Below are 144,179 nucleotides of genomic sequence, written 5' to 3'. Positions count from 1 at the left end.
AAAAAACTTTAATATTGTGAAAAATTATTACAATTTAAAATAACTATTTAGTTTGAATATATTTAAAATAATTTATTCCTGTGATCAAAGCTAAATTTTCAACATCATTACTCTAGTCTTCAGTGTCACATGATCCTTCAGAAATCACTCTAATATGAGGATCTGATGATCAACAAACATTTCTGATGCACCGATTTATCAGGAAATATAAGCAAAATTTTCATTCTATATTGTATCCTGTCAATCAAAAGGTGTGGAAAAACATGTCAGATACTGTGTGTGAAGAAAATGCATCTTGTGTTGAATTTACAGCGCCACCATGCGTTCAAAAGTTATAATGAGATATAAAAAATGCCAATAACTTTTGATTAAATTAGCCTGTTGTAACGAAACTGGTCTTAATGGATTCCTTGGCTCATGCCGAGAAAATAGATACCAAATTTGCCATACCAACCGCCATTTTGAAAACCTGCTATTTTCGTGTCGTTAGTCGAAACCGTTTTCCAATTCCGCATCGATAAATTTGATGGCATAATGCCAGACTAGATCTGAAGCTGTATCTCAGGAAAGATTCAACATACTAACGCCAAACTTTATGTGTGTAATTGTCACCCAACGACGAACACGCCACATCAATTTGGTGTCAGCGCCACCTATTGGTCAAAAGTAATATGTTATTATGAATGATGAATTAATGAGATGAATCTTTCTATGATGCAGTGAATCCAGAAATGGATGTAATAGTTCAGATTGTTAACTGAGGCACTGGTCAGCATTACTTTTGCGTAACGTTATTAATGAAAAACTTTTGTGCAGCAAGTACTTATCTAAACCACAATCAGAATCAAAGGCACTAGACATAAAATAAATTATACAAACAAAAACTATCAACTGAAACAACAAAACACTAAATAAATGCATAAATTAATAAATAAATAAATAAACGCATACATAAATCAATGCATAATAATAAAAACTAATAGATAAATGAACGGTGCAGGTCCTGACGCGTGTGTTTGCTCACGATAAGAGCGTGGACTGGGGCGTGAGAGCTGAACTGATTTATCTGAGAGCACAGACAGATTCCTGATCACCCTGAAGCCTCTCGCGCTTCACACACACACACACACACACACACACACACACAGTGTCCCTGTTAAAAACACAGCACTGCAGCATGAGCCAATGCTACAGGCCATCAGCACATTTAAATATAACAGGAATTAGCATTTCATGCATATTCATATCCCTCTCACACACACCCTCTCCTGATTGGCTGAGCCCAACGGATCCTCGCTCAGATGAAACGAAAACAATCCGAACAATAAGAGAAGGTGGTGAGACATCAGCCAGACGCCCGCGCTATTTTAATCTCTCTGACAGCGTGACGCCAATGCACTCGCCCCGGCCCGCTCGCTTCAGCTGAAACACGGACACACTGTACGAGTGTGTGTGTGTGTGTGTGTGTGTGCATCACAACAGGTGACGCCTGGAAAGAGCTCTTTCTCTCTTTCGTCTCAGAGTTCTGACCCATTTTATGCTCTCTCCATACACACTTACTGAGGAGAAATCTGTGTCACACTGAGCCTGAGCGCATTTATTGGACATTCGTGATCCTGGACCACTAAACCAGTCATAAGTCGAACTGGTAGATTTGTGGAAATCGCCAACAATACATGGTAATTTTTCATTTATGCTAATTAGGATATTAAGTAAAGATCATGTTTCATGAAGATATTTTGTAAATTTCCTACCATAAATATATAAAAAGTAAATATTTTTTTGGGGGGTGGATGCAGCAAAATCGCAAACAAAAATTGACTTTAAAGGCAATTTTCTCAATATTTAGATTTTTTTGTTGTTGTATTCGGCCAAATACACCCATACACAAACCATACACAAAAAAATTTGACCCTATGTCAATTTATATTTTATTTAGGGCTGTGCAAAAAATTAATCGCGATTAATCGCATCCAAAATAAAAGTCTGTGTTTACATAATATATTTGTGTGTGCCGTATATAATTATTTTGTATATATAAATACACACACATGCATGTATATATTTAAGAAAATGTGTTATTCATTTATAAAATATTTATATTTACATAATATAGATTATGTATTTATATATATACAGAATTTAAGCGCAAATAATTCTTAAATATATACATGCATGTGTGTGTATTTATATATACAAAATAATTATATACAGCACACACAAATATATTATGTAAACAGACTTTTATTTTTGGATGCGATTAATCGCAATTAATTTTTGCACAGCCCTAATTTTATTTTATTATTATTATTATTATGATTTTTATTTTTTTTTCAATTTTGATTAAGTGATTTAAAGTGTATTTTTTTCTCTCTGTCTGGTGGGGGGTATGTGTTTTATTTTATTTTATGTACAACAATCTTTATGTAAACATTTTGTGAGACTTGGATACGTTTTGTGTTGTATTAAAAACTGCTACAAAAAATAAAAATAAAAATTGACCCTATGACTGTTTTCAGGTCAAGGGTCACATATTATTTAGCATCATTAAATGTTTTCCGTTTTAATTTCTCGTCACATAAATGACAGCTACAGATCGTTAAATAGATGCAAAGGAACACAAAACCAAACACGGATCATTATGCAAATATATGCATGAAAGACGGCCAATCACAATTTTGCAAACACATTATGATGATGTCAACATTAGTCAGGCAATTGAATGCTGAACATTCTAGGTGTAGACGCACATTTTTATTGAGTCTCAGAGAGACATTATCAAACCCCAACAGACAGATCTGAGATCAGCAACACGACGACACGACAAACGTTTCTCACACGTCCAGCAGAAAGGCTCCTGGAAACTGTGGTTTGGGGTTTCTCCCGGTGTCTCCGTACAGAAGCGTTTACACATTAATCCTCCGCAAACACATGCTTGTGTGGTGTGGCTACAAACGCCTCAGGTAAGATACACAAGTGAACAGCCTAAACACACATTTCACCGTTTGCTCAGACCCGTGGGATCTTTTAACTCGTTCCCTGCCAGCGTTCGTCTCTCTTCAGTGTGTAGTGTTTGAGTTATTCTCTATATTACGGTTTCTGAACTCCCTGAAACACAAGTCACCTTTATTTATATAACGCTTATTACAATACTGATCGTTTCAAAGCATCTTTACAGAGTTGTTTGAGGATCAGTGTCGATCTCTGCTGACGCTTCAGGTCTTGAGTTTCTTCCGGGAACGAACGCGTCACTATATTCCTCATTATAATAATTAATGCGCAAAATAAAGGGGCGGGGCCTGGTTGAGTTAGTTAGTAGTGTGTTAAACTAGCTGTTTGACATTTCCCAAACACACTCGAAGCGCTCGACCAATCACAACACACTACTCCAGCTGACCAATCAGAGCCCAGTGTGCTTTCAGGAGGAGGGGCTTCATAGAGACAGGAAGTGAACAGAGTGTTACTGACAGACTGGGAAGAGAGGAGCCCAAACTATGGAGAATATGAGGAGAATAATCAACATTCAAGCAGGAAAACCTGTTCTAGGAGAGCCGGAAACAACATCAGGACTGTAAAAGGGCGTAATAAGTAGTCTTTAAAAGTGTGCTTGTCAACAAGGCAGGTTAAGAATAGACAACTAATTTCTTAATTATGTTTTTATAATTTAGTGAGTTTTCAGGGCCGTGGTTCATCTGGAGCCACTTAAATCTGACAGCTCGCATCGGGTGAACGAGATGTTCATGTTCGTTAAATACATTCAGAAGCATGTCGAGACTCGAGCGGAGAGAAAGAGGACAAAGCACGATTATATTCGCTGACTGTAAGTTGATGTTAGTCACCAGCCACAGCCTTCAGTGAAACACACACACACACACACACAGAAACCGTTTCTGTAACTAAGAATACACGCCGACCTCTTTCACCCGGTGCGCTCCGAGGAGAGCACAGGTGCATTGTGGGAAATGAGAAACTGCTTTAAGGCTGAACCTGATCAACTATGATAAGTGAAAGAGCAATATTAAAAAACAAATAGATCAAATCGATTAAATATATTTATTATATAAATTAAAATAAATGAATTAAAAATAAAATAAATAATTTAAATGTACTATTGTATATGCTGAAAAGTTAAAAATAAATAAATAAAATCAATAAAAAAAATTAAAGACAAATAAATAAATAAAAATAAAAAATAAATAAATGGACTTAGGGATCTGCTGAAAAGTTTAGAGAATTTTTTTCTTAAATGTAAATAAATAAATAAATATAAATTAAAATAATTAAATTAAAAGATATTAAGGGATCTGAGAATAATAGTGTGAAACATAATAAATAAATAAATAAATAAACAGTAAATAAACAAAGTAAAAACATAAAATTAATTAAATACAATTACAAATTTAAATGACCATTTCATTTTAAAGGTACAAAAGAATCTGATACATAATAAAATTAAGATAAATAACATATTAAATAAAAATGTAGATTAACATTTAAATTCAAAGGATAAAACGTTAAGAGAAAAATTGTGTAAAATGTCAAATGAAACGTTTTACACAAATGATCTCGCGGACGTGAGTGTGAACGCTCAGTTTCTCTGTCGGATCAAGAACGACCTAAAATATCGTTAGTTAAAACGACCACATTCATGATGATGCAAAATGACATGTGAGTGTGTTTGAGGCTATATTGAGCGCGCGTGTGTGTGTGTGTGTGTGTGTGTGTGTTGGCAGTAGATCACAGTCAGTGTGAATTATACAGCGGATAATTCCCTTTATTCTGGCTGGGTTTCTTTCATGTCAATGGCCAGGTGCATGAGTGCGCGCACACACACACACACACACACACACACACACACACACACACACACACTGATCTGGACTCGCAGCAGACAGTTTACACTTATCCGCTATATGCTTGTGCTGATACATTACAATGCACTCCAGCACAGCAAGAACAGCTCGTGTTCATATACTGGTATACATTAGTCTTTACATTAAGGCCATCTGCAGATCTGATTTAATGTCATGCAAAATACAAACTGCACATATGTCTTTATGTTATAGCCAGTGTTTTGCTTTACGGTGAGTGCTCATGAGAGCAAAAAAAAAAAAAAAATCACAAAAACCACTATACCTTTACATGCACAGAGCATAAGTCAGGCTACAATAATAATAATAATCAATAATAATACACTAAATAATGTCCTATAATGCAAAACTTAATGGAAAAGTTTAAGTGCATTCTTTATGGGTCAGGGGAAAAGCTGAGAGAAAAACTGGAAAAAAAATAAATAAAATAAAAGCATCAAATAAATCACATAAGATTAAAATAAATTAATAACTTGCACTAAAATAAAGAGATAAAAATAAGTAAATTTTATTTTAATAAATAAATAAATATGATTAAAATAAAAATTAAATAAGTCAAATTTGGCAAAAAAAAATACATAAATAATTTTATCAAAATAAAAAATATTAAATAGGTCAAATTTTACTTAAATAAATAAACAAATAATACATTTGGTTTAAAATGAAAATTATTAAAATAAGTCCAATTTGATTGAAATAAATAAAAATGATAAAAAAAAAAGATTAAATACATTTTATTTAAAAAAATACATCAAATTTGATCTGAATGTGGCGACTGGAAACTGCTCATGCACTGAAGAATTGTTCGTGTAATGTAAAAATATCTGAATCGGATTGAAACATAACAGATCCGAAATCATTTCCATAAACAAATCTCCAGTGAATGAAAGCGACACACACTGCAACAGGAGTGTGACACGCCGTGAGCATCGGTCCGACAGCAAAACACTGCAGGTGAGAGCAGCAGATGGAGTGAACCGAGTGTGTTCGGGTCAGAGAGTGTGTGTGTGTGTTAGCTGAGGACCATCTGTCTCACGGCCGCGGGGATACGGAGCAGCACTGCTCATAACCGGAGGAGATATTAATAGATAAACGCACATATGTCACATCACGGACACAGAAACCTGTTACTATCGGGACCATTTTAACACGCTGGTACTGTTATACAGCATAATGCACAGATATAAAAATCAGCGTATGTTATTATCAGTAAAGATAAATCTCCTCTGAAATCAGAGTCAGAAATAATAAATGTTTCTTGAGCATCAGATCCTCATATTAGAGTGATTTCTGAAGGATCATGAGAGTAATGATGATAAATTCAGCTTTGATCACAGGAATAAATTACACTTTACTGTATAAATCACATAGAAAACAGCCATTTCAAATAGTAATATTATTTCACTTTTTTACTGTATTTTTAATCAAATAATCCACCCTTGATGAGCAGAAGAGACTTAAAACAAGCACATTTAAAAATCTTTATTATTTCATCTTTATTATAAGGATTAGTTCACTTCAGAATTCAAATTTCCTGATCATTTTCTATTTATTTAGCTGTTTATGTCTTTTGTTCTTCAGTCGAAAAGAAATTAAGTTTTTTTGAGGAAAACACTGCATTTTCTCCATATAATGGACTTCAATGGGGTCCAAACGGGTCGAAGGTCCAGATGTGAGTTTCAGTGCAGCTTCAGAGTCTCGACACGATCCAGCCGAGGAATAAGAGTCTGGCATTTAATAAACAAAATAAACATTTATACACTTTTTAACCACAAATTCTCGTCTTGTACGAGCTGTGATGCGCCACACAGTACGTAATCAGGTTGAAAGGTCAAGTGGGATGTAGGCGGAAGAACCGACCTAGTGTTTACAAAGCCAACGTACGAAGACTAAGTCAAACTCCATTTACAAAAAAATAAAATAAAACGTAAAACAACGAGTTTTTCGCCCTATCCTACATTTCTGAACCGGAACACGCGTGACCTTTCAACGCGATTACGTGCAAGACGAGCATTAGCGGTTAATCCTTTTTTTTTTAACCTTTTACATTTATTGTATAAAATGTCGGCTGGTTTATCTAGATCAGACTCTTATTCCTCGGCTGGATCGTGTCGAGACTCTGAAGCTGCACCGAAACTCACATCTGGACCTTCGACCCGTTTGGACCCCATTGAAGTCCATTATATGGAGAAACATCCTGGAGTGTGTTCCTCAAAAACCTGAAAGACATGAACATCTTAGATGACGTGGGGGAGAGTAAATGATCAAGAAATTTTAATTCTGAATTGAACTAATCCTTTAATTTCTTTAAAATCCTTTAAAGCTTTACTAATTGAATTGAAAGCATTGTAAAAAAAAATGATATTTGCAAGGTATAGAGAGGATGAAGATTATTAGTTAGGTGATAGTTTATTTATATATTTTTCTTTTTTTTTCTCTCTTTTTATTATTATTAGTTTTTATTTATTTTCTCTTATGTAATTTTTTTTGAAGATGTATATACACATAGGTTAATTAGTTATAATTAGTTGAAGATGGGGTAGGATTGAATAAGCTTATGCTTCTTCCTACTCCTTTTCGGACATGTATAAGTTAAAAATGTGTTGTTTTTTTGTTGTTTTATGTATTGTTTGTTTGTTTATTTTCTACATGTTCGAAATAAAAACTTTTCTTTCTTTCTTTCTTTCTTTAATTCGTGTGTAGCGCATATTGGTGAGAACTGTGGGTAGGTTTTGTACTTATTCCCTCCATTAAATTATTTATTTATTTATTTTTATGTAGCATTCGTTTATTATTTTATTGTGAATTTTTGTTTCCTTTGTTTTTAGTTATTCATTTTATTTGTTATTGGGGTTATGAGGTCATGTTTCGGATAGTCTGATGAACAAAGTTCTGTGGGTTGTGGGGCAAGACTTTTATGTAATGTTATTATGTTTGGAAATAAAGATATTGTGCAGCTAAAATGACTTGTTGTGTGCATGAAAAACGTGATTTGAAGTCTCTCCAGAGAACAAAAGTGAGCTCGTACCTTGTGTCTGCACTTCAGGACGACGCCGTAAGCTCCTGCCAGAGAAAGAGAGAGAGAAACAAACAGGTTTTACTCAAACTTTCACCCACTTCTACCTGTCTTTATAAACAGGATTCTCAGCAGATGCCAAAACCCCTGTCCAAACAAACCCTGAGCACTCTGTGTCTGATGAATAAAGCGACTGAAGAGAGACGAGGCATTGATTTACACACCTGACAAAGAGAGAGAGACGTTAAGAGAACAGTAAGAACATCTTGCTTTCTCTTCAGACCTTCGGGACGGGCAACAAATCACTGCCAACGCGTTCGTTCAATCAGCCCGACTCATTATAAATCTCATATGAGCGCGTTTAGCCCAAACATGCCGCAAACTGGCACGCATGTTTGTGTTTTTTTGATGGTTCTGGCTCTATCTGTGGCACAAATCTCCAGTCCCACAGGATCTGAGCTCATCCCAACAACACGTTTAGCACAACCTGCTCAACGTCAACCCTTACGAAAAAGAAGTTTATTCAAGTGTGCCATTAGTATACTTCTTTTAAACTAAAAATAAGACATTTACTTTTAGTTTATTTTTCCTGTACTTCTCAGAAATATATTACACTTAAGTGTACTTGACTTATACTGAGAGAAAAGCAAGTATGTTCTTGTACTCAATCTTTTGATCCAGAAATACTTAAAAGTATAATTAAGTATTCAAAGTATACTTGCATAAGTAAAAAAGTAAACTGCTAGTATACCCATAAATTCACTTGCAGTACACATGAGATACATAATTATGAACTAGTTGTGCACTTACTGTTACAAGTACACTTAAACATATGAAGAGTTCAGATGCAAAAGCCTCTAAATGCCATTTGAAATGTTCTTCTTTAATGATGATTTTTATCAAACTTGTATATTTAAGTTCAGTAATATCACTTAAATAACAATTAATAGGTAATTATCATTGCCATTTAAGTGAAATCACTGAACTTAAATATACAAGTTTGATAAAAATCATCATTAAAGAAGAAAATTTCAAATGGGATTTAGAGGCTTTTGCATCTGAACTCTTCATATACTTTTATGTACTAAAAGTGGGCCAATTTAGTCCCAAGCGGTATTAAAATAGTACACTTACATAGTGACATTTGTATACTTACTACATAATGTATACTTAAAAATATACTTGAACATTACTTAAGTATACTACATAAAATGAACTTGAAATATACTTGTTTTTCGTAAGGGAACAGCTACTCTTATAGAGTATATTAGGGCTACTCGGTTATTAAGCTCAATATTAGGGGTGGGAATTGGCAAAAATGTGACGATTTGATAGTATTGCGATATTTGGGCCACGATTCCTAACATATTTTTCTGTTTCGATTTTGCGATATATTGCGATTCATGTCCCCCATATTATTCAAAGGCTTTACCAAAAAAATGAGGAATATAAGACATGCTCAAGTCACTACAAATATCTATTATCATTATATATATGTCTCATGCCTCATTACGCAGTTCTATGAATTTGCAAATGAGCCCCGCCTCCACTCACTCGATGATCACATGCAAAAACAAGATAGAACCAACAAAATATTAATAACTGATTATGTATGCTTTTTATGTGAGCTTTGTTTTTCTATGCATTTTTTTTTTTTGCATAATAGCATATATATTAGGGCTGTGCAAAAATTAATTGCGATTAATCGCATCCAAAATAAAAGTCTGTGTTTACATAATATATATTTGTGTGTGCTGTATATAATTATTTTATATATATTAATACACACACATGCATGTATATATTTAAGAAAATGTGTTATTCATATATAAATTATTTATATTTATATAATATAGATTATGTGTTTATATATATATATACACACAGAATTTAAGCGCAAATAATTCTTAAATATATACATGCATGCATAGGTATTTATATTTACAAAATAATTATATACAGCACACACAAATATATTATGTAAACACAGACTTTTATTTTGGATGCGATTAATCGTAATTAATTTTTGCACAGCCCTAAAATATACATACACATATATATATATATATATATATATATATATATATATATAAACTGGACTAACTGTAGAGAAGAACTCAAAAGCATAGTGTGTGTGTGTGTGTGTGTGTGTGTGTGTGTGTGTGTGTGTCCAAAAAAGATGATTCATATGATTAATGCTGATGGAGCCACCGTTTCATATTCCGACATAATAAGATGTTAAGATTTGATCACTTCACTGTCATGAATAATGAAAAGGAAAAGACATTTATTATGGATCGGAATGATTTTTACATCAGCGTTGAAGAAAAACCAGACATTAAATCGCTTCAATATCTCAATCACATAGCCATGAGATTGAAAGGAGAGCAAACGGAGACTTGTGATGAAGATCCTGCTTTTCAAATGTTTCTCTTGAGAAAAACACTCAAGTAATCTCATTCATCTCAGTGTTATTTATATACATACACTAAAAAACATTTTTACTTGGAAATTGCTAGCAAATATCACAAATAACAAAACACATTAAATTAAACATTAAATTTTGAAGTAGAAAAACTAATTGTCAAATGTACTACGATAATCTTTGTTTCAGTTACAACATTTTTTACAGTATTTACAGTCAATATGATAATTACATAAGCAAACAAATTAATAAAAAAATAAGTAAACAAATAAATAAATATTTTAGGCAATATAAAATATCTGACTATATCAATTAAACAATACATAAAATATCTGCATAGATAGATAGATGGATAGATGGATAGATGGATAGACAGATAGACAGACAGACAGACAGACAGACAGACAGACAGACAGACAGACAGACAGACAGACAGACAGATAGATAGATAGATAGATAGATAGATAGATAGATAGATAGATAGATAGATAGATAGATAGATAGATAGATAGATAGATAGATAGATAGATAGATAGATAGATAGTGTGTTCTATTGGTTGCTAGGTGGTTGCTATGTGGTTGCTAGTGTGTTATGTGGTTGCTAGTGTGTTCTAGGGGGTTGCTATGTGGTTGCTAGTGTGTTCTAGGTGGTTGCTATGTGGTTGCTAGTGTGTTCTAGGGGGTTGCTAGGTGGTTGCTAGTGTGTTCTAGGGGGTTGCTAGGTGGTTGCTATGTGGTTGCTAGTGTGTTCTAGGGGGTTGCTATGTGGTTGCTAGTGTGTTCTAGGGGGTTGCTAGGTGGTTGCTAGTGTGTTCTAGGGGGTTGCTAGGTGGTTGCTATGTGGTTGCTAGTGTGTTCTAGGGGGTTGTTTACCAGTTTCACCAAATGCTCTCCAAAACAAAACAACAAATCCTAAAACCAACATTTTTTACAGTATTGTATACATTCATATTTTTAATTAGATTTTATTTATTATATTTTCAGTTTATATTTTAAAGACGACCTATTACGCCCTTTTACAGTCCTGATGTTGTTTCCGGCTCTCCTAGAACAGGTTTTGATTATTCTCCTCATATTCTCCATTGTTGCGGCTCCTCTCTGCCCAGTCTGTCAGTAACGCTCTGTTTACTTCCTGTCTCTATGAAGCCCCTCCTCCTGAAAAGCACACTGTGCTCTGATTGGTCGGCTGGAGCAGTGTATTGTGATTGGTCGAGCGCTTCGAGTGTGTTTGGGGAAATGTCCCGCCCTCACCATAACCGCCAGTTTAACACACCACTAACTAACTCAACCAGGCCCCGCCCCTTTATTCAGCGCATTTTTTTATTATAATGAGGAATATCGTGACGTGTTCGTTCCCAAAAGAGACTCAAGACTACAATGGAGGCGTTTCAGGAGTTCAGAAACAGTTACGTGTTTTTCATTTTTAAGTTTTCTATTAATGATTTGTAATAGTTTTAGTTAAGCATAACAACACTGGTGTCTCCAGATCTGCATGCCTGAAGTCAAAAGTCTTCAAGATATGAACTCAAACATTTCAAATCATGGACATCTGGATGCGAGTTATTGTTATTTCTCTTAAGCAAACATCTGAGAAGCACAGAAATGTTCCACTGGTCTCATGTGCAGCAGAGTGATGGTTTGTTTTCTCGTTATTTATCCTCCGCTTCACAATGCGATGACATCAGCGCAGCACTGATGTAAAATGAAGACGGACCAAAAGAACAGCGTGCTCTCTCTCTCACACACACACACACACACACACACTGCGAATGGCCTGCAGTGAAACAGCCTGTGATGCTCATATTCGACTCGTGATGCTGGTAAACTACACTGCCGAGCCCCGCCCACTCCTCCGCCTCAGCCAATCAGGAGGAGCGTCGCACTCGCCTCCACCAATCAGCTGAGGAGGAATGAGCAGATTCAGCAATGACTCATGATGATCAAGTGAGACAGGCTAATCTTCACGACATATCTGCTTTTGACAGAGCTGAGATAGAGGAAAAACAAGAAAACGAGGCCATAAAAGTGAAACTATGTGACCCGTTTATCCAGACGCAACAGTTTCCACTCCATCAGCAGTTCTTTTACACTTTTCCTGAATAAGGAGAAAATATAACAAGGACTCGGTATATTATTTACACACAAATGTTGTTTTTGACAATTGTCAGTTTCACTAAACAAGAAGCTCTTTTAGCATATTATATTTAATCTGGTTGCAGAGGAAATCTAATTAGAAACCTAATTTCTAATTTTTACTTAGTTTAAGTTGCAGTACACAATTTTAACTTAAAAAAAAATATTTACTGAACTCTAGCTAAAATTAAAATAGAAAATATACAAATAAAATCTAATTGAATGAGACTAAAAGTGCACAGTTAGGACTGACACAAGAGTGTACATGGGAATAAATGATGACAAAATGGTCATTTTTAGATGAGCTGTCCCTTTAAAACACAAAATTAGTTCAGTTCCAGTGTGTGTCTCTAATCAAAACCCATTAACTTCCACCATGAAAAGCCAAAGTTTCCTCTAACAACATTTCCATTGACGTGTGCATATTACAGACACTCGACCAAATCAACTGGCTTTCAATTAGCATGATCATCGAGAGGATACACACAGACGACGGGATGAGAACGAGTGAATCTGAGAGAGAAGAGAACAGATGAGGGGAGATTAGACGACTGATGGCCAACAGAGAGAGAGAGAACTGATCTACTGACAGCTGAACACACAGCAGGACACTCTCACACACACACACACACACATGCCCTACCCCTAAACCCCCCCATCACAGGAAACTTTATGCAGTTTCACATTAATAAAAGGGATGTTTAGTAGGGATGGGCAACGATTAATCGCATCCAAAATAAAAGTTTGTGTTTACATAATATATGTGTGTGTAGTGTGTATAATTAATTTGTATATTTAAATACCCACACATGCATGTATATATTTAAGAAATATGTGCATGTATATATTTTATATATATATATATTCGCAATTAATATATAAATATAAATATTTGATATATTAATAACACATTTTTCATAAATATATACATGCATGTGTGGGTATTTATATATGCAAATTAATTATACACACATATATTATGTAAACATAAACTTTTATTTTGGATGCGATTAATCACGATTAATCGTTGCCCATCCCTACTGTTTAGCAAGTCATTTGAAATACGAGAACTCAGGAAATGTCCTCATAAATCACGTTCACGTTGTAATATCAGTGTATGTCATTATACAAATTTCTGTCCTCATGAATCACACACACACACACTCACACACACTCACAGCAGTGTTAGTGGGGCATCAGAGTGTGAGAGATGAAGGAGTAAAAATAACCTGATCCCCCGAGACTTTTACCACACCCTCATTCAAGATGGAGAGACTTTAAGATCACTTTATTTAGAAATAAAATTAAGATATAAAATGTTTAGTAAAAAGCTTTTAAAAAAGAGCTAGAAGGAACGCAATGGATTTAAAACAGAGTCTCAAGACGCGAAATACCCAACACTCGTTTCTAAAAAATCTAACTTCACTCATGCATACAGTACATATGAAAGAGAAAAGAGAGAGAGAGAGAGAGAGACCTCAACACACAGAATCAGCGGAGACTAACTCTCCAACACATTCATAACTCATGACCAAGAGCTTTAAAAATGCAACATTCAAGTTAAATATAAAGACCGTGGCCGAATACTATTGACATCATTTAAGAGTCTCTTCTGCTCACCGAGAGTACATTAATATAATCCAAAATACTGTAAACAGCAGTTTTCTGTGAATATATAGTAATGTGTCATTTAAATCTGTATTTTTAGCATTATTACTCCAGTCTTCGGTGTCACGTGATCTTTCAAAAATCACCCTAACTTGCAAACAAAACAGAATTTATTTGAAATAGATTATTTTATAAAATCATAAATGTCTTTTCTGTCACTTTTGATCAATTTAAGGCATCCTTGATGAATAAAAGTGTTAACTCTTCTAGAATATATAAAGCAGTACAATAAAATAAAATGCTTATTAAATGCATTAAAGGGGTACTTCCATCTTTTATGTATACATACACACAGTATATTCTGCTTTGTATACACATTTTCAATTTTTCCAACATATTCCTGTTCCAGACAGACACCACTGTTTACACAATTTCCACAATTGAGAGTTTTCTTCCTTGCCAGGATATTATTTGCCAAAATAACAACAACACATAAATTGCACAGTTTTGTCCGAATGAAATGATGACCCACGTCAGGTTTCATTCAACAACACTCAGAGTTAGTGTGCTGTGTTTCAGTGTGTGTGTGTGTGTGACGGTACTGACCTTCCCCCACAATCCCAAGAACCTCAAACCTGTGCATCACATCACTGGAGGCCGGCGGCTCATCCACTCAAACGGCCCGCGCGGGCGCCGTGGTTACGGGCTGGCATGGGGCGGCCTGCTGTGGAATCATGGGACGGACCGGATCACCGAGAGACTCTGAGCATGATGATGTCTGTCAGCACACACACCTGAGGAAACACACACGACAGATGCTGTCAATACCATCCATTCATAAATACTGCCCAAAATATCAAATATCTGACACCTTTTAGAAAATAATTCATTAATTTAATATTTTTGGAAATATTAAATATCTGACCATACTGATTACTTACCTAAACCTATAAAATATTGCTAGAAAAATTGAATATCTGTCAATATGCTAATTGCCATAAATATCAAATATTTAACAATACCAATTAAATAACTAAATAAAATAAGTCCCGAAATATCTGTCAATACCGATAATGAAATGAGTAAATAAATTTAAAAAAAATAAAATACCGGAAATATCAAATATCTGACAATACCAATTACATAAATATATAAAATAATGCTACAAATATTAAATATCTGACCATATTGATGATTACTTAGCTAAATCTATAAAATATTGCTAGAAATATTGAATATCTGTCAATATGCTAATTACATGGGTAAAATTTTGCCATAAATATCAAATATTTAACAACACCAATTAAATAAATATATAAAATAATGCTACAAATATTAAATATCTGTTACTATCGATAATTACAAAAGTACATAAATAAACAAATAGGCAAACAAATAAATAGATATTGCCATAAATATCAAATATTTGACAATAACTACCGATTAAATAAATTTATTAAAATATTGCTGGAAATGTATGTAAAGAAACGGTCAATATCGATAATTACATAAATAAATAAATATTATAGGAAATATAAAATATCTGTCAATATGATGATAATTACATAAGCAAAAAAGAATAAAAAATAAGCAAACAAATAAATAAATGTTATAGAAAATATAAAATATCTGACTATATCAATTAAACAAATACATAAAATCAATGCATAGATAGATAGATGGATAGAGACAGACTTACTAGTGTGTTCTAGGGGGTTGCTATGTGGTTGCTAGTGTGTTCTAGGGGGTTGCTATGTGGTTGCTAGAGTGTTCTATGGGGTTGCTATGTGGTTGCTAGTGTGTTCTAGGGGGTTGCTATGTGGTTGCTAGTGTGTTCTAGGGGGTTGCTATGTGGTTGCTAGTGTGTTCTAGGGGGTTGCTAGGTGGTTGCTAGTGTGTTCTAGGGGGTTGCTAGGTAGTTGCTATGTGGTTGCTAGTGTGTTCTAGGGGGTTGCTAGGTGGTTGCTATGTGGTTGCTAGTGTGTTCTAGGGGGTTGCTAGGTGGTTGCTATGTGGTTGCTAGTGTGTTCTAGGGGGTTGTTTACCAGTTTCACCAAATGCTCTCCAAAACAAAACAACAAATCCTAAAACCAACATCAGCACAATCTTATTTCATCTCACAAAGGAGCAAATGTTTCCTCAGTGCTGGTTTGTTCTGTTTCATGTGTGGCGCAGAGTTAAGTATTTGTGCGCGTGTGGGTCACAGATAATTAGGATGCAGCTATAAATAGCGCGTGGCAGAAGCATATTCAGAGCCATTAAAGAGCGACACGCTGAACTAAAGGAGAACGAGCCTCGACGTGTCCAGAACACACAGAGAAACACACGGCTCACATGAGAGATGAAGAGTTGAGTTTGGTGAGTCAGATGTAGATCAAAAACACCTGCGATTATAGCGACATCATTTAAGAAGTTCATCATGTTAGTGTTCTCTATAGATAAAGCCCATATCGCCTGATAAATATCAACTATACACCAGAAGAGATTGTAAAACAAATACATAAATAATATATGAAATATCATATATTTTTTTGTATAACCGCTATAGCATTTAATATATGCCCAATAACCAAAATGCAGAATTGATATTTGTGCATTAATGGCTGTTATGGTAAATAAAGTTTATTAATAAAAAGCAAAGCGAATTACTTTACCAGTGAACACCATTGTTGACTCATCTACCCTCAAAACACCCACAAAATGCCGCCATTTATCGGTGAATCCGATTTTACAAAACTGATATTCGGTTATGGAAAAATGCTTAAAGGGTTAGTTCACCCTGTCATTAATTACACTGTAACAAATACGCATTATCTAATCAAAAAAACTGTGGCAACAGATTACAAGCAATATTATTAATTAAATTTAACAAATTAGAATTGAGTATTAATTAATCAAATTAATTCCTTAAAAGTTAACAATTTAAAATGAGTAAAACTTACAACAACAAACATAAACTTACATTTAAGTCACCATTATGGTGATCTGTGTTTGTTTTAGGATTGTCTTAAAATTACGGTTTTCTCCTTCAGTAATTTTGCTTGTTAACATCAGGTGTCTTCAATATTGGAATAAAATATAAATAGTTCTTAATTAATCTTTGACGTCTGTTATTCAGATATTTTTGTTAAATATTTGGCGCCTCGTGGAGTTCGTTTTTACACGCGAGGCTGCGCTGCACTTCAGATACGGATTTAAAACAGACGGTATATTATACAGTACATTACCGTACGTGTTTTCATGTCATTATACAGTAGGAGAGCGCCCTCTAGAGGCCAAATAAACCCATCACTGACGCCTCGTGGAGTTTGTTTTGACACGCGAGGCTGCGCTGCACTTCAGATACGGATTTAAAACAGACGGTGTGTTATACAGTTCATTACCGTACGTGTTTTCATATCATTATACAGTATAAGAGCGCCCTCTAGAGGCCAAATAAACCCATCACTGACGTCTTGTGGAGTTTGTTTTTACACGCGAGGCTGCGCTGCACTTCAGATACGGATTTAAAACAGACGGTGTGTTATACAGTACATTACCGTACGTGTTTTCATATCATTATACAGTATAAGAGCGCCCTCTAGAGGCCAAATAAACCCATAACTGACACCTCGTGGAGTTTGTTTTGACACGCGAGGCTGCGCTGCACTTCAGATACGAATTTAAAACAGACGGTATATTATACAGTACATTACCGTACGTGTTTTCATATCATTATACAGTACGAGAGCGCCCTCTAGAGGCCAAATAAACCCATCACTGACGCCTCGTGGAGTTTGTTTTGACACGCGAGGCTGCGCTGCACTTCAGATACGGATTTAAAACAGACGGTGTGTTATACAGTTCATTACCGTACGTGTTTTCATATCATTATACAGTATAAGAGCGCCCTCTAGAGGCCAAATAAACCCATCACTGACGTCTTGTGGAGTTTGTTTTTACACGCGAGGCTGCGCTGCACTTCAGATACGGATTTAAAACAGACGGTGTGTTATACAGTACATTACCGTACGTGTTTTCATATCATTATACAGTATAAGAGCGCCCTCTAGAGGCCAAATAAACCCATAACTGACACCTCGTGGAGTTTGTTTTGACACGCGAGGCTGCGCTGCACTTCAGATACGAATTTAAAACAGACGGTATATTATACAGTACATTACCGTACGTGTTTTCATATCATTATACAGTACGAGAGCGCCCTCTAGAGGCCAAATAAACCCATCACTGACGCCTCGTGGAGTTTGTTTTGACACGCGAGGCTGCGCTGCACTTCAGATACGGATTTAAAACAGACGGTGTGTTATACAGTTCATTACCGTACGTGTTTTCATATCATTATACAGTATAAGAGCGCCCTCTAGAGGCCAAATAAACCCATCACTGACGTCTTGTGGAGTTTGTTTTTACACGCGAGGCTGCGCTGCACTTCAGATACGGATTTAAAACAGACGGTGTGTTATACAGTACATTACCGTACGTGTTTTCATATCATTATACAGTATAAGAGCGCCCTCTAGAGGCCAAATAAACCCATAACTGACACCTCGTGGAGTTTGTTTTGACACGCGAGGCTGCGCTGCACTTCAGATACGGATTTAAAACAGACGGTATATTATACAGTACATTACCGTACGTGTTTTCATATCATTATACAGTACGAGAGCGCCCTCTAGAGGCCAAATAAACCCATTACTGATGCCTCGTGGAGTTTGTTTTTACACGCGAGGCTGCGCTGCACTTCAGATACGGATTTAAAACAGACGGTATATTATACAGTAAATTACCGTACGCGTTTTTATATCAATATACAGTATAAGAGCGCCTCTAGAGGCCAAATAAACCCATCACTGACGCCTCGTGGTGTTTGTTTTTACTCAAGAGGCTGCGCTGCACTTCAGATACGGATTTAAAACAGACGGTATATTATACAGTAAATTACCGTACGTGTTTTCATATCATTATACAGTATAAGAGCGCCCTCTAGAGGCCAAATAAACCCATCACTGACGCCTCGTGGTGTTTGTTTTTACACACGAGGCTGCGCTGCACTTCAGATACGGATTTAAAACAGACGGTATATTATACAGTAAATTACCGTACGTGTTTTCATATCATTATACAGTATAAGAGCGCCCTCTAGAGGCCAAATAAACCCATCACTGATGCCTCGTGGAGTTTGTTTTTACACACGAGGCTACACTGTACTTCAGATACGGGCTTAAAACAGACGGTATATTTTACAGTTCATTACCGTACGTGTTTTCATGTCATTTTACAGTAATTAATTTGTTGACTAGATGCTGCATTAGTGGAGAACAGCAGCAAACATGAACAGATCTCTCTATGCTATTCTGGTGCTGCTGAGACATGGCGGCCAAAAACCATAAGACCTAAACTAATGTGAGATTGCTGGCGTCTTTATGTAGGAGAAACACCAAGAGACAAATTCTCCTATATCAATGTTTTAATATAAATCATTAAGGACTTGAGACTAAAAAACATTCTGATGACCTGTTTGAACCCAATTATTATTTATTACAATTATTTGGTGACAAAAAAAAAGGTCTTTCATTAATAATTGGAGAAAATTTGACTCAAGACTCAATGTGATTTTTCTGGAGCATCTCATGTAAAATTAAAGTCTCCATTTGGTCTTTCTGGGTCTCAGTGCGTGCATTACACACAAACAGATGGACGTCTTTATGTTTCGTCTGTGTGTGAGCGTGTGTTTCCGCTGGCACAGAGTTGTGGATGTGGATGTCATCACTTCAGACCAAAACACCAACAAATCAGGGATGAACGTGAGGTCTGGGACTCGGAGGGGGGAGACAGACACGTCACAGAAGTGCGATTACAACAAACACACCAACATATTCACACACACACACACACCTCAACACGAGATTAGTGATTGGTCGCTCATGCACGATTTGTTCGTTTTGCTTTAGTCAAGTGACAAATTAACTAATACTATGAGACACTCAATGCTCTTTTGAGGCGAAATACTCATTTTTATATCTCATAATTTATATTTAGCTTCATTATAATGATTTTCAATTGTGGAATGTGCCTGAAATCAAATATCTTCCAATGGTTAAAGAAAAAAAATAATACATGAATACATTTTGCCCAAATTAACTAAATAAATAAATGCTTGAAATACCTGCCAATATATAAATAAATAACTGGCAATACGGATTAAATAAAAACTTAAATAAACATAGCTGGAAAAAAACAAATATCAGCCAATACCAATAAATACACAACTAAATAAATGAATAATTGAGGAAATAAATCACATATATCACGTATATACAGTCATTCAAAAACATTTAGCGTCTATTAAGCGACCAATAATGAACTGTATTAAAATTATTTTCTAATTCAGAATGTGATCAAAGATGAAATACATAAACATGTTCAGAGAATTCGGCATATGAAAATGTAACATTTAACAAAACTACTTTTTAAACGAAACTCAAAAATCACTCCGACTATTTACAAAACCCATTTAAATTGTGAAACCTGTTAATTAATCAGAAGAAGAATGTTATTTTTTAACAATGGAAAAGTGGGCGTTACTGAATCAAGTCATGTGATCAAGAGGGGAGGAGCTAAAAAATACAATGGATTAGTTGAACATTTGGATTAAACATTATGAATATCACCCATTTAAAATGGTTTATTCAAAGAGTTCTCAAGGACTAAAAATCAATTTACAGTTTAAATAAGTAAAAGTTACATTAAGAAATGTGTTTGGCCATAATGACTCTTCCTGAGAGAGTCAATGCCACAGCTCAGAGATCGACAGGTCATTCAGTCACTTCCTCAAGCACAGACAAATGATCAAATAAAAATGCCAAAGCAGCCTGTTTTCCACCGCATATGAGCTCTGGACTCGGACTAATTCAATCAAGCCTCTCTGAAAAGAGCTAAAAATACAGCCGTCAGCCTTTAAACGTCAGAAATAGCAGAGCGGCGAATGCTCCGGCTGGAGGAACAGTTTCACAAACACATCAGGCGCAGGTTTGGGGAACAACCATACCTCACAATATTGTCAAAGAATTAAAAAAAAAAAACATTTTGCCTTGAAATATTATATATCTGCCAATACCTATTCATAAATAAATGCTAATAAAATCGGGCAATACAGATTAAATTATTATTTACGGATTAAAAAATATAATAAATTTAGCTTTACAAATATCTGCAAGAACCAAATAAATAAATAAATCTGTCTAAAAATGAACATCTGTCAATACTGATATATAAAGATCGACCGATTGATTGGTTTTGCCGATTAATCGGCACCGATAACGGATTGCTGGATCAACCGGCTCTGGCTAAAGTCCACTGCGATGGTTTTTCCGTGTTGCATCAAATATCTGCCGATACCAATATATACATGAATAAATAAATATAATGGAAAAATGCCCAAAATATCAAAAATATCTATTAATAAATAAATAAATGCTACAAATATCTGGCAATGCAGATTAAATTAGTTGTTTTTTACAGATTCAAAAATAAAATAAATTTAGCTGGATTTACAAATATCTGCCAAATCAATTAAATACATGAATAAATAAAAAAATTGCCTAAAATATTACATTACAAATTAGAATATCGTGCAAATGTTCATTTTAGTAATTCAACTTAAAAAGTGAAACTAATATATTATATAGACTTGTTATAATTTTGATGTCTTACAGCTTATGAAACCCCCAAATTCAAAATTAGAAATATGTGAAAAGGTTTTCATATCTGTAATACATAATCATCACAATTATAACAAATAAAGGCTTGAAATATCTCACTTTGCATGCAACAAGTCTATATAATATATTAAGTTTCACCTTTTACGTTGAATTACTGAAATTTTGCACGATATTGGAATTTTTCGAGTTTAACCAATATATCGATTCACAAATAAATAAATGCTACAAATATCTGGCAATGGCGATTAAAGAAAAACGGGTCGATTTTGAGTGTTCGGCCCGTCTCCGCTCAAAGAAAGAGAGTCCTAGAAACAAACAAAGAATCTTGTCAGCCGGTTTAACACAGCTCTACCTGGACACACTCCTGATCCTGTTTCTGGGTTCAGTCCCCAGGCGCACAAAATGAGAACATGTAAGGAGGACGAGGGGAAAAAAGACTGCTGATACTATAAACACATTCTGACGACCTTCTCAAATCATCTGCATATCTGAACAGAAACATAGACTGTATAAAACGTCCATTACTTTATTCGGGATGTTTTTATGTTTGAGAAGGGTTTCTTTTACCAGCTAAACGTTGCATTTTAAAGCTTTAAAAACGATGACCGTCTCAAACAGGTTTCCTGGACACTCCCCTAATCTGCCATTGGTCAGCCGAACGGATAGCCCCGCCCCGAGTCAATGACTGCAGATTTATAAGCACTTTTATTTATAGTTACATATTAAGCTGGATATAAGATTTTTATTTAAACATCCAAATAAAATCACTTAATCTTTAACTTAATGCAAATAAAAACCCTGCCGGTTTTGTCTGTAACAGAGTTATTCTCTAAGAGCTGAAGAGAAACAATGATTTCTGTCCTTTTCCATGTAAACAAGGTCAGCGTGACCTCAAAAACTGAACACTCATGATGATGATGATGATGGACAAAGCTTCGAGATCTTCATCAGACTTCAATCAGTCATTCCGATTACGAACCAGATAAATTTATTAAATCACTGGCATGAGAAGAAACCGTCTAGATGTGGTAAAAATTTCATTGCATAACATTTTGTAAGACCTGGGAATCGAACCCAAGACCGTGGTGTTGCAAGCATCACACTTTACTGTATATTACTAGAAATATCATTGCACAAAATGATCATTCATTACACCATTTAGAGTAGCAACACAATAGCAATTTGTAGCAGACAAATTTGTGACTATGTGAATAGCTTTTTAATTTTTGTGATATAAAGTTCACTGTCAAAACTGTCTTGTAAACATCCAACCATCAAATGCCTATTATCTGGAGATTTATCTTGTTCAACCCTCATCTAACGTCTTGAATTTCCTCAGCTGTACTTTTTATGTCAAATTATCCAAAGCAGATGTAGGCTATAAATACTATATATGAAAAAAGTCTTATCAAGATGGGGTTTTCTAATACAAAAAAAGTGTTAATAAAATATGTGTTAATAAACAACAGTAACACAATACATGATTTGGTGAAAATGTCCGAGTAAAAAATATGTGAAATGAAAATGATTCATGCATGTTCACTGATGGACATTGTTACACTTTTAAAATAAAAAATGTATAACTAAAAAAAAAATAATTTTAATTGCCGTAATGCCAGAGAAGAACCTATTTTGGTTCATCAAAGAACCTTTTAGTGAGATATAAAGAAGTTTTTTGTGAACATTTTAACAGAACCGTTTTCCAATATAAAGAAGCTTTTGTGGAATGGAGAGATTTTATGGATGATGGTGATGTTCACCCACTTTTCACAAAAATGAAAATAGCCATTATTAACTCAACTTAAGTTTCAAAACCGTCCCTCCATTGACAGCTACGCAACTACCACTTTAATGCCTCAAAAAAGTTGATAAAGAGATCGTAAAACTAACGGTTACTCGATTTTCTGAAGAAACTCAATCGCTTTATATGATAAACAGATTTAAAACATTTTCAGGTGAATATCCCTTTAAAGATTGTCCATGGATCCATAGATGCCATTAACGAAGCATTATTTTTAAGAGTGTACTGTAGTAAACAATTTCACTTAACTTGAAGTTACACTCGTACTAACACTTAAGTACCAGTAATTGAAGAGAAAACCCTGTTTTGAAGTAAAATTAGATTTGATTCAGGCTTTTATTCACATTATCCACATTTTGGGTGAACTATCACTTTAAATATTGTTCATTGATCCATATATGCCAATATTATTTTTAAGAGCGTACTGAAGAAATCAAATTCACTTAACTTGTGAGAGTGTTTTAGGAGTATTTAAGAAGCAATATTTTAGAAAACACCCAGTTTTGAAGTAAAATGCCATGCAACAGCAGTATTCAAGAGTGTAATATGACAGTACCGATGTGTTGATGTGCTCATATGTTCATATATGACTAATGTACCGGTCATGTATGCACTGGCAGACTCAGTCACGCATCTCGTGTTCCAGCTCGCGCTTTGCGTGTGTTTCTGCGTCGCATTGAGCGGGTTCGCGTTGCGTGGGAGTCACACGCACATAGAAACACGGATCTGAACCACGCACTTCTCCCACATCAGCCCTGACAGACTGTAATTATGACACAGAATACATACCAACACATCAGACTCAGAGCCGCAGTACAAGTGCTGCAGTCAAACCACCACGCATGATCCCACTCAAATCATACTAATAAATCGAAGGAAATCAGAAAAACGAGTCGTGTTTACTTACGCGCTCCGGAGCCCAGGACGCGCTAGAAAACACTCACATCCTCACAAGAGCTGATGTATGTGAAGCTCAACACACCCGCGACAACAGCAACAGTTTCACACTGGCGTCAGTGGAGACGATTCCGATGATTGACGCTGCTCACGGACACGCCCCTTTGGGGGATATTCACCAATCAGGAGACCAGTAGCTCGTGTGGGCGTGGGAAACACTGGCATCATAGAACAGAACCACTGTAATATAATATAATGTGATATAATTTAATTTAATGTAAGTAATGTAAAGCAATATAACGTAACATAATATAATATAATAATGTGACATGATTTCATGTAATGCAATATAATATAATAATTTAGAAGTTTAATTTAGGGGTTTTCACATTTCAGTGAATTTCGATTTGTAAATTAATATATGTAAATACAGTAGGATCCTAGGCTACATATAAACCTGTTTCTCAATTACGGTACAAACAGTAAAATTGTGAAATATTATCACAATTTAAAACAACCTTGTTCTATGTGATTATATTTAAGTATAATTTATTCCTGTGATCAAATCTCAACATTCAGCATCATTACTCCAGTCTTTAGTGTCACATGATCCTTATATATATGAAGAGTTCAGATGCAAAAGCCTCTAAATGCCATTTGAAATTTTCTTCTTTAATGATGATTTTTATCAAACTTGTATATTTAAGTTCAGTAATTTCACTTAAATAACAATTAATAGGTAATTATCATTGCAATTTAAGTGAAATTACTGAACTTAAATATACAAGTTTGATAAAAATCATCATTAAAGAAGAAAATTTCAAATGGCATTTAGAGGCTTTTGCATCTGAACTCTTCATATATATATATATATATATATATACACTATACATTGAAAACACTGGTTTATATGATTGAATGGCATAATTTTCACCTGTTCATGTATTTGCGTCTTCAGATCAGATCACTCACACCACCTAGTGGAAATATGAAGGACATGATTATTTTCAAAGATGACAAGCGATGAATGAAGGAAAGATTGATAAAATAATTTGACACATTTTATTTAAAAAAAAAAAAAAAAAAAAAAGCATTTTCTGTCATTGACAGATGTGTACACCGATACTGGAATGAAAATAGCCTATAGTCTATAGTAATTATTTTTAGTAAATGTTGGATTTTAAGAGTTTTAATCTACTTTGATTTCTGGCCTTTGACTATGATGCTATTTTAAATCCAGTCTGTTTTAGCTTCTGGTTTTGGAAAATAAACAAAGACTGGAAGCGTTCAGAATGGATTAGCCTAGATGAGTTGAAGTGGTATTCCGGTGTTTTACACAGACTGTTACATTTACACAGCATTTGCAAGTGTATACTTTGATATAGGGTCTGAAGTGGGTCAGAAGTGCGCCATTTACGTCTTTACATAGAGTTTTGAGCAGACTTACTTAATAAATGTAGAGTCATTTCAGAGAGCAAGCTAGCTTTGAAAGCATGAGCGTCTCCAAAGCACGACTCTTACTTATTACATACACAATTTGTTTTATGCACCATTCTATATGCATAGTTGTAGGAGGAAATATGTAGAATTCTACATTTCACAAAAAAAAAAAGATCAATAGGCTATATAAACGTAGCAATACAAGTATAGCCTAATGCGATTAATTCTAAATAAATACATTTAAGTCAATAATTGTATCCCTTAAAACTCTCATTTGATCAGCAAAATTACATATTTAACTGTTTTTGTTTGAAAAATATTCTTCATTAAAACAAAGAACATTTGATTAAACACGCCAGAAAGGCTAACTGTAGGCTAATGATTGGCTAAGTAGCCTAAAGAAATAATGATATTATTAAATAATTATAATAAGCGTAATTTAAACGAGGTTTAACATTAGATTAATAGCAAAAACTCAAAGAAAGGCTTTCATGATGTCCAGCAGAATAATCGTGTGCGTATGAGAAAGCGAGCGCGCATCGCTGGTCTGCTTCTGCGCATGCGCAGTTCGGACCTCAAACATGGCGACAGAGAGCTGTGAAAAGTGCTGAATTCGGACTACAATTCGACAAATTTGCGAAGGTTGGTCGACATTTTTACTCTTATTTTATTTTCTTCCATACGTTATGCGCTTGGTCGTTATGTTAAATGAGAAATATGAGCCTTTTTAAAGTCTATATGTGATGATTTAGGCGTTTGTTTTGCCTGATGTTCAACTCTTTCTGTGCTGGTGGCGATTATTCATGTTGTTATATCACAAGTATTTGTGGATCCGAACGGGACTGATAAAATACCATATGTTTGTTTTGTGTTTCGTCGCTATTGATCATTATGATGTTGATGATGTGTATGATCAGTGGTGTGTCGTCATCGCTGATGACGTTTCCTTTATTTCAGATGTCAATCTCAGGCGCATGTAAACACTCTCAGATAGCGATCATTCAATCTCAGATAGGCCTACATTATTTATCCCATTTTCGTGTCAGTAATGGATATATCTCCATACTTTTACAGTTCAAACAACAGATAACATTTGCAAAGTTTACGCTGACATGATGTACTAAAAAGATCCACAGAATTACCATGCTTTTACTATGGTATTATTATTTGAAGTATATAAATACGTTAAATAATACCATATCATATAACTCATCATATAAATATCTTGAAAAACGAACATGGTATAATCATGTAATACTCGGTTATAAATCAGGTTATCTTAGTATTATTTGAAAATATACATTAATTCTGTTCATTGTTTTAAATTTATGTGGTTCTGATACTAAATGTTTTCATTCTTAATAACTGTTATCTATATGATAGATGTTCATGTGAAAAAGTATTTGACAATGAGTGTATTTATTAATGATTAATTACTATACATAGCAGGGATGCTCCAATAGGAGAATTTTAGCCGATTCGATAACCGATATTTCTTTATATTTGAAAGCTAATAACCAACATATTGGCCAATGATAGTCATCAGAATTTTCTCAGCCGAAGGAAATAATCTATTATTCATCAGCTTTAATATATCAGCCTAATTTTCTTATCGGGTCGATAAGGATATATCGGCTGATATTTATTATTATTTGTTACTAGATACAATAAAATATACTTAGTAGCTATAGCACTATATGCAATAATAAAATGTTATATGTTATCCTTTTATTTATTAACTTGTTTGTAATTATAATAAATATAATTTTATTACTTTTGACATATATTTTTGCAAATGATAAAATTATTTATCCTGGTGAAAGTTCTTCTCTATTATTAGTTCTTCAAAATGTAGCATAATTATGTTTTTGTGCCAAAAATTTACCAAAAGAGATCACATAATCATTTATTATGGTTTCACTGTTGTATAACTGTGTTTTGGTAAATATATCAACTAAAACAAAACAATAAGTTAATAATACATGAAAATTGGATTTCTTTCAAACAGTGTAAGAAACTTTCAGAATCTGCATCTTGTTATTTTGTCATGACCTTGACGGCAAATGCGGAGTTACCGTGTTTATATTACAGTAAAAATAACCTGTAGCTGTGAGTTTTTTTGTGGTTAATAGATTGGTTCGTAGATTAAAAGTTTAATTTAGTAACATCACTGTAAAATGTTTATGTTATTTATGAGATAATGGTCTTCTGCAGATGTTTGTTTGTGATGTAAATTTCTCTTATTTTGTCTGTGGTAGCTCTAATGAATATTCTGTCCAGGTGGAGGTTGTTTGTTTGTGTTGAATATAACACTCATTTAGTCTCATTTTCAAAGATGGAGAGAGCTTCTGATGGAGAACAGAGAGAGAGAGAGAGCTACTGTTTCTTACTGAGGCAGGAACACATGTTGTATGATGCAAACTGCATGAAATCAAACATTGAAATGAAAGGAGTGCTGAGAGCGTGTTTGTTTTTTCTGAATTATGATAAGCTAGAGAAATTCAGACAAACCCCACCCACCACACCCAATTACACCTGTTTTAGCCAATAAGCCCCGCCCACAACATAAATAACACCTGCTTGATGCAGATGTTATTTAAGCCAAAAAGCCCCGCCCACCACACAACGGACACCAGCATCAAGGGATAAGCCCCACCCACAACACAATAAGCCCCGCCCACAAGACAACTGACACCTGCATTAGACAAATAAGCCATTTAGTATTGAGTGTGTGTGTGTGTGTGTGTGTGCTAAGATGAAAACAAAGTAAAAAACATTCCGAGATTTTACACACAGTGGTTTTTTTGTACTTCATTTACTTCATGTAGTTTTTAAAGTAGCTTGTAAATGTCTTTTTCCCCAATGAAAACAACATTGGAGATTGGCTATTTTGAGATCATTGATAAACTATTATAGTTTTTGTATTTTGAATTATTTTGTTTTATTTTGCTTTTTTAAAGTTTTAGTAATTTTGTTCTGTTTTTGTCATTATTAGTCTTTTTTTCATGTCTATATATTTTTAAGTTTATTTGAGTTGTAGATAATTTAGTACTTCAAGTTAAACTAAATGAAAATGAGAAATGTGGCCTGAAATAAAAAAAAGTTTAAGTTTTTCTATTTTATTTCAGTGTTTTATTTGAAGTAATGAAAATGTAATTTATAGTGTTATTATATTTTTGTTAATACTGTTTTCATGTGAATTTAAGTAAAATGTTTAGTCATCTTGTTGTTTTTGTCTCTTTTATTTGTCTTTATTAAAGGTTATTTTAAACTTTAAAGGTTATTTTAGTATTATTAATATACTATTATTATTATTATATTTTTTATGAATATTTTTTATTTAATTGCATTTTTTTATATTTAGTTTTAATGTGAATTTAAGTAACATTTTTAGTCATCTTGTGTTTGTCACTTATTCGTTTTTTAATATCTGTCTATATAGTTTTTGTTTAGTTTTAGTTATTTTACTTTTTATATATATTATTTATTTGAAGTAATGAAAAGGTAATTTTAATATGATACTATTATACATTTTTATATTTCATACAGCAATTTTTATATGTAGTTTTCATGTGAATAAGTAAAATTTATAGTCAATTTTTTCACTTTAATTTTATTTATTTTAGTACTTCAACTAAACGAAAATTAGAAATGCTGCCTTGCAGCTACCTGTAATAAAATAAGTTTAATTTTTTTTTTTTATAAATGTTTGATTTTATTTCAGTTAGTTTTTTTTTTTTTTTTTGTTGATTTGAGTTTTTTTTTTTTAATGGTTTTAGTTTTAGTTTAGGACTGACTGCGACTGAACACAGTGATTATTCTGTGGGCCGAGACTCAGGAGTGAAACGCCTCACGGCATCAGTGAAGAGTCTCAGTGAACGAGAGCGGTTATGACGGCAGAAAGAGCAAATGAACGACAGAACGAGAAGCTCACATGAGACCAAAGCGGAATGAACTCTTAATTGCTTGACATAAATAAGGAACTCATTTGTTCTGTCTATAATTGTCTGCCGGCATGTGGATTCAATTTCTAATCTAATAAGACACTCGATTGTCATCATGTTCATGTCAGGAACGAGCCGCTGGTCTTTGCTCAATTCGGGAGATTCATTTCTTTGCTTTAGACAGGAAGAGTGTGTTTGTGTGCAGTGGGAAGTTTCGCTCTTGAACAAGACGGCATTCAGCAGAGTGTGTGTGTGTGTGTGTTTCATGTCTTATTCCAGAGTAGCGTGACACTCACACACATGAAACTGAGAATCTGCAAGATCTTAATCTTTTACCTGTTAAAAAGAGGAACATAAAAAATGGCCAAGTTTCGCTAATTATGCATTTTTACTGAAGCTACTAAAGCTACAGTTGTGGCCAAAAGTGACGTCTGAAGTGAATTTTTGTTTTTAATGAACCTAAAAGTTCGATTAAACCATCAAAATGTCAAAGTGTCAGTCTTCAGTGTTAAAGGATCCTTCAGGAATCAGTCTAATATGGAAACAGAGCAGCGTTTATTTGAAATATATATTATTTTGTAATCTTTATTGTCACTTTTGATCAGTTTAATGCGACCTTGCTCAATAAAAGTATTGATTTTTTTACATATTTTTTAATCTTACCAAATGTTTGAATGGCTGTTTATAATGGTTTCTACCTAAATGTGAAGGCATATTTCAACATTGATAATAATCATAAATGTTTCTTGAGCATCAGATCCTCATATTAGAGTGATTTGTGAAGGATAGTGTGACACTGAAGACTGGAGTAATGATGCTGAAAATCACAGGAATAAATTACACTTTACTATATAATCACATGGAAAACAGCTTATTTACATTAGAATAATATTTCACAATTTTACTGTGTTTTTGATTGAATAAATGCAGCCTTGGTGACCAAATATTTATCAAATGTGTGTTAATTTGGCAGTATTAATGATTTTTTTTAAAATGCTTCATCATGACCCATTTATAAATTGCAATATAAATTAAAAAAATCCTAATATTGGAGAAATTCAATCTTTAAACTCTGTGCATTATTTGTGAATTCAACTAGGCTACTGTTTGAAATGCATCTCATGATTTTGAACTATTCTTAACTTCACGCCACAAGTAGCACAAAAATGTCCATTTGACGAACCTGCGTGTGTTTGTGTGTGTCTCTCAGGTCGAGCGCTCGGATCTCTTCGGGAACCTCACCAGAGTTAATGGTCAACATGGGCCGGACGCTACTGAAAGGTAAAACACACACATATTTATTTGCTTGGTTAGTGTCGCTGTGGTTATTTCGCTGTTGTCGGCTGTGAGGACCTTTGAAATAACTGCAATCATGTGGCGAAGGGATATGGAGCTGTAATGCGGTCAAGACCTGGAACTACTTTAGCCGTGCGTATCCCTAAGAATAATTGCAATGCACACCTTAAAATGTTCGTCAGCCAATCAGATCCAAGCATTCAACAGCCATGTATAAGTAAGGGTTAATGCCTGACGAGGTGTCCATTAATACCTAAATAAATGGACAAATCTAAGGGCATAACCCACTTATAACATGGTCACTTTCCAAACACATTTTTAAAACATTAATTTATATTTTAATTAGTTTTACAATTGAAAATCTAAAGTTTTTACAAACAATAACTTGGTTTCCCTGGTTACTTACCTTATCGCTTACTTAACAAATGAGACAATACTTAATTTTCAAGAAGATTATAATCAGAAATGTTCTACATGAGATTGGTGTCGTTCCTCTGCAGATCATAAAGACAGTAAGAAGGATAAAGCGGGCAGGAGCATGTCTCTCACAGGTCCTGGACCAGTCAAAGGTAACCGCACACACACAATTTACCCATTCGTTCCAGCTTGTGTCCACTTTTATGCCCTGAAACGCTTGTCTTTTGGGGTTGACGGCTTATAAAAACGTAGTTCTGGGTTGTTTAGCTTGTTTGCTGCACACACTGTCACACACACAGCTTTTAGACTTTGTTTAGTTTTTTGTTGAAAGTGATAAATGATGAGGAGGAAGCTTCACGCAATGCAAAGTCAATGGAGACGGTGTGTGGGTGTGGCCTAAATGCACTCTCTATAGAGAGTATAAGTCCCACCCCTCCGCTTCCAGCTCATGGGACCTTATTTCGGATAAAAAAATATGTATGGTGGTCAATGGCGAGAGACAACTTATCTTTTTATTCCGTCTGAACTGTGCCCTGAATTACACATATGATGTTTGTCAATTTAAAAGATAATTCTGAAAGTCAAGAAAGTCGCAGTTTGTCTTAAAACAGAAGAGTAACATTTAGTTTTATGTGAAAATCGCTCAATGAACTACATCTCCCGGGAAGCGAAACAACGAACGAGATCCGCTGCTCATGTGCGCAGAGTCTGGTACAAAACACACAAATATAACGTAAGACTATAAAAACAACGGCAGACGTTAGCTTCAGTAAAGTTAGCTTCAGTAAAATAAAGTTAGCTTCAGTAAAGTAAAGTTAGCTTCAGTAAAGTTAACATCAGTAAAGTTAGCTTCAGTAAAGTGAGCATCAGTAAAGTTAGCTTCAGTAAAGTTAGCTTCAGTAAAGTTGGCTTCAGTAAAGTTAGCATCAGTAAAGTTAACATCAGTAAAGTTAGCTTCAGTAAAGTGAGCATCAGTAAAGTTAGCTTCAGTAAAGTTAGCTTCAGTAAAGTTGGCTTCAGTAAAGTTAGCTTCAGTAAAGTTAGCTTCAGTAAAGTGAGCATCAGTAAAGTTAGCTTCAGTAAAGTTAGCTTCAGTAAAGTTAGCTTCAGTAAAGTTAGCTTCAGCAAAGTTAACATCAGTAAAGTTAGCTTCAGAAAGGAAAGTTAGCATCAGTAAAATTAGCTTCAGTAAAGTTAGCATCAGTAAAGTTAGATTCAGTAAAGTTAACATCAGTAAAGTTAGCTTCAGTAAAGTTAACATCAGTAAAGTTAGCATCAGTCAAGTTAGCATCAGTAAAGTTAACATCAGTAAAGTTAGCTTCAGTAAAGTTAACATCAGTAAAGTTAACATCAGTAAAGTTAGCTTCAGTAAAGTTAGCTTCAGTAAAGTTAACATCAGTAAAGTTAGCATCAGTAAAGTTAGCTTCAGTAAAGTTAACATCAGTAAAGTTAGCATCAGTAGAGTTAACATCAGTAGAGTTAGCATCAGTAAAGTTAGCTTCAGTAAAGTTAGCATCAGTAAAGTTAGCTTCAGTAAAGTTAACATCAGTAAAGTTAGCATCAGTAAAGTTAGCATCAGTAAAGTTAGCTTCAGTAAAGTTAACATCAGTAAAGTTAGCATCAGTAAAGTTAGCATCAGTAAAGTTAGCTTCAGTAAAGTTAACACCAGTAAAGTTAGCTTCAGTAAAGTTAGCATCAGTAAAGTTAGCTTCAGTAAAGTTAGCTTCAATAAAGTTAGCATCAGTAAAGTTAGCTTCAGTAAAGTTAACATCAGTAAAGTTAACATCAGTAAAGTTAGCTTCAGTAAAGTTAACATCATCAAAGTTGGCTTCAGTAAAGTTAGCTTCAGTAAAGTTAACATCAGTAAAGTTAGATTCAGTAAAGTTAACATCAGTAAAGTTAGCATCAGTAAAGTTAGCATCAGTAAAGTTAGCTTCAGTAAAGTTAACATCAGTAAAGTTAGCATCAGTAAAGTTAGCTTCAGTAAAGTTAACATCAGTAAAGTTAGCATCAGTAAAGTTAGCTTCAGTAAAGTTAACATCAGTAAAGTTGGCTTCAGTAAAGTTAACATCAGTAAAGTTAGATTCAGTAAAGTTAACATCAGTAAAGTTAGCATCAGTAAAGTTAGCTTCAGTAAAGTTAACATCAGTAAAGTTAGCATCAGTAAAGTTAGCATCAGTAAAGTTAGCATCAGTAAAGTTAGCTTCAGTAAAGTTAACATCAGTAAAGTTAGCTTCAGTAAAGTTAGCATCAGTAAAGTTAGCTTCAGTAAAGTTAGCATCAGTAAAGTTAGCTTCAGTAAAGTTAACATCAGTAAAGTTAGCATCAGTAAAGTTAGCTTCAGTAAAGTTAACATCAGTAAAGTTAGCATCAGTAAAGTTAGCTTCAGTAAAGTTAACATCAGTAAAGTTAGCATCAGTAAAGTTAGCTTCAGTAAAGTTAACATCAGTAAAGTTAGCATCAGTAAAGTTAGCATCAGTAAAGTTAGCTTCAGTAAAGTTAACATCAGTAAAGTTAGCTTCAGTAAAGTTAGCATCAGTAAAGTTAGCTTCAGTAAAGTTAGCATCAGTAAAGTTAGCTTCAGTAAAGTTAACATCAGTAAAGTTAGCATCAGTAAAGTTAGCTTCAGTAAAGTTAACATCAGTAAAGTTAGCATCAGTAAAGTTAGCTTCAGTAAAGTTAACATCAGTAAAGTTAGCATCAGTAAAGTTAGCTTCAGTAAAGTTAACATCAGTATAGTTAAACCAGATCAAAAAATTAGTTGTCTCTCACCATTGACTACCATGTAATAATTTTCTGGAATAAGGTCTCATGGTGGTCGACTGGAAGGGGAGGGGCTTAGGCTCTCTATTAGGTGATGATGATGGTGTGTGTTTCTCTGCTGCAGTGACCGAGTCCTTCTCGTGGGAGGAGTATTTAAAGGAGACGTCATCAGTTCCCGCCCCCTCCAGCTGCTTCAGACAGGTCAGAGTGACATCACTGGCCCTTTTAAAGACACGTTTCTGTTCGTTCTGTACATAGAAATCACATTAATTTTCGTCTGATATTAATGTTGAGTGTGTTGATTATCCAGACACTGTTTTTTTAGATGTTTCCAACATGATGCTCAACTAAAAAACACATATGCACACCTTTTTTAAAAGAATTTTTAAATATATTGTGTTTCAAAAATGCGATTTTTTTTTTTTTTTTTTTTTTTTTGGGGGGGGGGTCAATGACTTCATAAATGTCAGGTTAATTAAAATCCAAACCTCTCTTTCGGATGTTAACGTTGAGATTGTGTTCCCAGTCTCCGTTTCCTCCCTCAAACGACTTCAAGGCGGGGATGAAGCTGGAGGCCCGGGACCCTCGTAACTCCACCTCCACCTGCATCGCCACGGTGATGGGCCTGATGGGCGTGAGGCTCCGCCTACGTCTGGACGGCAGCGACAACACCAACGACTTCTGGCGATTGGTCGACTCCGCCGACATCCAGCCAATCGGAACCTGCGAGAAGAACGGAGACATGCTGCAACCGCCACTGGGTACGGCTGATGTCACTTCCCGGATCACAGTAGAGTTAATATTTAACATGAGATCAACAAATGGGCAAATATAACTGCTGATTTGACCACGTGTTTTTGGAGGGACAGTCCGTCTCATGTCATTACCAAAGCTTAATAACTTTACAGTGTTGTTTGAGTATCATTACTATACTATCTTAGTATTTATTCATATTTTAAACTTGTTTGTGCTATATTTTACGTTTGAGTTAAAGTTTTAGTTATTCGTTTTTTTTTTATTATGTCTATGTAGTTTTTATAACTTTATTTTATTTCTTTAGTAATTTTATTACTTTAGTAACAAAATACTAAATAAATTTAGTATAATTTATTTATTTAGTAAAATTTATATAAAATATAAAATAAAAATTTTATATTGAAAACAAATATAAAAAGGCAAATATAAAAAATATATAAATTTTTTTAAAAATTTGTTTAAAATTTTCGCTTAATTTCTGTTAACGCTTTTATTTCAATTAATTTCGAATATTTTTTAGAAAATTGTGTAGTAGTAATTTAATCACTGTGTAGATACAAGCTCACACATCATCACTGATCTACTGACATAATTCACACATCACGAATGCCAATTTGACGTGCATATAAGTTTAATAAAAAACACAACCGTTGTTGTTCTCACACTGCAATGTTATAAGATATAAAGGGACGCTCTTTAATTACAGCTTAATTAATTTAAATAATTACACTGTTGACCTTCCCGTACACCTCACCTGTCCCTAACGAGATATAAAGTACAACTTTAGTTATGAATAAAAATGAGAAATTTTGCCTTCACAGCTAACTCAAATAAAAAGTTTTTTTAAATTTATAGTATATTTAATTGTATTACTTCAACCACAAATTAGCTAACTGAAGCAAAAGTGTTTTTAATATTCTATTTTAATTCTGTTAATGCTTATTGTATTTGAATTAACGTTAAGGTTTTTTCATATTTTTAGTTTTAGGCGTGGTTATTTTAATTACATGAATGCGATAATAATTCCGTTTCTCTTATTTCCTCAGGCTTCAGGATGAACGCCTCGTCATGGCCCATGTTTCTCCTGAGGACCCTTAACGGAGCCGAAATGGCCCCTGCCACAGCGTTTAAAAAGGTGCCGGACCTCTTTCACAGGGATGTTGGTGTTACATCATGCAATCACATTAAAAGGTTTTGATGACACCGGTCTTCTGTAATTCCATCAGGAGCCCCTGCGGCCGCCCCAGAACGGCTTCAAGCCCGGGATGAAACTGGAGGCGGTGGACAAGAAGAACCCGTACCTGATCTGTCCCGCCACCATCGGCGAGGTGAAGGGCGAGGAGATCTTCGTGATGTTCGACGGCTGGAGGGGGGCGTTCGATTACTGGTGCCGATACGACTCCAGGGACATCTTCCCCGTGGGCTGGTGCTCCGCCACTAAACACGGGCTACAGCCGCCCGGCAACAGCAGTGAGTGACCGATGATGACCTCATTAATCAGACTAATGACTCGTTTTTGAGGTTACATATCACACATGAACTTTACAACATAGGTAAAAACACATTGCACAAAAGTATTAGGCCTATAGTCCAAACAAAGTCTGAACGTAACTCTTGTTGAAGATGGAGCTGTGTGGTTGTAGTGTGCAGTGTGGACAAGTGATCACATGAAATCGCAAACTGAATTGATTGAATTTCAATTGTGTGTTATAAAGTCAGAATTGAGTGATAAAGTCAAAATTGTGTTTTATAAAGTTAGAATAGCGAGATCTAAAGTCAGAGTAGCGAGATCTAAAGTCAGAGTAGCGAGATGTAAAGTCAGAGTAGCGAGATGTAAAGTCAGAGTAGCGAGATGTAAAGTCAGAGTAGCGAGATGTAAAGTCAGAGTAGCGAGATCTAAAGTCAGAATAAAGTCAGAGTAGCGAGATATAAAGTCAGAGTGGCGTGACCTAAGTCAGAGTAGCGTGATGTAAAGTCAGAGTAGCGAGATATAAAGTCAGAGTAGCGTGATGTAAAGTCAGAGTAGCGAGATATAAAGTCAGAGTAGCGTGATCTAAAGTCAGAGTAGCGTGATCTAAAGTCAGAGTAGCGAGATGTAAAGTCAGAGTAGCGAGATATAAAGTCAGAGTAGCGTGATCTAAAGTCAGAGTAGCGTGATGTAAAGTCAGAGTAGCGAGATATAAAGTCAGAGTAGCGTGATATAAAGTCAGAGTAGCGTGATGTAAAGTCAGAGTAGTGTGATGTAAAGTCAGAGTAGCGTGATCTAAAGTCAGAGTAGCATGATGTAAAGTCAGAGTAGCGTGATCTAAAGTCAGAGTAGCGTGATCTAAAGTCAGAGTAGCGTGATGTAAAGTCAGAGTAGCGTGATGTAAAGTCAGAGTAGCGTGATATAAAGTCAGAGTAGCGTGATGTAAAGTCAGAGTAGCGTGATGTAAAGTCAGAGTAGCGTGATATAAAGTCAGAGTAGCGTGATGTAAAGTCAGAGTAGCGTGATCTAAAGTCAGAGTAGCGTGATGTAAAGTCAGAGTAGCGTGATCTAAAGTCAGAGTAGCGTGATGTAAAGTCAGAGTAGCGTGATCTAAAGTCAGAGTAGCGTGATGTAAAGTCAGAGTAGTGTGATGTAAAGTCAGAGTAGCGAGATGTAAAGTCAGAGTAGCGAGATGTAAAGTCAGAGTAGTGTGATGTAAAGTCAGAGTAGCGAGATGTAAAGTCAGAGTAGCGTGATGTAAAGTCAGAGTAGTGTGATGTAAAGTCAGAGTAGCGAGATATAAAGTCAGAGTAGCGAGATGTAAAGTCAGAGTAGCGTGATGTAAAGTCAGAGTAGCGAGATACAATTAGTGTTACATTAATTTACAGAAATCAGCTGCGTGGATAAAAATGATTGGATTTTCAGGTGAGAGTCTCAGGTAACGTACATCCTGAGGTAAAGTGTTCAGACTGCAGACTCAGCAACGATTGCATTTAATTGTAAAGTACAATCATAACATAGTACAGACATTATCTATAATGTCTTAAACATAATATTGCTGGACATAAACTGAGAAAGCGCGCATTCGGTCGGTGTGAGATACCTCGAGTCGTCCTAGACGCGATGTTGCGCTTCTCGTCCGGTGTGCGACCTCCTTTATTCTGCGTATGAATTATTTAAATTAGGAATATTGTGACGTGTTCGTTAAAGACTACAATCGAGGCGTTTCAGGACTTTAGGAACACTGCACACTATAAAATAAAGACAAAAAGATCTCATGATGACCTGTAAACGGTGTGTGTGAACACCAGGGGGCGCAACAGTCCTCTCATACTGCTCATGAGATCACATGACCCCTGCTGTGTAACAGTTGAAGATCTTCTGACATCAGAGCACTTTTCTTTCAGTCTGAATCACAGCTGTGGTGGTATTGTGTGTGTATTTGTTTCTGTGAATTCCTCTCATGTCTGGTTTTATTTTAAAGTGTCTTTCTGCAATTTCAGCCTTTAAAACATCATAATTCAGTTCTACTCTAACAACTATTCCCATCTGTCCTAAACTCAAACCTCCTCTGGCATTTGGGATTGAAACAAAAATATGATTTCATTAATTTAAATTTAATTTAAAAAAAACAAAGAACAAACATATATTATTTCAGCTAACAAGAACCATTTTTAATATACATATTTAGTTAACAATAACAACATTGGTCAGCCTAACTGTCAATCATTCTCGTTGTCATGACAACCCACACAGTTCACTCTATGCTACCTGCTCTCACACTGACTTCTAATGATTTAATTAGGACTAACTAGGAGGGATTAATTATGATAATTGCGGTTGCTTTATAGTAAAGTATTTAGGATAGTTTTGCGAGACTGACTGCATTTGACAAACTTGTATGTATAGTATATATATAGTACATGATTTGAGCTTGCCAACTGTAACGTCACTTTTGCTACTGAAGTTTAATATTCTCATACTCACGAGAATGGATCGCAAAAGTAATGACTGATAAAGCCCATACTGAAGTCATGAATTAGCTGGGATTTAAGCCAGATCTCGTGTTTTGAACGGAGTCAGTATGAGTTATAGTTGATGATATACGTGTTTCCATTAATGTTCATGTTCGGCCGCAGCTGGAATTAATTCTGAGTTTGCGCTTTGCAGAAAATTTTCCCAAATTATACAAAACTCAGTGCCGGATCTCCTGTTGCAGTGTTTATAATTCTGCGCTGCATGTTGTGATGCAAATTACAGACATTTGTTTAAAGGATTTATTTTGGATCTGGATAATGTGGAATGACCTGCTCTGTTTATTTTGTTGTAGCCCATCCAAGTAATTATGTGTAAATGAGATAATTAGCGAGCGATCCGTGCGGGTCAGGAGGGAAACTGAGAGTTTCTGTGAAAATAAACAAATCACACACTTAGAAACACACTGAGAAAAGATGGAGATTTAGCAGAGAAACGGGACAGGCGGAGAGGAAAGTGGTAAGAGTGTTTAAAGAAAAGAGTTATTCCCATTGCAAATCAAGTTTGCTGGCGAAATTTAATTAATTGGCAGTGTTTAATAAAATTGTTTAAATTTAGACTTTTTATTTTTCCGACTGTGGTATCGATTTAGTATCGATACCGAGGTTTAGGTTCTGGTATCGTACCGAAGCCAAAATTGTGGTATCGAACCATCCCTATATATACACTGATTGGCTTCATCACTGTCTCCTCTCCACCAGTAAGCTGGTGGCACAAAATGGCTGCCGTCGCATCATCCAGGTGGAGCTGCACATTGGTGATTCCCCCTTCTATGTAAAGCGCTTTGAGTGCCGAGAAAAGCGCTATATAAATGTAATTAATTTTTTTAATAAATTTTTTTTGCAAACAGCAAAAATTCTGTCCAATAAACCTGATTTGCAATGGGGGTTGAATAATTTTGATGTAGGGCTGTCAGTTAAACGCGTTATTAATGGCGTTAACGCAAACCAATTTTAATGGCGTCGATTTTTTTTTAATCGCGCGATTAACGGTCTTTTTGGCCTAGAAAACTTTGTAGTTTTCTTTCACATGCTTTTGCAACAGGACGCCCATTCATTATGAAACCCATTCGCACAAGGACGTTTTGTTGCTTCGTCGACCAAAGCGCAAGCGGATCTAGCTAGACCGTAAACAAAACAACAGGCACGCCCCACACACTTGTTTGGGCTTGCGAGCCGGCCAAATTGAATTGAATTGAATGCCTTTATTGTCATTGTACTTTACAATACAACGAAATTAGGAGCGCTCTCCACTGGGTGTAGGGTTGGGTATCGAGAATCGAGTATCGATTGGAATCGGGACTAACTTTTTGTTTTTCCCGGAATCGTTCAAAAGTTAAAATTTCGATTCCTAGTTTCCATATTCACAGAACAACACCAACGAAGAAGCGTCTACCGGAAGTGTTGGCATAATAGTGTTGGCAAGTCAAACATGAGTAGCTTACGTCGGCGGTCCAAAGTGTGGCTTCACTTTTCTAAAAATAACGAAATCTCGGCAAAATGCAAAATTTGTGACAAAAGGAGTATTTGTGACAGAAGGAGTATTTCCTTCAGAAAGAATTATTTCCTTCCGAAAGACCGTTGGTTAGCAAGGTTAGCTAAACTTTTTTGACCCTGCCTCTTAGAAGAATCGGAATCGAGAATCGTTAGGAACCGGAATCGAAACAAGGAATCGGAATCAGAATCGTTCAAATTCAAACGATACCCAACCCTAACTGGGTGTGTACAATAAATACAATAAATAATCCTTACAGTACATTAAAAAAGAAATAAGAATATTATATATAAATAAAGTAGAAATAGTTGGTTAACGTTACGTTTTGAGTGGATGATGAGCGCGAGACGCCGAAATGGATGCCAATAAGATTCTGAATGGAAAGTTTACTTTTAAAAAGTTGCCAAATGGTTCCATTGACAAGATCAAAGTGAACTGTGTGTTTTGTCGTTGTGAACTGAGCTATCATCATCACAGCACGTCCAGTCTGAAATATCGCTTAATTATGGCCAAGCACACACACACACACACTCAGCTGATGCGAATTCTCCGCCCCCTCGTCAATATCAGGACCTCGTCAGTATTTTTTACCCTTTTATTGATGGACAGTGTTACATTGTGTGAGAGATTATTTGCTCCAAGTGTGAATTTGAACTGCAGTATATGCCCATGTTGTTTTCAATAAAAAAAACATTTGCACAAAGCAAGCCGATCCACTCTTCCATGTTGATAAGAGCATTAAAATAAAGGAAAAAAAAATAATGGGACAAAAAGAAATCAAGAGACATTTAGAATAGATAAAAATGTGCCATTAATCGCGAGTACCAAGACATTAATGCGATTAATCGCGATTAAATATTTTAATCGTTTCAACAGTATTGCATGGATGTCTCAGTATTTTAGCTGTGCTGTAGTGTAGGGCAGTGTGTCATGTTGAAACTCAAGCTCGTCTGTGTGTGATCTCTGCCATATGCTTCAGTACGAGTGTGTCAGATCTCTGGCGAACTCTTTAAGGGCCTTTTCCTCCCGCACACCCTCTAATTTAGTTATACTGGAGTTATTTAGGGTAAACACAGCCATGCTTAAGGCCTTTACTGTACGTGTGTTAGAGGACTGTATGTGTCCAGATGTAAGTGTGTGTGTGTTTGGTCATGAGATCATCACTTCTGAATGTTAACAGCACTTTCCACGAATAAGCTACTAAATAGGGCTCCTGTTTTTTGTGCTATTTGAACGAACGGTCGTACTTGAAGGGATAGTTCAACCAAAAATGAAAATTCTGTCATTAATTACCCTCATACGGTCAATTTATTTGATAAAATGTGTTGCATTAGCCCCGTTTCGTAATACTCAATGAAACATCAATTTTAAATGTTAAAACACCCAATAACACCCTCGTTGTATAACTGCATTACATTATAAGTAGAATATTTTAAATAATCTGCTTTAAACTTTATGGAAATTCATTGTGGAAATCCCTAGTTTTTGTAAATAATAATAACTTTGGTCTAATGTCATTTTTACACTTTTATTTTAAAATTAAAATTATTACTTTTTATTTATTTTTTTTGCAGTCACCGCTCCAAAACCGGGTCCTACACCTTCCTCGTCCTCAAACCCCAAACCGCCCCGGCGCACCATGCCGTCTCCGTACCGGCTGCCGACTCCTCTTCCTCAGCTCCCCGTGAGGAAGGGCATCAGGGGTCGGCGGCCCAAAAGCGAGACCATCGCGCTTCTGAAAGCTCTGGCCGCCTCCACCTCGGCCCAGGACACAGAAGACCCAGGAGCTGCCACGCCCCAAACCACACCCATCTCCCAGCATCCCCTGCGCCCGTACAAGAAGAGGGGACCAAAACCAGGCAGCAAGGTAGCATTAAATGAGTTCTGTGTGTACGTATTTACGAAAGGACTGTCACGTGAGTTAATGTTGTGGTAGTGGTGCAGCGGATCACGAAAGTCACGGTTCGGATCATTTTTACATTTGGCAGATGCTTTTGTCCATTGTATTACAAGGTACAAAATTTACATTCTTTTCAGTTGTTGCTTTCCCTGGGAATCGAACCCATGACCTTGACGTTGCAAGCACCAACGCTCTACTGTTTGAGCTATAGGAAAAGCTCATCATTTACGGTTTTTAAGCCACGGATCGGTTGATTTTTCGGATCAGGAAAAAAAACAAACTTAAACCTCACTTGAATACCACAATACCACACCAAAAACTACTAGCGTAACTGATAAAGTTAAAAAAAAATTATTAAAAATAAGTGAACAGTCAGTAATCAAGTACACAAATTACAGGCAGCGATGAATACCAAATAACATTTCACTTTTTTTTTAAATAGTTTTTTTTAATCGTTTTTTCGTCTCTTCTTCCGCGTTTAAAATTGTTTAAATTGGTAATACAAAACACGTCCAAATTATTAACTTACACTCTATGATCATTAAATTCAGCAGTTAATCTACTCACATGCGTGTCGAACCGTGGGGTGGCTGGTCCGTACTGGTCAACTGCGATCCATTGGTGTCATTCTGTGAAATACTGAAGTTTGTCATGCGTTTCTGTTTCTCAGAGGAAGTCCAGACTCCTTCAGAGCTCCATGTCCATATCAGCCAGCTCAGACTCCAGGGTTCCCATGACTCGCATGCCCAGCGATGGACTCTCCTCTCTGGGATCCCCGTCATCTGTGGTGTCTACTGGTATAAATACAACTTCTAATATCCCTTATGCTGCCACACAGAGGAGCATCTGACGTCTGATCTGTATATTAGATTACATATCCACATTAATCAAACTATATAACTACAATAATTATAATACATAGCCACGATGATCGGATTATGCTAAAGACTATATAACTAAAGTATATGCTGCCACACAGAGGAGCATCTGACGTCTGTTCTGTATATTAGATTACATATCCACATTAATCAAACTATATAACTACAATAATTTTACTACATAGCCACGATGATCGGATTATACTAAAGACTATATAGCTAAAGTATATGCTGCCACACAGAGAAACATCTGACGTCTGTTCTGTATAATTAGATTACATACATATCCACATTAATCAAACTATATAACTACAATAATTTTACTACATAGCCTCGATGATCGGATTATGCTAAAGACTATGTAACTAAAGTATATGCAGCCACACAGAGAAACATCTGACGTCTGATGTCTATATTTAGATTACATATCCACATTAATCAAACTATATAACTACAATAATTATAATACATAGCCTCGATGATCGGATTATGCTAAAGACTATATAACTAAAGTATATGCTGCCACACAGAAGAACATCTGATGTCTGATCTGTATAATTAGATTACATACATATCCACATTAATCAAACTATAACTACAATAATTATACTACATAGCCTCGATGATCGGATTATACTAAAGACTATATAACTAAAGTATATGCTGCCACACAGAGAAACATCTGACGTCTGATCTGTATATTTAGATTACATACATATCCACATTAATCAAACTATATAACTACAATAATTTTACTACATAGCCACAATGATCGGATTATACTAAAGACTATATAACTAAAGTATATGCTGCCACACAGAGAAACATCTGACGTCTGTTCTGTATATTTAGATTACATATCCACATTAATCAAACTATATAACTACAATAATTATACTACATAGCCACGATGATCGGATTATACTAAAGACTATATAACTAAAGTATATGCTGCCACACAGAGAAACATCTGACGTCTGATCTGTATATTTAGATTACATATCCACATTAATCAAACTATTTAACTACAACAATTATACTACATAGCCACGATGATTGGATTATACTAAATAGACTTACTAAAGTAATCAGACTACAAACCCAATGTGAGCAGAACATATTGCCATAATAATCAGATTATATAACCATAATAAGTAGGCTATATACAGTAACCAGTTTAATTAATAATCAATAATCAAAACTATATATCCACTGTGATCGGACTATATAGTCAGACTACATAACCATATTGTAAATAGATTATGTACTGGAACTGCAGTAATTAGAGTAACCACAATTGTCAGACCATACAACCATAATCAGACTATAATAACCACTATGATGATCAGACTAGATAACCTCAATAATCAGGCTATATATCCACTGTGATCAGACTAAATAATTACAGTTATCAGACTACATAGCCACAATGATCAGTTTATATTACCTAGGCTAACTGACTATATATCCACTATAATCAGATTATATAACCTAATAAGTAGACTATATACAGTAACTGCAGTAATCAGACTGTAACTATTAACAGACCGTATGATCATTTATACATTAAATTCAACATCATCATATATAGTAGCTAGTTTAGTAGCTAGCGATGTTTTGTGACATGATATATTGTTACTAACCAGAGTAACCATATGGTGTCAGCATGGTGAGGTGAGGTTAATAAAGCTTTAACCCAGTAGATCTGAATGTTTCAGTACAGTAGTGTTTACACGCGCATGTCCTGTCCGTGTCCATCAGTGTGCGTGTACGTGAAGAAGCACGGGAACTGCGGGCCGCATCTGGACCGTAAGCAGGTTCAGAGACTGCCGGATCACTTCGGGCCCGAGGCAGTGAATCTGGTTCTGCAGAAGACGGTTCAGGCCTGTCTGGATTGCGCGTACCAACCCAAAGTGCTTCTGGGATGCCTTCAGAGCCAAGGGGGCGGAGGAGAGGTGGTCAGAGGTAACCACGTGACACGTGACACTAGCCGCGTTTACATTACAGATTTGCGCAAAACTATTGCGTTATTTTCTTAGGGTACGTTTAACACCACAACGATATGCTTAAAATAGTTTTCCTTTGAGTTTTCCGAGTACGGACGTCACCGTTCGTCAAAACGATCCCACGGATCCGCGAAAACAACTAAAAACCATGTATTCTGCTGCCAGGCCAGTAGATGGCGATGAAACACTATAGACTGAACACGTAATACGCATGTGCATGACATCATCGTCTTGCACTTTGAAACCCATTTTCAAAACGTAACACTGCACGTTGCCAAGTTTCATTTTCAATTGACCCTTCGCGGGGAGTTTGATTGACAAGCGATCTGACCAATCAACATTTTTGTCTGACAAACCAGTCAGGAGAGTTAGTAGATTAACGTGGGAGGATTTGAACTTGAGAAACGGTGGACTGACGTCTTTCCGCGGCTAAAACAACATTCCTTCTGATGTTCATTCATGTTTATTTGATGCTATAAATGAACTCGGAGGAAGAGATGATCGGTTCACGAGCAGCTTTAAAGAGCCCCTATCATAGCATTTAAAAAAAGAGCTTTAAAGAGCCCATATCATAGCATTTATCATCGCATCGTGTAAATAGCCCCTAAATGTCGATAATTAGCCCTGAAATGTCGATAAATAGCCCCGAAATGACCGCATTTTCATTAATCGATATTATGCGACTAAAACTTTATTTTTTCCCTCTCTCCAAGATGTCCATGTCTTTCTTTCTTCAGTCGAAAAGAAATTAGGGTTTTTGATGAAAACGTTCCAGGATTTTCTCCATATAATGGACTTCAATGGGGTCCAAACGGTTCAAGGTCCAAAAGAGAGTTTCAGTGCAGCTTCAAAGGGCTTTAAATGACACCAGGGGCTTTTATTTTGCGGTATATGGGAGTTTTTGCGAAATTAACGTGTTTCCATTGAGCATATTTTCAATTTCCGCAATTTGAAGGGTAATGGAAAAACGCAGCTACAGATATAGAGAATATCTCTGACTGGATGGACTTGTTCATGCTCCCAGTCATGACGTACTGTTTGTGTGTGTGTGTCTAGTCCGGACAGATGGTGGGACGCGGTTGGTGAAGCTGCCGCCAGCGTCCAGCGCCGGGTGTGTGTTACGCTTCCTGGAACTGGTGTGTCGACATCTGCAGTGTGATAATCTGTTCAGCAGTCAACCGTTCAGTCCACACCGCAACTATGAGCGCGCCAAATCAGGTACACACACCACCTCTGTCTCCTTGTCACGCTGTATATGCAACTTTTACACTCCATAAAGCCATGTTTGCTGAAACATGCTGAGTTCACACACTTCTCTCTCTACGGCGTTATTTTAGTTAGAAAGTGTTTTTGTTTTGCTCTGTGTGATACTGTATGTTGCCAAGTTTCATTTTCAATTGACCCTTCGCGGGGAGTTTGATTGACAAGCGATCTGACCAATCAACATTTTTGTCCGACAAACCAGTCAGGAGAGTTAGTAGATTAACGTGGGAGGATTTGAACTTGAGAAACGGTGGACTGACGTCTTTCCGCGGCTGAAACTACGTTCATTCATGTTTATTTGATGCTATAAATGAACTCGGAGCAGAGAATGTCTAATTGAAGAGAATTGGCACTGTCTGGTTACTTCCGGGTTGTGGACTGGCTGCAGTAACGCGTCTCTGTCCATGAGGGGGCGCTCGAGTGCAGAATGAATGGGAGTCAATGGGGTTTCACCCCAGAAATCCACTTTTCTCAGGATGTAATTTTTTGTCAAGTAATTTGAAAGTTGCATTCAAAAGGGAGAGCTAAGAAAATACACTGCATTTTTAACTTCACTTATCTGTTCTAAAAATCTGTTCAAAAATGTGATGATGTCACACAATAGCAGAATGCTAGCGTGTTTCCGGTCAACAATGGCCTAACCTGTAAGAAATCAAAAGGACATAAGTACTCGTTTATTCGACTTTTGGCCTATAATCTACAGTATATTGAACTTGCGGAATCAACAATAACATCTATTTTGATTTAACGACAAGCAGGTGAAAGAGACACTTTTAGCCGTTTAGCCCCATAGACTCCCATTCATTCTGCTCTCGCCCGTGATCACCCCCAGTGGAATTCTAATGGAACTGCAGCCAAGATGACACACAACGGGGCTAATAGGAAGTGCCAAGGCTCTCCGTAATAAACGGGCTCTGCTCGGAGGAAGAGACGATCGGTTCACGAGCGGCTTTTACTGAGCGATCTGTCTGTAGGGCCTTATGATTTCCGCGATCACGTAATCGCAGACGGAATTGCGCAATCTAGTGTTAACGTGGAATTTCGTGGAATTTTACACATTTGGTTTGAAATTCTGTTTTTGTGTGGGAGGAGAACGCATGTCCGGTGAAAATGCTGACCGGGGGAAGCAAATCTGTGTGCAGTTGGTCATGTTGTGTGTGTGTGTGTGTGAACGTACAGTGAAGGAGGAGCTTCTGTCGGACGGGCCGTCTCTGATCAGGGCGGTGAAGAGGATCTCCAGAGAGTCTCCACCGTACTGCGCTCCTCTCTCCCCGAAACTTCTTCACACAGACACACACCCCTCGGAAGGTACACCACTTAACACACACACACTAACAAAAACAAAATTGCAAGAATACATACAGAAATTTTTACAAAAAACACATTGACAAAAAAACAACAACAAAAAAAACAGACAAAAAAGGTAAAGACCTTATAATGTGTAATATATGTGCTTTGGGCGTGTGGAGTGTGTTTAAGGAGAACTCCGGCGCAAAATGAACCTTTGGTCTAATAACACATTGGTAGCTAGTCGACCGTTCTCTGAGATTTGTTTTCATGATCATCGAATGTAAAGAGTTTTATCTCTATAAAAAAACTGTTTCGATTATAACGCTAGTATATGGGGGCATATAATAAGTAAACAGAAATCGCTAGTTTACACCACTAACAAGGCTCAAAATATCCCCACACTATCACAGTAACATAATGAGGGTCCACACATGCAAAACGAAGCATTGAGAACTTTGTAAGTGTACAGACCGTTTAATAAGAAGATATTTTATAAAGACAGTTCACATCGTGTATACAAACAGGAGCCATCTTGGGAAAACAGTCCCGACTAATCAAACCACGAACGCTGTGCTAACTAAGTGAGCTGAACTGGATGAACGGTGTTCGTGGTTCGACTTATCGTTTGGTTTGCGCCGGAGTTGATTGATTGCTATTTTAATTCGGTGAAAGCTCTGTATTCAATAGTTTATTGAAAACTGAATTTCTATTGATTTATGAGGAGTATGCGTGTGTGTGTGTGTGTGTGTGTGTGTGCAGCCGAGACTCATCCTCCAGAGGAGAACGGGTTAATGAAGGAGCAGCGCTTCATGGACTCCGCCTCCAACTCCATGACGCCCCGCCCACAAACCCTGAGAAGCACCTCCGAATACCAACCGGCACCCAGCAGCCCGTATTACCATGGCAACAGGCCCCCTCTACGGCGACAGGCCTCCAACCCGCCCCCCCCCACACACACACACAGGCGCGTGGAGGGTGAGCGTTTCTGTGTGTGAATCTTCTGATCCGGGGTTTGCTAGAGGATGGTTATGAGTAGATGAAACGCAAATAATTAATTTTAAAATAAGTACTTTTGTGGTATGTCATGCGACGCCGTTAGCGAATGAACTAGCGCTGCTCTCGCGGAGCACACACTGCTGATCACGCGCGTGTTCCCTGTCTCCAGCAGCGAGCTCGACCACGGGCCCCGAGGCGGCGGAGCGAGACCTTCCCAGAACCCCCGGCAGGAGCCCGTCCTCCTGGTCCATAGAGGAAGTGATGCAGTTTGTGTGTGACGCGGACCCCACGGCCCTCGCCCCGCACGCCGAGCTCTTCAGAAAACACGTCAGTGAATCACACACACACACACACACTTTACATCTGACTCTAAATCAGTCACACAGGAGGAGGAGGAGGAGGAGAGCGGGAACATGAATCATCTGTGTTTAGACTTCACCGGCAAGACACACACACACACACACACACACACAGAATCATCTCTCTTCTTGCTCAGACAGAAACTGAGAGACACATACAGACAGAGACAGAAAATACACACACACACACACACATACATTTACAGAGACACGCATACAGACATAAAGACAGGCACAGAGACACACACACACACCCCATCTGGACAGACTCACCGCTGTGAGAGACGTAACAGCGCTACTAAATCAGCTGATCTGAGAACGCTGGAGTTATGCGTGCCGTATGCTTTCTCCAATATTCTCTTCCACACAGTGTGTGTGTGTGTGTGTGTGTGTGTGTGTGTTATAAACAGAGTTGGGGAAAGTTACTCTTAAAGTAATGCGTTGCAATATTGTGTTACTTGTGACTTTTTATGCGTTACATTACTTTTGCGTTTTTGCTTGTCTGTTTGTTTTTTAATAACCACGAATAATGTCTATTTCTGGCAAATGTTACGGCCCTCACACACCTCAAGCCTCAGGCTGAGGGAGATGCAGGCTCACTCCTGTACAGGAGAGGGCGCCGCTCACACACACACCTCTCCGCTGCTGCCGTTAAAGAGCAATGCACAGGAGACGAAGTTCAACACGCTTATTTATAAATCTAATCTGAAGTCATTTCTGCGTATTCGTATGGTTTAATTAGATCGAAGAATGATAATAGTTATATAAAGTTGTTGAGAATCGGATCGTGAGGTGCCAAAAAATTCAATGTAAGTCAATGGGGTCCAATGTTGTTTAGATTCAAAATATCTTCCATCTTGCTCTGCAGAATTAATCAAATCATACAGATCTGTAATGTCATTTTTTTTAAAGGATCAGGTTGTGTCACATAAATCGTGAGCTCTGATTGGCCGCCACTGGTTGTGACATCATCATGTTTCTCTCTGCAGGAGATCGACGGTAAAGCGCTGATGTTACTGCGCAGCGACATGGTGATGAAGTACATGGGTCTGAAACTGGGACCAGCGCTCAAACTCTGCCATCACATCGAGAGACTCAAGCAGGGGAAGCAGTGAAACACACTCACACACACACACACACACACACACACACACGCTGCTACAGAGGGGGCTGATGGGAAATCACTGTGTGCCGCTCGCTCGTCTCTCCATAAACACACACACACACCATCTCTCCTGGACGTTCATGTTCAGCCTGAGGAACACTAGTGCCGCTCTCTGGGAACGAACCTCGAACCTCCTCGTCAGGAACCAACAGGAAGTCAGTTCTTACTTCCTGTGATCTCGTCTCCCCAAAGATGCCGAGGCTTTACGGGACGATTATCTCATCGATAACGGCCGTTTTTTAAGTCTGATTAATCGCTCTACCTCCCTGTGACGTCCTACAAGTTCACAGGTGCCACTGAACACTTTGCAAGTCTTGTTTGTGTGTTTAGTTGGCGTCAAACAAACACGAGATACACACGTCATGTTTCCGCGATCTCACGGTAAAAGGTATGTCATCAAATCCGTGTGATTTTTATTTCTTCCGTCGAACGCAAAAAAAAAGACGTTTTGCAGAATGTTCATGCTGCTCGTTTTCATACAGTCGGTGAGTAAATGATGGCAGAAAGATTGAGGAAACCCTAACAATGTGTCTGTGATCAATGAAAAGGGTTTCCTTCGCAACATATTTGGTCATAAATGAAAGTTAAGAGTGTAAATTCACATAGTTTTCACTCCACACATCTAAACACAATTGTGGAATAACGTTCTCAAAGTAGTAAATCACACCAGTACAATATTCAGGCCTAAATTTAAGATCTATGTGATTAAATTGTATGTATAATTTCCATCCATTTCGACAGTTTTTAAACTTAAAATTTGCATAAGTGTGAAAAATGTATCCAGTTAAAAAGTCTAAAATGTTTCAAATATGTCCGGTTGTGGAATAAGCAATATTCAATTGAGACAACTTGGAGATGTTGATGATGAATATGGTTATTGTGTATTTAAAAATTGTTAATACAGAAATCTGAGCTGTTTTATTAATGTATGACTGACTAAATATACAGATTTATCAGTTTATGTTAAAGCTATGGAGGCTTCTGTCCGCCACTGAATAAAAAATATTAAAAAAATAATTGCGACTTTTTATCTCACAATTGTGAGATATAAAGTCGCAATTGTGAAAAATAGTCACAATTGTGATAAAGTCGCAATTATGAAAAATAAAGTCACAATTGCGAGATATAAAGTCACAATTATGACAAATAAACTCGCAATTGTGAGAAAGTCGCAATTATGAAAAATAAAGTCGCTATTGTGAGATATAGTCGCAATTATGAAAAATAGTCACAATTGCGAGATAGTCACAATTAAGAAAAATAAAGTCGCAATTGTGAGATAAAGTCGCAATTATGAAAAATAAAGTCGCAATTGTGAGATAGCCGCAATTATGAAAAATAAAGTCGCTATTGTGAAATATAAAGTCGCAATTTTGAAAAATAGTCACAATTGTGAGATATAAAGTCGCAATTATGAAAAATAGTCACAATTGTGAGATAAAGTCGCAATTATGAAAAATAAAGTCGCAATTGTGAGATAAAGTCGCAATTATGAAAAATAAAGTCGCAATTGTGAGATAGCTGCAATTATGAAAAATAAAGTCGCTATTGTGAGATATAAAGTCGCAATTTTGAAAAATAGTCACAATTGTGAGATATAAAGTCGCAGTTTTGAAAAATAGTCACAATTGTGAGATATAAAGTCGCAATTTTGAAAAATAGTCACAATTGTGAGATATAAAGTCGCAGTTTTGAAAAATAGTCACAATTGTGAGATATAAAGTCGCAATTATGAAAAATAAAGTCGCAGTTGTGAGATAAAGTCGCAATTATGAAAAATAAAGTCGCAATTGTGAGATATAAAGTCGCAATTATGAAAAAAAGTCGCTATTGTGAGATATAAAGTCGCAATTATGAAAAATAGTCGCAATTGTGAGAGATGTCGCAATTGCAAGAAAAAAAGACAGAATTGAGACTTCATCTCACAATTCTGACTTTATAAATAATATATCTTGAGATTCTGACATCTTTTCTCAGAACTGTGAGATATAAAGTCGAAATTGTGAAAAAAGACTAACTTTTTTCATCAGAATAGTTTATATCTCACAATTCTGACTTTATAACGCAATTATAAAGACTTTATTTATTTCCTTTTTTTATTTCTCATTCTGTGGCAGAAACAAGCTTCCACATAAAGCTGCGCGAGCCAAATGAATGGAAATTGTATATGCGTTTCGAATGCATAAATCTTTAATGTATAGCCCACTACATCAGTGAACTGCATAGATTATAAATGATCGTTCTAGTTCTCCGTCTGCTGTATTTCTCTTCTATCGCTACTTGTTTTCCAGTCCTCCATGTCTCTTTAAAGAAGTGAAGGACGGGAGAATCGTTCAGTGTCACGAGTGTCGACGTGCTCCAGAGCGTTTTGTTTGACTTGGCGTCAGTTTTGTTACAGAAACTGGATGTTTCTCCGAGGCCTTCACGTCGAGCTCTTATCTTGGGGTTGATGTGTGTGTTACGAAGTGTTCGATGTTGAAACCGGACATCTACGCCTGCTGGAGGACAGTACTCAACAGACGCCACATCACTGCTGTAGGTGTCATTGAACTATTTGAAATATCACTAAAATAGTGGGAGTTTGATGTAATGTGAATGCTGGTGTGTTCCAGTCTTTATGTTGATATTTTATCACTTGCATTGATAGATCAGACGGCGTATTATGGGTTTAACCATAAAACTCAGCAACAGGAATGTACATTTTGTAGAGAAGAAATATTTTAAGCTAAACACGTTGTATATGGAGGTGGGAAATGTGACGATACGTCACGGATTGGTTGTTGAATATATCTTGAACTGCCTTCCAGCGCTTTTTACCGGGAGGAAATGTCCATTTTAAAAACTGCCTTGCTTTACTTTGAGACTTCTCAGGTTTTTCCCCATCTTTTGTATCGTAGCATTTCTAGTTAGTTGTGAATGTGATTGTTTAGACTATTCCGTTTCTTTGTTGGACTTTTCATTTTTTTGTAAAAAAAAAAAAAACATCAAATGTATTCGTAACGTCGTGCCATATAGATTAAGCAAATGATTGAATATCAATACTTGTCATAAAATGTTCGAAAACTGAAAAAAACAAAAACAAGCAAGCTTTGCTCTTGATACCAGAGACGTTTTTAATCATGAAATTTTTAAAGCTAATGCATTCGTCACATACACATTTTCAACATTTTAAATGATACAAATAATAAATAAATAATTTAAAACATCACCAGACTCTCTTCTTTTTTTTCATTCAGTTATTTACAAAAGTTGTTCATGGTAAAAAACAAACACAAACAAACACACATTCAATACTTAAAATTTCAGTACTTATAAAAGATTTGGAGGGTCATCTGACACAAATTAATTCACATCATAGAAACAGTCATGATTTATTCATAAACTTCTCGTACTCATGCTGATGGTGATTGTTTTTTTATTTAGTGTAGATCTGGGAAGAGTGAAAATATATCACATGCCGGCCGGGAAATGATTTAAGGCTTTACAGTTAACACACACACACACACACACACACACTTCAGTATAGACAGAGAAAAAACAAGGTCAATTGCACAGCAGCTCGTCAAATGTATAGTATTAATTTAGGGCTGTGCAAAAATTAATTGCGATTAATCGCATCCAAAATAAAAGTCTGTGTTTACATAATATATTTGTGTGTGCTGTATATAATTATTTTGTATATATAAATACCTATGCATGCATGTATATATTTAAGAATTATTTGCGTTTAAATTCTGTATATATATATATATATATATAAATACATAATCTATATTATATAAATATACATATTTTATTTATGAATAACACGTTTTCCTAAATATATACATGCATGTGTGTGTATTTATATATACAAAATAATTATATACAGCACACACAAATATATTATGTAAACACAGACTTTTATTTTGGATGCGATTAATCGCAATTAATTTTTGCACAGCCCTATATTAATTGTATAAAGCAATACTTGAGTGAACTGTGTGAAAATAGAGGAAATCCGCCACTGACGTTCAACATGAAACCGTTTCCTGAACTCTCCAATAAACAAACACGAGTCAGCACATTTCATACTGACATGTCAAAATCAACCCTGGCTCATTATTGTCGTTTATCTTTCCTTTTTTCTATGGACTATTCTGAGGGAGTGTCTCGATCTCATTTCGATGGCCTGAAGGAAAGTCTCATCTGAGCCAATCCATTATATTGCCACTTAAATCTTCATCTGTGACCAAATTAGACTCATCTTGGTTTGGCCGTAGCCCAAGATCAAGATTATTTCGCTGTGGAGATGCTCTTACATCTGACAGATGTTCGTCTGCGTTTAAAAGTTTGCAGTTAATTATTTGAAATGCACACCGTATGTTTGCAACACGTTCGCTTTAGAATAATATATGATTTATTAAGTTCACTCATGTTGGATATTTTGGGTGAATTGTCGAGAGGTCATATTGCACCCCAAAATTATCTGAAATAATCTAAAAATATATATATTTTTTTTTTTGCATTGTGGTATTATTATCTGAAATAATGCATTCAATTTTGCTTAAAGAAATTTTTTTTTTTTTTTGCATTGTGGTATTATTTTCATAAACACCAGGCATTTTCCCATCCAAATTCTCATTATTGTAATGCACAAAATGTCGATATTTAACTTGTAAAGCATTCGTCACAAATAATAATGTCACAATGCAAAAATCTCCAATAAAAAGGTTTATTTCTCTCGATTCTCTCGTTATGACATGCTCATGGGGATAATCTGTCTGATTCAGTATTCAGTTTGTGATCTGGTGTCTGTCAACTGTTTTAATAAGTTGATTTCTAAACTGGCTGGGACGATCAGAAGGTTAATGAGAGGGTGGAAACCTGCGGTGCGACACACACCCTCACGCTATCAATCAAACTCAACACATCACAACCACATGAAAGCTACAATAATACAGATTTTAGTGCCATGAAGCAGCTACCACAATCCATTATTTTTTTTTTATTTGATAAAAGATAAAAAGTTAATGTAGTATGTATGGCACTTGATCTTATCCCTTAGAAAAGAGTGAGAATGAAGCCGGCCCTGATTGTAAATATTACCAACACACACTTTTGAAGAGGGCTTTTGACTGGGACTGAAGGTCGAGGCATCGCCCCATATTCAAATGTTAATTTTTCTATTATTGCGGTAAACTGTATTCCAGTAATGTCACTTGGCTTTAAATTGCTGCATTATCTACAATTAAGAGCAGTTTAAAACAATGGCTGAATAGCCATAATGTTAACCTATTGCTTGTGCAACCTTGCTGACATCACCCAGAAAGACAATAAAAGTCATGAAAGATTACAAAACACGTGGAATAACATACACGGATGAGTCTAGTAACACGGATAAAGACTGAGAAAATGAAGGGATTTCGTTTTAAACTCTTGCGGTTCATTTTAGGCAGTTCACCATCCAAAACACTGTAGGTATGGTCATAAAGAGCGTTAAAATCCGTACACTGTTAAAACTTAAACTCTCCTTGTGTGTGTGTGTTCACACAGCTGGCGAACAATAATCTAAAAAAATGACTTGGAGTTGAACCCACGGCCATAAAAAAAGCATTAATAAGCCATTTCACTCAGATTTGTTGTGTTTAGGGACGAACCCCTGATGATTATTTAGTTTTAATTTGATTGGGGGCGGGTGGGGGGAGCTTTTCTGGCCCCCCAAAGGGAGGATGATGAAAACTACGCTTTGTTGCTACTGACAACCATTTCCTCCAATCATCAGATTTAATGAAACCGAGGTCTGCGCTTTGCCAAGTCATTATGAGGCTGCCATGCTAACTGCTTAGCCCTCCTGTTCTTCAAAGAGGATCCTCCGCTCCAATGCCCCACTGATTAATACAGTGATTAGGGAAGCAAAAGGTCACGGTTCCCCTTCTACAGTTCATTAGGACCAAAAATGGGAAACGTCTTGCACTCCAAGTGTAAACAGCGACGGGAGAACAAGAGTTCGGCATATTAGCAAGAGGAGAATTTGTCAGCGATGTGTTTCTCGCTGACAGCTGGCCAGGTTTCAAAACAGACCTCATGCATATTAATGGCAATGCAGATTAAGTGTGATGAATCATTCATGAGGACGTGTGACCAAAATCAAAATGCATAGGAAGGGAAACGATTCTGCTGATGGCATTAATGCTGCAAATGCTAAAGGATATCAGTAGTAGTGCAGTTTGGCCTGTTCAGATTGCTTCTGCTTTAACTTGGAGCGTTATCCTGTAGACTTGAGCTGAATGCTTTATAATGAATGGCCTAAATGCCAAACGTCAGGCCAGAGGCAGCCTGCATCAGTCTAAATCATACGGACAGCTTGGAAAACAAGCTTTAGGCCTTGTTTCTGCCAGGAATGCATTTAGCATCATCATACCCTGGTTAAATTTCTCAGACCAATTATTTTCACAGTAGCCGTTTCTTTGCCCATGTCCTTGGTTTTCCCGTCTCACTCTGAACGCAAGAGCGTGTGTTATTTTCTGGGTAGAAACGCTGCCAGTCGCTGCTTCTTTATGGGGAGTATATGAATCTCCTGGGAGCTTACTTTCTTCAGTTTGATACCTCTGTTTTTGGAGATCTTTTTGAGCGGGTCACTTGATTCTCCTCGCTGATCCCCTGGGATCCTGGGCAGTGTTGCGAATCCCCCCTGACTTGAGTCACGTTTAATGGAAAAGTTCTTAGTAGAGACGCCTGATAATCCTTTTAGCTTGCTGCAGAATATGGCAGGCATGGCGTCTTTGACCGACACAATGACTTTGGCAGTCTGCGACGTGCTGACGATCTCGATGTTGCCGCTTCCGCTGAGCGCAGAGTTATGTACGGCTTCAGCCATAGCGCTACCATGACCGCTATCCACAACCCACTTGTGCTGTCTGCTGAACTCTAGAGATGCTAACCCACTTAGCAACTTGGTATCTAGCTTCGGCGTGCAATCAACCGGTCGAAGAACCCCAAGAGCCAAAGCCCCACTGCTAACATCGTCCCCAATGTGGCACAAACTCTCCCGCTCTGGCCCGTACGTGCTGCAAGACTTGATGCATGTCTTTCTTATACTAGGTACAGACAAATCAAGGACACTGTCTTGCTGAAACGCTTGGATCCCTTGTGGAATATCAACATGCGTTGACGGTTGAGGCGCCCTTGTGGATAAGTCTAGCACTTCTCCGTCTGTCGCTACAGGGGACGAGCAAGAGGGAAAGGGTTGCTGGACTAGTGCCATTTCCCTGTTGGTTAATGTCAAATGAGGGGAGACGTCACTAGGTGACGTCTGCGTGCTTTTGCTCGACGTACAAGCCGGTTTAGAGGAGTCTACCTCAATCTTTGAGTCCTTGCACATTGAGACCGGGACGGGGATTGGCACTGGGATTGGAAGAGGCACTGGAAGAGGGATCACAACAGGATAGGGCACGAGGAGGGTTGCAGGAGGCACCAGAGAGGCTAGTGGAGAAATGTAGGGGTGTGTAAGAGGCGGAGGAGACAGAAACGCAGAGGCGAGGTCTACTTGCGGGGAAGACGCTTGGTGACAACTGGGCGAAGAGTTCCCTTGGCCAGGGAAGAGGTCCTGCAAGATTGCTGCAAAGTTGGGGTTCTGAAGAAGAGTCATTAGACTAGTATCCAACACTGGATTCGAGCCTTTCTGGTCAATGACTGGAGGTGGTCCGAGAGCAAGGGTAGGGTTCTGGCACAGTATGTTGTTCTGTAGAGGGAGAGGACAAGTTGCTGTTTGTTGAAGTAATTGAGGATTCAAATGTTGGAGGACTTGTTGTTCCAAGACCAGAGGTAGGGATACAGGACCTTGACTGGTCATTAGATATGAAGTTGTCCCTGATTGTCCAACTTGAGAGGCAGCTGGACCAGCAAGGATGGGCAACATCATTGGACTCTCTCCCAAGCAGATTGGTTGAAGCACAGTTGTAGCGACCTTTAGGGCAACGCCATTGGGAGACTCAGCAGCCGGGGTCACCACTGGGGTGGCTTGTATTGTTAGCAGGGGTGATAGGGATCGTTTCGTGATGGTTGGAGAACTGACATTCCATGTCTCGGTTGTAATAATTGGAGTGGCTTCTCCTTCGAGTTTCCCAACTGCATCAGTGTTGGCGGCCTCCTCCTGGGGGTTCGCCATGTCTCCGGCTACAGAATCTTTGTACGGCTCTTCCATTGCGTCTTGATTATGTAAATCTCTTTCAGGTGCTGTAAGTAGCAGATTTCATGGTTTTCGTCAGTTGGAAGGACAAACCCTAGAATCAAATGGGAAAAGTGGATTAGCAGATGGCGGCAAATGTATCGGTAACACTTTACAATAAAGTTAGTTAATGTATTAACTAACATGAACTAAAAATGAGCAATACATTTGTTGCAGTATTTATTCATCTTTGTCAGTGTTGGTTAATAAAAATCCAGCTCTCCATTGTTTGTTCGTGTTACTTCACAGTGCATTAACTAATATAACTTATATTTACTAACTGCACTTTGGAAGGTGTTGCCATTGCCATTATCTTTAAAATCCTCATCAAGCATGTATACTTTTTTTTTTAATCAAGCTTTTGGCATTTAATTAGGTCTGAGAACTGTGAGTGATTGGTTGTATGAGCCGCGTTTCCACCGCAGGAACTTTCCCCAGGAACTAGGAACTTTGGGGTGGTACTCGCTGTGTTTACACCGCAGGAACCAGGGTCTAAATGAAGTTCCTGGTAAAAAATTCCCCCCCCAGAAAGTCCCTGCTAGCGAGATGGTACTTTTTCAGAGTTCAGGAACTTTCGGGGTGGGACTTGTACGCTGAACATGCTGATTGGTTCTTACCACGCTATTCTTTCTGCCCGATGGCGCACGTTCGTTCCATCCACATCTCACGGTCAATGTCCACTGATAACAAACGTCTACTTTTACATCTAGCATTACGAGCTTTCTGAATACGCTTTGGGTGCTCGTCTCTTTTCTGCCGTTTTGTTAATTACCTCGTTAGTTAACCAATCGCACACAAAAGCAGCACTAGGGTTGGGTATCGTTTGAATTTGAACGTAGGGCTGGGCGATATGGCCAAAAAATCATATCTCGATATTTTTTGGTCAAATGGCGATATACAATATATATCTCGGTACTTTCTACGTTTTCTATTTAGATAAAGAAAATCTTTATATATATATATATATATATATATATATATATATTCACATTCGGCCCAATGATATCCTACAAACAATGTTGATATTGAAGGATATGGAAACAAATATAATATAGGCTATGCAATATATTATGTGCAAAAAGCTTTTGTTTTTATATTGACTAAAAGCTAAACTAAAAATGAAAATAAAAACAAAAACAAAAGCACAAACTAATTATATTAGCCTGCATTTGATTACCCCATTATAATCACTTTCACTTTCATTAAAAATATATACTTGTAGGTTTAAAATTCCACATATAGCACATTTATTTTCTCCAACAACAAATATTTTAGCAATGTTTATTTTAGTCAGAATTATTGCGTACTACGTAGTACTATTCACGCGCATGCGCGCGCCGGCGCTCGTTCAAGGAAGCATGAATTTTAGCGGAGATTCACTTGCAGAAGCTCGTCCTCTTCTGACATGGACATATTTGTTGTGAAATGGACATATTTTCTTTACTTTCTAACATTTACAGATGGAGAATATACCTGTGAAATGTAAGTTGAGCACTGAGGGAAAGCACATCTCAAACGCATTAAACAGCGCAAGTATATCTGTTAGTCAGCAACAGTGTCTGTCAGAGCATTTGACAGGGCGGCAAGCTGCCTTAAACTTGTTAACTATATCAAAGTGATTTTGACGCAATTAATATAAGCTTGTGTCATGTTTAGGACAAATTGTACTACGTAGCCTAGCTACTTTCACTGCAGCAGCTCACACTGCAACCTCCGCTATTTTTCAGATGTGCTCATATCAAACTACTGTATCGATATAAACGGTATTGCCTCATTCCATATCGTTTCAAAAAATATAACGATACATCGTACATACTCGATATATCGCCCAGCCCTAATTGAACGATTCTGATTCCGATTCCTTGTTTCGATTTCGGTTCCTAACGATTCTCGATTCCGATTCTTTTAAGAAGCAGGGTCAAAAAAGTTTAGCTAACCTTGCTAACCAACGGTCTTTCTGAAGGAAATACTCCTTTTGTCACAAATTTTGCATTTTGCCGAGATTTCGTTATTTTTAGAAAAGTGAAGCCACACTTTGGACCGCCGACGTAAGCTACTCATGTTCGACTCGCGCGGTTATGCCAACACTTCCGGTAGACGCTTCTTCGTTTCTTCTTCCGCTCGGCGGACTGTGAATATCAAAACTAGGAATCGAAATTTTATCTTTTGAACGATTCCGGGAAAAATGAAAAGTTAGTCCCGGTTCCAATCGATACTCGATTCTCGATACCCAACCCTAAGCAGCACAGCTTGAATCATACAAAACTCAAAACAAACACGCAGGCTGGGAAGAGCCACACGCAGTTCAGAGTCATCTTCCCGCCCCGGACCGGCCCGCGGTGTAAACGCAGTAAACAAGCGGTCTGGGGCAATAAAAAAAATATTTCCTATGAAAAAAGTTCCTGGTAATTGACGTGGAAACGCGGCTTTGGTGTTGTGTTTTGATGTTATTTTATGTTTCTATGTATTTTAGAGTATTATGAGTAAAATTTGACATGGTCCCTTAATAAATAAATAAATAATTTACTATTTATGGACAGCACTTTGGTCAGTTGAGAATATAACATTAGAAAATGTTGAAATTAATACTGTCTAAGATTAATAAATGCTGAAGAATTGTTCATGTTATCTAAGGTGGTTAACTAATGAACCTTATTGTAAAGGGTTACCAATATATCATTGTAAACCACAACAGTCAACATACTGAAGTAATTGTTGGTAAACCTTTTTAATCTATTATATCCTTACCTGTCCTCTACAACCTAATACCCAAAGCTAACAAGGCACTAAAGAGGCATTGTTTCCTTTCCAGCTAAAAGTCCAACCATCTGTTTTTGTCCACAAGAGCTTTAAGCTTTCAGAATGATGTCATGACACGAGAGTGGAATCGCAGACACAAATACAAAATTATGGGAGACACCAGAGGAGAGTTTACAAAGACTGAGAACCTTTCGCACAGACAGATGGCTTTCGCTGGCCTGGTAGTAGAGCAACGAGAGCACGGGGGAGGATTTGATGAAATTACGTTGCAGAGTGCCTGGGTTTATTTGTTTATGAGCCAGCGTTAGTGTGGAGTTTATTACACAAAATGCTGCCAAGACTACGAAGTGAACCTCCTTCTGGCAAACACAGAGAGAGCGAAAGAACGCCAGAGAGACTGAAAGAAGGAAAGAAACAGTACCTTGAAGAAATAAGTAAGGGAAAAGAGATCAAGGGATGCAGAAACGGAGAATCTTTCAAAGAAAATATTTTTGGTCTAGGCTAAGTACCCATTAAGCATTGCAACATTTTTCGAATGCGAACAGGGTGACCTGAACACATGCATCAACACTAAAACCAACTTTTTCACTATCAAAAACATTTCATCAACGTATGATTTCATTGGCACGGTTTCCAAAACTTTATCCACTAGTAAATCGTTAAAAAATATAAATGCAACGCCAATGAAGGCTAAAGGCGGACTCATGCTAGCACACAAGAACAAACGGCCTTATCTGCATTTTTTCAGGCAAGCTGCGAAACAAAAGAAAGCTCCCAACTGATTTAGGACCAACTGTGTCCCAGGGTGGATTTCAGAACCACTTCTGTGAATTTCCTTGGCTAAACAGACAGAAAGAACAGCGGAAAAAGTCAGATAAGGAAGCAGACGACCTCGACACATCTGCTCCTCGCCGATTACTCCGTGACGGTGCTTCTCCACGACCCTAAATCAACCCTCGATTGTTGAGTCCTGCTGTTTGGAAAAACTGATCCAAGATCATCAGACCATGAGACTTCTAAATGTTGTGTCTCAAACTACATTCTCAAGCATATTTTGTGAATGCTCTACATATATGGGATACCTATTATTACAATTAATGCACTTGACCTTCCATGCAAAATAACAGTCTTTGTATATTACACGAGTGTGCGGATGAACATTATACACTTTTGAAAAGTAGTGTCCCAATGTATATGATTAATTCCAAACATTGAGTCAAATTTCAGTGAATGTGGAAGACCAAAATAATACACAAAATAATGTAAAGTTGTCAAAGATACACATCTCTACTGTACAACACACAAGAGCAGTTATTGGTCTTAGACTTTCTAATGTACAATTTGACTCAAAGTTTGCAATAAATTGTATGCATTTATTTGTACAAAAGTGTATAATTGATTTGATCCTCTTCAGACCATGACCGGCCTGCCTTATTAGAAAACGAATTAAAGTTTATGAAAAAATAGCTCTATTAACATTAGTCTTTGTTTCTGTATTCACCATGCCAAAGGCGCTGAGTGACGTAACTTGGCTCAAAACAGTGTGTTTTGTTGAAGTCTTTGGAAAACAAGCACATGCTTCAAATGCTACCCAATTACAGTCTATGAGAGGAACGGCCAAAAACGTGGAAATAAATCCTGAGCTGGGATAAAAGTCGATAAATTACAATCTACCATTGGAAAGCCAACAAGGTGTGTCGCCAAACACTCGGTATGATTTGTGTCTGAGATACTGTGTTCCAGATGGGCTTTCTGTGGGCCAGCGGATTCCGGCAATGTGTGTGTGTGTGTGTGTGTGTGTGTGTGTGTTCTCAGCAGCAGGTGAGATCGGATAGATCTCTACTCTAAACCAGCTAAAAACATTACAGTAACCCAAGAATACAGATAAAAGAGCCACCAAATGCACCATCTGCTGTTGCGGCATCTCAAAGTTCACGCATCAACAAAACCTTGGAAAATTGCTCTCATGTGATTGTAGATTCAGTTTCCTGAGCCGTTCAAGGCAAATCAAGTAAGCCTATGCTGTTGTGGTGCAATAAACAATAAAAATGAGAAAACTATCAAGAAATGTCTGGGTTAAACTTAACCCCAAAATAAAAAATAATCATATTAAGCCATTAATATGCACAAAACATTGTTTTTTAAACATAACCTAGATAAAATATCACAAGCAATGAATATTTTAGGATATATGACAAACTTTATCCGTCAGTCCAATAGCCTGTGGCTGGCAAACGAAAAGGCAGGTGATGATTAACACGGTCTAGACGGGAAGCATCGGATGTTCACGGACACACACAGATCTGCTATGAGCTCCAGGTTAGACTTCAGCGATACTCAAATCAAAATCAAATCCAACTTGGCCATTTACTGACATAACACTTGCTTTAATTATTTTAGTTTACTGAAATCTTACTTAAACTTAAATTACCATATGTATTAGATGTAATAATGATAATATAAAAAACAAAAACATCAGTTTAACTATTTTGGCTTTGTTTAAAGTATCGTAACCGAATCGTAACATGAGTGCCACTAATAAACAAACAAATAAAGTAACATCATCAGTGTTATCAGGCTAATACTTTATATATAAACTTTAAATTTCTGTAATATATATATATATATATAAATATACACACACATACATACATACATACATACAATTTATTATACAGGTGAAACTCGAAAAATTAGAATATGGTGCAAAAGTTCATTTATTTCAGTAATTCAACTTAAAAGCTGAAACTAATAATGTTGATGATTATGGCTTACAGATATGAAAACCATAAATGAAAAGAAAAATGGCTTACAGGTTTTCATATCTGTAAGCCATAATTATCAACATTATAACAAATAAAGGCTTGAAATATCTCACTTTGCATGTAATGAGTCTATATAATATATAGTTTCAGCTTTTAAGTTAAATTACTGAAATAAATGAACTTTTGCACCATATTCTAATCTTTCGAGTTTCACATGAATAATAAATTGTAATATACTGTGTATATATATATATATATACACTTTCTTTAATGTAATATTTATTAAATCAATAGTAAATATGTGTCCATAAATAAATAACCTAAATATTTTTACATATTTGTAAATAAATAACATTTTATATATATATTTTTTTTTTAATATTACAGATAATATTCTCTTGATTGACTCGAAATGGGACACCGTGTAAGACACTGGGATCACTGGTGCTTCGGTTTATGATAACATGGTTTCATCAAGAGGAATCTATCCTGGAGTTCATCTATCAAAGAAAAGACGACAATTCCCGGGCAACTGCAACTGGAAAATGGAACAGATGGAAAAATTTAGCAACAATCTTCTCTTCCATCCGCAGGCCGCTGTTGTCATGCCAACCGCACGGCTAATAAATCAATCTCCAGCGTTTCATGCTGAAGCCGCCGTTTCCCCCAGAAGTGATCCTCGCCATCATCCTGATCTCACACACACACCAGTCGTCTTATCTCAGCGCTGCTGATCTGCTAATGACGTTAGCCGAGTTAGCTTTCCACTAGCTTAACAAGTCTCCTGGCAATAGGAAGCTAGTCTACATCACAGTTAGACATCAAACTATCCGTGCAAATCTGTTTTTCACACCCGATTTCCACGTTCCAATGACAACACTTCAGTTTGAGTGGTCCACCAAAAATGTATTTGCATTTTATGATTTGCATTGCTATGCATCCCCCTATGGTGTTCAGAGTGTTTTTTTGAGTGGTTGCATATAGGGATGCACGATATCTCGGTCACCATATCAGTATCCACCGATATATGTTCATTTTTAATGTTGTCGTTTTCGGCCTGATAAGAAAAATTGGCCGATACGTTAAAGGCCATAAATAATGGATTCAGCTGAGACACTTCAGATGCGCACTGTTTACCATGATGGTTTTTTCTTGCTTAAAATATGAATTATATATTTAAAAGGTTTAAAAAAATTTTTTAAACCTTTTAAACACCATTGGCGCTCATTTAGTATGCAAAGTTTTTTTTACTAAAACTAGTTCAAACTAGAGCCAGACCGATATATCGGCAGACCGATATTAGGCATTTTCCAAACTATCGGTATCGGCAGTTATAATGGCCGATAAATGAATATTTCAAAAATAAAGTAAAAATGGATGTAACACGCTTGAACCATGTGTTGGAGTTGTATAGTTTGTCCACCAGAGGGCACTCTACACCGTTCCTGTTGGCAACACTCGTTGAGTTGGTCACGATACATACATTGCTTGAATAACAATTAAAAGAACATCCCCATCAGTTCTCTTAACTCAAATAAGCATGACAAAATTTGTGACTAATCATCTCCAGTTTAAAAAATAAATAAATAAATAAAATATCGGCCGATATATCGGATTTTAAAACCCAAAAGTATTAAAAATCCTTTATCGGTCGGGCTCTAGTTCAAACACAGTCACCTGGTCAAACTAGTCACTAGCAACTCGGTCAAAGACAGTCTTAATATAGTGGCTTATGTAATGCAACTGGTCTCTGGTGTGTAGATACAACTTGTATCCCTCAATCAAAGCAAGCCAAAGACAAAGGCGGAAAAAAAATCTCCAGTGTCTAATATTTGCATCTAGACCCAGATGCTGCTGGACGTCCTGTTGACGTCTGGTTGAACTGGACCTGCTGGTTCTGCTTCAGGGTCAGCGCTGCACGTGTGGATCTTATCAGTGCATGAATGGTGTGTTTGTGTCCACACGGCCCGGCCCGAGACAGACAGACGCGAGAGGAAGATTACAGAGACCAGAGGCTGGACAAAGGCTCTCACTTCTCTCCACTATAAAAGAATGAAGCCAAGATATCCCACAAATAACTGATAACATCTCACCGGTTACGTCATTCAGGGCCGAGTCTGTGCCGAGCCACAGTACCAACGTTTTAGTTATCATATTTAGGCAACCTTGTCCTGTTTTTGTTTAGTCTAGTTGTGTCACTGAAAACGTTCACATTTTCATCATACTGCATTAGAGCCAGACCGATATATCGGCAGACCGATATTATCGGCCGATATTAGGCATTTTCCAAACTATCGGTATCGGCAGTTATAATTAGGGTTGGGTATCATTTGAATTTGAACGATTCTGATTCCGATTCCGATTTCTTGTTTCGATTCCGGTTCCTAACGATTCTCGATTCCGATTCTTTTAAGAGGCAGGGTCAAAAAAGTTTAGCTAACCTTGCTAACCAACGGTCTTTCTGAAGGAAATACTCCTTCTGTCACAAATACTCCTTTTGTCACAAATTTTGCATTTTGCCGAGATTTCGTTATTTTTAGAAAAGTGAAGCCATACTTTGGACCACTGACGTAAGCTACTAATGTTCGACTCGCGCGGTTATGCCAACACTTCCGGTAGACGCTTCTTCATTGGTGTTGTTCAGCGGTTTCTTCTTCCGCTCGGCGGACTGTGAATATCGAAACTAGGAATCGAAATTTTTACTTTTGAACGATTCCGGGAAAAACGAATAGTTAGTCTCGGTTCCAATCGATACTCGATTCTCGATACCCAACCCTAGTTATAATGGCCGATAAATGAATATTACAAAAATAAAATAAAAATGGACGAAACACGCTTGAAACACGCTTGTCATGAGTGTTGGAGTTGTATAGTTTGTCCACCAGAGGGCACTCTACACCGTCCCTGTTGGCAACACTCGTTGAGTTGGTCACGATACATACATTGCTTGAATAACAATTAAAAGAACATCCGCATCAGTTCTCTTAACTCAAATAAGCATGACAAAATTTGTGACTATCATGTCCAGTTTCAAATAAATAAATAAAATATCGGCCGATATATCAGAATATCGGATTTTAAAACCCCAAAATATTTGTATCGGTATCGGCCTTAAAAACCCTTTATCGGTCGGGCTCTATACTGCATAATGTTTAGATTTAGATAATTATTTTACTCAAAATTATAATTGCAATGATTTATTTTTTACACTTCATTAGAATTATTGCACAAATTGAGATAATGTTGACTCATACGCATGATTTATTTTAAGGTAGTGGTTATCGTCCCATTCGATTACATGGAGAGGGCGGGGTTTATGAACCATACCGCAGCCAGCCACCAGGGGGCGATCAAAATGTTTTAACTTCACTTTAAGACACGTAATCCACACACACGGGCAAACAGTCGTAAAGAGGCGGTACAGATGAAGGTTCGCTTATCTGAAGAGTGACGTCACTTGCGTTGATGTCGATGACCGATAATTGTATAATAAAAAAAGAATTGCTTTTTTCGGCCGATACCGAATATTAGTCTCTAATCTCTTATTTGAATCTTGAATGTTTAAAAAATGTTTAATGTTTAACAAAATGATTGATCTCACTTGAGCACACATAAACTCTGGTCTCAGATCAGTGGGACCCTCCACCAGTGCTGGACAGTGGTGGCAGATGCTATAAATAGGGGCGTTTTAATTAAATATGGGGTAATGTAATCTGTGTGTGGCAGACAGCAGATCGCTCGTCCCTATACATTCGTTATCATTAACAGATAAACGGGCCTCCTGCACGGTAACTCAAGCCTGCTGTTATGACAACAGGGTCAGAGGTCGATAGTAGAATCTATCCAGGAAATAATGAGACAAGACATGAAACGGACATGACAGAATTAAACACATCTGTACTGTATCAGGGGATGCTGGATTAAATATGACAGGAAGTGATGTATGTGGATGATGCTGTACAGTATTTCATACTTAGATTGGCTGATTACATGGGAAAGATGTGACTGAGTGTTTGACAAACACCTACAAGTCCTTAGAAACCATTCTGAAGACCTTAGCAACCACATAGCAACACCCTAGCAACCTCTCAGAGGATTTTAACTCCATAGCAACGTGTTAAAACATTCTGAACACCTTGGCATATCAATGCCCAAGCAACCATTCAGAATACCATAGTAACAATCTAGAGAACCTTAGTAACTTCATAGCAACATGTTTAAAATACTCTGAACAAATTAGCATGGAAATTCCCTAGCAACCATCCAAAACACCCTGGCAACCACTCAGAAGATGACATTAATAACTGCATAGCAAGGCCCTAGCAACATCTAGACATCTTAGCAAATACATATTGATGTTCTAGCAACCACTTAAACACCCTAGCAACCACCTGGACGATCATATTATTTTCATTGCAACAAGCTTAACACTTTGAACACCTTAACAACCACCCAGAAAAAGAGCTTAGCAATGCCTTAGCAACCACTCTGAACACCCTGGCAACCACCAAGAATAAGCCCGTAACAACTGCAGTGCAATGCCCTACCAACCATTCTGACCATATTAGCAACCACCCAGACGCTCATAGCAACATGCTTGAACTCTGAAGAACCCACCCTGAAGAAGAACGTAGCAATTGCATAGCAACCACTCCAAAAACACCCTGGCAACCACCTGGAAGACCGTAACAACCACAGAGCAATGCCCTAGCAACCATTCCAACCCCCTGAAAGACGAATTTGACCTTAGCAACTGCATTAGCAATGTCCTAGCAACCACTATGAACACCCTGGCAACCACCTGGAAGACAACAACCAAGGAGCAATGCCCTAGCAACCATTCCAACCCCCTGAAAGACGAATTTGACCTTAGCAACTGCATTAGTAATGTCCTAGCAACCACTACGAACACCCTGGCAACCACTTGGAAGGGCTTAACAACATCAGAGCAATGCTCACTGTGATGCTGAATACAGAGAGAGATTCATATAGGTAAACTGCGACTGATATTAAAGGAAAAATGAAAATTCAGTCATAATTTACTCTCCCTCAAGTAGTTTCAGAGTTGGACGTATATATTTCTCCTGCTGAACACAAAACAAGATATTTTGAAGAATTCTTTCACTATTCCTTTAAGGACAAAAACACTTCAGAGACATGTATGGGTATTTTTCTCACTATGGATCATACAGGTCTTTTCCTACGAGACTTGCATATAATCATAATAATAATCACAGACACACGTGAAGCTCCGCCTCCTCCTGCATTTAAAGACTCAGGCCAGAAGACAGAGTCTGACGCCGGCGACGGGACATTCCTGCCGAGAGACTCGTCGTGGCTCAAAGCCTAAAATAAGATTAGGACACTCGTCGGGAATTAAACAGATCCTCTGCTCTCTCTTGCAGAGGTTTAGCACATATACAGTAGGACTGGTTGATACAGTCGAAGGAAGTTATGTTTGCCCTTTTGATAATACACATAAAAACAGCTCCATGATTGAGCTACTAGTCAATATGATCAACGCAACCAAAATACAGTGAAAATCTAGTTACATTCATCAAAGAATCGTTTTTTTTTTCACTTAATTAACATACACTATATTAAATCGTTTTAATTGAATGTATTATTTTTAACTGCAGCAATTAAAAAGATCTATATTTGTATCTATTTTTTACTCAAACATTTATAATATATTAATATTATCACGTTTTGGAAACCACAATATTTCAATTTCAATATTCAGAATTTTGCTCTGAATTTTCCATTGCAAATATATTGTGAATATTCAATATATCGCTCAGCCCAAATGCATAAATATGACTTTAAATTGTTTTAAAATTTACAGGAGTGCACAAAAGTGACTAGTGTTCAATGACCCTGCAATTAATAATCAGTCAAAATATGAGGAAAATATGTTATAATTTTAAATATTTTATATTTATAATTTGGTTACAGTATTTATCGGCCAAAATTATTTGGCAAATTATACAGCATGCAACTTATTTTATTTTACTATGCATAGAAAAACAAAGCATACATCGACTACAGCATAATCGGTTATTAATATTTGGTTGATTCTCTCTTGTTTTTGCATATAACAGCCTGGACAAAAATGATGTCGCACAATTTCCCAAATAATATTGTTATCAACTCTTAATCCAAGCACAACTACGCAATATAATTACAGGTTCAAATGTAATACTATTTAAGAGTGAAGATGTCAATTGTCCTAGGCTGGACATCACTTTTCCTCACTAGTGTATACATGCAGCATTTGTATATACATATATCTCACACTAATTGGTTGAAGAGAGCGGCTGTTGACAGGTGTAACGTGTGAATACTGACGGGGTAACGACTCCTGTGAAGGCCAATTTATGAACTCACGATGGTTGGTCTTTCTTTGCATTAGTGAACCTGTGTGCACAAAGGTCAAGAAAACCCAACCTCGCTTTGACCCCCGAAGGTTTCAAGCCTGCAAACGTGCCCGAATGCTTTTAAAAGCGCACGTGTGAGTCCGTGAGAAAGCATTGATTAACTCAATCGACGGAACGCTTCCCAAGGACATAAACAACACCAGAGGTCCACCGTTACCATGGACACCATTATGATGTCACAGCTGCATCAAGAACACAGTTCCGCTTCCATTTGTCATTCTGAAACAACATTACTAGCGCCTAATATCATAATCGTGTCTTTGAAACGGGAGTTTCAGCATTTAATGCTGTCCGGGAAGCTCCACAGTGCTGTTATTATCGATTTGATGCACAGTGTACTTTTATTAGAACTAAATGCGTTTGTAAGATGCCTCTGACACTCAAGAAGTGAGAAAAACACAAAATGAGATTCATTGTCAATACAGCAAAGTGCTTTTCTGTATCTTCAACAGCGCTGCACAAAATGTCAAAACCATTTTAAATCTTCAGATCAAGAGCTTGTACCACAACTATCTAATTATGCCAATATCCCTCACTGGGGAGTTCTTGTGTTCCCCGTACATTTGGAAACATATCTGACCTCACAATCCCCAAGGCATTCGCATTAAAGAAACAGTACACCCAAAATTAAAAATCACATTTACGTGGAAAACTTTGAGAATTATTGCAGGATATAATGTACATTTTTCACACAAAGCTATAGTACGACAATCAGGAGAGATTTAAAATATATATATATTCATTTACTGGTGTTTTTTGGTGCTTTTCGCCTTTGACAGCTCCAGTCCTAATCATCCACACATGACATTCGTCTAATTTTCTGCTTTCGTGTTACACAGAAGAAAGAAAACGCAAGGGGCTTGTAACGAGTAAATAATACAAGTATTTTTATTTTAGGTGAACTGTCCCTTTAAGACCAGCATCATCCCTGTTATTTCAACAACGCAGTCGATCAGGGCGTCATAAACCTTTCAAAGGAATATTTATCCACATTATTTTAGCTTACTACGCGGAATAATTGAGTATAGGAATATACTAACGTCCTTAAGCTGTTCAAAATCCCTTTAAATATCCACGAGAGCTGCGCGAGCACCTGTGCGGGTTTCCAACGGGTGTCATGCGCGTTTCTCTACCCAACGACACCCTACTATTGGATAGACATTATATACGGTGTTATTATATCGCTATATGATCGTATAAAGAGAAGAAAGCAGTACGATCTAATGCCAGTGCACTAAACCCGCCCGTAAGTGAACACTGACACATTTACACACACTCACACACATATGAAATGAGAGAATCAGTCGTTACCTCGGAATGAATATGATGTCGCTCCGGAGTCGCGCGTTATTCCTGTGTTTTCCTCGATTTCTTCCCGGTCATCCGCTCGATCGCTACCATTAGCCACTCGCTGGTTTCCTCTGAAGAGGGCTGTTTGTTCTTCATGAGCCTTTTAAAAAGAGCCGGACGATCTTCTGTGTGTGTCGGTTCACGATGGGGGATTCAGGCCTGTCGCGCGCTTCACCGTAAAGAGCGACGAATGTGTCGGTGACGCGCGTCTGGAGCCGTGGAGCCGCTGGCCGGGATCGTCTCTCTCTCTCTCTCTCTCTCTCTCTCTCACACACACACACACACACACACTCTCTCTGCCACACAGTCTCTCGCTCTCCTCCAAACGGGAACATCCTAATGTAGAATCGTAAATTAAATTAGAACGTACATTTAATCACATTAACCTTACAATAACTGTACAATGTACAGTGATGATAATAGCATTGCATTGTGGGATCATGGGTATTACCATGATTCATGATAAATAAAAAGACAGTATCTAACAGTCAAAAACCCATTGTATTATCATAGTGGATGTCCAAAACATGATATTACCATGATGATCCATGTACAAAAAATGATGGTGTTACTATGATCCATGTACAAAAAAAAAACATGTTATTACCACGATGCATGTCCAAAAAAACTGGTTTATGATGAATGACCAAAAACATGATGCACAATGCAGGAAAACATAATGTATATCCAAAGAAAACATGGTATTACATGTTGCAAGTCCAAAAACATGGTATTACTATGGTGATGCATGTAAAAGCATGGTATTATGATGCAGTAATACATATATATGTATGTCCAAAAAAAACATTCCTACAGCATGGCCAAAAAACATGGTATACCAAAATGTATTAAGATATCCGTCCAAAATCCATTGTGTTATTATAGTGCATGTCCAAGAACATGATATTTCAAAAATACGTGGTATTACCATGCCAATATGCTCAAATTGACACTAAATGGTACTTTTGCCTGCTTTTTGAGTCTAGTTGAGCCTAAAAATCGCTTTCATTGCACAGTTTCCACCAGAATCCTTTAAGTTTAAATGTCTGAGAAGCTTTCGTAGTGTTGTGCTTTGTGTTCTGATAGTTTTACTCCGGTACGCTCAGTGTTGAGTTTAACGAAGCCGCCGTATGATGAGTGTAACTAAAGCAGGCTGATGGCAGCAGGTGTGTGTGTGTGTGTGCGGGTCCCGGGGGACTGTATCCATCAGACCTGCTGGAGGACGAGCTGTAATGGCTCTTAATGACCGGCCGCTGAGTCACGCACACAAATGTCCTTTTCCAACCTCGCAGGATTGTGTGAGAGTTAGAAAAGACCAGCTCACTCACCGTCATGATGATGCAGATACACAAACACCCATTATATGTGGATTATATACCCAGATATGCCATTTCTAAACATCACGACTGTATTTTGCATTGTTTTTAATTTAAAAATATTTCCCTGTCTCAAATTATTTTGATTATTTTTGAACCTGGCTTCTATTTGATCCCGTTTGAAGTCCTGGAAGAGCCACAGTCACCTGACTTGAACCCCTTAGAAAATCTCTGGTGGGATTTGAAGAAAGCGCAAACCCAGGAATATTACTGAACTGGAGGCCATTGCTCATGAGGAACGGGCTCAGACTCCTCAGAAACGCTGCCAGAAGCTGCCGTCTGCTTATACATCTCGTGTGCAGCAGCTCATAACAGCAAAAGATGCTCAACTAAGTACTAAAGATGAGGTTGAATCATGTTGGGACTGCAGAAATCATTAAAAGTTGCGTTTTCAGTTGAGTTTGAGGAAACCACGTGAAACATTTGTTGTGTTGAGCTATTTCAATTTTGCCAATAAAACCGATTTGTAATGAGGGTTGAATAATTTGGATTACAACATTATATGTATGTGTGTGTGTGTGTGTATTTGAATACAGAAAAGCTTTCATCCTCTTGTAACAAGGAACATGTAAAGTACTGAAATACAGAAATTATTAATACAATTTTTTAATTATTTTTCTGTATAAAGAAAGAAAATTATAATAATTATTTCTATTATAGAGAACACTATTTGCTGCTGTGAGAAAACAGAAGGAATTCGAGTTAACCAATTATAACGAGAAAAGGGTGAAGATTACAGGGGTGAGAGAGAGAGAGAGAGAGAGAGAGAGAGAGAGAAGTTAAAGACAGTGGATGAGAGGCAGAAAAGCTCGGAGATGAAAGGAATATATTCCAATCAGAGGTAAAAACGCAGCAGTAAATGACTAACATTATAAAAGCGCGCGCTGAGAGCTCTATAATGAGCAGGTGTGAGAAAACAGAGTGAACAATTAGGAGAAAACAGAAAGTCCCATCTTTCCCTGCGACCGTAATGATACACACAGCACCGAATGAGTGTGAAATTAGGTCACACAGAAAGAGAGACACACAAGATAATGTCTATTAGGTTTTTTTTCTTAATATTAACCTTTATTCAACTTGCCCCAGTGTTGTCATAATTTAGATCATAGCACACATTTACATATAAATTTATATATGAAGAGTTCAGATGCAAAAGCCTCTAAGTGCCATTTGAAATTTTCTACTAAAATGATAATTTTTATCAAGCTTGTATATTTAAGTTCAGTGATTTCACTTAAATGGCAATGAATATTACCTATTTGTCATTTAAGTGAAATTACTGAACTTAAATTTACAAGCTTGATAAAAATGGTCATTTTAGAAGAAATTTCAAATGGCATTTAGAGGCTTTTGCATCTGAACTCTTCATATATATATATATATATATATATATATATACACACACAGACACACACACACACATATATATATAACTACACAATTAGATAATACCAGTTTAGTTCAACCAGTGACGAAGCAATGCTTCATGTTGTTCAGTGTGTGTGTGTGTGTGTGTGTGTGTGTGTGTGTGTGTGTGTGTGTGTGTGTGTGTGTGTGTGTGTAAAAAGAGCATTAGCAATTAGAGAAAACACACTGAAGAAAACACGGTCAGTTCAAAGGAAAAACAGAAGCACAAGCCAAGCGTTAGAGACAGCCAATCCAGTCACTCGCTTTTCTACATCTTCTGAAAGTTGTATTATGATGTACAGGATAGTATTATAACTCTGCTAATATGAGTAAAGAACACATATTAACTCTTTATTTCCTCAAAGTGCAGGAAATAAAATGCAATGAATTTGCCCACAGAACCTGCCATTCATCACCCAAAACTACTTTTTGACTCATTACCTCCAAGGCTTTTCCTATAGAGGAAAGCACTAATCTTGATTAAAGTTTAATTTGATTATTTGTAGTAATAATATTAGTTTAGACGAGGGATTCTCAAACCTTTCTGTCAGCCAAACCTAAAATACCAGCCAAAAATATTAAATATTTCTGCTAGCCAGTCCTTAGATATTCTCCTGAGATTATAAATTACAACAAGTGCATGTTCACAGTCCTATGATGTTGATAACCAGCCATGCGCAGGTTAAAAAAAAGTTACATAGAAAAAAATGCTAGCATTTTTGTGCTATTAATTGCATTTCAAAATGTATATTTTGAATAATTTTTTTTAAACAGTTTTATATTTAAACAAAATATAAATGATATATATATATATATATATATATGCAAGCCTATTTTGTTTTATTTTTATGCATTTTCTCATCTTTAGTGTAGTTTGACTATACAGTTATGTGATGCTGCCCCCTGCTGGAGAGAAGCTGTATTTCATATCAAAATAAAAGCCATTGCACACACAGACATGAAAGGAGTTGAAATAATTTTATTATCTTACATGTAGATTACCTCAAAAACTTCAACTAAGAAAAATAGCTCAGTACAACGTAGAAAACAAGCGACAGCAACAACAACAACACTACAACATCTATATATTAGTATTAATCCAAGTGACGTCTTCCTCGGTTTTGAGTTCCCTCTCGCCGTGTCTCTTGGACTGGCGGTAATGTCTCTCTGCGTCTTGTGCCTCGTAGAGGACGGCCATGATCTTCCTCCTGACGCGCATCTGCACGTTGGGGTCGCTGAGCAGCCGGTACTCCATCGCCACCTGACTGGAGAAGACCGCGGCCGAGTCCGCCGGAGGGTTCTCCAGGACCTTAGCCGACATCTGCTTCAACACCTCCAGCTTCTGCAGCTCGATGTCGGAGTCGGAGACGCGCCGCCGCTTGCTGGACGAGCTCCTGGGGGACAGCGAGTACGAGGCCGTCTCCTCGGGGATGCCGGTGTCGGGAGTGCCGGGACTCGGAGAGAGACACACACTGATGGAGTCGAAGCTGTCCATGTCTTTATCCGTCTCCTGCATCATCTCGTCCGACTCTTCCACAAACTCCTCCCCTTTATCAGAGCACGGCAGACCCAGCTACAGGGAGCAAAGACGAAACGTTAAGCACAGGCTAATTTAGAGTTTAGAGTTATGAACTCTGTTGATATTTCACTGGTTTTGTCCGTCCTTCTGTTCGATTCTCACACATGAATTATGTTGAATATCTGTCAGCTGCCTCTGGGGTTGTTCGTTTCAGAGTCACACTCGGGGTGTTCGGGTCATATTTAAAAAGGGCGGGATTCATATTTAAAAAAAAAAAAAAAAAAAAAGGGCAAAAAAATGATTTTTTTTTTTTACTTGTTTTTTTTTTTACTCGTTTTTTTTAATAATATTTTTTTCTTTTCTTTTTTAGTGTTGAGAAAATTTCAAAAAAAAAAAAAAAATTATAATTAGTATTAATGCAATAATTATGACAACATTTCCCCCCATTGCACATAATAGAAAAAGTATTTTTTTTTTTTAAATATATATTTTTTAATTTGTTTTAAAGCTGTACTTCATTTTAGAGTCAAGCCTAGGCCTCATAAAAGCAATTTTTGAAATGAGATGGATGCCATCTGGTGGACAAACTGAGCATTTAAAAAATGCAAAACACATGTATAATCTGAATTTTTTGGTGTGTTTGTGTATAAAAGTGTGTGTGTGCGTGTCTGTTTTGCACTCTTGATGTTTTATAGATTCACCCCTTCACTATTGTGTGCTTTTTTTCAAGATCGTGGCTGATTTGTAGATTGTACGCACAAAAAAAACTCACTATTTTCACATTTTTGCCAATTTCCCATTCATTTTCCATGCGGGTCCATTTGGATCCGAACACCCCAAGTGTGACTATTTTTTTTTACAACCACTTTAGACTATTCACATCCTGTTCAAATACCAAATACCAACAAAGTCACCAAATTTCGGACCATTCCGAGGAAGCTGTGATTTTTAATCATCACTTCGGGTCCATTTGGGCCGAATAACCCCAGAGGGTTAAATTAAATAATACCAGTTTAGCTCAAACTATTACCAAACAATGCTTCATTTTGTTAAGTGTGTGTGTAAAAAGAGCATTAGCAATTACAGAAAACATGGTCAGGTCAAAGCGTCTAAATAAATTTGGTCCCAAATTTTGTAGAAATGTCACTGTATGAAGAATTTTTGGGTATAATATGTCACAGTTTACTTTATTTGCCATCATCACTTACATAAATGAACTTTAGTGTCCTGCACACACTAGCGAAAAAAATATCAAAATGATATCTGGTGTCTGAATAGTGAATATTTTTTGGTTTGACTGTATAATGTAAAAGATCTATATAATTATATACGCGTGTGTGTTTGTACACGTACGTGGTTCTCGTTACGCCGATGCACGATGTGTGGCTTCAGGAAGTCCAGGGCCCTCAGGAGCCATCGCTGCCTCTGCGTGAGGGGCTTGACCTCACTCCCACTCGGCTTGGGTTTCCTCAGGCGAGCGTATTGAGTCCTCAGAGACGCCACTCGGGTCGACACCGCCTCCGCTGGAGGGAGGAAACACACGAGGTCAGATACAGCAAACACAGGCCTGATCGATTACTGAGTCTTTGAGAATCCATTTTTGATTCGACCACATTTTTAAAAAACGATCAATCGAAAAATCTAATTTTATCCCCCAGCCCTAAAGGGGAAATGCCAGTGAATTTCAGTGTCCCGGGCCAGGAAGGGGATAGGCCTAATCTTGAATTTCGGATATGTGCACGTGTATGTAATATAAAAGATGCGTTTAAAAAATAAAATCAACCTGCATTGAGGAAAGAGCACGACCCTTGAACTTCAAAAGGAGTGTGTTTCTGACATTACAAACGACCTTGTAACCAATCAGATCAACGTGTGATCGTCAACAAGTGGATCTCTGAGCTGAGTGAGTGAGTGGAGGCGGGGCTCATTTGCATATTCATAGAACAGTGTATACTAAATGAGGCAAGGGTGTCGAGTTACATTCAAGACATTTTAAGGCATGAAGGAAAAAAATGTTTAATTTAGGGCTGTGCAAAAATTAATTGCGATTAATCGCATCCAAAATAAGTCTGTGTTTACATAATATATTTGTGTTTACTGTATATAATTATTTTGTATATATAAATACCTACGCATGCATGTATATATTTAAGAATTATTTGCCCTTAAATTCTATATATATATATACATAATCTATATTATATAAATATAAATATTTTATTTATGAATAACACATTTTCTTAAATATATACATGCATGTGTGTGTATTTATATACAAAATAATTATATACAGCACACACAAATATATTATGTAAACACAGACTTTTATTTTGGATGCGATTAATAATCGCAATTAAGTTTTGCACAGCCGTAGTTTAAATGTGTCATTTTGTTGATAAAACATGAGTTTAGGGATAAAATTATTAACAGGGGGACTAAAATTGTCGACGCATCAATGATTCAGGGACAATATGATTAAAATCTCAGCATTTCACAGTGTATTTAAACACAACCAACACACTTCAAGGCAGAAATAAGCTAATAAAATACATAAGGTAAAAAGCAGGTTTAAACAAGCATGAAATCTCCAGATGCAAGCTCGTGCAAGGTTAAATCTCTAACGTATGTCTCGTTAAATCAGTTTACTTACAGCGATCTCTCTCTCAGCACACACACACACACACTGAGCTGAAACATACTGGCAAATGCTCATTTCCCATTTGTGAATTTAAGGAATTATAATAGGCTGTTCTATTATACTGTATAATTTCACTTATTAACTAATATAGATCACCCAAACATTTTGTTCAGTCTCCATTTACTTGCCCTTCAGTTGTTTCAAACCTGTAAGTGTTTATTAACCAAACAGTGCTCCCATAGTATTTTTTTCCTACTATGAAAGTCAATGGTGCCCATCAACTGTCTGGTTAACCAACATTCTTCAAAATATCTTCCTTTGTGTTCAGCCGAAGAAAGAAACTCTTACAGGTTTGAAACAACTTGAGGGAGAGTAAAAGATGACAGAATATTCATTTTTGGGTGAACTGTCTCTTTAAAATAACAGTTTGTGGCACATTTGATACAACACGTCTAAGCTGAATCTTTAATGCCAGAACGAAGTGAACAAATAAAATACTGTAGTACATTAGATTAAAGGCAGGTTTAAACAAGCTATAGATTTATTTACCAGGTTAAAACACTACAACAGCAGTAGCATAGTTCGTCCCTAACGTACGTTAAATCAATGTTTACTCTAGCGATCTCTCTCTCTGTACACACACACACACACACACACACTGAGGTAAAAACTCACTGGGCATCTGAAGCGCATCGGCGACCTCTCTCCATCGTCGGTCCTTCTCTTCCCGATTGTGATAATCGGCGTCGGAAATATCGTACAGACATGGAGACTCCTGCCACAGCTCGATTAACCTCTCCTCCGCCTGGCGAGTCCACGATTTCATTGCCATCCGATCGGGAGAATCTGATAAAGTCCCAGTGTTTGTCGCTAGTCAGAGTTCAGTCGCTCGCCTCATTAACATAATCGCGCAAATCTATGGACTCGTAAGCAAACCATGGCGACTCGGTTTAATGGATCGGAAGACTGGAAATCTCCTGTGAGTGTAATGGCGGCGCACAAACGCTCGTGAATCGTACATACTGCCACCTACTACACTGGAGTCGAGTGTGTGTGTGTGTGTGTGTGTGTGTGTGTGTGTGTGTGTGGCGTCATGGCTTCCAACTCTATTAATCCAGTCTCCCGTTTACTTGTCTATCTAAATGGTGACATTCCAGAGACCTAATGGTTTTTATACTGTACAAACTGTATTCTTTCCCCTTACACTAACCCTACCCCCACATCTATCACACACACACGATGTTGGGATTATTTTACACCAGGGTAACACATGAGAAAGGCTCTCTAGGGTTTATTTTAACCACAAAGGGCACTATTTTACAGTACAGTTGAACACCACCATACTGGGACACAAAAGGACCCACTGAGACCATGAGCAGCACCACATTCCCAGTTTTCCCAGAGTCTCCCATCCAGGTACTGACCCTATATAGTATAATAATTGATAAAGGGGTGTTGAATTATTAGAATAACGCACACTTGATGGTAATCTCAGAACAGGTATATTATTTTTGACAGAAGCTCCTGTGACGAGTAAACCCCGCCTCCTGCGAGGTTATTCCACACATTGAAGAGCGCTGTCACTGTGCAGCAGATCCTAAAATTATTTGATCCGTTTGCCAGTTTACTTAAAAGTCCCCCTATTGTTTAGGCTATATGTGTCTATGTGGTGTTTTTAATATGCTTAACCATGTGTAAATTCATTAGTCGACAGCATTGCACAGTTTGAAATCGTTGGTGACGTCACAAACTACCTTGTAACCAATCAGATCTCTGAGCGGAGTGAGTGCGGGTGGGCTCATTTGCATATGCATAGAGTTACATTCATTTTAAGGCATGAATATATATATATATATATATATATATATATATATATATATTTCACAGGAAATAAACGTTTAAATGTGTAATTTTGTTTTAAGAAATACAAATATTTAATACAGGGAGGCTTTTATTAAAACGATCTACAGCAACACAAATCTCTCTTTTTTTTTACTTAGGCTAAGTGTCATACAGAAAAAAAAATTAAGGGAACTCATTAACTGATTATATTAAACTGAACTAAAACTGAATGAGTGCAACAGAGCTCTAGTTCCCAGCATACATTGCGAAATTAAGTGTTATTTTGTTTGTGTGTTTTTTGCATAAGATAATAGGAAGATGCGTGTTAGTTAATCCTCTTATATTGGGATTTATAGGGTTTTCTGTAAAGTTGCGGTTTGCTTTAAGGTTACCCGGTGAACAGTAACTTATGTGGTGAGGTCGAGGATAGATTTTAATAAGCTAATTGAAGAGATTACATTAAGCATTTTGTTTACATCCACCAAAGTAAGTTAGAGTCCAGAGAACAGTTAACTATTATCATCACAAAATAGAACATATTGCAGTGCGCACAAACAAATAAATTACACGTCCCAATAATCAGCTTTGCACACATGACAAAAAGCGATGAAAAACACTGGCACGGCGACCAGCTAACGCTAGATTATAAAACTGGCACGGCGGCCAGAGACATCAACATCAGCTTACTATTAGAAGACTTTATGATGTTCTGAACCTCGTGAGAATCAAGTTCAGTCGACTCTCCATCTTTCTGAATCATATAGGTGTCATCATGAATATTCATTATGTCAAAACTTAATAGTTAAAAGTTAAAACCCACTAACGTTACTAATTTTTCATGAGAGGTTATGGCAAACAAGGGAAGTGTGCCGACCCGTGTGAGACGTTTCTCACACCTGAGAAAGACAGGAAAGACATTTTAGGTAAGTTAAACGTAGCCTGGCTGCGCCCTCCTACGCACTTCCGCTCAATTTCATTTTATGAAATGAACTAGTCTGGTTGAACCAGGCTAAGTTAAACGTACTACATTGCTTGTGATAAGCACTTGTAATAGCTTTGCCTTTGTCTTGAAAACACTAGTCCACGTTGTCATTGAATATTATTGTTGTTGTATAAACTAGATGCTCGTAAAAGTAGGCTACACCGACCAAAATAATAACAACATAGGCTAACATAATTATTAGTATGAATAACATCTGTTGTCTTCAACAGCAATCCGAGTTAGTTTAATCATATATAATTTTCATGACTCATGATGTATTACAAGATTGGTGTGGCCTATCAGTTAGCCTACTTGTAGTTCAGCATTCTTATTTCCTAAACTGGAAATTATTATACTATAAAGCTAAGAGCAAGTCTTTCATGCCATGTGAGAAACCATGCACGTTTGTTTCTTGACAGATTTATTGCAACCTATAACCACCTGATGGCCTTCTGGGAACTAATTGGCTTTATGCCCAGCTAAACTACTTCCTGAACTTCAACCAGCTCCTTGTTTCCTGTCTGCCATTATTGGCCAAATTGATTAATTCAGGTGTGTCTGATTATTGTTGCCATGACTACTGAGGTCAGGTACACCTGAATTAATCAATTTGGCCAATAATGGCAGACAGGAAACAAGGAGCTGGTTGAAGTTCAGGAAGTAGTGCAGCTGGGCATAAAGCCCAGAACCGGCAACGCACAGAATGATTCATGTCAAAAGTCACCAAGGATGAGGCTGGAAACTGAACTGGGTCTATAAGTGACAGGGAGTTGTTCAAACAGTCAGGGATCATTAACCTTGTTACAGTTTTACAATTACATTTGTCCTATTAGCTCCCTGTACCGTGCAACATTTAATCATGCCACTAGGGGGCGCTCTAGCCAGTGTGATTCCTGGAAAGGATGTGTTAATCACCACCATGACATCTCTTCCGTGTGGCAAATGTAAGATGAGGTCAGGTCAGGTGCTCCACTAACCCGCTGTGCATCAGTAACAGACAGACTCCAGACAATGTCTTTGAATGCTTTAATGACAGCTGGAAGGATCTCACAGATTTCAGAGAGAATCCCCCCAGCAAGATAGGATATGTACAGTAATGGTAACAGTACATATCACTCAACATCATCAGACCATTTTTCTCTAATATGATTGTTTCAACAAGTTCAAATTCAGAAACTCCCTTTTCTCTATGTATAATTAATAATAAGACAATTTTAAACAATTATGTGAAATGCACAAAGTATACAGTATCAGACAGTGATGATAATCTGTCAATATACATCCATGAACACATGACATGGCTTTCATTAAAGTGATTGGATCTCAATAAAGAAGATGCCTTGAACACCATCACTTAATAATACACAGATTTTCAGATAAGGTCAACTGATGAAGCCACTTTCATTAAAAATATTTGAAAGAAAAGTTGTGTAAATAAGAATTTGTTTTTAAGTGACTTGCTTAAATAAAGGATAGCTACATTAAAAAAAGAGCCATATACTTCTTGATTCGGGACCATAGAGATTTCCGTTGTCATACACTATTGGAACAACAGGTCCATTATCAGCGAGGCATGCCCCTAAACCTCACCGGGAAAGTTAGGAAGTGATTTTCGGTGTGGTATCGCAGGATGGAGGAAGCGCTCCAGGGGCCTCATTTATAAAACTTTGCGTAGGATTTGCGTCAGAAGTGGCGTACGGATGAAACATAGGACGTGCGTACGCACAGAAATATTCGGATTTATAAAACCGTGCGCACGCACATCCTACGCATTTTTCCCTTCATAAATCACAATCAATTCTAAATGTAGCGCAGCTTTTGCGGCTTCATGTCACGCCCATAGTTGCCCATAAATAGTCCGTGAAACGCCCAAAAGTTAATATTCATGAGTTGCGAAATCATGTTAAACACAGAGAGGAAATAAAAAAATTTAACTTCACTCAATGCGAAGAAGAAGTTATCGTTGGCAAGGTGGAAAAGAGGAGAAAAATTTTGTTTGGAGGGCACAGTGGGCATTACTAATGCCAAAAAGGCACTTGAGTGGCAAAAGGTTGCAGACGCCGTAAATGCTGTATAGCCTCACAACCTCGGACTGTGGCCGAAATAAAAAAGAAATGGTTGGACATCAAAGTCGAGGCAAAAAAGCGTCTAGTCATTAATTCAATTAGAGAAGGAGTGGGGCGAAATCAAGACTGTCCTAACTGAAATAAACTGCATAATGAGGGAATTCTTGAATAAATAATATATTTTGTACACACCTTTTGTTGTGAAGATGATGCGTTCACTCCGAATCCTTCCATTTAATCGCCACATCTTCTAAGAGCTCAAGATCAGCCATTGTGCGTCATTATACGCATTGTGATGGGGCATTTTATTTACATCCATTTAATTCTGCATCTGAAAAGCTACGGATGTTGGTTATAATCTACTTGGAAATGGGAAATAGTTCAGCGCAAATGTAATTTCTTGCAGCTTTCTGAATGGTTGAGACACGTCATACGTTATTTTATCAAAAATAAAACAAACTAAAGCAATACCATGATTCCGTAGATTATGAAGACATTTTTACTATGAAAACAACTTTCCCCAGTGGACAAATAATATTTATCGATCTATATCTCCCTAATTATCTAGGCTATCTATCTGACTATCTAATTGATATATCTGCTCCGTTAGACAAACATATTGGCGAGAATATCAGTTTTGTACATTATTTCGTTCTGTTTACCATCTTATTTATGAGGATGAATTGCATACCAATATTATAGCAGAAAATATTTCACTTTCTTTTTGGAAATATGTGTTAATTTGCATTTCTGTTACAGATCGATCAAACGGTGTTCGTGTAGGCTCACTAGGCTGTTAATAAGCTGTTAAGACTTGCTTTGTGAAGTCTTCGTGTTATTTATGAGAGGCAGTATTGCAATTTATTTGACACAACCTACAGTTTCACACACTTTCACATGTTTTTTCCAACTGCCGACGGTGTCGCCATTTCTCATTTCACCCGTTTTTGTGCGTACGCACGCCTGGGTCAGAGCTGGCGTGAAGGACCGCACATTTTACCGTCAAGTTTGTTTTTTATAAATACCAACTATTGCGTAGAGAGCGGCGTACGCCTTCTTTTGTGCGTACGCAACGTTTATAAATGAGGCCCCAGACTCCACCTCCATATTATTAGGAACGTGCCACACGGACACATCTTGTGCTGGGATGTCAAAGTATCCGGGATTCTGTGACAGAAGGGACACAGACGATCGTTTCAGATCTACAACAACATTCTCACTCTTGTGTCCTTTCTGTTCCTTTAACTATTGCTGTAAAACCACACATTTAATAATAATACCTTATAATCGTCACTTGTAGAGGCGTCTGGAGTTCCAAATATGACCGTGTTTGCCCATGTCCCTTCACCATCAGGCCGGTTCGGTTCACTGCCCTGCTGACTAGACCAGCGATCACCAACAGTGCACTTTCCGAACATGTTGTTCTCATGAACACTGGCGACCAACGTCCAGCCTCCGCCCGCAGTGGTCATATCACAGAAGGTCTGGTACAGGACGCCTCTGGAGGACTTCAGATAGTACAGGCCGTCTAACAACAAAAGCATCGAGTCACTTCACTGCAGTTGTTGATTAAGATCAAATATGAACATAAAATGAGCGTACCTTCATTAACATTATACTTTTCCTGGAGTTCTTTGCAGCTTCGAGCGGCATATGCTTTCTCAAGATTGATATCAGCCCTTTTAATATCTGATTCTTCTTGTTGATCCACTGCAATGTAAGACAAAGATGTAGTGCAATATATTTTCAATTTTATTATTTTTTTTACTTACAAATGATTACACTTGCAGTTTCACAGAGCCATAAATTCAGTGAGAGACTGAAAAGGATCCCGAAAAACTTTCTTGTAAGAAACATAGTCTGCAAACAAAAGGAGAAAAGCTTTTCACAATTACACTTTCAATCACACAAAGCTGAAATTCTTATGTTATTGTTTCCATGTTTCTCTGAAAGACTGCTAACTAAAATCAATAGGCAAGATTTATATTTTGAAATTTCATGCATATGGCAAAATAATTCTTACGTTCGTTTCTTGTCTTGTGTTTCTCTCCTCAGAGTTGACGAGCTCTATATCGAGGCTTCTGGATTCTGGAGTCTGATGATAAAACTCAGGCACACTTTCTATATTTATACTTACGAATGAAGGTAAGGTAACATGAAGCATGAATGAATGTGGTAAATAAGGGAAAGAGCCTTTGCGGAACAAGTGAAGGTGTAAAAGGGTGCTTCGGCTAAGAAAATAACATTTGAATGAGTTAACACCTAAATTAGGCAATACACTGATATTGACCTTTTATCACAAACTGCTCGGAGACCAGAAAGTTAAGATCCAAATGGATCTTATTTCAACCAAAAATGAAAATTAAGTCTTTAATTACTGCCCTCCATGCTGTACCAACCCCGTAAGACCTTCGTTCGTCTTCAGAACACAAATGAAGATATTTTTGATTAAATTTGAGAGCTGGATCACTCCTACATAGGCACCCCAAGGGATTGAAACTTGACGGCCCAGAAAGTCATTGAAGAAAATGTTTAAATATTCCACGCGTCTACAGTGGCTGAAATATACATTTATCAAGAGGCGAGAATACTTTTTGTGCGAAAAACAAACAAAAATAACGACTTCATTCGACCATTCCTTTTCTTCCTTGTAGGCCTGAGACGAGAGTTTAAGAGATTTCCACGACGCATGAGCGAGAACTGCTTCTTCTTTTTGCGCATGTGTCGTGCTGCTTGCAGTATACCTACCTCGAGGCAGAGATTGCCATCCTAAGACAGACCCAGCTGGATTCCTTTGGAAATGATCCGGAATGACCCACAAACCCCTTCCACATTCCAGTCGTCTTCTCTCCCTTGCCCCGGAACTAGATCCAGTGGTGATTGAAACCGAGGGTATCCTCAATTCAAAGCCCCTAGGTTACGTCTCTTCTGACATCGCAGATCCTGATCCGGTGACTACAAACCTGTTGCTCATGGGACGGCATGATTCCTCCCTCCCCTTGGTAACGTATCCTGACTCTGAGCTGTGCAGCCGGCGTCAGTGGTGTCAGCGTCAGTGGCTCAGTGGTTCATGTAGGTTGTCTACAAACCGAAAGGTTGGTGGTTCAATCCCCGGTTCCACATGAGCAAGACACCAAACCTCAGCTGCTCCCGACGAGCTGGATGGCGCCTTGTATGGCTGACACCGCCGTCGGTGTGTGAATGAGTGTATTACAAACAGTGTTGGTCAAGTTACTTGGAAGAGAAGAAGAGATTACTTCTCCAAGAAAGTAATCCAATTACTTTACTGATTACTTATTTTCAAAAGTAATTAGTTACTTTACTAGTTACTTTACTAAGTTACTTTTCAAAAACATAATGCACGACCTGAATACGCTAAAGCATAGACCTTTCAGCCTAATTCTATTCTTTCTGCACATTCCATCATCTAAAATGTAATCAAATTAAACATTCTCTTTTTTTAAACTTGTTTTATTTGTTTCAATATTTTAACTTTATGCACATTGCATCAAGCAAAAATTAAATTAAATGCAACAGTCTCAGACTAGAAGAAAATTGTTGAACATTTAAACCTATATTTTCTGCACATTCCACCATTTTAATGATAAAAGACAGCCCTTCTTCTGTTAATATAAATTTCCACATATTCCAGCATATAAAATAAATATATTTTGTAAAATCCTTCATTTTAATAGATGTAAAAATACAATAAAATAACGAAAGTCGCTGCTGACTATATTACAATGTATTGACACGTCTTTTAACAGTAAAGTGCAGAGAGGAGTAAAAATTAGTTGATCAAAACAGAAAATGCTGTTGCATGCCGTATTTTGGCTTCAAGTTTTTTTTTTTCCTTTCGGAGTTAAACAGTCAGAATGTAGCCGCAGCGGTCATGTCAGACGGGGGTTCAGGGTTTTTTTCAGTAAGTTTCACATTCCATACCGGCTTGCTGCTTTAGATTTGAGGTAGAATTTTGACATTCTCCAACGGGGGTCCTGTTTCTAGATCAGGATGCTCTCTGCATAGTACGCAAGTCTCTCTCTCGCTCTCCTCGTCGTGCGCGCGATACGAAGTTTGGACTTTGGAACACAGTCTCGCATGCGCGCTCGCTCTAGATTCCGGAAGATTTTAACTAATTTGCGGTATAACTAGTCAATCACAAATGTGGCTCAACGGTTAGATTTATAAATAAACTCATCTTTCAGGCATTTGACTGACGGGATTGACACTTCAGCGCGAGAAATCGGGGGTGTGTCGTGTGAGCGTGTGTGAGAGTTGGCAGCTCGGCTGCTCTGCTCTCTCCCGCGCTCTAGTCGTCTCTCAGTGATGTCGCGGCGCTCATAGTACATCATTTTTATTCACGCACGACTCATGTCACGAGACAGTCTGACTAAACAAAATCACGGTTAACTAACGCAGTAACGCATGCTGATTACGGGAAAGTAACGGTAATCTAATTACTGTTTTTTCAATTGTAATCCCTTACTTTACTCGTTACTAGAAAAAAGTAATTGGATTACAGTAACGCGTTACTTCTAACGCGTTACTGCCCATCAGTGATTACAAATTGTAAAGCGCTTTGGTGGCCATTGGGTCTATGAAAGCACTATATAAATGCAGTCCATTTACCAGACTCTTGCCGATCAATTTTGGGCCCACTTCCTCATAAATGATCTTCCTTCTCTCAAGGCCAGACAGAAGTGGCGCAGTGATAATCCTAACATTCAAATCAATACTGTTGTTCTCATTCTTGACCCTCAGTTCCTCTGGCCAGTAGGTAAAGTGATTTCCCTCCATCCAAGGACGGCCGTTGTAGGGTGCAAGATGTCCAGGTGGGGAACAAACAGTACACAAGACCAGTTGCCCTCCTCATCCCACTCCCTGCCTAATTGAACCCCTGCGACCTCACTGTTGCAAATTTGCAAGGCAAATTTGGGGACAGCTGTTTGGAAGCAGTCCTTCAACCACACCACACCTTCAACTAATTAACCTCAATCAGCCAGCATGTGTACACACAGGCGTTTCCTTTGTACGTGTCACATGGAGGAATCCTTGTGTGTTGCTGCTGGAAATGTTGTCTCATTTGTGTCTGTTCTTGAACTATAAACACACACACACACACACACACACCTAATAAAAAACTGGACTGGACAAGACTGTTCTAACCGACACGTCCACTGGTCTCAAGCCAGCCACCTTCACATCCCTCTAAAACCTCCTTATATGATCTAACTTAATAAATAACTTTGCCTGCTTTAAAAGCTTTGAGAATCTTTTCTTTTTTCACTGATGATGTCGAAAGCTTGATTATAACTTTTGTTATCTAAACGTTCAGGTGAAATCCTACATTTTTGGTTCTTAGAAAGACCTTTACCTTTAAAGAATAAAAGGTTAAAGAATAACAACAACTTTAATAGAGTCTGATTAATATTTGAAACACGTCATTCTTCAACTGGTTTTTGTTCTGATTATTGGTTCAAAATTGCAGCGTAAGTTTCCAGCCTTACAGCTACAAATATGTTTGTTCAGTATTTCCGACCAATCTGTAACTCACACTGTTTCCACAATGTTGCTTGTGTAAAAAAAAATATAAATTTAACTCAATTAATTTTAATTCAATCTTGTAAGGTTGTGCTTTGCGCTCCCCATAGACATCTGGCTCCCGTTTGCTTGTTCTTCCTTCTCATTTTCATATTCTGTACTTTTGTCATATGATGAAAGATCAATATCAATATAAATGTCTTATTTGTCTTCTTTGGCTGAGAAAATAACATTTGAATAAGTTCATCTTTCAAGGAAAAACAAGCAAACGGCAGCCAGATGTATGCGGAGTGCAAGGCACAACCTTACATAATTTTGGTTTTGGCTCAATTATTTAAAAATGAATTAAGTTAGATTCATACTTTTTTTTTGAAAAATTTACAGATTGGTCGGAGACGAACATTTTTGTTTTAAACCATAGTTTTAATTTAGTTCAAATGTTAATTCAATAACAGTCTGATGAAAGATCAATATTTAATTTAGGTGTTAACTCATTTAAATGTCATTTTCTTATAGCCAAAGCACCTTTTTACACATTCACTTGTTCTGCTAAGGCTCTTTCCCTTATTTACCAAATTCATCTTAGCCTTATGTGACCTTTCCTTCATTCCACTCCTGAGTAAGTATAAATATAGAAAGTGTGCCTGAGTTTTATCATCAGACTCCAGAATCCAGAAGCCTTGATAGAGATCGTCAACTCTGAGGAGAGAAACACAAGACAAGAAACAAACGTAAGAATTATTTTGTAAAGTTAAATTTCAATATATATAAGTAGCCTAATGCTTTTAATAAACAGTCTTTCAGAGAAACATGGAAACAATAACATAAGAATTTCAGCTTTGTGGTGTTGAGTGTAATTGTGAAAAGCTTTTCTCCTTTTGTTTGCAGACTATGTTTCTTACAGGAAAGTTTTTCGGGATCCTTTTCAGTCTCTCACTGAATTTATGGCTCTGTGAAACTGCAAGTGTAACCATTAATCAAAGTAAGAAGTATAATCAAATTTTTTTGATCGAAATGCATTTATCTTAAAATGTTGAAATATATATATTTCAACATTTCAATATATATATATTTGATATATACATTGCAGCGGATGCCGCTCGAAGCTGCAAAGAACTCCAGGAAAAGTATAATGTTAATGAAGGTACGCTCATTTTATGTTCATATTTGATCTTATAATCAACAACTGCAGTGAAGTGACTCATAATGCTTTTGTTGTTAGACGGCCTGTACTATCTGAAGTCCTCCAGAGGCGTCCTGTACCAGACCTTCTGTGATATGACCACTGCGGGCGGAGGCTGGACGCTGGTCGCCAGTGTTCATGAGAACAACATGTTCGGAAAGTGCACTGTTGGTGATCGCTGGTCTAGTCAGCAGGGCAGTGAACCGAACCGGCCTGATGGTGAAGGGACATGGGCAAACACGGTCATATTTGGAACTCCAGACGCCTCTACAAGTGACGATTATAAGGTATTATTATTAAATGTGTGGTTTTACAGCAATAGTTAAAGGAACAGAAAGGACACAAGAGTGAGAATGTTGTTGTAGATCTGAAACGATCATCTGTTTCCCTTCTGTCACAGAATCCCGGATACTTTGACATCCCAGCACAAGATGTGTCCGTGTGGCACGTTCCTAATAATAAGGAGGTGGAGTCCTGGAGCTCTTCCTCCATCCTGCGATACCACACCGAAAATCAATTCCTAACTCTCCACGGGGGAAACCTTTACAACTTATTCAAGGTCAGAGAATGTTCAACACACTTTTTTGAGTTTGAAACACTCACAAAAATATTTATATTTTTTTTTTTTGTGAAATTACAATAACACTGTTTCCCCCCCCAGAAATTCCCGGTGAAGTTTGGCATAGGGGCATGCCTCGCTGATAATGGACCTGTTGTTCCAATAGTGTATGACAACGGAAATGCCGATAACAACAGAAATCTCTATGGTCCCGATGCAAGAAGTATGGCTCTTTTTTTAATGTATCCTTAATTTAAGCAAGTCACTTAAAAACAGCCTGGCAACATTCCTTAAAGAGCAACATGCAGGTTGAATTTATTTCAGAATTAATACTTTAAATTGTCTGCAGAGGTCTTTTTAAAACACATATATAGAAATTACTAATTATAGGTATTAATAATATTACTAACCCATAGGAATTTGTGAAACTATGTTGGGTGGACTCTCGGGGCATGCTCCCCCGCAAGAAAATGTTGCACATTTTAAGGTTAAATGCATCAATCTGGTACTCTCTGAGAGATCAAAATTAAGAGCTTCAACCCATAAACTGCTCGTTGAACAAACGCATTAATTTGTACCAGGACAATAGGAGGGCTCAAGCATCTTTCAAGTTATGAGAGTCTCAGTCTGCATTACATTATCAATGCTATTTTAGGATCCCAAACAATTATTATAATAATGTAAAAATGATTTATATAATTATTCCTATGACGTAAAATCCATTTAGCCTATAAATGTACTAAATGAAAATGAGTATTTCAAAAGTATATTTTAGCCTACATTACACTAATGTAAAAAAATTAATATACTTTTGTCCTAATTTCTACACTTACAAGAAATAAACCTTTGAGCTTTTATTTAGGAGAAAACACCAGATGATCATGCTGATCGCGTGAGCAGCACAAACAGGATGCTATTCTTAAAGTCTTGTGCTGTTTTATAAAGGCACAAAGCCATATCATGGTTTCAATTTTAGTATGTTGGCAAAATATAACGCTAGAGACCTTAACCTTGTTAGGTTATACATTTTATATCTTTACATATCTGTGTTAGAAAAAGGGAGAAAACAGAGTTCGGCAAAAGGCGGATTCGAACTCGCATCAAGCGCATTAAAAGCTGCTTTCAAGCACCTCAAACCCTACGACCTACACCACTATTGCGTAACGGGCATCATTCCAAGCAATATTACAATTTTATCACAATTTTTTTCAAAATATCATTAATGGCTAAATATATATTACTCCATTTCAGAAAATCTAGTTGCTTTATCATCAACATACACTATGCTATATAGGGGTGTTCAATCAAGTCAATATTTTTAAAATGTTTTTAGTGAAAGTGGCTTCAACAGCCGACAGTATTTGAAAATCCATTCACTTTAATGAATGAAAGCCATGTCATGTGTTCATGGACGTATATTGACAGATTATCATCACTGATACTGTGTATTCTGTGCATTTTCCCAGCAAATTTTCAGCCTGGATTCATCTCATTCAGAGTCTTCAACAATGAAAGGGCAGCCATGGCTCTTTGTTCAGGTGTCAAACCAACCGCCTGCAACACTGAACATGTGAGTCAACATTCTGGATTATTTATAAATCACTGTCTATGGACAGCATTTGTAAGAGTGATTAATTTACAATGTACATAAATCAACTGCACCAATGTCATATTAAGAAGTGCATAGGCATGTTGTTGTCAGTAATGTCCTCGTATTGTTGCAGTTCTGTATTGGTGGAGGTGGACACTTTCCTGAGGAGGCCCCTAAGCAGTGCGGGGACTTTGCGGGATTCGACTGGAACGGCTACGGTACTAATGCGAGATGGAGCGCTTCTAAAGAGATCACTGAAGCAGCCGTGCTTCTCTTTTATCGCTGACACTCACAGCCATCTGAGATCGCCAGCATCCTTTCCTTCTTTCCAGCATATTCCACATTAATTAACACCTGAATTTTACATACACAATTATTTACTCAAATGTATTTCTTTACGATATATATTCAGTGGTTGTCAATTATACTGTTCATCAGATTAAAAATGTAGGCCTACTTTAGTTTGACTTCTACTCTACAAGATACTTTGACAATATTTAAAAAATAAATTATTGATGACATGGCTAGACAGTTATTGAAATATAATAGTTCCATGACACACTGAGTAATTAACAAACTAACAACCATGTTTTGAGTAACGTTAGATTTAATGTTGACAGTAACAGAGAAAGGGAGTTTCTGAATTTGCAAATGTTGAACCAATCATATAAGAGAGAAATGGTGTGAAGGTGTTGAGTGATATGTCCTGTACCTTTACTGTACCTATCCTATATAAACTCCTGTACTCTTCTTGCTGGGGGGATTCTCTCTGAAATGTGAGATCCTCCCAGCCGTGATTAAAGCATATTAAAAGGCATTGTCTGGAGTCTGTCTGTTACTGATGCACTGTGGGTTAATTCCAATCATGTCAGTTTGGTTCAGGTGTCGCGTGACGTCAATGCTCCGCCCATTAACCGTTAGCATCGTCATTCTAAAAATAACGTTATATATCATCATCATCGACAAACTGAATTATATTAAAACTTGGCTATATTTCTCGTGTAATGGCTCAAATCCACTGTTTTAAATGGGGAAATGTTAAACATCAAAATAAACGTTGGCTCCTCATTTCGAGCTGTAATTTAGGCTAAGTAGTTTTGCTAGGGATTCAATATACTTAATGCAGGTAATTTTTCAGCCAATAATTAATGTTCTTTAACTCTTTCCCCGCCATTGACAGAATTTTCTGTAATAGGCCTATGACCCTATGAAACGCCATTGACGAATTTGACAAAACGTCTCGGTTACGGATGTAACCCTCGTTCCCTGAGTAGGGAACGGAGACGTTACGTCAGAAGTGACGGAGATTGGGGGTTTCGCATAGAAAGCCAATCCTCTTCGAGTATTTAATAACGAGCCAATGGCATGCAATGCCTTGGGGCTGCGGAAATTTGCATAGCGCACTCCGCCCTACTCCGTGAGTATAAAAGGAGGAAGTGAACGCAACCGCAGTATGTCTTCGCTGAGGAGCCAAGACTGAACTCGGCGTCTACCCAGCGGTACAGCAGAAGTGGCAGGGAGACGTAACGTCTTCGTTCCCTACTCAGGGAACGAGGGTTACATCCGTAACCGAGACGTTCCCTTTCGTAGTCACTTCGAGTTACGTCAGAAGTGACGGAGATTGGGGGTCTGTGCCATCACGCCATCTTCAAGCTGTCTTCCAGTGCCCTGCGAAAGTCTGGACCCCTGAAAACCTTTCTTAGGGGATCCCACTTTAACACAGGATTACCAAGGTACACTGGGAAACATATCCCGGGAGGGACATGCTACCAGATGCCTACAGAAGGGAGGACTTACAAAAACGCATATGGCCGCATAGGAACACATATGGAATCACTGGAGCACCAACCGCAGGTGGCTGCTAGAATTTAACTCCAGGGGTGGCAGATGGCTTGCCAAGGGAAGACACATGCTCAGAGAGGCTTACAGTGGATAATACACATGAGACGGTTACCGTCGGGAACCGTGCACATGGAGGCACCTAGCCAGCATCCAGAGCAACCGCAGTGGTGCCCGCATCATCGGTGCTGGAGGACTCAAGGCTTCAATGGAAGACACTGAGGGAATATCGCACTTATCCAGTCCGAGGAGTGGAGTGGCGAGCAAGCGAAGACACCTAAGCGTGTCCAGTACTGGCGGAGCGAGTACGTGAGAGGACACTGGCTCAATTCGCAGATAAGAATCTTGCGAAGGTGTTTGGTGTCGCCCAGCCTGCAGCTCTGCAGATGTCTGTTAGCGAGGCGCCGTGCGTTAGAGCCCAAGAGGAGGCCACACTCCGAGTGGAATGGGCCGTCACACCAAGGGGGCACTGACGGCCTACAGCCGTTGCTTTGAGAGAGCCCTTCCCTTCTGGCTCCCCCCATGACAGACAAGAGCTGGTCTGAGGTCCTGAACACCGCGTCCTGTCAACGTAGGTGCGGAGAGCACGTACCGGACAGAGCAGTGCCAAGGCTGGGACTGCCTCCTCCAGGGGCAGCGCTTGCAGGTTCACCACCAGGTCCCTTTGAGTGGTAGGAACCTTGGGCATATATCCAGGCCGGGGTCTCAGGAATACGTGAGAGTAAGCCGGCCCGAACTCCAGGCACACTTCGTCAACGGAGAGTGCGTGCAGGTCCCTTACTCTCCTGATGGAGACCAATGCAATCAGGAGTGCTGTCTACATAGGACAGGGCAAAAACTCTACCGACTGCAAAGGCTCCAGGGGAGGCCTCTGCAGAGCACTTAGATCTACTGAGAGGTCCCCAGAGGGCACGAGGGGAGGGAGTCCTCCTTGCTCCTCGTCCTCCTTGATCTTGCACAACACCCGTGCAAGGAGGCTCACTGGGGGAAACGCATACTTGCGTGGGCCCCGCGGCCAGCTGTGCGCCAGCGCATCTGAGCCGAGCGTACCGTCGGTCAGGGAATAAAACTGGGCGCAGTGGGATGAGTCCCGAGAGGCGAACAGATCTATCTGTGCCTCCCCGAGCTGGTCCCAAACCAGCTGGACCGACTGGGGATGGAGACGCCATTCGCCGGAGATAGGACGGACCCGTGACAGTTCGTCGGCTGCCAGGTTCCGGTCTCCTGGAATGTATACTGCACGAAGGGACCTCAGGTGCTTCTGACTCCATAACAAGAGGTTGCGGGCGAGCTGCGACAACCGGCGTGAGCGTAGACCCCCTTGGTGGTTGATGTACGCTACTGCTGTGGTGTTGTCTGAACGGACAAGCACATGCTGACCCCTGAGCAACGCTCGGAAGCGGTGCAGGGCGAGACGTACTGCCAGCAGCTCGAGGCAATTGATGTGCATGAGGCGCTGGGGTCCTGTCCAGGAACCCGCAGCTGCATGCCCATTGCACATGGCACCCCAACCCGTGGTAGACGCATCCGTGGAGACAACGAGATGCCTGGAAACTCGCTGAATAGGGACGCCGGTCCGTAAAAAGCTGAGGTTCGACCACGGGAAGAAGGTTCGGCGGCACGCATGGAGTTACTGGAACTCGGAGCGAACCGCGATGCCATACCCACCTCGGGACTCAATCGCGAAGCCACAGCTGAAGCGGTCTCATATGAAGCAAACCGAGCGGCGTGGCCGCGGATGCCATATGCCCCAGGAGCCTCTGAAATAGCTTCAGTGGAACCGCACTCTTGCCCTCGAACTGTAGAAGACAATTCAGCAGTGAGTGCGCGCGCTCGTTCGTGAGCTGCGCGGACATGGCGACCGAGTCTATCTCCATGCCGAGAAAAGAGATCCTCTGCACGGGGCAAAGTTTGCTCTTTCCCCGGTTGACCCGAAGGCCCAGACGGGCTAGGTGCCGGAGCACCAGGTCTCTGTGTTCGCAAACCTGTTCTCGAGAGTGTGCCAGTATCAGCCAGTCGTCGAGATAAATCAGGGTGCGAACCCCGTGTTCGCGAAGGGGAACAAGGGCTGCCTCGACGATCTTCGTGAAGACGCGAGGTGACAGAGCTAACCCGAAAGGGAAAACCGTGTACTGATGCCTGGCCTCGAGGCAAACCGTGAGCGGTCTGTGTCGAGGCAATATGGAGACATGAAAGTACGCGTCCTTCAGGTCGATTGCTGCAACCCAATCCTGAGGCCGAAGGCATTCGAAAATGCGTTTGGCTGTGAGCATTTTGAACGGTAGTCGAAGGAGAGTACGGCTCAAAATACGCAGATCCAGGATTGGCCGTAACCCACCGGTCTTCTGGGGACAGTGAAGTATAGGCTGTAGACCCGGACCTCACCTCGGCTGGAGGGACCGTCTCGATTGCACCCTTCGCCAGCAGGGTGCAATCTCCGCTCTCGTGACCGGGGCATAGCCACCGACCACCGTGGCGCAAACTCCCCTAAAGCGGGGAGGAGACCTCGCGAACTGTGTCGCGTAGCCGAATCTGATCGTTCTGATGACGCAGCGGGACAGGTCGGGGAGCTCTAGCCGGGCTCCCAGGAACTGAACCGGCGGAGTCATGCGAACCACAGATGTCCCCCCGGAGGGGCAGCGGTACAGGGAGACCGGCATGCGCACAGGAGTTACCCTGTGCGGATGCACAGTCGATCCCCGTTCCCCGACAGAAGAGACCAGGGAAGGCAGAGCGTTCCACGGGGGTCTGTTCTGCCGGGGGTCTGGCGATAGAGGGGGAGGGGAGTGGTGTAGTCGGGGGACGGCACACGCTCCCATCCGCACCCTCAGAGACAGAGAGGAATGAACGGGGCGACGCACTGGACATCGTGCACGCTCATTCCAGTCTGTGTGCTCAATGACAGTGGCAGCTTTTCCTCAACCAGCTCAAGGAGCTAGCTAGAACAAAAGATTCTCCACCGGCCCTCCACCGGGGAAAGGAGGGGCCCTGCTACCACCTCCTGAGAAAAACCATGACACTATCACCGAGCGGCCTGCCTCAGGAACATCGCTTCGCCTGCCGTTTAGCGGGGCACACGGCCTGAGGGGGGGGGGGACGCTTATCTGTGGCCTCCTCCGCGACGCGAACCGGCTGAAGGCTGCTGCTGGGGCCGCGTGGGAGGGAAGGGAGCCGCAGGGGGGCGTCCTCGGCGGCGAGCGGGCGGAGGCGTCTGAGCCGACGGCTGGTTGGAGGCAGCAGCTGGCCGTCGGGGCAGAGAAACCGCCTTCGTCTGCTCCTAGGCGGTCGAGAAGTGCTGGGCAAAGTCCTGGACCGCACCGCCGAACATTTGGATGATGCTCCTGGACCACAGCGGTGGGCATCACCTGACCAAGGGAGCGAGCGACCGCTTCCGTGACCCGTTTAAGGGCAAGGTAGGCGGCAGGCTCGCAGCTCGCTTGGTCCGTCCTCTCCTCATGCACATTCCTGAGCAGCTAGCTTTGTAGGTGCTCATCATATGCAGGGCGGAGGCTGCCTGTCCCGCCGCTCTACAGAATCGCGCCGCCATAGACGACGAGAACCCATAGGCTTTGGAGGGGCATCTGAGAGCAACCGCGGGTGGACGCGCCCTGCGGACGCAGCTGCATCGCAACAGAGCGTTCCACCGGGGGAGCCCCAGCGTACCCACAGACAGCCGCATCGCCGAGGGGAGGAAGGGCGGGGAACTGAAGCACGCTCTCATTTTTTTTTTTTTTTTTTTACGTGCGTGTCAGTTCCGCATGCAACTCGGGGAAAAAGGAAATTGGGGTTGGCCGTGGCCGTGAGGCGGCAGCGTTACCCAAAAACCAATTATCCATCCGCGAGAGATCGGGATAGGGCGGAGTTCCACCCCCACCCGATGCTCACGGAGGCCCGAGATAGCATGGCCATCATCGCGGGATCAGACACGTGACGCCGACGCTTCCGAGGGAGGCAACGCGACCGCATCCTCACTTCCCGAGGAGTCAAGCCCGCCTTGTGATGCTGCGATCGTCATCGCATCATTCTCTGGAGCGCTGAACGAAACAGATGGTACCTCAGAGAGGCAGACGTCTGAAGCGATACAGCGCTCACTGGCTCTAACACTGGAGCGGTGGGTGTGACCCGAGGCTTTAACTAACGTCGGGGGGAGTGTCACACATTCACCGTCATATCACCCTATCCGCGAGTCGAAGAGCTTCTATTTTTAGAAGCAGAACGAGTAACGGACACGGGGACTCTCACTATCAGATCATTGAGTCTCGATCACAGTGTAGAGATGCTCATGTTCCCCTTTAGATCCGCGAACGCTGCTACTGCATGCTGAAGCCCAGGCACACACAGAGCAGCGATCGCGACCATCAGAAAATGACATGAAACGACCGCACCCAGAAGAACACGGGCGAGTCGTCTTTAAAAAGACGTGCCACGTGCAGCTCTTTCACTTAGAGAGGAGGAAATTCACTCTTTCAGCGCTGAGGCGACCAGGGAGAAGCGCAAAGTCTGGCAGACCACTGCACAGATCGCAGGCAATGCAGAGTCTTGCTGGGTACCGCCATCACACCAACACTGAAGAGGACGCTCGTCTCGAAGAGTCTTGAATCAGTGAGAATGGCTTTCAGGAGTGAAGAGTTCTCTTGGCTCCGAAGCGAAAACATACTGCGGTTGCGTTCACTTCCTCCTTTTATACTCACGGAGTAGGGCGGAGTGCGCTATGCAAATTTCCGCAGCCCCAAGGCATTGCATGCCATTGGCTCGCTATTAAATACTCGAAGAGGATTGGCTTTCTATGCGAAACCCCCAATCTCCGTCACTTCTGACGTAACTCGAAGTGACTACGAAAGGGAAACGTGATTTTCTCAGCTTTTTAGTTCAAAATTTTGTTTTTTTAATTAACCTTACCCACATTCAAGTGTTGATAAAAACGCATGAAGCTAGAATAAAACAGTTATTCGTACAGCGAAACAGGGGGCCATTTTGTAAAAAAATAATCAAAATTCTGGCACTGACTGGCAACTGTTTTTAAAAAAGCTGGTGGGGAAAGAGTTAATAGCCTACAGTTGTAATCAAATATGCACAAATGTAAAGATTAACCAGCATCTGATGATTCTGAACTATATGTTCATCCACCAGCAGAGGACAGAAGTGAACATATTTAACTAGCCCACTTCAACACACTCCACTTTTACTAACGCAGCCCAAATAATGAATACATCTAATCTCTTGAGTTTATGGCCATTGAATTCAGATTTAAGCAAAGAAAACAATGAATACACACAAACACTGTGTTTCTCAGTAAACCAGCAGGTTTCCTCATGCTGGTCTCTAGTAGGCTATTCATAGTTCACATACTATACACATAGGTCATGTGGGATGTGTTTACCAGCTATAGCTCAAGCTGTAAGTTAAACTGGTTCACTAGCTAGTTCACCGTACCCTCTAAAGTTAAAGGGCAACCACTGCAGGCTTCACCTTACAACCAGTGTTTCTCTGTCTCTGATAGTCTACTCAAAGACTTTTTTTAAATGTATTTTTACGTTTTATACGTCAATAGAAACTTGTTTGTTTTTAAATACACAATCTTATTCCTCAATGCATGTTATTGTAAAGAAAATAAATTATTGTCTTACACTGTAAAAGTGATATGATCAATGTAAAGTTTTTACGTTGCATTAACTCATCAAAATAAGTTTCTTTTAGATTCAACTCATTAGTTTAAATCAGTTTAATGTAATTTAAATTGAAATACTTGAACATCCAAGTTGACTACTCAATCATGGCAGCAACCTTTTTATGTTGTTTACAGTGTAGTAATCAAAATCCAGAAATCAAAATACATTTATGCATTTGGCATTATGCAACATAATTAAAACCAACGAGTCCAGCACTGATTGTAAAGAAGTAAATAGAAATGTACATGCATTACACTAAATCCCAACCAGCTTTGAACTTTAGTTTCACTCTTTTTCAAGAGGAAGTGGCTCTGTCATATTCATAACAGTCTTTATATCACACACTTGTATTTCACATTATGCAATATCACTCAACAGAGCAGAGATATTAATACTTCACTGAAAGAGAATTTTTCTAAAAATAGATTCATAAACGCAAGGATAAACAAAACTAAATGTACATGCAGGTGTCATTATGATTTTCCCACCACTGAGAATAAATCCATCATCCATATATCCAGCATTTATCAGACAAAAAACAACCCTAACCCTAACCCTAAACCCTAACACGAGTGACTTTATGATATTAATGATGCGATCATGAGCACATATTTAGCCATGAAAATAAATATGAACATTTCTTACCATAACACATTTATAAAAGTAGAGAACCGCAGAATGAGGTTAACAAGACGGTCATGCGGTTCTTAAACACATTTCTAAAATATATACAGAGATGCTGATCATGTACAGTAAAACCATAAAAACCTTTGAGTTGTTTTCACATACAGTTATTAAAGAAACCTGGAGTTATTCTTCTCTCAACAACACACCATAAACACTAATCACACTCAGTTGTTCACTATAACCACAAATATAAGAAAAATTCAATTCAACTTAATATTATATTATTTATTAATATTATACTAACATTTTAACATAATAAGGTTCGATTATTTAACATTAGTTAAAGGAGCAATGTGTGATTTTTAGCGACATCTAGTGGTTCGGTTGCGAGTTTGCACTAATGGCTCCGCCCACTGCTCACCCCTCCCTTTCGAAGAAGCTACGGTTGCTAAAACGGGACAAACATCTCGTCGGCTGAGACAGCAGAGAATAGCCAGAGTAAGCCAAGAGTGTGTAACATTGTCACTGTTTCTGTACCACAGTCCATTATAAACCACATCATGGATACTGTTTACAAAGCCAGTCAGGTGAGGATCAAGGGTTTTAATATATAATTTAATATAATAATAGTAATAATCAGCTGATTGTCTCACAAACGTAACCAGCAGCACATTTCTCCACACATACTGTAGCAAACCCATAATACAGCGAGGGAGCAGCTATATATTTTTTCTAACAGGGTAGTAATAGTTTAGCTGGCTAATATGAGCTGTTACTGTGGCTGAGCTGGGACGCGTCTGCATGAGTCCAAAGGTCGGAAGTGCGCGCGCTGTTACAATCATGTCATCTCCGCATCCCATAGACACTATTTACTACACACAATAGGCTTTTTTCTCTGATTTTGAAAACTCTTCGTGATCGACTTTAGTGATCTAAAAGTCTCTATCGACGGGTTAGTGATTCCTGTAACGTACTGTTTTACGGTCAATGACATGAATACTAATCATCAGCTGTCTCACGAACGTAACAGCACATCTATCCCCAACATAACAAACCCATAACACAGCGAGGGAGAACTAAGTTACATAAAACAATCCCAACTATATTTTACACCACTCACAAGGGAAAAGTCACTACTCACGGAGTGTAAGGCTAGCTTCCAGCTTTCCGCTACTTCTCTTTCAAGGTAGTGATGAAACGCGTTCTGTAGCGCTGTTTGTTCGCGTTCGGCTACGGTAGGAATATGACGTCACAACATGGCGACCTTCATAGAAGGGGATTCCCGCGGTTATGGAGCTATTAATGTCTCATTCTAAGGTAATAAAAACATTACGGTTAATTAAGTAAGTTCTTTATACACCACTGAAAACATAGTTATGGATGTCATATTGCATTTCTGTTAATAGATACTCAACTTTGTTACACATTGCACCTTACTGAAAAATAAATACTGTTAGTTAAAGCATTAACTTATGTTAACAAATATTACCTTATTGTGTTACCATTAGTATTATCATATATCATTTATTTTTATTAAAGGGGGTGTTGCTAAAGTGTTCTGGGTGGTTGCTAGGACGTTGCTAGGGTGTTCTGGGTGGTTGCTAGGGTGATCTTGGTGGTTGCTAGGAAGAGGGTGTGATCATGACATGATAATTTCAGGCATTATTTAACCAAAAGACTGAAATCAGTAAACAGGTAACGTCACCTGTCCACAATTACAAGCTTTTTTCCTCGCAATAGGTGGTTTGCAGTCACGTGATTGTATTGACGCGCGGAACACAGATGGAGGGCAAGGAGTAAGAGGCAATGGACGAGATGGATGAAAATCTGTACTGTACTACTTTAGACGCTATTACAAGAGAAATATATAAACAGAAAATCTAAACATATGTTGGACGTGATCCTTACGTTATGAAGAGGACCAATTTTCAACTGAATTGAGAGATTTGCCTGCCATCGAGGCTGTAAATATCAGCAACTAACTCGTCTTACAGACATACTACTTTGACTTTACAAAGTTCGGAAACTGCTATGTTACACAAACAGCCACATAAGTGTATTTAAACACCTGAATAATGTAATTATAAGCCACATAAATATTAACTCACAGTTGACGAAGTGATCACTGCGCGCACACACACACAGGCATTTTCCCATTCGGCTCCTCCCGACCTCAGACGTAGGTTTATAAGGCATTTTCCCGGTGTTTTTCTGTCAATTTCTTGTACTTTCCTCCCTTATGAACAACAACTTTTGTCACACGATAAAAACTCCTCGTGGTTTGATCGATTTGAGCAACCATAAACGACGCAAAACATAGGCATTTTGAGTGTGTTAAAGTGCTTCCTAAATATAGAAATCACTTCCTGCCCTCCATTTGCGCTTCGCGCCATGGCAACGCAGTTGCGTGACGTCACGTGAAACAAGCTATTACGAGTTTATATCTCACAGTTCAAACTTTTTTCTCACAATTACGAGTTTATATCTCACAATTCAAACTTTTTTCTCACAATTACGAGTTTATATCTCACAATTCAAGCTTTTTTCCTCGCAATTACAAGTTTATATCTCACAATTCAAACTTTTTTCCTCACAATTATGAGTTTATATCTCACAATTCAAACTTTTTTCTCACAATTACGAGTTTATATCTCACAATTCAAGCTTTTTTCCTCGCAATTACAAGTTTATATCTCACAATTCAAACTTTTTTCCTCACAATTATGAGTTTATATCTCACAATTCAAACTTTTTCTCACAATTTTTCATGCAATTTTGAATAATTTTTTTAGAATTGTGAGATACAAAATCCTAATTGTGATAAAATATTTCTGCGATATAAACTGATAATTGCAAAAAAATAAGATATAAACTTGTAATAGTGAGGAAAAAAAAAGTTTAAATTGTGAGATATAAACTAATATCTTTTTATACTTGGTGGTGGAAACAAGCTTCCACGCTTTTTGGATATAAAGCTGATGTCAAAACATCATCCGAGCAGAAGTTTTCTCCCAGTTTCATTCCCTTTAGATTGCACTTGATGGGTCTGGACTTGTGTTTGCTCTGGTGTGGTTGTGTATTGGGAACGCTTCTCTCGTGCTGAGATGACCTTTTGACCGCCGTTAAGACCAGCGGCCGATGGAGGCGAAGTTTCGGCTCATGTTGTACGTGTATTCGTCGTTCTGATGCTTTCCCCAAGCTCCGAACGGGACGACAATAAGTGTGCTGTTGTCCTCCGAGCCGTACTGCAGCGCCTGGACAACACAAACACACTTTAAGAAGAAGAATCATCGTGCAAATCAATTACTAAATTATGTGCCACTACTATATTTCCTCTAGTGCTGTGCAACGGTAAATCGCGTCCAAAATAACTTGTGTTTCATGTGTGTACTGTGTATAATTACTTTGTATAAATAAAATACACAAACATGCATGTATATATCTAAGAAAAATACGTTATTTATAAATAAAATATTTATATATAATATAAATTATATATAAATATCTACATTTTACACCATACCAGTTTACCAGCAAATATTTCTTAAATATACATGCATGCATGTGTGTGTATTTATATATACAAAGTAATTGAGTGCGCATCGCAAGAATTCCAGTCAACTCGCTCCGTGTCCAATTAAAACAAAAAACAAAGAAAGCAAACAAAGAAAGAAACAAAATATAATCTTAAATCCTAAATATCACGGATGCGGTAAAGAAAACTGTGCGACTTTCCTATAAAGGACGCACAACTGCCTTCTTAAAGGGCCAGTGTATAATTTTTACACAACATATTTCAAGGTTAATATAGAGAATATTTATCTAATTAGTACAAAAAAAAAGAAAGTTACAATCAAAACATAAATATTAAAATGCTGAAATGCAACACATTTTTGTCACTGAACAAAAGCAAAATTAGGCTCCTTATACACATATATTTTATTCCGGATGCATTAATTGTTGCACAGCCCTGATTCGTGGCTCACTCTGCACCTGCTCAGCAATGACGTTTGCCGCCTCGGTGGGGTCGTGGCACTGGTTGATGACGTCACAGATCTCCTGGTTGGTCATGATGAAGTTGATTCCGTCGGTGGTGAGAACCAGGAAAGAGTCGTGCGCGTGCTGCAACTACAGACGCCAGTAACAATCAGCGCACATTTGCACAACAAGCTTTGCACAACTAAAATTTAGTTTTAATTTGACGATTTATGTTTTGCCATTTTTCCTACAAACAAAAAAAGTTGTAAAATACAGGTTGAAATGCACAATTATAAAGTCACTTTTCTTTTAAAAGGGTCCAATTGACTTTAACATATTGTGACATAAGTGCATACTAGGGTTCGAGTGGTCTCCGGTTCTGCGATCACGCCGCTCTGCTTCAGGTCGAAGTCTCCGATGCTGCGGGTCATCGCCAAGCGGCCGTTCACGTTCGCCTGCCCGACGCTGTTCCACGCCACGAACCCGCCACTGTGACGGATTCTACACACACACACACACAAACACACATTAGGTACATGCTTTGGTGGTACCATGATACAGGGATGATAATATCAATGTACACTACTCTTCAAAAGTTTGGTGTTTCTTTTCTCAAACTCAAAAAATTAGAATATGGTGCAAAAGTTCATTTATTTCAGTAATTCAACTTAAAAAGTGAAACTAATATATTATATAGACTCATTACATGCAAAGTGAGATATTTCAAGCCTTTATTTGTTATAATTTTGATGTCTTACAGATATGAAAACCCCAAATTCAACATTAGACTATTGTGAAAAGGTTTTCATATCTGTAATCCATAATCATCACAATTATAACAAATAAAGGCTTGAAATATCTCACTTTGTATGTAATGAGTCTATATAATATATTAGTTTCACTTTTTAAGTTTAATTACTAAAATAAATTAATTAATTTTTTTAGAGTTTCACGTGTATTTGATAAAAAATACTGTAAAATTTGTTATAATGTGAAATATTTTAAAAATATATTTGTAAATGTAATTTATTCCTGTGATCAAAGCTGAATTATCAGCATTACTCCAGCCTCAAAATCATTTTTGTTAATTGAAATAAAGTTTTAATAAAATAACATTTAAATGTTAGATGACACTTAAACTAAACGGAAACTGCCATGGCAACAAGTGAAATGAAATGTTAATGAAATAAAATAGAATATTAAACAAAATTTGTATTTTATTTCAACATTTCTCAATTTCATTTAGTTTATTTTTTCATTATTATTTATCCTTTATTTAACCAGGTAAAAACCCATTGAGATTAAAAATCTCTTTTGCAAGGGAGACCTGAAATCTTCTGATATCTGATATCTTGCATTAAAATTACAACTACAACTGAAATAAAAGTTAATAACTATATAGGCATATTTAAAAAAAAACTGACAAAATGACTATACCTTTACCTACGATTTAAATAAAACATGAATAAAAAAAATTCAAAATGTTAATAATGACAAAAACTAGAAACAAGCTGAAATATGTTGAAGCACTAAAATTACTAACGTGAACTAGAAGTGAAATAAAAATAAATGAAACCTAAATGGTAAAAAAAACAACGAATAAAAATTACGAAAACATTACAAAAAAAACCCTGAAATTAAAATAAAAAGACTTAAATTAAAATTAAAAGAAAATTCTAAATATTAAAGAAAACTATTATATATAAAAAGCATGTTATTAGCATGCCATGTCCAGAGAGTAACCTAAAACAGAAATTTTATCCAAGCGACATTCGGAAATTGTTCTGCAAATAAAATCCACATAACCAAACGGACGTTTGTGTAACATCGCACGTGCGACTCGTCACTCTCACAGCCGTAAGACGTCATTTGAGTCGCAGGCTTTTATTAATAGCACACAGGCCTGTTAAATACGCAGAGAAATCTGATATCACTACACATGCAGAACATGTTATTCCTGGAGCGCCGATGAGTGTGTGTGTGTGTGTGAGTGTACCTGTGTTTCTCATCTTTCCTCTCTGGTGTGTGATCGTCTGTGAGTTTGCGAGCTTTGCCCTTCCTGCACAGAAGAGCTCGGCTGTCCCCGACACTGCCGACGACCAGCTCGATCCCGTCTCTCAGCAGCGCCACTGTCGCAGTCGTGCCCACCATCATGAGCGAGGCTGACGAGACAAACACACACACACTCGTTAGACACGTTATGCCCCTTTTCACAAGATGTAATATACAGCCGAGTTGTGGAGTAACACTGATTCTGATTGCATGAACCGTCTACACTCTAGAAAGCTCCAAAATCAAAAATAATTTCACATAAATGACCCATTTTAAACACATATGAATCTTCCCAGAGATGAAATATCCCTTTAAACACGGGAAAAGTCAATGATATTCATGACACTTATGACTTGTGCATCCTTATGGACATTTTTGTCCTTTTCAGTTTTGTTTTTTTGATCACTTTGCCTGTGTTAAAGCTAACTGCAAAAAACTTGCCACAGGTGTGTATTTTTATTGGAATTTTACTATTTCACCGTCATTTTCTTAAAAAAAATATTTTTTGCATTAGGTACAAAAAATATACTCCCTCTCAGCCCCTTTTGGACAAAAATGTCCCCATTGAAAACTGCCATTTTTAATCCCCGGTTCAGTTAACTATAAAATTATGCAATCTTTGTTAAGAGGCTTTCATTCTGATGGCAAGGCTTCAAAATTTTATTTTTTACTATTTTTTATCAGATGGTGTCATTTTTTTAAAGTTTGGCCTATAAAACAAATATGGCTTTATTCCTGTTTTGCTGGCACCCAATGGGGAAAATATGTTACTACGCCCAAACAAACTGTTACCCAAAGCTCATTTTTTGAGATATCATCCTCAAATTTGGAACACAACCTATTTAGATTTATGGCTTTGATTTTATTGCAGTTTTGAGTTCAACCTGATTTATAAAATATATATTTTATATAAAATATTTTTTTATAAAAAAAATTCATAAACTTATACCTAGATAACTTTTTTTTGGATTTACTTATTATTATTTTTTTTTACTTCAGCAATAATCTGCAAAGGGTCTTCTTTAAAATGATACCAAACTTAAGTCTGTGCTCCAAAGCGTCACATTTTTATGACATTTTTGTCCTCTTTTTACCTATGAGTAACTTTTTTTAACTGATGCACAAGGGTTAAAGCGGCTGTTTAGTGTATGTATGAAATCCTCAAGGTCATCCAGGGAATGCATGAACTGATAAATATGTGTGCCATGAAATGCAATGCATGTGGCAAAAGCATAAATGTATATGATAATTTTTCATACCGTTGCCATATATCCGCAGCTCGGCAGCCAAAGCCCCGTCCACCTGCAGGAACGCTTTCGACAACACCGCCTGCAAATCTGTTTCCACCTCCAAACAATCCCTACAAAACACACAAACTTCATCTACACTATTTTATTCACAATGATGCGTTATATTACATTGACCCAGAACACATTCTTGAGTTGATGGAAATACTGATTTTGTTTCTCATTTAAGATCATGAACATGATTAAATTATGCGATTTAAAATTTTAATCTAAGTAATTACATGATGTATAGAGATTAATTACTCGAATTAAATGCACATTAAATTTGTCATTTAAAGTAATTATTGTGTTAAATGAGAAAAGCATCAAATATACCTTAAGTAGCTTTAGAAAGAAACTAAAACTGCCAGTAATATATATATATATATATATATATATATATATGATGCATTGAAGGCATACAAACAAACATAAACAAAATATGTTTATTTAAATTATCCTGTTTATAAATTATATTAGAACTGTATTTAACAACATAATTGTTGTTAAATACAGTACTAAATATACTGAGTACTAAATACACAGTACTAAATATACCCTAGACTGAGAAAAGTAGGCTTTGACAGTTTTCACTCACAAATTGCAAGTGAATTTTACAAATAATTACAAAGAAATGGAGAAACACATTGAATTAAACGTGAAATTTTGAAGTAGAAAGAATGATTTAGTATTTTCTTGTAAAAAGTACTTGTTTTATTTACAACTTTCGACATTTTCACTATCTAGTTTGATTCATTACAATTCACCACTAAAAAAAAATCTGGTAAAATATTTAAAATCCTACTAAAATAAATCACATTTTGCATTGTGTTTTTTTTATTTACAACTTTCGACATTTTCACTATCTAGTTTGAACTTTGATTCAATACAATTCACCAGTAAAAAAAAACCTGGTAAAATATTTTAAATACTACTAAAATAAATCACATTTTGTATTTTTTTTTTTTTATTTACAACTTTCGACATTTTCACTATCTAGTTTAATTCAATACAATTCACCAGTAAAAAATCTGGTAAAATATTTAAAATACTACAATTTTTTTTTTAATACAAAATGTGATTTATTTTAATAGTATTTTAAATATTTTACCAGATTTTTTTTTTGACTGGTGAATTGTATTGAATCAAACTAGATAGTGAAAAAGTCGAAAGTTAAATAAAACAAGTACTTTTTACAAGAAAATACTAAATCATTCTTTTTACTTCAAAATTTCATGTTTAATTCAATGTGTTTCTCCATTTCTTTGTAATTATTTGTCAAATTCACTTGAGTGAAAACTGTTTCAAAGGCTAGGGTTAATTTTACCTGGAACATGTTCTGAACAAGAACTTTAAGATAATACAGGGTTAATGTAACTGAAGGTCACCGTATGGTGTACCTGATGTGTTGCTCCATGTGTTTGTGACAGAAATCGGCGGCGTGTGGTCCTCCGTGCCCGTCAAACACAGCGAAGTACAGTATGTTATGCGCGAGCTTGCGAGCTTGGAAACGGTCCTCGTTTTCCCGCCGGCGGCCGATGTGGGAGGCGCAGCCCACGTTGGAGAGGCTGACGTGTGGGATGGGGGTCCCGTAGCGGATGCTGGGCGGCAACTGGATGGGCTCCTCTATCCGGTTATCCCAAATCCCAAAGGAATCCCACGTGGCTGGACGCCCGCTCCCGTCCATGTCCAAGCGTGTGCTGTTCAACCGGACTCCGGGAACGGTCGGCTCGCACACACACCTGGCTGGACGTGTGTTCGCGCTCCGGCCCACCGCGGGGAGGCTGCGTCGGAGCAGACGGGACAACGAGACGGACATTCTGTTCCTCAGCACACTTCAGATATGACTCCTGAGATCAAAATAAAGGGGAACACTTTGAAATAAGGTTTCATTCATCACATACACACTTAGATCAAACACTTAAATCACTCTTGCCACTGCTGGAATCATGGATTTACAAGTTTGCTCACTACTGCACTATGTTGGTTTGTTTCTATGTATGTCTGACTGTTAAAAAATAAAAATAAATAATGTTTCATTTAGTGCTGTCAAATCGATTAATCGCGATTAGTCGCAATTAATTGCGTCTAAAATAAAGGTGTGTAAATAAATATATATGTGTGTGTTTGTACTGTACACAGTGTATATATCTATATACACACACTATATATTTATAAACTTATGTTAGACTCAACAAACAATTATTCGCGATTAATCGCATCTCAAATAAAAGTTAGTAAATATATATGTGTGTATACTGTATATCAAACATATATTACAAAATATATTTGTATAATTACAAACATTATATACAAACATGTATGTGAGATGCTATTAATCGCGATAAATCTATTTAATTTGATCTAACATAAAAGTTTGTAAATACATAATGTGTGTAAATATACACACACACACACACACATTATATATTTACAAACGTTTATGTTATAGCTAGATAATAAATACTGATAAATACTGTTTATCACTTCAAATAACTCATTGTTAGTTAATGCATTAATTAATGTTAAGTAATGAGACCCTTATTGTAGTTGTAGTGTTTGCCGAGTCAAAACAGACTCCAAATCTTTTGCAATGTTTTCAGATGATGCAGACATTGGGCCGATTTCAGATGATGGCAACATAATCATTAACATTGTAATATTATCCTTATTCTGTAATTACAAGAGCACAAGTTGTAACTGCAGTATAAAGTTAACATTACTGCTGTATATCACATTACTGTCTTTGACACACTCATCTCTGGATGATAACTGAATACTTCATTGAAACAAGCATTTTCTATAAAGGTGCTTTGAAACAATATGTATTGTGAAAAGCACTAAAGTAAAAGATTTAATTGAATTGATGACTTCTTCAGGTCAAGTTCATGTGAATCTGCTGTGCGTCACACACACACACACACACATGCTGACCTTTGTGAGAAGTGTGTGTTTCCTGTCAAAACAAACACATGACATTGCCAGCACAAATGACATCACTGGGTCAGTAATGCATCATCACAAGTGTTCGGCAATAAATGGATAAATTATGTTGACATTTGACATTTCAAAATGCATATTCTTGATGATTTGCAGCAGTGATGTAAAGCATATTTTCTTTTTTGCACCATATCTTTATATAGCCTATTATTTAAAAAAATCAGTTTTTGCTGATTTTACATGTACTGCAGTGCACTTTTGATTCATTGTATAAAATAAATAAATAAATACTTATTCAGCACTTCTGAACTTTTTTAAGTTTAACTTTATGTAGAACAATGTAATTTGTAAACATATTGGATACATAAATCTTTTCTTTTCTAAACTTTTCAAATTAACTTCATACTCGTAAACTATTTTAAAAAATGACAGTAAAACTGTACAACAAACAAGTTCAATATATCCAATATGCACAGGCCTACATAATAATAATTCGTCGGACCAGATTTCGTCAGAAAGCTCTGAATGTCACCGCTCGATACACAAAGCAAAACTCGTGAAAAAGATTTACAGCAACTTACCTGCGTCAAATAAGCAGGTTTATCATTTAGTTGACAAAGTTATTGTCCGTCCAAAAAAAGTGAGCTAGACAGCTGGAGTGACAGGGTGTGTGTCAAATCAACACACTCCAACGCTACTAGTTAAACTGATAAACTAGTCTTACTCCAGGGGGCGTTGACGGCTCAAAAGCCCAATCAACATTTGAGACGCTTTTAAATCTCAGGATATACTTTGTCAGTAAAGATACATTTGTATACTAAAACCTATGAACTGTTAATTCGATTAATCTAAAGAATTTGAAACATGAGCTAATAATGAAAGTACGCCGCGGCAATGTTTACAAAATAAGTCTGACCATAAACACAAACGACTGTGATTGGTCTATCCTGAGCAGCGCTGAGAAAAGTAACACATATCAAATGGCGAAGGACAGATTCAGAAGCGGTCAGGAAAATAAATAATACCAAAATAATGACACAGGGGTACTTTAATAGTCACTAAAGGAAATTATACAGTTAATAAATTATTATTTAGACTGTTTTTTTCCTGACCACTCAGAAAAAAAGTCCTAACTGCTAACCCCTCTTCTTCATCACATTCCATTACACAGATTATCCAATCACAGGCCGCCTCTATCGTCGCTCGTCCAATCAGATGAGGGGGTGTGTGAGTGTTTGGGCCAGGCACTCTCGCTGACTGACATGAGTTTGATTTACTATTCGTTTGTTTTCTGTAAATAAATTCATCAAACCAAAGGATTCTTTGTTCTAGTTTTCAAACATAAATACAGATTTGAGAACATACGTCCCCAATAGAAGTATTATGATTATTTAAGATAGAAATGCCTTTGAACATCTATCAAAAAATGTGTTACGGCCCCAAATATATTTGATTTAAAAATGCATTCGGGGCATTAGCATTAACACTGTGTGTGTTTTGGCCTCTTTCTTTCACACACGCACACACACAGATGTATCACAGCATGTTTCCGCTGTAAACACAGCAGAAGTCCTGAATAAAAGATCAGCAAGTACTCAGAACAGATACATTTAAATACACTATAAATAACTCATTCCGTTGGAGACCATAACGTTTTCATAAGGAAATAGCTGCACTTGCAAGGTAGCAAATGTGTGAAGGTTTAGGTTTAGTATAGCCTATAGGCTACTCTTACAAATTTAGCAGAATATAGTGTGTATCATGCCAATCATACTGCACAATATACAGTAAGTTTTAGGCTAGTATTCCATTCCATAAAATACAACAATAAATGGTTACATTTGCATAAGCAATTACAATACTGTGCAAATATTATAGGTCATTAGGAGATTTTCAAACCTTACATTTCTGAAGAAATAAAGCAAAACTAGAACTGCACACCTTAAACTGAGTCTGAATGAAGTTTGGGTTTTATTGTTTGTGTCGAATTGCAGAAAATATTTACTGCTTATAGTGTTTGAGGTTTTGAACAAACACTAACCGAAATGTTTGAGTAACATCAGAAAGCAAAGAAAGCAAAACAGAAATATGAGAGAGATATTACACAATTTCTCTGAAGTAAGTAGGGCAGATGCTCCATAGGGTCCATGATATCGACCGAACACACGACTCAGTAGATGTGTGTGTGCTTACACACCTGTGTATTTGATTTACTCTGAGTGCTGCAGATACAATATCAACGCAGCTCGACTGAAATATTTAAAGCTGGACTCAATTCAGACATCATTTAGAACAAAGATAACCCAATTTGAGTCAATATCTACGCCTTGCTCCCTCACACGGAAAAGATAAAATATTCAGTAGACTTCACTTAAGAGCTCTGGGCGGAAACACAAAGACCCCATTCAGTCAAGTCCAGGTACAAATAACATGAAATCACACACCAATCACAGTGCTCAGAAAACAAGAACCAGGCTCATACACAAGGTGTTTTAACTATATTTCTGTTTGTGCTTTAACATCAGACACAGATCACATCATCTAGAACATTACAAGCATTATTTTATTCCATTAAAGTGCTCTATAGTGATTATCAGCGCAGCATCGTGTACCTCTAAAGGCTTTTTGCAGTGATAAAGCAACTGAAAGTCAATCTTTTTCAATGAGATTAACATCTGCCAGCATTAACAGTGCTTAAAGTTGTTTAGGTAAGTGAGTACAAAGTAGAGCTGCACGATTAATCGTTAAAATCTCGATTCAAACACCCACACGATTATTCCTAAATGACAATGATTCAATTTATTGCTTCAATTAAACTTTTTTTTCGAACATAGTATCCCTATTTATGTTACAATTATTCAAATTATCACAGAAATACTGGGATAAAAGTTTATAGTTCGGATATAAACATCGGTAGTGATAAAAATAAACCAAATCACTTTTTGAAAGTAACTTGGTGCTTCAAATTACGATTGTTTCATTACATCGTTACACCAGTAGGTGGCGACAAGTGGCTGTTAAAATGTATTTGACATTGAATCATTGAGTCGAGTCAAGTCACCGGCTTATCGCCACCAGTAATGAAACAAGTCTTTATGAGGGAGTCATTGAATCGTTCATTCAACCAATTAAAAAAACAAAATTCATTCTAATTAATTAAACATTTTAAATAGGCCGCAGCAATTAATATTTTGTCAGAACCTCTAGTAAAATACATTTTATTCAGTAGTAAAAGTGATTCTTAATTTATCCAAAATCGTGCAGCTCTAGTACAAAGTGACCACAGTGACTGAACATGGTCAATGCTCTCATTTAGACAGTAATTACCCGTTCTGTCCCTAAAAACATTATCATACAGAAACTGTTTTCAAACCAGTGCTCATATTAAATCTACAAAGAAGATTTTTCTATAAAAAAAGAATAAAGAAAAGTGATAAACAGTTGGTTTGGAAAATGTCTAGCTAAATATAGTGACATTAAGTTAATACTGTGAAGACAATATACACTTTATGTCTGTGCAAAATTGAAAATAAGTAATTGAACTTTCAATTAAGTTACATAATAGTATTAGTGAACGATTCACTCGTAGATTAATATTCAAGTGAACGCATTAACTCAGTCTAAAAGGCTAGTTCACATCACTTCAAACAAATACCAACATTTCAAATTTTCCAATGTTGGATGTTGGCTTTAGAAATGGAAACACAATTGCAATTTCCATTCTGCCCCAACAATATCTGAAATATGGTGTTTGTTGAGTCAGAGAATGAGTCTTAAAGGGATAATTGACCCCAAAATGAAATATAATCATATCCATCCAAAACTATACAAGATTCATTCTTCTGTGGAACACAAAGGTCTCAGTGCCGTTTTGTCAGTACAGTAGAAGTCAATGTTGTCCAGTGTTGTTTTGTTCCCAAGGTTCTTTAAAATATCTACTTTTGTGTTCCATAGAATAAAGAAAGTCATGCAAGGTTTAGAAGAACAACATAAGGGTGAGTAAATTATGACAGAATGTTCTTTTTTTTGAGTGAACTATCACTTTAAGAGACATTTAATAACCCTCCAGAAACAAAAAAGTGGGGCTTATTAACTGAACCTTGAAACGACAAATGTGACACTCTACAGTCTCATGCACTTCATAGTCATCATGAACATGCGTAGGCCATGTGACTGCAAGTTCACATGAAGTTCGCCATTTTGAGACTTGGCCATTGACAAGAAGTCCTTTCAAGACCTTCCAGTTCGTGTCAACATTTTTTTTTTTTACTTTTTTGTATCTGCTATACATTCCCCGGTCTAGCCCCCATATATAAAATATATTTACATATAAATGTAAATACACTTTATTTTGGAAAACCACTTTACAAAGTAACTACATGTCAACTAACTCTCATTCATTTGCAGCTACATGTCAACTAAAGCCACATTTCTACCCAAATTACCCAGACAAATTTGTCCCAGGAACTTCTTCCCGATAAATTAACATGAAGATTAGGCATATTAGTTTGGTGATGTAGGACTGTGCGCTACTTTAGCAACAGATTAAAAAAAATGGTGGTTGAAATAAAATGCTGCGTGGAGAAAACCAATTAAAATGCTACATGAACTTAACCAATCAGCATGATCAGCGCCCAAGTCCCACCCCTGAAGGTTCCTGAACTTTGAAAAAGTACTACCTTGCCAGCAGAGACTTTCTTTTACCCAGAACTTACTTTAGACCCCACTGCGGTCGAAACACACCGAGTACCACCACAAAGTTCCTAGTTCCTGGGGAAAGTTCCTGCGGTAACTCTCATTAGAGTATTAGTAAACTGTTAGGTTAGGGTTAATAGAATAAGTTGGCATGTAGTTGCAAAGTTTCTTATTGTCAGTAAAATGTCTGTTGGGAGAATCAAAATAAAGTTTCAGCAGATAATCTCTAATAAGAGTTGGTTGACATGTAGTTGCAAAGCTACATATAGTTAAATTAAAGTGTTACCAAAAAAAAAAAAAACGAGTTACTTTGGCAGTTCCTCTTTAGGTTGTGGTTTCGAGCAGCAATTAGATCCAGAGAACAGTGATCTGAAGACACTCTTCTTCCTCTTTCCTGTCCTGCCCTTTTCGGGCAATTGTTCAGAGAGGCATATGGAGTTCCTGAGTGTGCTGATCCGCCGCTCGTGTTCACGGATCTTGCACTGCAAGTGGTTCTGGATGGCAAACCCCAGCGATTCCATATCCAGCGACGCTCCATACACTTCCCAAGTCATTCCCTGCTCATCCCAGATGACCTGCTGAGGTGCACCACTCTCCTCCTTTTCTCCCTCCACTTCTCCTGTTCCCCCAGCATTAAGGGGTTTTAAGGAGTCCTCAGAGGACTTGTTCACCACTCCGGGCAACAGTCGACAAGTTGTGTCCAATTCACCGATGGTTACTTTCGAATCAAGACTCTGGGGTGACTGGCTACAAAGTTCAATCTCTATTTGACAAACATGTTGTAGAGGTTTCGGGCAATTGGGAGACTTGTAAGGGGCTGGACCTAGAAATCTAGGCTTGGCTCCCGTTGGTCTGAGGTCTACAGTTGGCAACCAATCAGAGTCAGAGTTGCTACCGGGCCGGAGATCTTTGTTTAAGCCCACTTTAGGGTCAATCTCAGGGTTCAGTTTAAGGTATTGAGAGTCATGGACTGGACTCATGTCTGTGGATTTGCTGCAAACCTCCATGACCGCCTGGACCTCGACGTCAACGTAAACTGGGTGCAGATCCACCTGTAGTGCTGCATCCTTTGTTTCGGTCACTAGGAAACCTTTAATTGTCTTTGTCTCTGCATTGTTCAATTGCTTGGATGTCGACTTCTTATCCACTTGGAAAACCTTAATTGTCTTTGTCTCTGGATTGTTCAATTGCTTAGATGTTGGCGTCTTATCCACTTGGAAAACATTAATTGTCTTTGTCTCCGGATCGTTCAATTGCTTGGATGTTGGCGTGACTGGCGTCTTATCCACTTGGAAAAAATTAATTGTCTTTGTCTCCGGATTGTTTAATTGCTTGGATGTTGGCGTCTTATCCACTTGGAAAACATTAATTGTCTTTGTCTCCGGATCGTTCAATTGCTTGGATGTTGGCGTGACTGGCGTCTTATCCACTTGGAAAAAATTAATTGTCTTTGTCTCCGGATTGTTTAATTGCTTGGATGTTGGCGTCTTATCCACTTGGACAACCTTAATTGTCTTTGTCTCTGCATCGTTCAATTGCTTGGATGTTGGCGTCTTATCCACTTGGAAAACATTAATTGTCTTTGTCTCTGGATTGTTCAATTGCTTGGATGTCAACTTCTTATCCACTTGGACAACCTTAATTGTCTTTGTCTCTGGATCGTTCAATTGCTTGGATGTTGGCGTCTTATCCACTTGGACAACATTAATTGTCTTTGTCTCTGATTCGTTCAATTGCTTGGATGTTGGCGTCTTATCCACTAGGAAGCCTTTAATTGTCTTTGTCTCTGCATCTTTCAATTGCTGGGATGTTAACGTCTTATCCACTTGGAAAACATTACTTGTCTTTGTCTCCGGATCGTTCAATTGCTTGGATGTTGGCGTGACTGGTGTCTTATCCACTTGGACAACCTTAATTGTCTTTGTCTCTGCATCGTTCAATTGCTTGGATGTCGATTTCTTATCCTTTTCGTTCATCACTGTATCCTTCTTGGCCTCAGTCACCATTTTGTCCTTAATCTCAACTTCCCCCTTTCTCTCTCCTGTCTGTCTCCTCTCCTCACTTTTTGCTTCCTCCTTTTCCTTCCGTCTCTGACTGCTCCCTGCGTGTCTCTCTTGGGTTGTGACATATGCGTCAGTCTTGTCTTCAGGCTCTTTCTGCGGTTCAGCTGCTTGTTTCGATGACAGAGCGGAGGTTTGTTTGCACCCTGGTGAGCTCTTCACAGTGAGGACTCTTCCACCGTGTCCCTGAGGGACAGTGTCCTCTCTTTCATCTCCTAGCGTTTCTCCTTTTCTCTCAATCCTGCTCTTTATCTCTTGCTCCTGGCGTCCCTGAGGACTCTCTCCAGCTGCTTTCGGCCCCAGTTGCAGTTTGCTCTCCACCAACAATGGAGTGTCAATCATTTTATCCTTCGGAGAAGTCGAAAATGGTCCTTCTTTGCCTGTAACTCTTTTAATCCGCTCGGTTTTGTCCAATTTGAGAGATGCAGGGTGGGATAGTTTAAGTTTGGGGCTGGAAGTGGCTCGAGGAATTTGCGAGAGAGATGCCCGGTTGAGACTCTTGGGAGAGTCGTTTGAGGAAATCTGGGAAGCGGAAGCGGTTTTATGAAGCATCTTTTGTGGGGAGTCTGCGGAGCCCATTATATGAGATGCTGAGGCCGTCTTTTGGATGTTTTTGGAAAATGTTTTCGCACTCGCTTGTAGCTTCTTCTCATGGCTTGCATTTGGGGATCTGAGTTTTGGCCCACTGGGTTGAGGTTGAGTGGATAAACTTAAGACCTCCACTCCAGGTGCAGTTGCTTTGGTTGGTTGATTTGATGCTATTTTAGTCATAGCGGTTGTGTTGACTGTTCTCACAGTGACTTGCTTGGTCGTAGCCGAGTGCATGGTTGGTATTCTCGAGGCAGGGAGGGGTTCTGACACTGGATTGGTTGCTAATGCTGTGTGTTTTAGTGTTTTTACATGGCCAGCAGATTCCATGGAGTTGGACCTCTCCTCTAGCTCTTTAGCTTCTACTTCAATCCCATGATTTTCTCCAAGTCTTGTCCTGGTTCCAGGAGAGATGTTTCCCTTTCTGTGCTGTCCTGAGGGCTTGGACTCAGATTCCCAGCATGCCTTGGGCTCATCGTTTCTGGGCGGATGAAGGAAAGCAGGTCGAGATTCCATGAAACCAATCCAAATGAGTATCCAGCTCTGATTTAGTGATGTTTTAGTTGTGGGTACGACACATCTGTCAAGTGAAAAACAGCAGATTCAGTTAAAGCATTTGAAACACTATAAAATATTTTTTGTAGTGCCGGGCAATGGTTAATCGCATCCAAAATAAAAGTTTGTGTTTACATAAAACGTGTGTGTACTGTGTATAATTATTTTGCATATATACTGTAAATACACACTGTAACGCGGTTCAGTTGTTTTGGGAAGAATAAAACATAAAAAAAACACAAACAAAACAAAACCCAGGCTCAGGCCTGGTCCTCTCTCTCTCTTCACTGTCGTCGTTCAGTTAATAAAACTTTATATATTGATCTTTCAAGTAAAATTCACCAAATCTTTGCTATTTGGTGGATTTTCAAACCATTAGTGAGTTTTGATCTTGAGGCTTACTTAACAAACCTTTTACTTCTTTAGATTTTCAAATAGTTTGATTATTTTGGGTAAAATATCTAAATGAAATGTCCAAAAAAAGGATAAACAAAATAATGAATTTAAAACAATTTTGACAACTTTGCCATACGGACACCAATTGTTTACACTGTATAATAAAACATGCAAAAGCATTTCCAATTCATCGACATAGAGCAAGATGAACAGAAAGAGAGATGAACTAATCACTAAGAGGCCCATCAGAGAGATGAAACCGCTGTTTCATTGATCAAACTTTGTAATTCACATTAGATAGATGGAAATGACAGGATTTATTGATTTTACGTCAATTTGGTTAGGTACTGTAAGTCCACTCCTGACGTAACGACTGTACATTCAAAGCCCAGCTACATTTGAACTATATCTTGCATTGCTTGTTATTGAATTAACTTGTTAAAATTGCATTGAAACAATATTCCAGTTGCATTTTAGTGATTTAACCAAATGTTATTACTGCATGTTAGAATAATTAGCCTATATATGCATTGATTTGAAACAACGTTTTAAAAAAAAAAAAAAATGAAACAAAACAAAACTCACGAAAGCAGGTTTTGAATGTTGGCTGTTTTACAAATGCAATCAGAGCCAGGTGAAAATATAGCAATTAAAAAACGACAACTCAAATTTTCCTACTAAATATATATATATATATATATATATATATATATATATATATATATATATAAGAAGAAAAAAACATAAAAGAAAAAAGAAAGTGTCCAGCACTCCCGTATTCTCCTATAACATAACAGCATGATGGGTAATAATTGTTGGCTACAGAGATTATCGACGACACCCATTACAAAGGACCGCGTAAACACTACCTCTTTACGTGTCATTAAAGTACACAAATGGACCACAAACACGTCTACTTGAATACATATTACACGCACAATTATACTCACTATTAATGCCTCCCAAATCGATCCAGATGATGTCCATAATGGTGTGTGTGTTCTCTTCTGAAGGTTGATGCTGAAACTGTGGAGTGTTTTTCCCTCTCATGCTTGAATAAATGACGATACGCATCCGATGCGCGTGCACGAGCTGCAAGAGAAGCAGGGGTGACGCGCGCAACACAGCGCACACGCATATTGATATAGTTTGCAAACGGTGCATTATGAGTTACACACTTCAGTAATAATTATGCTTGACTTGCAACTGCTGAAAATTATGCTTTTGAAAAAGAAAATGAACATCAAGATAAAATCATAGTGACAAAATGTGTGCATTTACCCTCAAAGACACATAACAAAATATTCGGAGGTGTGATTCGTAAAATAATATCCACAGAACTTAACCATAACTGTATAATGACCCAAAACTAGCCACATATGGGCAAAAATATTCTGGAATATTGTAGTTGTATAAATTGTTCTATAGTGATCCTTCCACAAAGGAAGATTTCTTTTGTTAACCTTTAATAGTTTAATTGCAATTTAATTAATTTAAAGACAAAGACACAATTTTTTAAATTAAACCAGTGTTAAAGTCTAAAATACAGCTATTGGTCAAATGCACCAATATTTAACCTTCTTTAACCTTTGACGCATCCCAACAAACAGCCGATCAACAACTGAGCATAATCGACGTTCATGAGTGTGTGTGTGTTTGTGTGTGTTTCAGACTTGCAGTATGTACTGCTGGAAAATTGATCTGTCTAAAGCCGAGAAATACTGGGACGGCTGGTTTAGAGAGATATTGAACCACTTACTGGCCTGCAACGTCCCAAAACTCCTACTGCTGGCAGGCAAGAGGCACGGACCAATCAAATCACTTACCTGAACGAGCAGAGTCAATCAAATCCCTCATCTTAATGGATAGACCAATCAAATCACACACCTGAACGAGTACGGCCAATCAAATCACACATCTGAATGAGTTCGGCCAATCAAATGAGTCGCCTGAAAGGGCACGGCCAATCAAATCACACATCTGAATGAGTTCGGCCAATCAAATGAGTCGCCTGAACTGAATCAAATCAAAACCGAATGATGCAGATGTGAGTTGCTGGAGGATCATTTATGTTCATGTATAAGTTAAAATGCTCAGTTGTTTCAGAGACCTGACCACTGGACAGATGCAGTGAGTGTTACTGACCAATATATGACCAATCATACACTCAGTGAAATCTGACAGAAGCATTGAAATCTGCTCCAGCTATCTATTTAAATGATTTAAAACGCCTGATCCATTAAACACAAACGTCGACCTGACCAGCATGACTTACACACACGTTATGCAAACAAAACCATGTTTATCATCAAAATACAATAGTAGTATGCTATTCTAAATTCAGAGAACCCGTCTAATGCTTCTGTAGGCAAACTCCTGATGCAGGTGCTGCCCCCGTGTGGACACAGTGCATGAGGACATCCCGGATAATGCAAATCTGTATATCATCATATACACTCTGTTCTATTCAAGTTTTCAAAAGCGATTCAGTTTTCCTCAAATTAACAGTCATGAATTAAATTGATGAAAAGTGACCGTAAAGTCTGTTATAATGCTACACACGATTCGTTTAAAATAAATGCTGATATTTTGAACAGTCCAATCATCAAAGAATCCTAAAAACCCCCAAATGTTTTTACAAACATGTTAAGCGGCACATCTGTTTCCAACACTTCCAACACAAGAAACAGTAATGTCACTCACCCTCGACTCACAACCACATTCACATTTCTCCTCTTTTAAATGTTATTTTACTCCAAATATCTATATTTTTATATTTATGTATGTATATACTGTATATATATATATATATATATATATATATATATATATATATGAAGAGTTCAGATGCAAAAGCCTTTAAATGCCATTTGAAATTTTCTTCTTTAATGATGATTTTTATCAAACTTGTATATTTAAGTTCAGTAATTTCACTTAAATAACAATTAAGTGAAATTACTAAACTTAAATATACAAGTTTGATAAAAATCATCATTAAAGAAGAAAATTTCAAATGGCATTTAAAGGCTTTTGCATCTGAACTCTTCATATATATATATATATATATATATATACAGTATATACATACATAAATATAAAAATATAGATATTTGGAGTAAAATAACATTTAAAAGAGGAGAAATGTGAATGTGGTTGTGAGTCGAGGGTGAGTGACATTACTGTTTCTTGTCTGTAAATGATTGGTCACTGTGGCGTGTTTGTTGTGTAACATCCCTCTGCGTTCATACATGCGTTTGCTGTCTTTGTCCCTCAGATGAAGCGAAAACACACTGACAAATGTGCCTGAGTAAAAACATTACACTATCACAATAATCCAAAGATTATGTTTCACCCGTTTAGAATAAAGCTCGGAATGTCCATTAGCCGTTTTGGAATTTACAGTTTGAACTGACAAGAAACATTGTAACATTTAAACGTGGCGGAATCATGTGACATCATCAAAGGCAACAGATGCACACACACACTGTAAATGAGAAGCACAGGGTTTAGCCCAAAAATCTGACATTAAAATTTATTAATATTCAAAGCACAGTCTGACCGAAACACGTGCAAAATACTGGGAACAAACCTCTACTGAGTGTGTGTGTGTGTGTGTGTGTAATACAGAGAGTGATACAAAATTGTGACTGAAATCCCAATTTCAAAATGAACTCCAACCTCTAAATACATAAAGTGCATGATGGAAAAACTTGGCAATTAAGGAGAAAACAAACAGCTCTTATTTACAATATACAGTCAAACCGAACGAACGAGGAAGAACGAGTTACGGAAAATGATCATCTATTCACCCTCATGTCTGAATATCGTGTGCACGTCGTCTGAACTACTTTTATAGTGCGTTTTGGAGCTTGACGGCAAAGAAAAGTGGCAAATAAAGAGATCCGGAAGGACATAAGGGTGAGTAAACGATGCAAGAAGGGTTACTGTCCCTTTAAACAGAATCCACTCAAATCAAATAAAGTGGACAGGGCATGTTGCATGCACAGCAAACATCACATGTCCCAGAAAGTCCCACAGTTTTCCCTCACACAATATCCATCCAGGTCTTTGGTGATGCCCCCCCCCCATCCCCCCCAAAAAAAGTCTAAATACTGAGATACTCTTTTTTTTCTTTAATACTGCAGATCTCGAGCACATATAGAAAAATAAACCACTTCTTATGGGATTTCAAAATAGTTCTTTCAACTGCGCTGGAATCACAGACAACGGCAGAACAGGCAGCGAACGACTGAACACACACACACAGGGGATGTCTGATTGTCGAGCGGAGCAGAACCGGTCGTCTGCCGAGTGCTTTAGCTCAAGTACATACTGTAGTGTGCACTTAGGGGCGAAGAACCCTGCTTTTCAGAGAGGAAAGGAAGATGAGCGCAACATCGGAGTATGTGCTCGGCAGGCAGTGTGTTCAACGGCGAGTCATTGGCCGGAGATCCTCTGAGATTAAAGCCCGTTCAACCCGCTCCGGGGGGGCGTGGCTAAATCAACACTTGGGCTCGTCAGAGGGCGTGTCTATGTCCGAGTGCCCCGCCCCCAGAGCGAGAGAGCCCTCTGAACCCCCGCTGGCCATCGGCTGCAACTCGCCTGTGGAGGACAAACAACATCGACATTGTATTTTATTTAGGGCTGTGCAAAAGTTAATTGCGATTAATCGCATCCAAAATAAAAGTCTGTGTTTACATAATATATTTGTGTGTGCTGTATATATTTATTTTGTATATATAAATACCTATGCATGCATGTATATATTTAAGAATTATTTGCGCTTAAATTCTGTATATATTTATAAATACATAATCTATATTATATAAATATAAATATTTTATATATGAATAACACATTTTCTTAAATATATACATGCACGTGTGTGTATTTATATATACAAAATAATTATATACAGCACACACAAATATATTATGTAAACACAGACTTTTATTTTGGATGCGATTAATCGCAATTAACTTTTGCACAGCCCTAATTTTAATCCTATCCTTATTAATCAGCATGCAAGATCAGAATAAGTGTGTGATGGAAGTCCCCCTGTGGTGAAAATCCAGCGTTTAATGTGTGTATGTGGTGTTTTTAATACGCTTTAACACACACCATGTGTAAGTTCATAAGGCGAGTATTTTCTGCTTAAAACAAAAGACAGTCTCAAAAACACGTTTTGAATTCGCTGACGTCACAAACAACCTTGTAACCAATCAGATCGACGTGTGATCGACAACCAGTGGATCTCTGAGTGAGTGGAGGCGGGGCTCATTTGCATATTCAAAGAAACGCACATACTAAATGAGGGAAGGGTGTCGAGTTACAGTGCATTCAAGATATTTTAAGGCATGAAATCATTCAAACATGTAATTTTTGGACGCGTTTTAAAGGATACAATTATTTACTACAGTGGGACTTTTGCTTTTTGCTACCCACAATGCATTGCACTAGAGAAGAGGAGGACTTTTCTGGCATTGCGGATATCACACTTACTTTGTTCGGTTAGCATGGTGTCCTGGGACAGGGGCTCGGAGTCCAGGAGGACCTGAGGGAGACCCACCATCCTCACGCCAGGGTCACGCCCCCCCGCGGCATCCCCGCCCATGACATCATCACTCATCACCATGGCGTTGAGAGCCACGCCCCCCACGGCGAGCTCGTAATCCATGGGAAGTTCATTCAGACACTCGGCACTCGACTGCGCATCAACACATCTCAGTTACACATTACAGTTACTTCAGAGACTTCACCAGGGTAATTATAATTAAACTAAAAGCATAAAATAAACTTTCCTGACATGAAATCAAATTAACTTTAAATGAAACAAATTTTCTTAAATTGATTTACCTAAATATTCAGACACTCGACTGCACGCCAATATAACTCAATTGCACTACATTCATAAAATAGAGTTAAGTGAACTATTCCAGGGTTATTAGAATTAAACTTAAACCATAAAATAAACTTATGTGACTTGAAATGACTTAAAAATTAAACTTACTCGATTTAATAAAATAGCAAATGCAATCAAAACAATTGAATAAAAACTATAAAACATAAAAGACAAAGAAACTGAAATTAAAATGAAAACAGAAATATGAAAATAAAAAAATATTTTAAAATATTATAAAAACTGTAATAGTATAAGCGTGTAAAAAATATAAACATAAATATATTAAATCATTAAATAATACAAGTACTTCTGTATTTTACTTCAGAAAGAATCGACCTGTACAACGTTTACTTGTACACAAAGTTGTGTACTTTGTCCAGGGCGTCTAATTAATGACTACATTTTTAATTATTTTTTATTAATATATTAAAAAAATGTTCATTTTTGGGTGAGCTGTCCCTTTAAGCTCATTTCTCTTTCTGGAGGACACAAAACAGGTCCAGACAGCACATGACACACACACTGTACAGCGGCGAGGAGAGGAACACACTCACCGTGAGGCCGAGGGCTTTGAGGATGTTCATCTTGCACATGGGACACGTGCGGTGGTCCACCAGCCAGGGGTCGACACAGCTTTTGTGGAACAGATGCCTGACAGACGAGAGGAACATGAGATCATCAGCCGAGAACAGACTCGCTCGCTCGAGCTCAGTTTTATTTCAATTCATTTGCAAAACATTCAGATTGGTTTGAGTCATCTAAATGGTCCTCTTTTAGTAGTAAAATTTAATAATTATGAATCAATTTAGATTGTATTAATTTTTTATTCATTATTATTCATTTATTTAAATTAGTAATATAATATAACATAATATATATATAATTGTAATAGTTGTTTTTTTGTTGTTGTAGTAAGTGTAATAAAACATAATTTGCAATAAATATACATAACATATCATACCAACGTAACATAACTTAGTGTAACGTGACATCATAACAACGTAATGTAACAACATAATGTAATGTAGTGTAACGTGACAATATATCGTAACAATGTATCAACGTAACATAACATAATGCATCAACGTAACAACAACGTAACGTAATGTAGTGTAACGTGACATCATAACAACGTATCATATCAACGTAACGTAACAACATAATGTAATGTAGTGTAACGTGACAACATAACAACGCATCATATCGACATTACATAATGTAGTGTAACATGACAACATATCGTAACAATGTATCAACGTAACATAACATAATGTATCAACGTAACAACAACGTAACGTAACAACATAGCGTAACGTAGTGTAACATGACAACATATCGTAACAATGTATCAACGTAACATAACATAATGTATCAACGTAACAACAACGTAACGTAATGTAACGTGACATCATAACAACGTATCATATCAACGTAACGTAACAACATAATGTAATGTAGTGTAACGTGATAACATAACAACGCATCATATCGACATTACACAATGTAGTGTAACGTGACAACATATCGTAACAATGTATCAACGTAACATAACATAATGTATCAACGTAACAACAACGTAACGTAACAACATAGCGTAACGTAGTGTAACATGACAACATATCGTAACAATGTATCAACGTAACATAACATAATGTATCAACGTAACAACAACGTAACGTAATGTAACGTGACATCATAACAACGTATCATATCAACGTAACGTAACAACATAATGTAATGTAGTGTAACGTGACAACATAACAACGCATCATATCGACATTACATAATGTAGTGTAACGTGACAACATATCGTAACAATGTATCAACGTAACATAACATAATGTATCAACGTAACAACAACGTAACGTAACAACATAGCGTAACGTAGTGTAACATGACAACATATCGTAAAAATGTAACAACCTAACATGACATCACATAATGTAACAACGCAACAACAGCGTAACATAATGTAGTGTAACGTTACAACATAACAACGTATCATATCAATGTAACAGCAATGTCACAATGTAGTGTAACGCGACAACATAACAACGTATCATATCAGTGTAACATAACAACATAATGTAATGTAGTGTAACGTGACAATATATCGTAACAATGTAACAAACGTAACATAACAACATAATGTAGTGTAGTGTAATGTTACAACATATCGTTTTAAGCGTACAGTAATTTTACTAAAAACATCTTGTTAGAAACTATCTAGTAGTGTAGTGTAGTAACTAGTCTAGTCAGTGCAGTCAGGTGTGTGTGTGTGTGTGTGTTTACCTGCAGGGTAAGATTCTCACTACATCATTTGGCTTATAACCTTCGATACACACGGCACAGTTATCAAAATCACTCTCCGTTTCCTAAGGAAAAATCACACACACACACACACACACACACACACACACACACACACACACACACACACAGAATCAGTATCAGCAGAAATCACTGGTTTAAAGAAAAAGATACTCAATGTTTATCTGCCGTTCACCTGATCGCCTTTCCTGATGGTCCGCACTTGTAATTGGCTGATGGCTTTTTTGGCAGCGTCACCCAGTCTCCGCTGACCAATCAGAGAACAGAAGGTGATTAATGAATGCACTTCTCCTTTGACCTCAGTCTGTTATTTTCTACATCCGTCTCTCTTTGTAGTTTTTTATTTTTATCATAAAAGCTGTAATGAAGGGCTGTGTTTGCCTGTCGTTTTCCTGTGATGAAAGTCACTTCCTGTGGCCTGTAATCATGCTTTAGGGTCTCGCTCACACACACACACACACACACACACACACACCAACATGCAAACTATGCAATAACAGTGGCGGAGCACAAGAATGTGGTTTGATGTCAGGACGGCACAAACTGGGTGGAAAAAACAAACAGATTTTTCTGATAAAATTTGTGATTACAATTGTTTGTAGGAATGCACAATTTAACCCAAATTTTGTGATTTAATAATCAATAAGGCTATAAAATATAATAAAAAATTAATATTATGATACTACTTAATAAAAAAAAATACTCAAAAAGTTTTTTTTGGGTTAATGTATTTAAGACAAGTATAATAATAATTTAGTTTTATATTACAACTGTAAAATTACAATACTACTACTGAAATAATAATTACAATACTACTAATAAAAAAAAATAAAAAAGTGAATAAAAAAATTGTAAATATTAATAACGTAATATTTCACTGTATAATAAATTAGAGTATAAAACTAACTATTTTATTTTTCATTACAACTATAAAATTACAAAATAATAAAAATTGTATTACTACAACTAAAAACTAAATTAGAAATTTTACTAATGTAATATTTCACTGTAAAAAGAAAATGTGATTATATTATATATTTATTTAGATTTATATATTTAACAATACTTTTATTTTACATTACAAATGTTTATTTATTTTTATTATTAATAGATAAAAATATAAAAACTACTCAATTAAACAAAATTGGGAAAATTATACATGTAACATTTTTCATTGTATTTTTTACATTACAACAATAAAATTACAATACTAATATTTATGACTATAAATAATGTCATATACACCTGTGACGACATGAGGGTGAGTAAATCATGGGATAATTTTCATTTTTGGATGAACTATCCATTTAATTGCACAAAGCCATATTGATTTAAATGAATCATGCAGCCCTATTTGCTCTCCACATGGTCATTTTGAGCAAATATGTGTCTCTAACTAAGATATACGAACGATGACTGCGACAAGTGCTGCACTTTAAGCAGAACGGTTGATAAAAGGAAGTTGATTGGGATGATTGTACCTGGTTGCGGTCCCTGGCGTTGGCGTATCTGAAGCGCTGAATGTAGTAAAAGACGAGCCAGGCCAGAGAGATGATCATGAGGATGATGAAGGAGATGGAGACGAAGACCACGGAGGTGCGGCTGACGTATTTCTGGAGGTTTCGAGTTCCTATAGTGATGTGCATGTGAACCGTGATGTTCCTCTCCATCAGAAGAACCAGCTCGCGACCCTTCGGCTCGGGGATCATGATGGCCACCACATCACTCGTGCCTGAAAGAGAGAGATCACCGTTAACCAACCCCTAAACTAGAGGAATTAAAGGCAGCTTTTTCAGATTTAACATTTAATAAAGCTGTTTGTGGATGTAAAAGGACTGCAAAGTTTCAAAAATCAAAGTGCAGATATTTGCAAAGAGTTCGAACAGGAGAGTCACGAACGCGCATCACAGAACAGAGCAAGGCGAGCATTTGAGCTTATAAAACTTGTACTTTTCTATTTATTTTTTAAATGAGCGATCGTTTCGCTTGATAAGACCCTTATTCATCGTCTGGTGTCGTTTGAAGCTGCATCTGAAACTGTCTTTTGGACCTTGAACCGTTTGGACCCCATTGAAGTCCATTATATGGAGAAAAATCCTGGGAATGTCTTAATTTCTTTTCGACTGAAGAAAGAAAGACATGGACATCTTGGATGACATGGGGGTGAGTAAATTATCAGCAAAGTTTTTTTTAAAAGTGAACTACTCCTTTAAAGGGTTCATACTCCTCAGATCTAAATAAAGGGCTGCACACCCCGTTATAAACTGTATTTCTTTTATTAAACCAGGGGCTATCAAAAGAGCATAACACGTTATAAACTGTCTTTTTATTAAACCCACAGCATACCCGTCACAAACACTGGTATGCTATTTGATAAAGTAGGCTAAATTGACAGACCTCGCTATAAAACTCAACTTTCGGTATGTTATTCTGACAAAGCACGCTAAAAATTACACTGCCGTGCCCTGGTTCAAACATGTTCGGCTGAATGCCATACAAAACACATAGACAGTAAAAGAAGGTCTCTCACTCTCAACGACTGTTTATTGCCATTGGAGTGCAAGTTACGGGCTCATCCAATGGCAGGGCGGGGATATGCGGCTCATTTACATTTAAGGTGGTACACACCAAAACAGCTCTTTTATAAAACAGGCCCCAAATATGACATTTTCAAACGGTTTTAATAAATTAACTGTGGGTTATTTTCTGCTGAAGTTCGCAAATATATTCTGGGGACACCCGAGACCAATATTACGTCTTGTAAAAAGGGTTGGGATGCACCGATATGAAAATTTTGGCCGATACCGATAACCGATAATTCTTTATATTTGAAAGCTGATAACCGATATATCGGCCGATAAACTTAAATCCAAATTTGTATCTAATTTTGAGAGCCTGATTACAAAAACAAAAGTCTCACAATTAAATCCACGTCCCAAGCGCACAATTATAATGATGTTCTCATTATAGTGTTTTATAGCCGATATGACAGATTTGCGTTGCACATGTTGTGCACATGTTGAGATTTCAATCATATTTCAAGAAATTCAAAAACATAAACAGTCCTCAACAAGTGTCTCAGCTGAAGGGAATAATACATTATTTATCTGCTTTAATATTTCGGCCACATTTTCTTACCAGGCCGATAACGATAACATTAAAAAATGAACATATATCGGCCGATACCGATATGCTGGCCGATATATCGTGCATCCCTAAAAAAGGGCCATAAAAAGTGCCCTTTAATTTATATTTCAGGTTTTATTAACAAACATGCATTCACCATGCATAATGTTATATATGCATTCAATATCACTCATAACTAGATTATGCAAACACTTATATATACACTGACCATTTCCGGGACGTCCTTTCACTACTTTTCACTACTTCAACTCAAAACTTATTTAGTTGCCAAGGCAACTTATCTATTTTAACATTTTCTACATTTTTAATGCAATGCTTAAAAATGAACAATACAATACAAAAACACATTTTTAAGTAGTTTTAGTCTTTGTAAACGATAATAACCCTGATTTAAAAGCAGTGAAAACCTTCTTAACCCAGAAGAAAATGCAAACTTCAAAGCGAGAATGAAAGATAGGGAACAAAGAGAGGAACTAAACCAGCAACATTTCTTCACAGGGTCGATGAGAGCGCCAGATAAAACACTCAGCGCTACACACACTTCCTCTGAGACGAGGAACGACCGTTCTCCAGCATCACGTCTAACACATCGCTCACGACTTCCAGATGTGTGAGATCATGCAAACACAGTCTCACACACTCTTTACAGAGAACTTTCTGATACAGAACACTCACTACTTTACTTTAACACAGAACCCATGTTACTCAAATAAATGACCATTTTAATAATACTTTCATATGACTGGAGACCAGTACAGAAGCCCAGTAACATCATGTGAAGTGTGTTTTAAGAGACACAGATTGAAATAAAGCAACAGGTGAATAATCCAAACGTAAACTGGCTTTGTTTACATCAGACATTTGTGGACAGAACTCACAATAAACCTCAAACCCCTGATCATTATCACATTAATCACTCATCACAGCTGGACATACATTCATCTTCACATTTAGGAAGACATGCATTTACACATTCGTCATCACACATTTACCTAAACAAAATCAAATATACAATTACATGCATTCACTAACACATGCATTTACCATCACACAAAACACATTTGCACTTAATATCATAATATATGCATTCACCAACACACATAACTAGATTTGCAATTATGCATTTATCATCACACCTCTGCACACATGCATAAGCCATCACAATGAGGAAGACATGCATTCATCATCACACACTTATCAAAACAAACAAACTAGCATGATGCATTACCTAATGTGCATATGTGATAAATGCAATGTGTGCTCTGCTGGTGAATGCATTTGTGATTTGATGCATTTGATATTATTAAGAGCATATGCATTCACCAGCACACATAACTGAATATGCAATTATGCTTTTATCATCAGTCATCCCACATACATACATAATCCATCACATTTAGGGAGACGTGCATTTATCATCACACACTTGCATGACATGCATTCACCATTATGCAAATACATAATTGCATATCTAGTTACATGTGAGTTGACGTATGCATGAGTAGTTATGTGTGATATTAAGTGCATATGAATTCATCAGCACACATACGCATGTATGGACATCAGCCATCACTCATAACAACAAGACATCTCTCGAGCGCACGTGCATTCACCTTGATGCGGCATGGTGATCGTCTCGTTGGGGTTGGAGGAGCCCACGTTGAATATGACCACAGCTGACGCGTTGTGTCCCACGGCGTGTCTGATTTTATCTTTGAACGTGCAGTTTCCCCTGCTGATGAGCGCGATCCACGCGCCGTGCGCACGCGGGGTGAACCTGCTGTTGGGGTCGCACGCGTGTCGGTCCTGCGTCGCGGCGGGCATCGCCAACACGCCCCTGGCCTCGCGTTTGAGCGAGTGCTCCCCGTAACGCCCGCACTCCGTCTTCTCAGTCCGCACCTCGGCCGTGTCCGGATCCACGTATGTGATGTTGACGAACGCCGTGTACCATTCCTCCTTCTCGGCCACCGTGAAGTCCAAACACAGCAGATGCACGAAGCAGAAGGACAGGAGCCAGGTGGACAGCGCCAGACTACGACACGCCTGGATCACAGACAGTGCCATAGCAGTATTATTGTTATTGTTGTTATTGTGAGTCTAGCGGCCGCGAGTCGCGCGTTCACTCCATAATCTCCCTCTTTGTGCGTCTTTACGCGGCGCAGTAACCGACTCTCATGAGTTAACTGTATTAAACACGCGACTTAGAAGAGCGAATATTTGGATTAATGAACCCTAGAGCCTGTTGCATGCACCAGAAGCGCGTTGGCTGGGTTTAAAACGCGAGCAGAAGCGGTGCGACGGAGGCATGGTGTCTGATGTTTTCGGCCTTCAGCTGCTGTGACAAAAACCGAGCGCGAGCGGAGGAAACAGCGGCCGCTAGCGGCGGAGCGATGATCTGCGCATGCGCGACACGAGAAGGGAGCGTCAGGAAATACCAGTTTTTATGATGAAGCGAAGCAACACTAGGGAGAGAGATAAAACAGTTAGACAATGATAAAAATATGTTGTTGTTTTTTTAATTAGCCCATGATTTATTCACCCTCGAGTCATATAAATATCTTCTTTCAGACTAATACAATCGGGGATATATAAAAAAAAAAAATGGCCTGGCTCCTCCAAGCTTTATAATGATAGTGAATGGCTTTTTCTGTTTTGAAGTCCATAAAAGTGCATCTATCCATCATAAAAGTGCATCTATCCATCATAAAAGTGCATCTATCCATCATAAAAGTGCATCTCATCATAAAAGTGCATCTATCCATCATAAAAGTGCATCTATGCATCATAAAAGTGCATCTATCCATCATAAAAGTGCATCTATCCATCATAAAAGTGCATCTCATCATAAAAGTGCATCTATCCATCATAAAAGTGCATCTCATCATAAAAGTGTGTCTATCCCTCATAAAAGTGCAGATTGTCAAGTAATTATCCATCATGACTGTTACTTTGTTGAATTGGCCTACTGATTTATTTAAAAAAAACTTTATATAACACAGAATTGAAAACTGGATATTTCTCACGTCCATATTATGAGACAAAATACAGTACATTACATTATTGAGTACAGTAGCCTATAGGACGGAGATGTAGTTTAAATATTTTTTTGCTTATTGTTTCATATTACAGACAGTACTGAGAAAAAGAAGCTTAAATGTAATATATTCAAATGTAACAGTAAATTGTATTATATATTGTGACAGATCAATCTACTGTGTCCAGCAGAGAGCGCTGTCTCACACTGTTCTTCGTGCTGGCCACACTGAGACGTTATTTCAGACACAAAAGTTGCCTGTTTGTTTTCGAAACATTCAAAACCAATGAACTTTCGGTAGTTTGTGTGGGTAAAATGTCGTGCTGTCTCTGAAACGTGCGTGTGTGTGTGTGTGTGTGTTCGCCGGGTCCCTTCAGACAGGGGAGTCCCACAGCTATCTTTAGACATCCACCGCCTGTCACTTATTCCAGGAGTGTGTTTCTGAAGATCACTCCCACTCAGGGGAATCCACACACACACACACACACACACACACACACACACACACACACACACACACACACACACACACACACACACACACACACATCTCAGTGACTTTCCATACAGGAAGAACACTCTTTCTCAGTTCTGATGCACATGAATAAAGGATATGCTGGTCCGTCCGTGTAAAACAAACTATTCAAATTAAAGCCAGTCAGGGCATGATTATCAACTGGGGCACACGACCACAGGCCACATCGAGGGCACTATATTAGTATATTCGGTAGGCCTATTAGTCGACTATTTTCCCAGAGCGCTTCAAAGAGGTTGAAATGAGACAAACTTCACTATTATTAACATTAGTACACTCATTTATCTAAAGCCACTTACAAAAGTAATTTTATATCCAAAAGGGGGAAACTAGGATCTATCTATCTATCTATCTATCTATCTATCTATCTATCTATCTATCTATCTATCTATCTATCTATCTATCTATCTATCATCAATCCATCCATCCATCCATCCATCCATCCATCCATCCATCCATCTATCTATCTATCTATCTATCTATCTATCTATCTATCTATCTATCTATCTATCTATCTATCTATCCGTCATCAATCCATCCATCCATCCATCCATCCATCTATCTATCTATCTATCTATCTATCTATCTATCTATCTATCTATCTATCTATCTATCTATCATCAATCCATCCATCTATCTATCTATCCATCCATCCATCTATCTATCTATCCGTCATCAATCCATCCATCCATCCATCTATCTATCTATCTATCTATCTATCTATCTATCTATCTATCTATCTATCTATCTATCTATCTATCCGTCATCAATCCCTCCATCTATCTATCTATCTATCTATCTATCTATCTATCTATCTATCTATCTATCTATCTATCTATCCATCCATCTATCTATCCGTCATCCATCCATCTATCTATCTATCTATCTATCATCAATTCATCCATCCATCCATCTATCTATCCATCCATCCATCTATCTATCCGTCATCCATCCATCCATCTATCTGTCTATCTATCTATCCATCCATCCATCTATCTGTCTATCTATCTATCTATCTATCTATCTATCTATCTATCTATCCGTCATCCATCCATCCATCTATCTGTCTATCTATCTATCTATCTATCCGTCATCAATCCATCCATCCATCCATCTATCTATCCGTCATCCATCCATCCATCCATCTGTCTATCTATCCATCCATCCATCCATCTATCTGTCTATCTATCTATCTATCTATCTATCTATCTATCTATCTATCTATCTATCTATCCGTCATCCATCCATCCATCTATCTATCCGTCATCAATTCATCCATCCATCCATCTATCCGTCATCCATCCATCTATCTATCTATCTATCATCTATCTATCTGTCTCTCTGTCTATCTCTCTCTATCTATTTGTCTATTCCTGTCTGTTGTTAGTGTTTTAGATTGTGACAAAAGTGTGTTTGTGAATCCTTTGCTATTGTAAAGAAAGAATGGACAACCCACACACACACACACACACACACACACACACACACACACACACAGGGCAGTGTATAATATTACAGTAAAACAGTGAATGTTTATTATAGTCACAAATTATTTTATACATCATTTGTATAGGCAACTCCTTTCTTTTTTACATAGATTTAACCACATGATTCGATTGTCTTTTTATATACAGTTTACACTCTTCTTTACTGTAACAGCAAATCAAACAGAACTTGTGTCAGAATGACAGAAGGACACTTTATAGCAGATATAGTTTGAATCCGGGCACCAAGGACCCACAGTCTTCACCGTCGCGTGGACACACACACACACACACACTATGTATGTTGCTTTGGTCATGTTGGACACACACACACACACTATGCATGTTGCTTTGGCTCGTCTAGACTGATTTCAGTGAAGATCTCTTCCGCTGATCCTCGCCCTGTAGTGCATCAAACTTACAATATTACACATGCATACACTTACTTTTAAGTAAAAAGCATTCATCAACTACAACATAATCAGTTATTAATATATTATTGACAACTGAACATATTTCAAATAATATTTGAATTTAGGGTGAAGAGGTCACATTTCGTCTGTACTGCACATATAAGCCTGGACTGTGAACTGACCAGCGTTGAAGAGATTATTGTTGTTTTGATTCTGCGGTGTTTCGGAGACATCAGCTGCGCTCAGACTCAGGTCGTTCAGCTCATAATCTCCTCCAATCAGATCCAGGTCCAGGTTAAACTCCACTTTCTTCATCGGTGGAGTGGAGCACGAGCTCGAAGTGAAGCTGTTCTCTTCTGGAGAGTTCTGCTCCTCTGTAAGATGATGGATCATCACAATAAAGCCAACACACACTCCCCTCCCAATGAAGACAACACGACAGAGGACAACACTAAGCATCAAGGGATGGTTTTGAAATATAAGTGGATTTAAATTGATATTTCCTTAGACTCGGTCTTAAAGTGCCCCTATTATGCTATTTTAAAGGTTCCTATAACAGGTTTACGAGCATCCAAGGTCAAAAACACTTACATTTTCTCATAATATACATCTCCTCATTGCTCAACAAGTCTGAAAACGGTTAGTTCGAAGAAGATTCAGTCTCTCTGATTGGTCAGATGGCCCAGTCTGTTGTGATTGGTCTACTCTGCTCTGATTGGTCAGATGACTCAGTCTGTTGTGATTGGTCTACTCTGATTGGTCAGATGACTCAGTCTGTTGTGATTGGTCTACTCTGCTCTGATTGGTCAGATGACTCAGTCTGTTGTGATTGGTCTACTCTGCTCTGATTGGTCAGATGGCCCAGTCTGTTGTGATTGGTCTACTCTCTGATTGGTCAGATGGCCCAGTCTGTTGTGATTGGTCTACTCTGCTCTGATTGGTCAGATGGCCCAGGCTGTTGTGATTGGTCTACTCTGCTCTGATTGGTCAGATGACTCAGTCTGTTGTGATTGGTCTACTCTGCTCTGATTGGTCAGATGACTCAGTCTGTTGTGATTGGTCTACTCTGCTCTGATTGGTCAGATGGCCCAGTCTGTTGTGATTGGTCTACTCTCTGATTGGTCAGATGGCCCAGTCTGTTGTGATTGGTCTACTCTCTGATTGGTCAGATGGCTCAGTCTGCTGTGATTGGTCTACTCTGCTCTGATTGGTCAGATGACTCAGTCTGTTGTGATTGGTCTACTCTGCTCTGATTGGTCAGATGGCCCAGTCTGTTGTGATTGGTCTACTCTCTGATTGGTCAGATGGCCCAGTCTGTTGTGATTGGTCTACTCTCTGATTGGTCAGATGGCCCAGTCTGTTGTGATTGGTCTACTCTGCTCTGATTGGTCAGATGGCCCAGGCTGTTGTGATTGGTCTACTCTGCTCTGATTGGTCAGATGACTCAGTCTGTTGTGATTGGTCTACTCTGCTCTGATTGGTCAGATGACTCAGTCTGTTGTGATTGGTCTACTCTGCTCTGATTGGTCAGATGGCCCAGTCTGTTGTGATTGGTCTACTCTCTGATTGGTCAGATGGCCCAGTCTGTTGTGATTGGTCTACTCTCTGATTGGTCAGATGGCTCAGTCTGCTGTGATTGGTCTACTCTGCTCTGATTGGTCAGATGACTCAGTCTGTTGTGATTGGTCTACTCTGCTCTGATTGGTCAGATGACTCAGTCTGTTGTGATTGGTCTACTCTGCTCTGATTGGTCAGATGGCCCAGTCTGTTGTGATTGGTCTACTCTGCTCTGATTGGTCAGATGACTCAGTCTGTTGTGATTGGTCTACTCTACTCTGATTGGTCAGATGACTCAGTCTGTTGTGATTGGTCTACTCTCTGATTGGTCAGATGGCCCAGTCTGTTGTGATTGGTCTACTCTGCTCTGATTGGTCAGATGACTCAGTCTGTTGTGATTGGTCTACTCTGCTCTGATTGGTCAGATGACTCAGTCTGTTGTGATTGGTCTACTCTTCTCTGATTGGTCAGATATCAATCAAGAATCGATTCTTTCAGGTCCTCTTTCATCAATAACTTTATTTGTTGTGCACTTTGATCTTTAAAACTTTGCAGACCTCTTACATTCACAAACAGCTTTATTTCACACTGTATGAAACCACAACAGGGGCACTTACGACTGCCTATCCTCTCTAACACTACCAATGACCATGACTTCATTTAGTCGTTACCATTTCCATTGGCAGGTGTTTGTTCAGTTTTCTCTCCTGCACACCCATTGGCTTTCGGGCTGGACTTTTCCTCGGGCTTGTCTTCATGTACGTAATCCAGACTCACAGGCAGATCTGAACAGATATAAGGAGAGAATTACAGGAAGATTCTCAGTTTCTGACCAGAGACAACACAAATGCATCGTAGACACATATGCATCAAGCACAATTCCCCCCAAATGTTCATGTTTAGGTTATTACTAGTTTTAATGCACACTTGCCTTTGTTGGTTTGTTCATAGCTTATGCCCTGATGCTCGCTCCGGAGAGGAGTGTCGTAATCATTGGCAGGACCGTCGGCACGCGTCAGATCAAATGAGTAACTCTACAATGAGAACAGGAGGATTACTGACAAATAATGCATCATTTCAGACCGTGTGTGTGTGTGTGTGTAAATATATGAAAAATTCCTGTCAGGATTCAGTATTGACCGTACAATGACTCTGTTCCAAACCTCAGTGAGCTGCCAATAAATTAATGAATTATTTAAAAATAAAATATTTTATTTAATAGAATTAAATTTAATTAAATTATTTTTTTTAATTAGCACTACATTTATTTAAAATGTATTTAAATGTTCTATTTAAATTTATATAATTTTTATTATTTTATAATATTACAATATATTCACATATGGAAACATTTATTTTAAATTGTTATAATATTTCACAGTTTTTTACTGTATTTTTAATCAAATTTAGCAGAAGAGACTTCTTTTAAACACATTAACCATCGAAATTATTTTTAAAAAAGTGACCGCCATGTTAACGCATGTTGAAAATGTAGCATGCAAGATAACCGATTACATCAGTCACTCATGAAAAATGAAATATCAACAAATACAATAAAGATTCAATAAAATAAAATTTAAAATTAAAACGGCACGAAAAATCCAAAATGTGACCTTCCTTAAATTGGTGATTCTAATAACAATAATAATAATATTTTTTAATTCCTCTAATAATGGCAAAAAAGTTTATTTTGAACCTTTTAATGAGGAAACGCCCTTAGACGTCAGCTGACCAGGGTTTGTAACAGATCCAAAATGTACAAAATAGAAATAACAGAAAATCTTACCCTTCCTTTCTTTCTCAGAAAATACAAAATGCCAAGCAGAAGAACAATCAGGATGAGGATTATGATCAAAATGACGACGCCTGTCAGAAACATGAAGATGTGTTATTGAGGTCATACGTTTATAACGGGACATTGTGTTAATGTGAAACAGAATAAATGTGTGAGTAAAGAATCAGGAAGAAAGGATGTGTTCTTCCGCACCGCAGAGTCGAGCTCACCTCCTGTGTACGACCCCGAGTCTGAAACAGAAGAACGATCACGTTACAGCAAACCAACAAACACCAGACACACACACACACACACACACACACACACACACACTGAACAGAAGCATGCATTATGATCAAACTAAGAGAAGCTATTAAACATGCATTCATGTTTAAATAGAACAGACAGAGAGAGAGAGAGAGAGATTTTGCTGTTGTGGTAAGTGTGTATTCAGAAAGGATGAGCCGAAGTTCACGTTTACACCCACACACACACCCATACACACTTTAACCGCTCAGATCTGAAACTTCTCACTCGCAGAGCTGCTGTTTTCTCAACTCTTACGCCTCGTCTCGAACAGTTTAGCTACTCTTTACAATTATACATGTGTTCTGGAGGTGTAAAGTGTACAAAGTTGGTTTTAAAGTACTTAAAATAATAATGAAAAAATTATTTACCACAAATTTCTAAACACAGAATAGAAGTCACTGCTATGTTATGTTTCTGCATTTCTTTGACCAAACATACAGTAGAAATTGTGAAATATATTATCATGTTAAAAAGCTTTGTGAATATATAATAAAGTGTAATTTATTCCTGTGATCAAATCTTTACTCCAGTCTTCAGTGTCACATGATCATCATATTAGAGTGATTTGTGAAGGATCATGTGACACTCAAGACTGGAGTAATGATGATAAATCCAGCTTTGATCACAGGAATAAATTACACTTTACTATATATAAACATTGAAAACCACATTTTAAATTCTAATAATATTTCACACTCAAGTTTTACTGTGTTTTAACTTAAACAAATGCAGCCTTAGTGAGTAAAGGCGACTTTCAAAAATATTTAAAATATTATATATATATATATATATATATATATATATATGTATTTTATTTCAAACGTTTGACCGCGAATGGACGCATGTGTATGAACATTCGTCTGTTTGATGTAAAAAATGTCATTTTTGAAGCTCTAATAAAAGAAACTTTTTAAAATGGGTGATAAATATATCTGAGCATTGCAAGAATTTCTCACTTTAAAGCACTTTTACATTAGCAGGTTTAGCACTCAGACTGAATAAAGTTGTTCAACGGCTGTTACAACATCAATTAGATGCATAACAGTTCTATTATATAATTCTATAAACTATATAGATTATAAAGATATATAATTCTTAATACTACAGTAAACAGACAACAGCTTCCATTGCCCATTATAACCATTTAACAAATTACTAGATTTCAAAAACCATCAAACTTTTAACATAATGAAGGTTCCCCAACCGTTTTCTCTCTGACGAGGAGGAGCGAGAGGGATCCGCCTGTGTGTGGTGCTCTCGGGACGGGCCGTGCGAGGGGTCGCCTCCACTGAGTTTCTGTCCGGGCCTGCAGATGTATTGACTGTAATGTTTGGAACCGAGGCGTTTTCATGGCTCGCATTTGTAGGAGGTTCAGGCCGTTCACCTGACACTTGATCATCATCCTCATCAGGCTCTCTGAAGTTTCCAAATATTGTCGATTCTGCGGTCACAATAGTGTTAGAGTCGGATGTGTTTAATATTTGAACAGTGGTCCTCTCTGTAGAAGATGGCGATGGGGTGGAGAACATCCCATAATCACACAAGAGAAGAACAGCTGAAATATAATAAACAGAGGACAAAACATAATCAATAAAAAAGGCAAATAAGAGCATATATTCTGTATAAACACACTTTTAAAATCAAGTTCTTTATTGGCATCGATGGTTCCATAAAGAACCTTGAACATTAATGGAATCTTTCCGTTCCACAAAAGATTCTTTATAGTTCTTTAGAATTTTAGAATGTTCTTCACTGAAAGGTTCTTTGAGGAACTAAACATGTTCTTTAACCTACTTTTACATCGGTTCCAAAAGTAGCTTTTAAACACACACACATAATCATAATTTTTATGTATAAATTTAGCATTTTATATGTTTATGAAAATAAATAAATACAGACCCAAATGAAACAACAGTGTTCATACAGTAAGACTCTATATAGCTATAAATGAATGCGAATCGGCACAAAGATCACAAAAATAATAATAAATCAAGTTCATATTGAGATTCCGTGACTTTAGATTGCAAATATGGGCACGTTGTTAAGATATCTAAACGCTTTTCTCATGAAACATCTGAGAAACGAGAGAATTTTGCGAGAAGTTCATTAAATTTCGCTATTGCACTCTAAAAATGCTGGGTTGTTTTAACCCAAATTTGGACAAATATGGACAAACCAAAATGTTGGGTTAAAAATGTAATTAAAAAAAATGTACAGTTGAAAGATTTTAAATTACATTTTTCAACCCAACATTTGGGTTTGTCCATATTTGACCCAAATTTGGGTTAAAAAAAAAACGCAGAATTGTTTAGAGTGTGAGGAAAATGTTTGAGATATTTAGGAAATCTTGTTTATTTATGGAAAAAGGACGCAGGAAGATATTTCCAGATTATTCTCTTTGAACAGTTTTAATCAACTTTCAGACGAGATAAATAATCTCACTCAAAATGCAATATGTTCCTGAGCAATAGCTGATGAAAGAATGTGAAGTAACTCACCAAAAATGTGTAAAAGCCTCCAGTGAGTGCCCATCTTTCAGTCGGGTGTTTGTTTCTTGACAGTAACAGTCCAGCTCCACCTAAAGTGAGTCTTGTGCTCTCTGACACCTCGTCATCACAGGCTTTGAATCATGCAAACCACAGCGAGGCCTAACAGGATGCCAGCAGCGCAGACACATGCAAACCTGCAGCTCTTCCACCGTTCAGAGGAAGTCCACGAGTAACGACAGGCACTAATGTGAGACCTGACATCATAGCATACATTATATGTTTTTCTATCAATAATGATGAAAAACAGATAGGCCTATTCCTTCCCTGATGGATTGCTTCTAAATGTGTTTATATGTGGTTGCAGCAAATAGGCTGCAGGGTTTTTTTTTTAAATAAATATATATATATATATATATATATATATATATATATATATATAAATGTTTGGGTGATAATATAGTTGCATATCATGGTCAGACTTAAATTTTGTGTGATGTTCAATGGATTGTTTTGACGTTTGCTGATCTCCAAGAGTGGCTGTTACACTAGTTTCTTTGTGTACACTACTCTTATTTTGGATAAATAGCAACCCCTAGTGGACACTTGCGTACTACTGCTAATAATAAATAATTCAGCTAATGTAAAACAACAGTTTGTTTCACCGACATTACTGAAACAAATCAGAATTTTGCTACTCTCTTGGAAAAACGTTTCAGTGGGGCGAGTGACTGTTATATAAACAGGAGTGTGGTTTAACTGAAAGGATGATCAAGCCTCTTGTGGAAGACTTTCCAACTCTGCTATTTTGTCCAGCTTGTCATCTCATCTCTCTTACTTGTCTGAGAATCAGCATGGTGATATTGTTGAATTGATTTAACTACGTTGTTTAATGACGTTCCTTAAAGACAAATGTATTAAAACATGATATCGAGGTGGGTCAAAAGTTAACACACCAATTAAACAAGATCCACAAACGTCAAGCCATGAAAGATGAAGTTAAAGGGATAGTTCACCCAAAAATGAAAATGCTGTCAGTATTTACTCACCCTCATGTTGTTCCAACCCCGTAAGACTTTCGTTCATCTTCGGAACACAAAAGTTCAAATATTTTTGATGAAATCTGAGAGCTTGATCACTCCTCCATACTCCATAGGCTTCTTAAGGGATCGAAACTGGCCAGCCCAGAAAAGTTATGAAAGACATCGTTAAAATAGTCAGAGTGACTAGTGGCTCAACCTTTTGTGCACAGCCCACAGAGAAGGAAATTAATAATTGGATAAAGTTGTTATTTTTGTCTTTGCGGAGATTGCGCACAAAAAGTATTCTCGTCGCTTGATAATCTTAAGAATTATGTCTTTATCAATGACTTGATCACTGATCAGGGGCGGAGCTACATGGTGGCCAGACACATTGCACTCCCACATTTATCAATTAGACATTATTAGTGTCATAAGGGAGTTCAATACATTGTTTATGGCCTGACGAGCCGTGCGTGAGTTTTAGTAATAGTAGTTTTTGACAATCAAGTGCCACCCCAAATAAAAGACTGGCACAAGCTGCCCCCCCCCCCCCCCCAGAAATCATCACTGTAAGTCGATAAGACTCTAGTCGTTATTTGTGATGTATACCAAGGACAAAACAGTTTCACATGTCGTTGCATTTTGGTTGGATCAATAAAGTGTCATAATAGTGCACTATATGAAGTTTTCTGACGTCATAAAATGCTTAAGTGAGGAAGAGTCAAAATGTATTCTCTCGATCTTAGATCTCAAATATAAAGACTAACGTTACATTCCAGAACTTGCCGTCTCAAGTGTTTTTTTTCCACAGAGGGATTGGGAATGTAGAGCAT

At 37.8% G+C, this 144,179-nt stretch overlaps 10 protein-coding genes across 15 annotated transcripts in view; 2 read left to right on the top strand and 8 right to left on the bottom strand.

Moving 5' to 3' along the window:
• Positions 1 to 24,581, bottom strand: part of LOC120471209 (cyclin-dependent kinase-like 5) — a 51,644-nt gene extending 27,063 nt beyond the window's left edge. For all 4 annotated transcript variants that reach the window (XM_089124747.1, XM_089124748.1, XM_089124745.1 and 1 more), the window contains exons 1-3: positions 24,483 to 24,581; positions 14,660 to 14,847; positions 7,900 to 7,934 (exon numbers count right to left, since the gene is read on the bottom strand). In XM_089124747.1, the coding sequence (XP_088980873.1) occupies positions 7,900 to 7,934; positions 14,660 to 14,696 (72 nt within the window). In that variant the 5' untranslated portion in view covers positions 14,697 to 14,847; positions 24,483 to 24,581. The remainder of the gene's footprint in view (positions 1 to 7,899; positions 7,935 to 14,659; positions 14,848 to 24,482) is intronic.
• A 1,890-nt stretch (positions 24,582 to 26,471) lies between these two features.
• On the top strand, positions 26,472 to 53,477 carry LOC120471192 (sex comb on midleg-like protein 2). 2 transcript variants are annotated; one of them, XM_039660956.2, is made up of 15 exons: positions 26,472 to 26,554; positions 31,067 to 31,137; positions 31,653 to 31,721; positions 34,457 to 34,533; positions 34,859 to 35,093; positions 36,135 to 36,223; positions 36,315 to 36,558; positions 42,160 to 42,452; positions 43,156 to 43,282; positions 45,125 to 45,328; positions 46,426 to 46,587; positions 47,812 to 47,940; positions 48,682 to 48,897; positions 49,091 to 49,245; positions 50,267 to 53,477. In XM_039660956.2, the coding sequence occupies exons 2-15, from the start codon at positions 31,107 to 31,109 to the stop codon at positions 50,390 to 50,392; spliced, it is 2,157 nt and encodes a 718-aa protein (XP_039516890.2). In that variant the 5' UTR covers positions 26,472 to 26,554; positions 31,067 to 31,106; the 3' UTR covers positions 50,393 to 53,477. The 2 variants fall into 2 exon arrangements, with proteins under 2 accessions (XP_039516890.2, XP_039516889.2); XM_039660955.2 differs by having other exon boundaries at positions 49,088 to 49,245.
• rai2 (retinoic acid induced 2) lies at positions 53,415 to 72,236 on the bottom strand. The gene is made up of 2 exons (XM_039660850.2): positions 71,925 to 72,236; positions 53,415 to 58,706 (listed from the first exon to the last, which is right to left on the bottom strand). Exon 2 carries the CDS (start codon positions 58,625 to 58,627, stop codon positions 56,942 to 56,944), a length of 1,686 nt encoding a protein of 561 aa, XP_039516784.2. The 5' UTR covers positions 58,628 to 58,706; positions 71,925 to 72,236; the 3' UTR covers positions 53,415 to 56,941.
• Positions 72,237 to 75,705: 3,469 nt separating this feature from the next.
• Positions 75,706 to 79,941, bottom strand: LOC120471115 (uncharacterized). The gene is made up of 3 exons (XM_039660851.2): positions 79,579 to 79,941; positions 77,619 to 77,788; positions 75,706 to 76,319 (listed from the first exon to the last, which is right to left on the bottom strand). The coding sequence occupies exons 1-3, from the start codon at positions 79,733 to 79,735 to the stop codon at positions 75,828 to 75,830; spliced, it is 819 nt and encodes a 272-aa protein (XP_039516785.2). The 5' UTR covers positions 79,736 to 79,941; the 3' UTR covers positions 75,706 to 75,827.
• Positions 79,942 to 84,762: 4,821 nt separating this feature from the next.
• On the bottom strand, positions 84,763 to 85,685 carry LOC148970681 (intelectin-like). Its single transcript, XM_089124283.1, has 4 exons — positions 85,566 to 85,685; positions 85,396 to 85,503; positions 85,074 to 85,321; positions 84,763 to 84,960 (listed from the first exon to the last, which is right to left on the bottom strand). Exons 1-4 carry the CDS (start codon positions 85,648 to 85,650, stop codon positions 84,796 to 84,798), a joined length of 606 nt encoding a protein of 201 aa, XP_088980409.1. The 5' UTR covers positions 85,651 to 85,685; the 3' UTR covers positions 84,763 to 84,795.
• A 4,719-nt stretch (positions 85,686 to 90,404) lies between these two features.
• On the top strand, positions 90,405 to 93,484 carry LOC120471100 (intelectin). Its single transcript, XM_039660835.2, has 6 exons — positions 90,405 to 90,478; positions 90,557 to 90,804; positions 90,918 to 91,076; positions 91,179 to 91,299; positions 92,543 to 92,646; positions 92,801 to 93,484. Exons 2-6 carry the CDS (start codon positions 90,613 to 90,615, stop codon positions 92,951 to 92,953), a joined length of 729 nt encoding a protein of 242 aa, XP_039516769.2. The 5' UTR covers positions 90,405 to 90,478; positions 90,557 to 90,612; the 3' UTR covers positions 92,954 to 93,484.
• A 9,753-nt stretch (positions 93,485 to 103,237) lies between these two features.
• On the bottom strand, positions 103,238 to 111,786 carry ppm1ka (protein phosphatase, Mg2+/Mn2+ dependent 1Ka). The gene is made up of 7 exons (XM_039660876.2): positions 111,640 to 111,786; positions 109,519 to 109,968; positions 108,092 to 108,192; positions 106,777 to 106,942; positions 105,137 to 105,281; positions 104,796 to 104,930; positions 103,238 to 104,056 (listed from the first exon to the last, which is right to left on the bottom strand). Exons 2-7 carry the CDS (start codon positions 109,935 to 109,937, stop codon positions 103,925 to 103,927), a joined length of 1,098 nt encoding a protein of 365 aa, XP_039516810.2. The 5' UTR covers positions 109,938 to 109,968; positions 111,640 to 111,786; the 3' UTR covers positions 103,238 to 103,924.
• A 1,753-nt stretch (positions 111,787 to 113,539) lies between these two features.
• Positions 113,540 to 120,465, bottom strand: gprin3a (GPRIN family member 3a). The gene is made up of 2 exons (XM_039660870.2): positions 120,303 to 120,465; positions 113,540 to 118,981 (listed from the first exon to the last, which is right to left on the bottom strand). The coding sequence occupies exon 2, from the start codon at positions 118,915 to 118,917 to the stop codon at positions 116,059 to 116,061; it is 2,859 nt and encodes a 952-aa protein (XP_039516804.2). The 5' UTR covers positions 118,918 to 118,981; positions 120,303 to 120,465; the 3' UTR covers positions 113,540 to 116,058.
• Positions 120,466 to 123,293: 2,828 nt separating this feature from the next.
• rnf150b (ring finger protein 150b) lies at positions 123,294 to 133,057 on the bottom strand. Its single transcript, XM_039660875.2, has 7 exons — positions 132,346 to 133,057; positions 129,067 to 129,317; positions 127,761 to 127,832; positions 127,547 to 127,629; positions 125,809 to 125,905; positions 124,855 to 125,059; positions 123,294 to 123,954 (listed from the first exon to the last, which is right to left on the bottom strand). The coding sequence occupies exons 1-7, from the start codon at positions 132,794 to 132,796 to the stop codon at positions 123,854 to 123,856; spliced, it is 1,260 nt and encodes a 419-aa protein (XP_039516809.2). The 5' UTR covers positions 132,797 to 133,057; the 3' UTR covers positions 123,294 to 123,853.
• Positions 133,058 to 135,808: 2,751 nt separating this feature from the next.
• LOC120471076 (uncharacterized) lies at positions 135,809 to 142,525 on the bottom strand. 2 transcript variants are annotated; one of them, XM_039660818.2, is made up of 8 exons: positions 142,337 to 142,525; positions 141,043 to 141,393; positions 139,760 to 139,780; positions 139,542 to 139,621; positions 138,687 to 138,789; positions 138,427 to 138,540; positions 136,381 to 136,572; positions 135,809 to 136,181 (listed from the first exon to the last, which is right to left on the bottom strand). In XM_039660818.2, exons 1-8 carry the CDS (start codon positions 142,368 to 142,370, stop codon positions 136,123 to 136,125), a joined length of 954 nt encoding a protein of 317 aa, XP_039516752.2. In that variant the 5' UTR covers positions 142,371 to 142,525; the 3' UTR covers positions 135,809 to 136,122. The 2 variants fall into 2 exon arrangements, with proteins under 2 accessions (XP_039516752.2, XP_039516751.2); XM_039660817.2 differs by having other exon boundaries at positions 135,809 to 136,187; positions 142,337 to 142,520.
• Positions 142,526 to 144,179: the final 1,654 nt, after the last annotated feature.

The sequence above is a fragment of the Pimephales promelas genome, chromosome 20 (assembly GCF_988280905.1).
Source record: "Pimephales promelas chromosome 20, fPimPro1.hap1.1, whole genome shotgun sequence".
Lineage (NCBI taxonomy): Eukaryota > Metazoa > Chordata > Actinopteri > Cypriniformes > Leuciscidae > Pimephales > Pimephales promelas.
This window is presented reverse-complemented; position numbering and strand designations above follow the sequence as displayed.

Bases quoted from the DNA above. Each gene is read 5' to 3' on its own strand.
- LOC120471192 (XM_039660955.2), top strand. From the start codon at position 31,107: ATGGTCAACATGGGCCGGACGCTACTGAAAG. The intron at 34,534-34,858 runs GTCAGAGTGACA...TTGTGTTCCCAG, and splicing joins CCTCCAGCTGCTTCAGACAG to TCTCCGTTTCCTCCCTCAAA. The intron at 36,224-36,314 runs GTGCCGGACCTC...TAATTCCATCAG, and splicing joins CTGCCACAGCGTTTAAAAAG to GAGCCCCTGCGGCCGCCCCA.
- rai2 (XM_039660850.2), bottom strand. From the start codon at position 58,627: ATGGAAGAGCCGTACAAAGATTCTGTAGCCGGAGACATGGCGAACCCC.
- LOC120471115 (XM_039660851.2), bottom strand. From the start codon at position 79,735: ATGGCAATGAAATCGTGGACTCGCCAGGCGGAGGAGAGGTTAATCGAG. The intron at 77,789-79,578 runs GTGAGTTTTTAC...TCCTCCCTCCAG, and splicing joins CGATGCGCTTCAGATGCCCA to CGGAGGCGGTGTCGACCCGA. The intron at 76,320-77,618 runs GTACGTGTACAA...TGCTCCCTGTAG, and splicing joins ATCGGCGTAACGAGAACCAC to CTGGGTCTGCCGTGCTCTGA.
- LOC148970681 (XM_089124283.1), bottom strand. From the start codon at position 85,650: ATGTTTCTTACAAGAAAGTTTTTCGGGATCCTTTTCAGTCTCTCACTG. The intron at 85,322-85,395 runs GTACGCTCATTT...TTTTGTTGTTAG, and splicing joins AAAGTATAATGTTAATGAAG to ACGGCCTGTACTATCTGAAG. The intron at 84,961-85,073 runs GTATTATTATTA...CTTCTGTCACAG, and splicing joins CTACAAGTGACGATTATAAG to AATCCCGGATACTTTGACAT.
- LOC120471100 (XM_039660835.2), top strand. From the start codon at position 90,613: ATGACCACTGCGGGCGGAGGCTGGACGCTGGTCGCCAGTGTTCATGAG. The intron at 91,300-92,542 runs GTATGGCTCTTT...GCATTTTCCCAG, and splicing joins CTATGGTCCCGATGCAAGAA to CAAATTTTCAGCCTGGATTC. The intron at 92,647-92,800 runs GTGAGTCAACAT...GTATTGTTGCAG, and splicing joins CCGCCTGCAACACTGAACAT to TTCTGTATTGGTGGAGGTGG.
- ppm1ka (XM_039660876.2), bottom strand. From the start codon at position 109,937: ATGTCCGTCTCGTTGTCCCGTCTGCTCCGACGCAGCCTCCCCGCGGTG. The intron at 105,282-106,776 runs GTACACTCACAC...GTGTGTGTGTAG, and splicing joins AGGAAAGATGAGAAACACAG to AATCCGTCACAGTGGCGGGT. The intron at 104,057-104,795 runs GTGCAGAGTGAG...TGTGTTGTCCAG, and splicing joins CAAACGTCATTGCTGAGCAG to GCGCTGCAGTACGGCTCGGA.
- gprin3a (XM_039660870.2), bottom strand. From the start codon at position 118,917: ATGGAATCTCGACCTGCTTTCCTTCATCCGCCCAGAAACGATGAGCCC.
- rnf150b (XM_039660875.2), bottom strand. From the start codon at position 132,796: ATGGCACTGTCTGTGATCCAGGCGTGTCGTAGTCTGGCGCTGTCCACC. The intron at 127,833-129,066 runs GTACAATCATCC...CTGATTGGTCAG, and splicing joins ACGCCAGGGACCGCAACCAG to CGGAGACTGGGTGACGCTGC. The intron at 127,630-127,760 runs GTGAACGGCAGA...ATTTTTCCTTAG, and splicing joins CCATCAGGAAAGGCGATCAG to GAAACGGAGAGTGATTTTGA.
- LOC120471076 (XM_039660817.2), bottom strand. From the start codon at position 142,370: ATGGGCACTCACTGGAGGCTTTTACACATTTTTG. The intron at 139,781-141,042 runs GTTGGGGAACCT...CTTCTGTTTCAG, and splicing joins TCCTCGTCAGAGAGAAAACG to ACTCGGGGTCGTACACAGGA. The intron at 136,573-138,426 runs GTAACGACTAAA...ATCATCTTACAG, and splicing joins AACACCTGCCAATGGAAATG to AGGAGCAGAACTCTCCAGAA.